Source organism: Garra rufa, chromosome 15 (assembly GCF_049309525.1).
Source record: "Garra rufa chromosome 15, GarRuf1.0, whole genome shotgun sequence".
In the NCBI taxonomy this organism is placed as follows: Eukaryota; Metazoa; Chordata; class Actinopteri; order Cypriniformes; family Cyprinidae; genus Garra; species Garra rufa.
This window is the reverse complement of record NC_133375.1, coordinates 3,678,335-3,794,686: the sequence shown is the minus strand read 5'-3', so window position 1 is coordinate 3,794,686 and position 116,352 is coordinate 3,678,335. Positions and strand designations below refer to the sequence as shown.

Here is a 116,352-nt window from a genome sequence, read left to right as displayed (position 1 = left end):
TGTGTAACCTCTTCTTTGCTGTATTCATATATATATATTTTCTTTTTTTTTCACATAGCAACTGCCATAAATGTCATCGAGTTTCATCCCATTACGATGAAGTAGTGATTTTTAAAAAATAAAAACAAAATACTAAACAATACCAGAGGGTTAAGCATATAAGTAATTTACATTTACATTACTTACAATACATTTAAATTAATATATTTTTTTTTTATTTAAGGTATAAAACATCAATAAAGTGACCTTTTTTGTATCCTAAATCACATGTTTGTGATTTAAAGTGTGATTATTATGATATGTGAACACAAGAGGGCACTAGAGCATTACCTTCAACAGTCAGTTGAGGGTTTCTTTGAATGAAGAACTGGCTTCTTTTTTTTCCCTTCACTTCCTGCTCTCACGGTCACTCTGTTCTTGGCAGGGTGGCATTGCAGCGGCAGGCACGGCTGTCACCAGCTGACACACACCACACACACCGACTCTATTCAGCCAGCCCACGTCACAGGTACACAGACCACAGGCTTTCTTGTGAGTCATGCTCTCACTTCCGAGAAACTCAGGGTGAGGTGTGGAGATACCAGGACACTTATGCGGCCCTTGGGCAGAGATTTGGAGTCAAACACGTGTTTTACGGTCCTCTCTTTCTCACACTGCACCGTCAGCAGTTTTCCCACAGGCATAGCATTACCAGCTGTGCTTCTGGATCAGGGCCTTCACTTCACAATATCTGCTCTTCCGCAATCATTCTGGAGCCAAATATTTTATGGTCTTTTTTTTTTTAATCATTTTTGCACTGGTTCTTCAAACAGTACAGGATAAATCTATCTATCTATCTGTGTCAAGTAATCTAAATCACTTCATTTAGTTCTTCTTTGAATACACTTTCATTATTCATCATGAGTCATGACTTCCGCTCTATGGAGCAGTAACCTGTCAGGGCTCTATGCTGTTTGGAAACCTATTGACCACTGTGAATCACTGCCATGTTGATTCATAACAGAAAAACAGCAGATAAACACGCTATTGAGTTTATATCCCAAAGTCACTTCCTGAATCGATTCTTTTGCCAGGCCCCTTGAAAGAGCCTCTGTGTGTTTCCCTGACACATCTGTTGGAGTTTCTCTGTTTTTAAAGTTTGGCTGATGTGTAAGACTTGAGCAGGAAAGTGCATGCAGTAGTTTTTGGCTTCTCTAGGATATGCTCTCGGACACGGCTATGAATCATTTGCATTCATGTTCTAGACCCCTTGTCATCCAAGGTTTACATGTCTTTCTTTCTTCAGTCGTAAAGAAATTATGTTTTTTGAGGAAAACATTTCAGGATTTCTCTCCATATAATGGACTTCTATGGTGCACCTAAGTTTGAACTTCCAAAATGCAGTTTAAATGCAGCTTCAAAGGGCTCTAAATGATCCCAGCCGAGGCAGAAGGGTCTTATCTAGTGAAATGATCGGTTATTTTCTAAAAACGTTTACAATTTATATACTTTTTAATCTCTACACAGAGTACACACAGAGCTAGACAAGACGAGCATTTGAGGTTAAAAAGTATATAAATTGTAATTTTTTTTTTTTTAAATAACTGATTGTTTTGCTAGATAAGATTGTGCTAGATAAGACCCTTCTTTCCTCTGCTGTGATCGTTTAGAGCCCTTTGAAGCTGCATTTAAGCTGCATTTTGGAAGTTCAAACTTGGGGCACCATAGACCATTATATGGAGAGAAATCCTGAAATGTTTTCCTCAAAAAACAAAATTTCCTTACAACTGAAGCAAGAAAGACGTGAACATCTTGGAGGACAAGAGTGCGAGTACATTATCTGTAAATTTTTGTTCTGAAAGTGAACTACTCCTTTAAGGGATTACTCCACTTCCAAAATAAAAATTTCCTGATAATTTACTCACCCCCATGTTATCCAAGTTCATATCCTTCTTTTTTTTCAGTCGCAAAGAAATTAAGTTTTCTGAGGAAAACATTACAGGATTTTTCTCCATATAGTGGACTTTAATGGTGCCCACCAGAGTGAAGGTTGAAATTCCAGTTTCAATGCAGCTTCAAAAAACTCTACACAATCTCAGCTGAAGAATACGGATCTTATCTAGTAAAACGATCAGCCATTTTCTTAAAAAAAAAAAGAAAATGTATATACTTTTAACCAAAGAAAAGTAAAACAACAATGTCGGATGATTTTAAAGTTGGAGGAGAAAATGAGATGGAGCTTTTAGTCCTATACCCTACCTTTTTGAATACAGACAAAGAATTAACCACTCATGATGTTTTCAACGTGATTACAAAATGCATTAAGACACACATGCGCAAGCAGAGCTAGAGCAAGACGAGCACTTGTGGTTAAAAAAATATATATACATTTTATTTTTTTTAGAAAATGAACATTTGTTTAGTTAGATAAGACCCTTATTCCTCAGCTGGGATTGTGTAGAGCCCTTTGAAGCTGCACTGAAACTGCAATTTGGACCTTCAACCCGTTGATCCCCATTGAAGTCCACTATATGGAGAAAAATCATGGAATGTTTTCCTCAAAAACTTTAATTTCTTTTCGACTGAAGAAAGAAAGACATGAACATCTTGGATGACATGGGGGTGAGTAAATTATCAGGAAATTACTCAACTAAACTAAACATGCATCAAAGAAAACTAGTCAAGCTGAGCCTCAAATTCCATGAAGAAGACTACTTTTACAAGACTACTACACGTTTGTTATAACAGCTCTCAGGCAAATTAACTTTTCAAATAAAATGTCTGTAAATAAGTTTCAGTACACTGTCTGTTGAACATCACTTAACTAACTGTCAGATTCTCCTACTTATTTTTGACATAAAACTGGGTTCTTTATGCCACTGAATATTCCAAACTGGTATTTGTTATTATATTTTACTTTATTATCATAATCATAAACACACTGGTTTGTAGTGCAAATAGTTTAACTGTTTACTGCACTTTTTCCAACTCTATCTGCCTACTGCCTATGGCAATTCGTATATATTTACGAGGCGGCTAATTCGTGAGGTCGTACGAATTTGTACAAATTAGCTACCTTGTAAAATATACGTACAAACTGGCCACAAGCTTTGTTGAAAAAAAAAAGACAGCATATGCTGGTTAGGTAGGTTTTGATCCTGGGATGCTGGTTTAAGATGGTCCTTTGCTGGTTTAAGATGGTTCTTAGCTGGTTTATGCTGGTCCTTTGCTGGTTTATGCTGGTCCTTTGCTGGTTTATGCTGGTCCTTGACTAACAACATGACCAGCATAAACCAGCTAAGAACCAGCATCCCAGCATATGCTGTTTTTTTCAAAAGGGAGATAGCATTGGTTATTCTTTTATTTTCTTACCAATAGCTTTAAAGGATAACTATTGCCAAAATGCAACCTGGGCTGTTTTTTTTTTTTTTACTGTAAACGAGACAAACTTATATCTAAAAGCATAATTACGACAAACGAGCCGTTTTTGAGATTGACCGTGATTTCGTTTTGTTTTCAATGGCCGGTGAATGGGAGTACTAGGGGCATAACTTTGAGTGCATCAAAATCGATATTTTTACAACACTAAGAAGGCTCGACACACCATGACACTTTGCTCGAAGTATCACCTGGGTCTCAATTCGGAGATCGACACCTCTTGACTGGCAAGATGGCCGCGAGCGGAAACTCAAACAGTGAAAGTGAGTTGTTCAAAAACTTTCTTGTTAGTAAACTCTGTGTACACAAACAATGTTCTCAATGCTGGAGTTCATGTGTAGAGCGATACCCAGGCGATACTTCGAGCAAAGTTTCATGGTGTGTCGAGCCTTCTTAGTGTTGTAAAAATATCGATTTTGATGCGCTCAATGTATGCCCCTAGTACTCCCATTCACCGGCCACTGACCACAAAACGAAATCACGGTCAATCTCAAAAACGGCTCGTTTGTCGTAATTGCTTTTAGATATAAGTAGGTAGATAGTGTTTGTGCTGTATTTGCGATATTCATTCATTTTCCATACTGCTTCTCTTTCAAAGTGTCATGGGGGCTGGAGCCTATCCTAGAGGGTTTTCACTGCCCGTTTTCATGTAAAAAATGCCACTGAACCGAACAAAACTTTCATGTTTTGTTGATTATTTCTGCTGAAAATGGTCAATTATTGTCATGTTTTAGGCTGTACTGACCGGGAAAAACATATAGAGTATAACAGACTGCCAAAGGTTATAACAAATCACAGAGAAGAGTTCAATAAACTGAGGAACAAAAGGAGTCTGTGGTTGGCCAAACTGAACCAGGATTTCCAGGGCAAGAATCTTGACAACATTCGTGTTTGTTCTCATCATTGCCAGTCAGGTAGGTGAAATATTAGGCTAATATTTTAATTAATACTGCTTGTATGTATCTTTATCACCTTTTATTATTAGTTTGTCAAAATAGTGCACCCTTTTCTGCTTATTAAGTCCTTCTCTATATGATTTAGCAGCTTCCACACATTTTTATTGTGTGTGGTTTAGACAGCATAAATTAGCAGAACAACATATTCAGTAGTACATTAACTGTGCAGTTCATGCTGTTGTTTACATCCGAGTATCGCCAATACGGCTGCGCATTCGGGTAACTGCTTTACAAGCAAATTTATATTGATTTAGACATTTACATGGGAAAAGAAGACATACAAAAAGAAAAACATAACTTTTTTAAAGAGTGATCAGAAGGTGCAGTAAAAGTTATTAGCATTAAAGTCCCCCTGAAATCAAAATTAAAGTTTTTTGGCTTTTAGTATGAATATATTAGCCTTAAGGTTATCTATAAGCTAGTGTGCTGCAAAACAAAGACAAAATTCGTGTTTACAAGATATGGGCATTCAAAACTTACAGTCTCGTCACTTCCGCCAATATGAATCAAGGATTTGGATGATATCACCGTGCACTTCAGTTTCTCATCAAACGTTCTGTCCAATCAAATGCTCTCTAGAGTCCGTAATGTCCCGCCCCCTACACAGCAGATCATATGCGCTCATATGTACGGACAGCATGTATTAAATTACACAGCCTCAGCATGATTATGATCACTATTTCGTTTTAGCAAGTTTCATATTGAATCTGTGTGGTAATTTATTAGTCTGTGGCTGTCATAAGCTTACAAATGCGGCTTTACCGAGCTCAACGGCTCTTGCCCGAGCAGATATTAATGGAACGCTATTGGCTATTCAAAATGAGTGGGCGGGGCTGGGCGATATGTTTTTAGGCTCGTTTGAGATGAGCAAAATCTGCGCAGAATCGATCACCGGTGATCAACGCAAGATGCATGCCGGTTAGAAAAGTGTCCGAGTTACGTCCGACTTGCTCTGACACCATGCTGACGTGTGCCAAAAAACTCTCGCGATAGCGAGGCGGCCTTGTCAGATTGAGCAGTCGGGCGCAATAGCTTTCCACCGACTGCACTGACCAAAAGCACGATGGGAAACGACTGGCTGACGACACAGCTTAAAGCTCATTTGTTCAAACTGTGATGTTGCGTTCTTTTCTAAAATGTTTTATTTTTTAATCTAATATCATGTGGTTATGTGTTTAAATTCTGCATGAATATTCCCAAACACTATGACAGTGCGATCTCTGTGTGTGATTTGTGATTGTTGTCATATTACTATAAAAATATAAAATACAGGTTTGTATTAAAGTAAAAATGGATGATAAATATGCCTTTCGTATGGAATTAAAAAGCAAGCACTTTGAGTGTTTTGTTCATCGTATTTATTTTCATATAAAAGCAATAGAACTTAAATTATATTATGTTTATCAGCAACACAGCAGGTGATTGTGAATAACGCGATATCCGCCTTTGATCTCGTAGGTATCTGTTCCGCTTCCAGAGCTCAGAACTGTCCGTCTTGACTGCGCTTATTTCACTCCTCCCCTCACTGCAGCCGCCTACTCTCGCCTACATTTCAGGCGAGGCTAGGCGCATCTCAAACGAGCCTTATGTTTCAGTTAAAAGTACGTCACCACATAGAATAACGCTGCGTGTTTCAAGGCACTTCAGTGGACCTTTAAGACCTATTCAAGCCTTATTATTATTATTAATAATAATTTAATTAATTAAAAAGTTATGGTGATCAGTAAGAAGTTGTAATTTTAAGCACTAAGTTGTTACTAATAGGACAATTACATTAAAAAAAAACACATTGACATAATGTGTTCCATTCAATTTATTCCTTAAATGTGACCCATATTTTTTGACCCATACAATGCATTTTTGGTTATTGCTAGAAATATACCTGTGCTACTTAGTGATGGGTCGTTCTTGAACGATTCGTTCATTTTGAACGAATCTTTAATGTGACTCGAGAAGAACGAGTCGTCTCGGGGAGTGATTCGTTCAGTCGCGCATGCGCAATTGCGCGACTATGAACGAACGACTCAAACCAGAAGACTCGAGAGATGAACTAATCAATTCTGTTTCCGGCTCAGACTGCGTTAGTTAAGCTTATATGGGGCTGTCACGTAATGAACGAATGACTCAACCCGGACAGATAGAAGTGAGGGAGCTAATCATAGACTGAAGACCCAGGTAAACAATGAATTAATCTTTTCTGTTTCTAATAGCTCATAGTTTTGTCTTGTTTGTAGTGTGATCAATGTTTGTATAAGCAGTACATGTGTTATGGAAGTAAAACATAGCTTTTTAATTATATTTTGGTAAAATGAACGAAATGACTCGAAAAAAGGTTAGTTCATTTTGCTGAACGAGACTCAAAGATCCGAGTCAGTAAAATGATCCGAACTTCCCATCACTAGTGCTACTTAACAACGTTTTGTGGTCCAGGGTCACAAATGTTTCTTACTTAGTCTTAAAAAGGTCTTTAACCTGCAAGGTTTACATACCAAAAGGGTAAGAAAAAACTAAAATCTGCTCGGTGTAGATTCTTTCCAAACCACATTTTCCTTACTTAAGGAGAATAAGGAGAGAGGAAGAGAGAACATATCTGAAGTGATTTACGCATTTCATTGACGGTCGGTTCAGCCCTACAGTCTTACCGAGGAAGAATTGTGTCCCATTCTGAAGCTAAACAATAGGAGTGCTGTCATGCAATTTAATCTAAGCCCAATTCAATTACGGAGGATACAAAGACATAAGCTTCAAGGTTCAGTGATATGATTAGAGAGATTGAAGCAGACATCAGTCCACTGAGTCATTTCTCCCTTCATTACACAAAACATGAGGCCCACATTCAAGTAACCTATCAAAGCTGCCGTCATTTAGTCTGATCTTCAGTCTTATGATTGAAGCAAAAGATAAAGTAAGCGGACTACAATTATTAATAATTAAGTGTGTCAGTATTTCATACAATACAATGAACTCTACAGCAGTTCTGTCATTGTTTACTTTAATCTATTTTTTTTAATTTTTAATAAAAAATCATAACACAGAATAATTGATAATATATTGATTCATCCCAAGGGATTTTTCAAAAAACCAGAAAACTCATTGCCACGTCATCATAGTCATGACCTACATTGTTAATCTATTTAAGACTCAGTAAGTCTAAATGTAGAACGAGCCTCAAGCCAGACGTTTCTAACTGTAAAGTGATATACTGTGTTTTTCTCTTGCAGGTATCAGTTTGTCTGTTCAGACAAGAAAAAAAAAGCTTAGCCGAAGGGTTAATGCTGTATAACAAGCTGACAAGTCAAGATCATTAAGCCCCACCTAATGCATGCGAGTATATTATGACCAACCTGCAGTCGAAATCCGATCCAGTGTGAGCAAGCCAGAGCACAGCCTCAGGGGAACAGGTGCATTATGGGAGAAGACATGTCTTATTTTTCCACAAAGTATGGCAATTAAAATGTAGGAAAAAAGGAGTCTGTTTAATGAGATGTAAAATTAAAGGGATCATTGCAAATTAAAGGGACATTTTCTACTAAAAAAATAAAATACTCACTTTCAGGCCATCCAAGATATAGATGAGTTAGTTTGTTCATCAGGACTTTCAACAGCTTTGGAGAAATGCAGCATTACATCACTTGCTCACCAATGGATCCTTTGCAGTGAATGGGTGACATCAAACATTACAATAACAACATTACAATAATCCACACCACTCCAGTACATCAGTTAATATCTTGTGAAACAAAAAGCTGTATGTTTGTAAGAAACAAATCCATCATTAATACATTTTTTACTTTCAACCATTGCTTTCAGCGAAAATATGAGTCCTCAATGCAAAATATTGGTCTCTCTAGTGAAGTCTTCTCACCTGAATCAGGAGTGAAATCTGCACAGATTAAGCAAAGTTTACAAGTGAAATCAGTCTAAAACAGTTCTAAACAAATATGTTGCTGTGTGAAGACAAAGCAGATAGACTTTTTCACTTGAGGAAGTGTTATTATGGAACATGGAGTTGTATTTGGCCAGAGGTGAGTTTTACTCTTTGGTACACTATAGTTTAAATTGGCACCCCTGCTGAAAAAAAGTAGCTGTAGAAGTAGCTGGTTTTAGCTGGTCTCCCAGGCTGGTCAGGCTGGTTTTAGCTGGTGGTTTCCCAGCCTGACCAGCTAAGACCAGCCTGACCAGGCTGGAAAAGTGGCCAAAACCCATCTTACTAGCTATGAACAGCCAAGGGCTTGCTAGGTTTTAGCAGCTAAAACCAAAGGCTTGCTAGGTTTTAGCAGTTTTTTCACCAAGGACAGTGTTTTCATACAATCGTTTGTTGATTTCTTTGTCAAATTTCAGTGGATTGTTTTTATTTTTTCACTAGAGGAAGTGTTATTATGACTCATATTTTGGCCAGAAGTTACTATTTAAAGGTACAATGCCAAAACGCAGCGTCAAGTTTCATAAAGTTTAATGGAAATTTTCTTTAAAATACTGACTTTTGAGTTTTGTCTGATTTCTGTTGGTTCTTTTTCCACTCTTGTTTTTCACTCACCATTATTCTGAAGTAAATGCAGAAACAGGAAATAACAAACAATAGAGGATTTCAGTTTGATTGACAGGTTGAGTTGCCCTGTTTGGCCTTTCTGTCATTTCTACACCAGTGATTCAGCTCCACATGGACCCCAGTCAGCAGTGCAGCCACACACACACTACTTAGTCAAGGGGTCACTGACCCTAAACAGAGCCCACCTATGGGTAAAGGTCAAAAAGCCCTGCATCTGCCAGCAACGAGACATTCTCATATAGGAATGTAGTGGACAATTGGCAACTGAAAGTTGTGACAACTTACCCCATATAGTGTATTAAAGTGTAATCTCCTATTGGGACCTGTTGTCACAAAAGTTTAACATGTTAAAGTTACTTTAAAAGTAATATCTCCATTTTAAAATCAGGTCATTCTCAGCTTCTTGTCGGTGTGAGGCTGCTCCCACGATAGTTGATTGACACGAGTGCCTTACCTAAGACCCACCCTCACCGAGCTGAAACAGTCCAACTCCGTTCGCCATTGTGTGACTCAGGTGCAGGGGAAGACAAGAGTGTCTCTGATTGAGCGATTGAGGTGTTCTGTTGTTGGATGTAATAATGAACATAGCAGTAGGATTAACGTTACTTTCGTTTTTGAAAGGAAAGCGCCGATCCCGATATGTGTCTATGTTCGTGCGAATCATTCATGATGCAGCTTCACCCACAAGCAGAAGTAAGTAAGGGTTTTTTCTTTGCCAATGGCCTTTCTTAATAATGTGCTAGTTAGCAAGTTTAGCAGCTAAACGCAGCTAAATGCAGCTAAAGTAAACATTATGGTTTGTCATCCCATGGCAGAGAGGGGCAGGGCGAGCAGAGCTCATTGGCATTTAAAGGTACATGCAACAGAATAGCTCGCTCTAAAAAGGGCTGATTTTTTACAAGGTAAAAAGAGTGTTTTTTATGCTACCATTGAGAAAATTTAACCAAAGTATGTTATAGACTTCTCATTAAGACCCTAAAGAATCATATCAACTTGTGGAAAATGGGCATCCAATGACCCCCTTAAGGTGTAGAGCAGATGGCACATAAATATATACATAAAATTAGCTTTTTTTCTTGCAATTGCATGATATAAACTTGGAATCCTGACTTTCTTCTTAAAATTGCAGGATAAAAACTCACAATTGTAGGTAACAAAGCAGGATATAAACGCGCAATTGAAGGAAAAGTAAGTTACATTTACATTTACATTTATTCATTTAGCCGACGCTTTTATCCAAAGCGACTTACAATTGGGAATACAACAAGTGATTCATCCTAAGGAGGCAGATCAACATAGGAAGTGTTCAAAAATACCATATATCAGGCGTTGTTAGAAGAGTGCAGGCTAGAAGGAGAAGATCAAGAAAGAGAGGAAAAACAGGCTAGAAGGGAGGATATTTTTTTTTTTTTTTTTTTTTTTTTTTTTTTATTGAGTCAGATAGTGTCGAAAAAGATGGGTTTTCAGCAGTCGTTTGAAAGCTGTTAAGGAGTCTGCATTCCGGATAGGGGTGGGAAGATCATTCCACCAGGCAGGAACGTTGAACGAGAATGTTCTGGACAGTGATTTCATGCCTCTCTGTGGTGGTACAATGAGGCGTCTTTCACTAGAGGATCTCAGTCTTCTGGAAGGAGTGTAGATGTGTAGTAGTGAATGGAGGTAGGCAGGTGATGATCCGGTGGCTGTCCTATAGGCCAGCATCAGTGTCTTGAATTTGATGCGTGCTGTAACCGGTAGCCAGTGCAGGGATATGAAGAGAGGTGTAACATGGGCCTTTTTGGGCTCGTTGAAGACCAGTCGTGCTGCTGCATTCTGAATCATTTGTAGAGGCTTGATTGTACATGCTGGAAGACCAGCTAAAAGAGCATTGCAGTAGTCCAGCCTGGAAATGACCAGGGCCTGGACGAGGAGTTGTGTAGCATGCTCTGTTAGGAAGGGCCTGATCTTTCTGATGTTGTACAATGCAAACCTGCAAGATCGAGCGGTCTTAGCTATGTGGTCTTTAAAAGTCAGTTGGTTGTCAAAGATAACACCCAGATTTCTGGCTGAAGTGGATGGGGTAATTGTTGATGAACCTAACTGGATGGAGAAGTCATGCTGTAGAGATGGAGTGGCAGGAAAGATAAGGAGTTCCGTCTTTGCTAGATTGAGCTGTAGATGGTGTTCCTTCATCCATGCAGAGATATCCGCTAGGCAACCTGAGATCCGTGCAGCTACCGATGGATCGTCTGGTTTGAAAGAAAGATAGAGCTGTGTGTCATCAGCATAGCAATGGTAGGAGAAGCCATGTGCCTGTATGATGGGGCCCAGAGATGTAGTGTATATGGAGAAGAGGAGAGGTCCAAGAACTGAACCCTGAGGAACCCCAGTGACCAGTTGATGAGTTTTGGATACCTCGCCTCCCCAGGCCACTCTGAAAGACCTACCAGAGAGGTAGGATTTGAACCAGCGAAGTGAAGTCCCTGTAATACCCAGCATTGAGAGGGTGGACAGGAGGATCTGGTGATTCACAGTGTCAAAAGCTGCAGATAGGTCCAGCAAGATGAGTACCGATGATTTGGACTCAGCTTTTGCCGTCCGCAAGGCTTCAGTGACAGACAGTAGCGCAGTCTCAGTTGAATGGCCGCTTCTGAACCCTGATTGGTTAGAGTCCAGTAGATTGTTCTGTGAGAGGAATAAGGATAGCTGGTTGAAAACAGCCCGTTCCAGTGTTTTTGCTATGAATGGAAGGAGGGAGACAGGTCTGTAGTTGTCTATGAGTGAGGAGTTAAGTGTAGGTTTTTTGAGCAGTGGGGTTACCCGGGCCTGCTTAAATGTAGTGGGAAAAGTGCCTGTGAGAAGAGATGTGTTGATGATGTGTGTGAGCGCCGGTAGGATTGTAGGGGAGATTGCTTGGAGAAGGTGTGAGGGGATAGGATCTAAAGGACATGTCGTCGGATGGCTGCAAGTTGCAATTACATTTTTTTATTCAGTGGCAGAAATGGGCTTCCATACAGAATAAATTTAAACAATAGCTCATTTTCATTTACTGGCAAATACCATGCAACAAAAGTGTTTGAAAACATACTCTTTTAACTTTTGTGGATGGCAGTGGAGACTGACACGGAAGAGAAGAAAGTGTTAAATAAAGTTATTTTATTTTATTTATTTTTTGCACACCAAAAGTATTCTCCTTATTCATTACGGTTAAACCACTGGCCACCTTTTTGGGCCTTGAATGTGTCAGTTACATTGCTGTCTATGCAGGGTCAGAAAGTTCATCAAAAATATCTTAATTTGTGTTCTGAAGATCAACTAAGTTCTTACAGGTTTGGAATGACTTGAGGGTGAGTAATTAATAACAGAATTATCATTTTTGTGTGAACTATCCCTGTAATTACATTCATTTAAAGTATTTTATTTCTCTAATAAGTGTACAAAGTGTACTTCTTTTTCACAAAGAGATAACTAAAGTAAACCGCAAACATTGTGCAAGTATGAACACTTTCTGTAGATTCAGAACTCATGTGGAAACAGTAAATATGTGTGGGTTTGTCCTCATCTAAAGTATTCGGTGTATAAACAAGAAATCTCTCTTTCATGAGGCCTTAATTTACAGAACAATTTGGGGCTCTTTGAAGATTAGAGATCCCTAAATACCCTCTTTATCTCCAAACCCTACATTTTCCTTTTTCAGAGAGTAAAGATATCAGAGACTGCGATAAAGAGCCTGCACCCCACCCACTGAAGACGCTCTGTTTCAGTTAGAGATATCAGATTCTCTATGGACAGGTGCTTGGTTGGCTTCAATAGAGGAGAGCTAATTATTTATTTCTGTTGATTATACTCAGGGCAACATTAATGAGCTGCAATGCTATGAATACGGAAATCACAACCGCTGACAAAGTTTGAGTGTGTCCTTGCTTGACCGGGTGAAACATTGGTGACTGTTTGCTGAATCTGACTTGAGTGAATGATGGTGTATGAGAGGCGTAGCAGACACAATGTCAGGACAGCCTCACATAAATTAAGTCCTGAGGATATAAAAGAGCAGAGCAATGAATCTAATTTAGTAAATAACATCCAGACCTTGAGCAAATATTTGTGTCTTTTTATGAATGAGAGGGTTCAATTGATGTTTGAATTGCTTTACACACTTTTGGGTCAATAAGATTTTAAAATGTTTTTGAAAGAAGTCTCTTATGCTCACAATGACTGCATTTATTTGATCAAAAATACAGTAAAAAAATGTTGCCCCTGGAAAATTCTGACTTGAAGTTACTTTTATTCAATCAGCAATTTTTTTTTGGACCGGAAATGACACAGGCTTCTCCCAAAAGATAATAAAGAAAAAGATAATGTACAAGAGGCATCATTGTGGAAAAAAAAAATACTCATCTTTTATTTACATTTGAACAAAAAGTGGCATGTCTAAAATTATTCATACGCTTCTAAATAATAAATAGAAAAGCCTTTATTGGCTATTACAGCAATCAAACGCTTCCTGTAATTGCTGACCAGCTTTTTGCATGTCTCCACTGGTATTTTTGCCCATTCATCTTTAGCGATGAGCTCCAACTCTTTCAGGTTGGAGGGTCTCCTTGCCATCACCCTGATCTTTAGCTCCCTCCACAGATTCTCAATTGGATTTAAGTCAGGACTCTGGCTGGGCCACTGCAAAACGTTAATGTTTTTTTTTCTGCTAACCATTTCTTCACCACTTTTGCTGTGTGTTTTGGGTCATTGTCGTGCTGTTGCCCAAGGCCAAGTTTCTCTGCAGACTGCCTGATGCTGTTATTGAGAATTTTGGTGTATTGCTCCTTTTTCATGGTGTTGTTTACTGTGATTAGGTTCCCTGGTCCACCGGCTGAAAAACACCCCAAAACATTAGGTTCCCACCACCATGTTTGACAGTGGGGATGGTGTTCTTAGGGTTGAAGGCTTCTCCTTTTTTTACACCAAATGAAGGCTACATCATTGTGGCCAAACAATTCCATTTTTGTTTCATTTGACCATAAAACAGAAGGCCAGAAGTCTTCTTCTTTGTCCAGATGAGCATTTGCAAAGGCCAAGCAGGCTTTTGTGTGCCTTATCTGGAGAAGTGGTGTCCTCCTTGGTCTGCGTCCGTGAAACCCAGCGGTGTGCAGTGTCTTTTGGACTGTCTGCCTTGAGATGTTACCACCAGCAGAGCCCAGATTCATCAGGATGGTCTTGGTGGTGATCCTTGAATTCTTTTTTACCTCTCTCACTATCCTCCTGGCCAGCACAGGTGTCACTTTTGGCTTCCAACCACATCCTCTGAGATTTTTCACAGTGCAGAACCTCTTGTATTTTTTAATAATACTTTGCACTGTAGCCACTGGAACTTCAAAACATTTAGATATGGTCTTATAGCCCTTTCCTGACTTGAGCAGCCACAATGTGCAGCCGCAGGTCTTCAGTGAGCTCCTTTGTCTTTGCCATGACTGTCCACAAACCAACAGCAGAGAGCTTCTGTTTTTCACCTGTTCAGCTGTTCCCAATGAATCAGGGTAATGCTTTAGAACAGCTTGAACTATTTGGAATGGTATAGAACTTTGGATTTTTCCCATAGACTGTGACTGTTTGCAAAGGGTATGAATAATTTTGGACATGCCACTTTTTGTTCAAATGTAAATAAAAGCTGAGAAATATTTTTTTTCCATAATGATGCCTCTTGTACATCGTCTTATTATCTTTTGGGAGAAGCCTGTGTCATTTTCGGTCAAAAAAAAAAAACTTGCTGGTTAAAAGTAACTTTAAGTCAGAATTTGCCAGGGGTATGAATAATTTAGGGCTTGACTGTACATTAAAATGTAATTAATTCCTGTGATCATTCAGTGTCATATGATCCTTCATAATTTATTCTAATGCTGATTTGATGCTGAAGAAACTTCTCTTTACTGACTCTTCATTGATAAAGAAGAAAAAGAAGGGGGAAAAAAACCTTTTCCCAACTTGTTCCCATTGTTTTGATTGGCTTAATAGTAACTGAATAATGTATTTACAAACAGTCTTACCTTGAATAAACCAACAAAAGCACAACTAACATTCCAATTACTGCACTAAAGTACTAAAACTATTAGGAATCTCTGATTTTCTTGGCTGCTCAGAGTAGTTTGGCCCAAGACTGTGCTCTTGCCCTCTCTCTGACACTTAATGCTTGGAAGTACACAGCTTACATTGGATTCCCTTCAAGTTTGTGTGCTAAGGGCTAAAATTCTGCTGACGTTGTTGTGTTAACACGTAGAGGCTCAAGCACAGCTGTCCTGCTCCTGCTGATGGCTCTGCTTCCCACCATCTGCCCAATCTGATAATACAATTCACTTCACATCCTCCATTTCCACCCCTGCTATTAACACATCCCCTCTCTCTTTTACACACACAAGAACATAGATGCTTAAACGTGTACCTAGATGACCAAGTCCTGCAGAATTTAGGTCCAGCCTTAATTACACACCTAAACCAATGTAATCAAGAATTGTTGGGAGTGTGGAAGCTGAACTCTGCAGGACATTGGCAGTCCAGGAGCAGGATTTGGACACTTCTGTTTTAAGGGGTCTTTTTGTAAAATGTTGTTCCTGTATGACTTTATTCTGTGGAACACAAAAGGGTAAGTTCAGTAGAATGTTCATGCTGCTCTTTACCATACAGTTAAAGTGAATGGCAATCACAGGTTGTCAGGTTACAAAAATGACAAAAAGCACCAATAAAGTAGTGTTCCTCACATAAAGCTATTATAACGATTCTGAGGATTTTGCATGTAGTGCACACGTCATATGAAATACTATGATACTATTTTTGGAGTATCTGTAATGTGTTAATAGTTAAGATTCAATAGAAAAGTCCCCTTACTAAACAGACTGAAAAACTATTAATTCATTTCATGTAATTTTTAGTACTGTCAAATCACAGTTAATCACAACCAAAATAAAAGTGTGTGTTTACATAATATATGTGTGTACTGTGTGTGTATACACACACACACACACACACATACAATACATGTATATATTTAAGACTGGCAGCTCAACTAAAATTTGACAGTTGAACAGCTGAGCCTAAGCCTTCAGCTCAATATACACAATAAAACATTCATTTGAATGTCCGCTGAGGAAAGCAATATCTTTGTCGTATTATTCTTTCATCTGTTAAGGGTGATTTCCGATGACAGCTAGCTGAACAGCTGAGCCTTAGCCTCCGTTACTAATTCCAAAATGTCAATTTAGAACTAGTAATGAAGGAATTATCAGACGCTTCATTAAAATCTTATTTGTACTGTATTAAAAGCAGTTTATTATGTGTAGTAGAGTATTATGAGAGAGAAATGGACTGAGCGAGCATGATTTACCCAAGACAAATTATATCTCATGTTTAACCACTATAGAGACATCAGAACCAGCAGTAAATTTCAAAAGATCTGGCCACTGATGCACTGGAGCTCACAACAGTGTCAAAGCAAATTTTCAAATCAACATTATCTTTATCAATAAACCACATATTTGAGGTCTAAACAAGTACATTTTCACCTAAAAACTCTTAAAACTACATTCCGTGACGCAAAAACAGTATTATTTTTGAATTATAGTGGATTTGGGCATCCGCCATGACACTCGCTGTGAGAAATGACGCAAGCAGAGTAATACAAATGGTGAAATGGTTGTTGGAGTTCTGTTATTACTCTAATGTTACATTCTTATCAACCAATTAGATTCAAGGACCAGAAGGAACTGTTGTATAAACATGTATGTGTGTGTTTATATATACATATATATACATATATACATATATATATATATATACACAATGCACACTTATTTTTTGTAAACACAAACTTTTATTTTGGATGCAATAAATTGTGATTAATCGATTTTAAATTAAGTGAAAAACTATGATTCCCAGAATTCCCTCTGAAATTTCTAATTTTATGTTTCTTCGTTTATATAATAGACTCTTAGCTCATTTATGTACGTTAGTACTTGAAACTTGGAGAGATGGTAGTACTAACCCCCGTCTACGATTGGCTCGCCCCAATCGGCCTAATGGGGGCACTACAGCGATCAAAAGTACGCAAAGTACTTTTTTTTTTTAAACTTACTTTTGCAAACTAGTCCTAGGTTTATGCCCAAACGGAACCAAACCAGTCCAGGAAGATTCTCTGGAGAGTGGATATCAATAATGATCAAAAAAAAAATTAATTTTCAACAAAGGGATGCAAAAATATTTGAAAAGGGGCAGAACCACCTTTACTAAAACTTTTGAATGGAATTAGGTATCTTCGCCAAACTCACTAGACATATGTAAAAGCTGAATCTAAGGTAACATGAAAAAAGTCGTGGAGCTTGGCCACTTGGTGGCACTATAAAAAAAACATAAAAACGGCCATAACTACGCAACCATTTGTCCTATCGACGTGAAAATCGCACGCTCTTGGACCGAAGTGCTAAACGTAGCTATAAGGACATTTGCATATGTCCAAAAAACATAGCCGCCATAGACCAATGAACTTTGCGCACTTATTAGACAAGGTTAACAGAGGCCAGTCGAAACGAAATTTGGTGGGCCTGTTTGACTCAAGGCCCTAAATGTCTGAGAAATTTCAACATCAAGAAATCAGCCACTGGGGGTGATATCACATTTTCAAGGGCAAAAAGTTTTTACACATATGCACAATATATATATATATATATACACACATTCATTTTTTTTATTTTTTTATTTCCCCTTTGGGAAGCTATAACTGGGTCATTTAGAAAATGGGCCAGTCCAAATAAACCCAAAAGCCTATAAAGCCTAAACAAAAACTCAAAACTTCACCAAATCTGGTGAGCACATGCGACAGGTGATTCTAAACAAGCATGCAATATTTTAGAGAGATCTGACCACAGTTAAAAAAACATCATATTTCTAAGGTAAATGATCTGGATTTGCCAAAATGCCCTTTTTTAATACATTGATTTACGTTTGTTAAATAATATGTACTGTCTTTTTTCATATGCCTTAAGGCACTTGAACCCCAGTAAACGCTGCTTGCATAGCTTTGTACAAATAAAATAGCAACAATGTAATTTTTTCCATAGAATAATCATGAAAAAAGCTTGGAAATTATATGAAGGTGAGTAAACAATGAGAGAATTCAGTCACTTTTAACTCAGAATAAGAATTCCACACAAGCTGTTGCATATAAAATAAAAGCTGATACATTTATTGATGCATTTGAGCTATAAATTTGGTGTTGACTAAACCGCAATGCAACATTCCCAATCATAATGCATGCCTTTGGAGAAAACAGACGTACAACCAGTGTTTCACAAGTCCATATCCGCTGACCCGCGCTGCGTCCCTCAGAACAAAGCAATGTTCCGCAAATTAAAATTTACTGCAACCGTCCCATAAACATGACAAACAGCGTTAAATTCAAACTGCTGTATACTCTGCAACCTTCAACTATATTTTCAACCGTATAAATCAAAGCTGGTACTTTTGTCTTGGCTGCAGGAGCGTGAGCCGGTAGTCGGCATCAAGGTTCACTTGGCTAAAGTACGTGTAGTGGAAGTGATGCATCAGCCGCTGGCAGGGAGCCAATCGTCCACAGTAACAGCGGCCGCCATCTGAGGCATTTGTAGCATAGCACCTCACTAAGAAGGGTCATTCACACCGCTATAAATAAAGCGCTAACGGCTACGCTCAGCTTTTACACTGTAAGCTTTGCATTATAATATTTAATCACCCCTACTAACCTGCGGTAAATGAGAGAGTCAATTTCACTGTAAACACAATTTATGTTGTAAACTCATCAGCAAGAGTGATATTTACAAGGTTCTTTATGCGGTTTCATGATTCGTTCGTCAACAGTATTTTATTGGATGTAATTTTTGTAGAGCAACACAAACGATCTGTTGATCTTACCCATATTCGACCATTGTTTTAATGCACGGTCATCTCATTACAGGAAGCTAAACATTTATAGCGTCTCTCTGAGGTACATTTTAGGTGATTTATATATTCGCATTCATCTTTCATTAAAAAAAAATATGCATCGACTTGCTTAAGACGTGAAGAAGAGAACCTTTTCAATACATATATTATATTGTAGCTTAAGTCTGACGCTGTACGGAGTACCATCAGGAAGATAGCAGCAGTTTTGAGCCACTTCTGCCAAGCTGCATCAATGACAGAGGACAACAACATTAAGTAACAAAACTGGCCATCTATCAGCTCTTAATAATATAATTTCATCTACAATTCTCGTGGACATTATTTTCGCCGTCCCTTTCAAAAAAGCTACACTTCAAAAAGTTCTACATAAACGCATCCTGGTACAAAAAGCAACAAAATCCAAATAGTGTCATAAAAATAAGGGTAGAGTGTAAATATATATTCATATTTATACATTTCTAGATGTATTTACAAGAAAGGCTGTCAGTCTGATAAACTGTGTGCCCGTTGTTAAAATACATTCGGGCAGAGCGTTTAGTGGAATACATTTTCTTACGAATTTGGTCAAAAGAAAAGTCCTTGTTATTATATAAACACTCCCAACATCTGATCCTCATTCGATGATGGTGACGTCTCAACTACAGACGGCAGGAGGAGATTTCATACTGACTCTGAGTCTTGAGAAACACACGTGTACCACTTTCTGCTCAAGTGCCCTATAGCTTTGTAGCAACAACAGGTAAAGGGGTCCAGTTTGTTCTCTTCCAGCTGTGTGAAGCTCGCTGTTTCATTATGTGAAGTCCATGACGAGCTCTGTGCTCTGTGGCAAAGCATTGTCTCCTAGAGTTGCACACTGGAGAGGGACTGAAGGCCTGGGAGCTCAGCGCTTTTTAAACGCCACTCCGCGGTTGGGATGAGGGGGGAATTTGGGCAGGCAGGGCTCATCAGCACCGGGGTCATGGGAGAACACAGAGTCTTCACCGGAGGAGCATGTAGAGCTGCGTGTGTCGGGGAAATTTGGGGAAAACTGGTCTAGAGACACTGACAGGTCCAGATACTCCTGAAAATGTAAAATACACAGAAAATGTGTTATTGTTGTTAATACAAAATTTTGTATTATTATTATTTCTAGTACTAGTAGTAGTAGTACTAGTAATTTAATAATAATAATAATAATAATAATATTAATAATAATAACAATAATAATAATAATAACAACATCTTGTTGTTGATTATTATTGAATAATTATAATAGTTATTATTTGACAATTTGTTATTATTGACTATTATTATTATTTGACCATTTATTTGTATTAATAATTTATTAATTAATTAATTTGTATTAATAGTAGTACTTATTTAATAATTAATAATAGTATATTATTATTAACAACAACAAATTATTTGTCATTGCATTTTTATTTGATAATTTGTTCACACTGATTATTAATATTATAAGAATTAAAATTATATTATTATTACAATTAAAATAATACTAATTATTACTCTTGGTACTACTACTGAAGAACAATAACAAAATATTCGTAATTATGAATTTTATATTCTTAAGTTATTATTATTATTATTTTTATTATTTTTATTATTATTGATTTATTAATCCCTGAACACTATTATTATCATCATGTTGTTTTTGTTGAATATTATTATTATTGAATAATTATAGTTATTATTATTTGTTATTATTATTTTTATTGCACAATTTATTATCATCATCATCATCATGAATATTATTGAATAATTATAATAGTTATAATTTATTATTATTATTATTTTATAATTTATCATCATCGTTATTATTATTATTATTATTATTATTTTTGATGAATATTATTATTGAATAATAATAATAATAATAATAATAATAATAGTTATTATTATTATTATTATTATTGTTATTATTATTATTATTGTTATTATTATTAGACCATTTATTTGTATTACTATTATTGCTGCTGATTATTATTATGAATAGTAGTAGTTATTACTAATATTATTATACTGTTTGCTGTTGATTATCATTATCATTATTATTATTATTATTATTAGAATGATTATAATAGTTATTATTATTTGATCATTTAGTATTATTGACATTTTATTATTAAACAATTTATTTGTATTATTATTACTATTATTGATGACACCGTTATTATCATTGGTATTTACTACTACTACTATTAATAATAATAATAATAATAATAATAATAATAATAATAAATTAACTAAAATTATTTGACAATTTATTTGTATTATTATAATTGATGATATTATTATTATCATTAGTATTTAATACTAATAAAATATTAACTACTCAAAAACTAATTATTATTATTATTACTACTACTACTATTACTTAAGAACAACACATTAGTGTTATTGTTATTATTATATTGTTATTATTTGATAATTTATTATTATTGACTTCCCTGAACAATGACAACATTATTATTATTATTACTATTATTTTATTGTCATTATTTTTGATTATTGTATAATTAATTTTTATTATCCTTGATGATCAAATTATTATTAATTATTACTACTACTATTATTATTTATTATTATTGTATCATTTATTTCTATCATCCTTGACGATGATCATTGATGATCAAATTATCATTTTTAATTACTAATTATTATCATTGTCAATTACTAAATAATAATAATAATAATAATAATAAATAAAAACAAAACTGAATAACCCTGTATCATTATTGATATTTAATATTTCTATGCAGTTATGCAGTGTTGCAATTAAAATAATTAAGAAACTTTTCATTTGAAGCACCTGATTTGACGTCATAGAGAGGGTGCGGTCTAGATCCTCCACCAGCTGTTTGAACGTGGGTCTCTGAGATGGAACGGCATGCCAGCAATCTCTCATCATCATATACCTGCAAGAGGACCACGGCTTTAAAAACTGTAATAAGAAACCTCTTCCATCATGACAGAAGATGCAGCATTAAAACATTCTTACAGTTCGTGGGTACACGTGGAGGGACGGTCCATGCGGTGGCCTTCCTTTAGCAGTTTAAAGAGTTCCTCCACAGGGACACCAGGGTACGGTGAGCCGCCCAGAGTAAAGATCTCCCACAGCAACACCCCAAAAGACCACCTGACATACAAAGAATGACCATTATTAACAGACAAATGTATTTTGTATGTGAGTGAGTTTAAGAGAATATATTCAGACGTACACGTCACTCTGATGGGTGTAAATGCGGTCGAAGAGAGCTTCAGGCGCCATCCATTTCACTGGTAAACGACCCTGTGGAAAAACACCAGCTCTTTATTTATTTACTCATCAGCTGTTTGAGATTAAAGACCTGATATATCAGCTTGTGACAAATGCTGCCTTCAAATCCTCCTGGGAAGAAATCACAATTAGTAATGCTTGCAAAGCATCTCGTCCTGCACAGTTTGTCAGAGACCCACAAGTGAGGCGTCAAATCATGAGGCTAATTGAGGAGAGGTGTGCTATGACTTTTATAAGCGACCTATATCTCTGCTTTAGAACATCGTATAGAAAAATATTTTTAAAAAGTTATAAATTGATTTGCATTTTAATGAGTGAAATAAGTATTTGATCCCCTATCAATCAGCAAGATTTCTGTCTCCTAGGTGTCTTTTATACAGGTAACAAGTTGAGATTAGGAGCAGTCTCGTCAAGGAAGTGCTCCTAATCTCAGCTTGTTACCTGTGTAAAAGACAGCTGTCCACAGAAGCAATCAATCAATTAGATTACAAACTCTCCACTATGGCCAAGACCAAAGAGGTGTCCAAGGATGTCAGGGACAAGATTGTAGACCTACACAAGGCTGGAATGGGCTACAAGACCATCGCCAAGCAGCTTGGTGAGGTGGTGACAACAGTTGGTGTGATTATTTGCAAATTAAATAAACACAAAATAACTGTCAATCTCTCTCGGTCTGGGGCTCCACGCAAGATCTCACCTCATGGAGTTTCAATGATCATGAGAACGGTGAGGAATCAGCCCAGAAATATATGGGAAGATCTTGTCAATGATCTCAAGGCAGCTGGGACTATAGTCACCAAGAAAACAATTGGTAACACACTACGCCATGAAGGACTGAAATCCTGCAGCGCACGCAAGGTCCCCCTGTTCAAGAAAGCACATGTACAGGCCCGTCTAAAGTTTGCCAATGAACATCTGAATGATTCAGAGGAGAACTGGGTGAAAGTGTTGTGGTCAGATGAGACCAAAATCAAGCTCTTTGGCATCAACTCAAATTGCATGTTTGGAGAAATGCTGCCTATAACCCCAAGAACACCATCCCCATCGTCAAACTTGGAGGTGGAATCATTATGTTTTGAGGGTGTTTTTCTGCTAGGGGGACAGGACAACTGCACCACATCAAAGGGATGATGGACGGGGCCATGTACCATCAAATCTTGGGTGAGAACCTCCTTCCCTCAACCAGGGCATTGAAAATGGGTCATGGATGGGTATTCCAGCATGACAATGACCCAAAACACGCAGCCAAGGCAACAAAGGAGTGGCTCAAGAAGAAGCACATTAAGGTCCTGGAGTGGCCTAGCCAGTCTCCAGACCTTAATCCCATAAAAAACCCATGAAAGGAGCTAAAGGTTCGAGTTGCCAAACGTCAGCCTCGAAACCTTAATGACTTGGAAAGGATCTGCAAAGAGGAGTGGGACAAAATCCCTCTTGAGATGTGCGCAAACCTGGTGGCCAACTACAAGAAATGTCTGACCTCTGTGATTGCCAACAAGGGTTTTGCCACCAAGTACTAAGTCATTTTTTGCTAAGGGGTTAAATACTTATTTCACTTATTAAAATGCAAATACATTTTTTTTTCTGGATTTTTTTGTTGTTGGGAGTTGGCTCTTTTGACTCATGCTAGCAAAAAGGACTTCCAAAATGCTAAACATACTAGCACTGAATAATTGCATGCTAATATCTGCTAAGCCACTCCCTAACAACCAAAGAGTACCCTAGCAACCATTTAGCAAGTCCTACATCTCTGTATCAGAACATCGTATAGACATGGGGATTGGTTCTTTTGGCTTATGCTAGCAAAAAGGACTTCCAACATGCTACACATACTAGCACTGAATAGTTACATGCTGACAGCTGCCAAGCCACTCCCTAACAACCAAACAGAGTACCCTAGCAACTGTTTAGCAGGAATTATATCTCTGCATCAGAACATTATATAGACATGGGGGTTGGCTCTTTTGACTCATGCTAGCAAACGGGACTTCCAATATGCTACACATGTTAGCAATGAATAGTTACATAGTAATAACGATTAGCTATTAATGTTATAAATCCTAGCTAATTGTAGACCCTAGGAGCTGCACAGTGCCGAGTTTTGCCATGGTAAGCTCCCATCACAATTTCTAAAGAAAATGTACAAATCTAGTTATGACTTAAAGTTGGTGTTCAAAGAAAATCCCACAGGTAATTATGACAGGAATCATCTCATTAAATACAATAATTCAGACAAGCAGTATAAAATAAATCGTTTGGACTGGTTCATAGTACTGCAATCAAAGACCAAATTAACATCATTTTATATTCAATAAATTGACTTTTCTTATGTTTCAGTCCAAAAATCTTACATTAGTGGTCTTCTTGTAGTAATCAATATGATGGATGTCTCTGGCCAGGCCGAAGTCTGCTATCTTCATAACATTATCTTCAGTTACCAGGACATTACGGGCAGCCAAGTCTCTATGAATACACTACAACAGAGAAAACATGCATGCATATTAATCAAAGTCATATGTTAATTAGACTAATATGAGAACGGAAGCATTCGAGATGCAAACCTTTTTGGATGCCAGGTATTCCATTCCACGTGCCACCTGGTATGCACAGGACACCAGGTCTTTGATTGACATGTTCTCCACAGGTACCTGGTCAGGGTTGTAGCAGTACTCCATCCCAGGCGGACGACGCACACGCAGATACTCCCTAAGATTGCCCTTTGCCGCAAACTCCACAATGACGTAGAGTGGACCTGACAAATGAACATATGAAAACATATCAGTCACATAATTCATGAAACAATATAACACAAGTGATCAAAATTACTGGTTGAATGAAATGAGCTTTGCAATGGCTAATACTAATTAAGGTGTCTACTTTAGTGGAAATTAATTTTAATGCCAGTATTTCTACATATCATGCAATATTATGACAGCAAATATAATTTAAATAAACATTTACTTGACTTTTTCTTTAGCATAATTAATTTTTACAAAGATTGGGGCTCAGATTGAGCTCACTAAGGCTACATTTATTTAAAATACAAAAACAAATGTAAAATTGTACAATATTATTGCAATTTAAAAAAAAAAAAAAAACATTTTTTACTGTATAGACTCTAGATTTTAAAATGTAATTTATTCCTGTGAACAAAGCTGAATTTTCAGCATCATTACTTCAGTCTCCAGTGTCACATGACCTTTTAGAAATCTACAATTTACTAATTTGCTGCTTATTATTATTAATGTTGATAACAGTTGTGCTTTTTTATTTTATTTTTCAGGATTCTCTGATGAATGGAAAGTTCAAAAGAACAGCATTTATATTAAATAGAAATATTTAGTAACATTATAAAAGCCTTTACTGTCACTTTTGATCATTTAATGCATTCTTGCTGAATCAAAATCTATTTTTCCTTCCAAAAATATAACATGAAAATATCTCACTGAGCCAATATGTTTGAACTACGGAGCCCCTAAGGGGACGTGGAGCAAAAATTAAATAAAGTTTAGTTTCACGTGCGCACGTGAAACTATCGCGTGCGCACGTGAAACTTTCTCTATAGTTTCGCGTGCGCACGTGAAACTTATAGTTTCGCGTGCGCACGTGAAACTATCGCGTGCGCACGTGAAAGTTTCACGTGAGCACATGAAACTAAACTTTAAAAAAAATTCATGAAGGTTTTCGCGTGAGCACATGAAAGTTTCAAGTGAGCACATGAAACTAAACTTTAGATTTTTTTTACTCTGACGTCCCCTTAGGGGCTCCGTATTGAACAGTACTTATTGAAAAGAGTTTTTATTGTTAACTAAAACTATTAAAAACATTTTTCATTATAAAGTTGTAAATAAAATTATCTAAATAATATTAGATTAAAACTGAACTTAAAAAACAAATAACAAGAAATTTTGCTATGGTAATAAAACTGTAATATAAAAAAAATATTAAAAAATATTTTAAAATAGTAAAAAAAGACATATATATATAATTGTTTTTTTTAGTATTTTTAAATTATATATATATATATATATATATATATATATATATAAATATAAATAAGTATATACATATTGATAGACAATACTACATATAATAATATTTATATAAACATTAGCAATAAATAATATTATAAACAACAAATAATACTAAAAATTCAAAATAATACTAAACAAAAAATACTAACAGTACAAAAAAATCTAATCAAATCAAATGTTTTATTTTATATGGAAGTAGCCTTTAAGAGGCTGCTGTTTTTAATCTAGGGTTTACAAGTGATTCAATAAGGAAGTTGGGTTAAATTTATCTAGCATGTGCAATCACAATAGCTGGACTGATGACAACATCCTGTCCTTTTGAAGTCATAAAGCAGCATGCCTAACAAATTGATTTTGAAATATGAAATGATTTACGCCCGTATTGCATTATCCCTAAATGTCTCCCATCTCCCTTCCTCCTTCATCCTTTACTCACCATCTTGTGTGCAGGCCCCCAGCAAGTTGATGATGTTCTTGTGTTTGCCAATAATCTTCATCATTTCCATCTCGGAGATGAGGTCTGACAGGTCCTTCTCTGTGGCGTCGGCTATAAAAGCAATATTGATGAACACACATATATCTTAGTATGACAGGTCACGAAACCTTCAGCCTCTAAGCTGTAAAGGACAAACGGACCGTGCAGATGGGTGATTTTATTTATGCTTTCCTTTTTCGTTTATTTCCGGTGTCGACGTTAAATCAGCTTAACAGTATGCAACATGTTTAACTGAATGCATTTTTCAGTCAAACTGAATTCTTTGATTTTAGTGGATACTAAAAAGCAGGTTATGCTATTACTGGGATTTTATATAGAGTAATGTGCATTGATGAATTGTGTACAACAAGTCCAGGAACATTTATTATTTTTGTCCAGGTTAACTTAGTTTGTTCCAATTTATAACAGTGTTGAGGAAAGTATGATGCATTACAGATCAGTAAGTGAGTCAGATGCTAATTAAGAGAATGAAGCAAATGGATAATGAGTTTTTGTGAGTTTGTTTCACCAATTCATCTACAGAATAAATTCATAAGAGTAATTTATTTGTGAAAGAGTCAACACAACTATGGCAGATATGATTTATTTCGCAGTAGTGCTGCAATGCAGGGCAGTGCTAAAGTAAAACATAAATATTAGATTAAAACCTAAACTTAAAAAAAAAAAATAATAATAATAAAAAAACGTTTAAGTTGAAGTGCTAAAATGACAAAAACTGAAATAAAACTAAATCCAAAAAGAACATTTTTAAAAAGAAAAAAAAAGATTAAATCTTTTTTAATCTTTTAGAATGTTATATATTAGAAAATTAAAAAAAGAAAACAAAAAAAGATTAAATCTTTTAAAATCTTTTAGAATATATTTATATATTAGAAAATTAAATCTAAATATGTAAAAAAAGACAAAAAAAAAAAATTACAACCCCCAAGAAAAATTACTAAAATTTGTACAATATGTACAATAAAAATCTAATTAAAAATAGTAATAATTATTATAACATTTATAATTATAAATATAACAAATATTATTATTATTATTTACATATATCATTAAAAACACTATATAATAGCATATGAAATAATACTAAAATTATACTGATTCAGTGTTAAAGTGCTTCAGAATCAATTCATAACATTTATTTGTGAAAGAGCCAGCACAAATATGACAGATATGATTTATTTCGCAGTAGTGCTGCAATGCAGGGCAGTGCAAAAGTAAAACGTAAATATTAGATTAAAACCTAAACTTAAAAAACGTGAATTATTGCCTAACTGAAATAAAAACTGTTTAAGTTGAAGTGCTAAAATGACAAAAACAGAAATAAAACTAAATCCAAAAATAACATTTTTTAAAAGAAAACAAAAAAGAGATTAAATCTTTTTTTAAATATATATTTATATATTAGAAAATTACATCTAAATATGTACAAAAAAAAAATACAAAACCCCAACAAAAATTACTAAAATTGAAATGAAAATTGAAAATGTAAAATAAAAATTAAAAATAGTAATAATTATTATAATATTTATAATTATAAATATAACAATTATTATTATTATTATTATTATTATTATTATGTAATAATAATTACTTATATCATTACACCACTATATAATAGCATATGGAATAATACTAAAATTAAACTGATTCAGTGTTTGCTAATGTTTTGGGCATTCATTTGCTGAGAAGAGGATGGGAAACAGGCAGAACCTGAATCAAAATAACCAGCTGCTCTAGTAAATATTAGATTAAAACCTAAACTTAAAAAAGTGAAATATCGCCTAACTGAAAAAAAAAAAAAAACTGTTTAAGTTGAAGTGCTAAAATGACAAAAACTGAAATAAAACTAAATCATTTTTAAAAAGAAAGAAAAAAGATTAAATCTTTTAGAATATATATTTATATATTAGAAAATTAAATCTAAATATGTAAAAAAAAAAAAAAAAAAATTAAAAATGACTAAAATTGAAGCGAAAATTTGAAAATGTAAAATATAAATCTAACTAAAAATAGTAATACTTATTATAATATTTATAATTCTAAATATAACAAATATTATTATTATTATTTACATATATCATTAACACTATATAATAGCATATGAAATAATACTAAAATTATACGGAGTCAGTGTTAAAGTGTTTGCTTGCGTTCAGCATTCATTTGCTGAGGAGAGGATGGGAAACAGGCAGAACCTGAATCAGAATAACCAGCAGCTCTAGTATGGTATGTGACACAAGAGCTCGATTATCATGCTTCAGGGTCAAGGTGAAATACAGACGAGAGCTCAGCAGACCATCAGATTCCTCATGAGATACCGAAATCCAGACAGAGTTTGCCGGCATACTTCTGTTTTTACACACACGCACACAACTGTCAGCTATCAGCGGCAGCAGAAACTCAGTAACCACTTACGTTTGAGCATTTTGACAGCCACTTTAGTGACACGACTGGGTTTTTCTTTATCCATTCCGATAGCCTCTGCCATCATCACCTGCCCAAAGCAGCCCTCGCCAAGCGGCTTACCGAGAACCAGCCTGAGACACAAACACACAATATTAATCACTGAGTTAAATATTTGCCGGATGGTCAACAAATGATGAGTACAGTGTGTATATGTGTGTTACCTGTCTCTGGCCACCTCCCAGCGTGGGTCCTGGGGCAGCTCATATTCAGAGACCCCTGAGAGCATAGGGGAGCCGCTGGAGGAAAGACGTGAGGGTCGGACCAGCATCCCACCCGAGTGCATAGATGAGCTGGAGTCCACAGACACCTGTATGAAAACACTTACAAATTACTCTCCATACAAGACAGCCAGAAATGTTCACATATTGTGTGTATATGTGTGTGTGTGTGTGTGTTACTTGCTCAAGAAGCACCTATAGACACTGATGCAGATATATGAGACTTACTGACTTAGCTCACCAAAAAATTAAAAGTTTGCCATTTGTGACCGACATAAAACCTTTTAACAATGATATCAAGATGCAAGTTTTGCAATGGGTTCAGGTTCTCATAGACTCACCTCTGCTTGATTTGAAAGTGACTTTATACAGCTAGACGGTTGGCAATTTGAGATTTTTAGTTTTGAGATTTTCAAATTGAGGTTATATTATGCATTAGATTAAAAACCCAGTGGGTAATTGATGTTAAAAAGACATCAAGTTGACAAAGATTGAACGTCAAACATTTTGATCTACATACATTAAACCAGTTTCAGTGTGGGATTAACTTCCTATTTTCACCCAATTACCACTGGAAGAAGTCGTCCAAATTGAATTTAAAATGATGTTACAGCATCTTGATCAAGCCTTCACTAATATTTGACGTCAAATAGATATGAATTTGGCTGAAAAACCATATTGTAGCTTTGAAAAGGTGAGGTGATATTTACAGATTTGGAGATTTTTTTGCTGGCAAAACAGCCATTTCAATAGAAAACCACATGAGCGGGAATTTCTCATGAGAGCGAACGATTACCTCATGCAGGTTTCGTAACGCAATCAAGTTTGTCACATGGATTTAGAGCTGCTAGGTTTGAAAGTGACTTCATACATCACTATATGCAAAATCTAATAATTTTAATAGAAATCTACATGATCTGGAATTACATGTGACAATTTTCCCATGCAAGTTTCATAACGGATTCTAGTTAGTCACGACTTTCAAATCAAGTGACTTTATGTGTCACTAGACTATTGACAATAACCTTACGTTACACATTATATTCAAAGCCGTATGAAAGCTTTAAAAAGGTGCGGTCTTAGAATTTTTGCATGTTAAATACAGCATTTCCCAATAAGAATCCACATAAAAGGATATTTCTCATGAGGGTGGACCATTTCCCATGCAGGTTTTGCAATGCGTTCAAGTTTGTCACATGGATTCAGAGTTACTTTGATTGAAAGAGACTGCATACATCACTGCAGGCTAAATCCAGTCATTTCAATAAGAATCCATAATTGGGAAATTCGGTAACAATTTCCTCATGCAGGATTCACAACAGGTTCAAATCGGTTCCCAGTCTTTTTAATGGGAAAATCACATGAATTTTGCATGAGAGAAAACGATTTTCCCATAAAGCAATTTCACAATGGGCTTAAGTTGGTGCTGCTTGGTTTGAAAATACTATTACCTACTTACTCATTAGTATGCATAATACTAGCATATTGGCTGTTTATTAGTACTGATGAAGCATATATTAATGCCTTATTCTGCTTGATCATATCTTAGATCCCTTAATCCTACCCCATACTTAAACATACCTACCTTAACTATTAACAACCAGCAAATTAGGAGTTTACTGAGGCAAAAGTCGCAGTTAAAGGGGTCGTATTATGCTCTTTTACAAAGTCTTTATTTTGTTTTGGGGGTGGCTCAGTGGTTCGAAAAACGCATTATTTTTCACAGAATTTACATTATTACAATAGCTTTCTCCCCAGGCTGGCACAAATAGCTTAATGAGTTCCGGGTTTGATGAAGGTCCGCCTTCCGAAAACAAAATGTGTTGTGATTGGTTAGCAGTCCCACTGCGTTGCGATTGGTGAACAGCTTAGACGGCTTTTCAGTCCTGCTATGCCCCTTCCCAAAGCAGCAAGTTCCGTGTACAATTGCGCAAGCTAGATTAAAGTGATTCTTATGTTTTAAATATATATATTTTTCATACAAAAACACATCAGATCGCTAAAGGAGGCTTTTACTGACCCCTCTGGAGCCATGTAAGGCACTTTTTATTATGGATCGACTTGTTTTGGACTGATGGAGAGAGACACTTGTCTATGCCGTTCTAAAGCTTAGGAGTGCCAGGATTATTTTTAATATAACTCTGATTGTATTTGTCTGAAAGTAGAAAGTCATATACAGTCGTGGCCAAAAGTTTTGAGAATGACACAAATATTAGTTTTCACAAAGTTTGCTGCTCAACTGCTTTTAGATCTTTGTTTCAGTTGTTTCTGTGATGTACTGAAATATAATTACAAGCACTTCATACGTTTCAAAGGCTTTTATCGACAATTACATGACATTTATGCAAAGAGTCCGTATTTGCAGTGTTGGCCCTTCTTTTTCAGGACCTCTGCAATTCGACTGGGCATGCTCTCAATCAACTTCTGGGCCAAATCCTGACTGATAGCAACCCATTCTTTCATAATCACTTCTTGGAGTTTGTCAGAATTAGTGGGTTTTTGTTTGTCTACCCGGCTCTTGAGGATTGACCACAAGTTTTAAGATCTGGGGAGTTTCCAGGCCATGGACCCAAAATTTCAACGTTTTGGTCCCCGAGCCACTTAGTTATCACTTTTGCCTTATGGCACAGTGCTCCATCGTGCTGGAAAATGCATTGTTCTTCACCAAACTGTTGTTGGATTGTTGGAAGAAGTTGCTGTTGGAGGGTGTTTTGGTAACATTCTTTATTCATGGCTGTGTTTTTGGGCAAAATTGTGAGTGAGCCCACTCCCTTGGATGAGAAGCAACCCCACACATAAATGGTCTCAGGATGCTTTACTGTTGGCATGACACAGGACTGATGGTAGCGCTCACCTTTTCTTCTCAGGACAAGCCTTTTTCCAGATGCCCCAAACAATCGGAAAGAGGCTTCATCGGAGAATATGACTTTGCCCCAGTCCTCAGCAGTCCATTCGCCATACTTTTTGAAGAAGATCAATCTGTCCCTGATGTTTTTTTTTTTTGGAGAGAAGTGGCTTCTTTGCTGCCCTTCTTAACACCAGGCCATCTTCCAAAAGTCTTGGCCTCACTGTGCGTTCAGATGCGCTCACACCTGCCTGCTGCCATTCCTGAGCAAGCTCTGCACTGGTGGCACTCCGATCCCGCAGCTGAATCCTCTTTAGGAGATGATCCTGGCGCTTGCTGGACTTTCTTGGACACCCTGAAGCCTTCTTAACAATGCAGTGGAAAGTTTTTTTCGGGATTAAGTTCATTTTCATGGCAAAGAAGGACTGTGCAACTCGTCTGATTACTCTTCATAACATTCTGGAGTATATGCAAATTGCTATTATAAAAACTTAAGCAGCAACTTTTCCAATTTCTAATATTTATGTAATACTCAAAACTTTTGGCCACGACTGTACACCCAGGATGCATGGAGGGTGAGTATATAATACACTACAGTAGTGTTGGTCCTATCATCAGCCTGCAAGACTGCCGATACAACATGTTATTATTTTTGTGCTAATTTATTCAATTATTTACATGCCCGAAAGCAGCTCCAGCATAAGGCTAGTGAAGCCATCTAGACTGTATGATGACTAAATCTCTTACCACACACTGCACGCATCAAGATTTTATTTGCTGAAAACTCTCTGACAGAATTTTCGTTATTTAACAACATCAGCTAAACATCGTCAAACTGTATTATAATTCTAGACGACCTCCGAAGGTGACCTGTGCTTTTTTTGGAGAAATAGTTTCAGTATCCATCACATGCTAAACCACATTCAACATTAACATTAGAAGAAGCTGTTGAAATGAGATGTTTCTGTGTTTAGTGGTAAAGAGATCAAACCCCCTATCTACTTTCTGTTACCTGTCTGCGCAGTGGGATGCTCTTGGCCAGCTTGTGGACGGCCAGCTGGCTGTTGAAGTCACTTTTCTTGGACGAGCTGTGCATTTTGGCCACCACGGCGGTCACTACCATCACACAGATGAGGAAGAAGCCCACGCAGTAGATCAGCACCTCCAGGTAGGTCTGGTTTGGCAGTGGAGTCGGGGGAATGGCTAGATTATGAAAGAAGGGAGCAATGCAAGGTGGCAGAAGGGAAGGGAGTGAGCTTGCTGAATGCTGAAGGGATGATGATGATGTGTTTATTTACCTTTGTGTGCTAAAAATGAGAAATTGTCTATACATATAACTTCATAAAAGCAGACACACTGATGCACACACAGACATGCACAAAACAAAACAAAACAAAACAAAAAATCCTCTTAAAGGAAATCTGGAGATGTCGTCGTTCACGTGAGTGGTGCAATGCAATGAACACAAACTCCTATTGTAGCATGATAATTACTTCTTTCATGGATCGGGTTTCATGGCACATTCTTCTACTTACGTGACTAGCAGGAGAAGGAAACCACTGCTCATGATTCTTGGCAGCTCTCGCTTCGAGATTAGGCCAAAAAATGGCCTTATGTAAACTCATATGAGACATTAAATTTGCAACACAAATACAAATGTAAATTGAGAGGAATGGCTTATCTGGGTGGGTAGACAAAATCTGAGCGGGTATGCATTTCAGTATAAATGGAGAGCTAGGTTATGGGGGTAAAATTACATGAGAAGTCTGGCTGATACAGATATTTCCTATGCTATTTGGTTGGTGTTTGTCTGCCCCAAGGCTCTGGTTCATAATACTGGGTTTCTCTCACACAATTCACGCACACAAAAGATGTTATTGTGTCATGTATACATTTCACACAGCACACAACAATACACATGCAAATGCAAATGCATCTCATTGACACATCACTTCTCTTTGCCTTCTCTTTGAATAGCTAAATGAACAATCAAATGTGAATATTGTACATGAAGCTTCATGGTAAGTCTTTGTAATAAGACTCAAGCCCACAATTTGCTGACTGCAACATGCAAGAAAATCAACATTTAACACGGGGAATGAAACTTCATTCTCAGGGTTGAATGTGTTTTGGACTTAGACAAGCATCTTGATAAATTGAATTCATTTAAAGATATTTTAAACAGATTCACCCTCCAAGTGAGGCATTTATCAAACCAGATCCAAAGAGGAAAATGACGTCAGCATAGCGCTTATGCTTAAAATCATGCTCTTTGGGATGCTTGTCAAGTGTTCAGGCAAACAGAAATGTTAATTGGAAACAGGTTAATCTTGAAAAACTAGGAAAAGCATTTTATAATATAAAAGTTTATGATGGAAACCAAGCTTCGCCAAACCACTAGCCACAATATGTCATCTGTTCTCGGTTGTTATTTGTTATGCATTACATAACTTATTTTGCGGTTAAATTACGGTTTTCTGACGTACATTGTGAAAATAATTAAAGATGCTTGCCAAACATTCTTAATTAGGTTAGCAGTGCACAACATTTTTGTCAACAGCCCTGTTCTACATGTATGTACTACAACTAGGTACTAAACCTAAACCTAAGCCATGTTAAGTCCAAATAGTGAACGTCAAGTACTATTTGGACTTTAAGTTCTTTGTAAGTACATGTACTGTAAAATAAAAAGCAATCACTTTTTACCAACCCCAGTCGGTCATGATTTTTTTGTAGCCCTGGACCACAAAACTGTTTTAAGCAGTAGCAATGGTCAAAAATACACTGTAAAGGTCAGAATTAAGAAAATATATATTGTATGCCAAAAATTATTAGGAAGTTCATGTTCCATAAATATATTTTGCAAATTTCCTACTGTAAATATATCAAAGCTTAATTTTCGATTAGTAATATGGATTGCTAACAACTTAATTTGGACAATTTTAAAGGTGATTTTCTCAATGTTTAGATTTATTTGCACCCCGGATTTTCAAACAGTTGTATCTCAGCCAAATATTGTCCTATCCTAACAAACCATAGATAAATGGAACGCTTATTATTTATCTTATAAATCTCAATTTCAAAAAATTGTCCCTTAGGACTGGTTTGTGGTCCAGGGTCACATTTTAGCCGGCAAGTGAAGAAATAACATAGACTTACCAATATAAAGCAAGTAGTATTCAGCTGGTCATGTGATCTCACTACACTGAAACCCATTAGAATGAAACCACTTTTATAAGGCTACTGTTCTGAGTCGTTAGCAAATGATTTTTTAAAAGTACTGTTCCTGTCTCTGAGTAAATATTTACTTTGTGTACCTCTAAACACAGTTCAGTTTTACTTGGACATTATGGGCGGTTTGGCTTTGCTCCGATTCCATTTTTCTAAAGAAAGACTAGAAACATGTCATTTTGACATGCTTCGACTGACATTTCGAGTGTCAGTCAACACCCAGATGAATAACAAAACCACAAAGCAGACACAAAGGGGTTGAAGAATGGTGCGGTTCACAAAGAATACGTTTGCATTGTTATTTGCTACAAAAGCACTGTATTGCTTGTAATGAAAGTAAACACGAGAGCAAATGTTTACTGGCATTGACAACTGAACTCTCAGGCCAATTTAATAGCTTTAAAAATATTGAAACGACATTCACGTTATACATTGTGTTTCTGTCACAATTTTGTCCGAAAAGTGAATGTCCACTATGTGTCTCTAAGTCTATAAGTCAAGTCTTTCATTAAGCCAAAGTATTATTTGATTTAACGGAAACCAATGCAGCGGTGTAACCGAATCCAACCCACAGTGTGAACTGCCGCTGTTAGACAGAGAGAAGAAACCATCAACCAAAAGCAGCACCACAAGATACCTTTATAGACAGTCAACCATGCAGAGTGATGGGAGTGGCCGATAGAGTTCCCAGCCAAGCAGGTGTACTCTCCAGCATCCTCTAAGGACACATTCCTGATCTGCAGTATCTCCATCTCCTTATCCGTGGTGTTGACGCCTGCCGTCTATAGAGAAAAGAACCACAGGATGAAGCCGAAGAGCTCCGGGAAAACCCACCAGAGAGGAGAGAAAGAGAGGTTTTGGATAAAGAGCGGAGACGATTTGACAACAAGCCTTTGGAGAAACCCTTTAGGACTGCTCCCTGATTGGATCCTTCGACGACCCTGCTGACAGATTTGTAGTTAGCTGGAGAGCGGAGCGTGCACCGCTCCACCTGTTAAAGACCCAACACCTGAAGATGAGGGCGACGTCCACCCCCTCGCCACCCTAGAGTCCATCTCCACATGCACAAGATGGGCCACATGGAACATTACCCAGCAGAGACTGTACTGAATCGCTCTCACATACACACAGATTTAAGAAAAGGAAGCAAGAAAGGCCTGTTAAAGGATGCGTGTAAGAGTTAGGATGCCAAAGGTACTGGAACTTCACTTACTGGAGCTAATATATTTGCTATCCAAGTGCTGTCAACACATTAGGAAAGCATTGATGTGCGGTATTTTGAGAATTGTGGACATCTTCGGAAGAGAGTACTGTTGGCCAGATAAAAAATGCTAGGAAAAAACATGTTTTTTTTTATGACTGATGTGGACTGTTTAAAAGATTTTTCCTCACTTCCTGTATGCTCATGTCAATTGTGGACTCATTGTCCTACTCGCATAAATGTGGGTAAATGATGACCAAATTTTCCATTTTGGGTGAACTATATAAACTCGCAACTATATAAACTTTATTTTATGTACAGTTGAAGTCAAGTACCGACTTGAATAAGGTATTTCACATAAAAGATGTTTACAAAAAGTCCACAAGAGAAAATAATACTTGAATTTATACATTCAAAAGTTTGCATTAGGGGTGGGATTCTTCAGGCACTTCACGATCCGATCCGATTCCGATTCTGGGAGTCACGATCCGATTCCAAAACGATTCTTGATCTACATTTTTTCCCCAATTAATTCTTCTGCTGTGCAAATACAACTTTACAATTTTAAAAACATGTAAAATTGCAGTTTCTATGCTTTTTGTTTATAGTTGGAATCTCTGTAAAAGTAGGTGTGTCAATCTTCACCGGTTTCAAGATTCAAGTTGATTAATGATTTCATTAACAACTAAATATCACGATGAACACATTCTCAGTTTTCAATAGTACTGCACATGGCTACATTTTCATATTTGTTTTATATCAAGTTTAATTTGGGCCAACTTTATTTTTTAAATTATGTAAGCAAGGTACTTTTTAAAACAATTACTTATTTAAAATAAGTTTTCTTCAGGTATCCGAAAGTTTACAGACAATAGTTTTTCTTTTTTCCTCAGCATTACTGCCATTTTATTATTACTAATGAGATCATAGACAGGGAGCTTTAACATTCTGCATTCAAACTAATGCACAGCAGTGGCGAGAGGTGACACTTTTATTTACCAGGTATGCTGAGTGCTAAAACCACCAGTAATACCAAAAATAATAATATCTTTACATTATTTAGACACCAATAAAATCAGAGACGAAGTCATATTTTAATATTTCCTCTTTTTCCTGTTTATTATTATTTTTAAAAATATATATACATTTTATATAGGCTATTTTTTTCTGTGGACTTTAAACTTTTGAATTGTTGAGAAATTATGAAAATATACATATTATAATATACAAAAATACAATACATTTTTGGCAATCAGGATCTGGCAGCAACAGCGCGTTTTTCCGCTTGGGCGAGCGCTTCTCGGACAGCTTACCCCGCGAATGAAATCACGCGCATGACAGCAAAACAGAATGCGCATCAATTCTGAGGAGTCAAGGAAGATGCGGAGAATCTGCTTGCCCAGAAGATTCAAATAAGGGATTCATTTATAAGCATGTTTATATTATTTAACACGTGAACGCATTCTCTCTGACAGCCTGAGTATGCAGGGCATTAGCAGCTTACTGTATATGGACGGAACGCCAATGATGCACAGATCTATTTCAATATATCAGATGTTTTGTCCTGCTCTGAAAACATAACTGACTGTATGTACAGTTTCGTTTGAAACTATTCCAAAATGCAAGTGCATTTAACCGCATCCGCAATCGAGCTTTAGGACGAACAAACACAAAGCGCACGTGAGTCTGTCAGTGCAACAGTTTCTTGCATTCCAGACGGCAGAAATGAACGCATATCTAAAGTAAAACACGACGGATGGAAGCACACTGTCAAGCATTATGTGCACGTGTCTCACAGTGCAAATTCTGTGCGCTGTAGCCAGCCGCGTTTCTAGCGCGCACACGTGCCATATGCAGAAAAAAAAAAACAAGCTCAGAATCGATTCTGAAATATTAGGAATCGATTCAGAATCGTTGAAGAGAGAATCGCGATGCATCGATGCATCGATTTTTTCTCCCACCCCTAGTTTGCATACGCTTGACTCTTAACAGCGTGTTGAACCTGAATAATTGTAGTTGTTCATGGGTCCCCTGTTTATCCTGAACAGTGAAACTTGCAGCTTTTCTTCAGAAAAATCCTTCAGATCATTTAAATTCTTTAGTTTTTCAGCATTTCTGTTTATTTGAACCCTTTCCAACAATGACTGTATGATTTAAGAGGACAACTGAGGGACTCATATGCTATTAGAGAAGGTTTAAATGCTCACTGATGCTCCAGAAAGAAAAACGATGCATTAAGATCCGAGGGTGAAAACTTTTGGACAGAACAAATGTGTATATTTTTCTTATTTTGACAAAATCTTTCTCTCTCTTTTTTTTTCCCTTTAGTACTGCCCTTCAGAAGCTACAAAAGATACTTTCAAGTATTCCAGAAGACAAAATAAGTTCAATATACCCTGATCTTCAAATTTAAAAAGTGTTCACCCCTGGCTTTTAATGCATTGTGTTTCCTTCAGGAGCAACAGTGAGAGTCTAAACCTTCTGTAATAGTTGCATTTGAGTCCCTCAGCTGTCCTCAGTGTGAAAAGATAGATCTCAAAATCACACAGTCATTGTTGGAAACGGTTCAAATACACAAAAATAAATGTGTAGTTGCAAATCAAATGAATTGATGGGACCTGAAAGGCAGTTTAACTATTCAGGACCAAAAAAAACAAAAACAAAAACTGTATATACTCTTTTAAAATGGGGTTATTTTAAAATTCGAACTACTATTTTCTCTTGAGGACATCTAAACATCTCTTTAGGTCAGTACTAAATAAATTATTTTGGTAAAATAATCAACATTGTGCAGATTCTGCAAGGTGTATGAAAACTTTTGACTTTAAATGTATGTTTCCTAATAATTTTTAAAACTGTTAAAATCACTGCAATTATTATTGTTATTCTTGATAAAACACAAGCTGCTCTGGCTTTAGCAAATGCAGTAGATTGTTTATTACCAGTATGTAACCAATACTTTGAAAACCAAGTCACAGATAAATCATATAGCATAAATATAATTGTAGTCTGTCATTTATGCCATGATAATAAATGTTTTTTTCAACAGCAATCAATATATCATAAAATTAAGAGATCCTTTCTAAACGTTTACTTGAAAACATAAATACATAAAGACGACATGCTTTTAATTGAATTAGGAGATTTGTATTACATTGTAGAGCTAAAAGTGTGTGACTTTTCACTTGTTTTTGTACCAAATTCAATGTTTGCAATTGTGACAGCCCTATGAGGAAGAAAGAGAGACTGTAGAATTTAATTATGGAAACAAAGCAATAGCAAAGTGGAGCCAGGTAAAGAAAAAGCCCTTGAGCGAGCTGAAGGAATTTAGACAGGCACATTCCCAAGGTGCCACAGAAACGCTTTTGAAGTGCAAGAGAGCACAAGTAATCTTCAGAGGGCATGAAACACACCCTTATTAGGGGGGCAAAGTGTAGCACAAAGATGGAGAGAAGGAAACGTCCAGTGTAAACAAAAGCCAAAATATTTCCAGTTGCTCTGCTGGGATTTTCCATGGCGTCATTTACGGCACCACAGAAAACAAAAAGGAGCGACAAAGTGGGAAGATGAGTCCTGGTCATCTAAGAGCACGATAACCGCTGTCTCTAACTCCATCTAACTGTTTATGCCTGCCAATTTCTGCATTGGTGAATCTCTATAGCAGGGGTCGTGTGTTACCTTGCAAGTGTTTAACGACGGTGAGCCATGCTGATTGGTTGGCTTGGCCTATATAATTGGCCACTTTACATATATACTCCCCACTTTCTTCTTCGGTCACGTTGTACAGCGTCAAGACCTGTGTGTCCGAGCTGTTGACCCCAGAGTGCTGCGGAGGTCAAACATATGTTAGAGGTCAAGCACGAGTCAAACACTGAGGTCACTGAGATCCCAGCGGTCACTGAAGGACAAAAACTGCCATTACTGCTCTTATTAAATACATTATGACAGTGTGCCAAGAACATGGCTCATGTTTCCCCAAAAAGCTGTTAGTCTTGCTCCATTTGCTGAGGTTAAGTAATATGGTGAAAGTTACTTTGAAAAAGACTTGGACAAACCATTTTGGACACAGGCGTTTAGAAGCAACAGAAAAGATCTATGGACAACACACGTTCCAGGTTACAACATGAGCAATATCAGCAGTATCTGTGATGATCCACAGTCATGAAAAAATGAGTTTAGGCATAAATACACTTACCCTATAAGTTTATTATACTGGTTTATGTTTGCTTTATATGTGTGTCAATACTTAAGGTCTTTGACAACAGAATCCAAAATTTTCATGTGTTTTTTCGTATTTGTCATGCACAGAATGTCACAGTGGCTCTGAATTGTCAAAACACCACTTAAAATGTATGCTACGGATATGGAAAACGGTGAAAACTGGAACATTATTTAATGACAGAAGAACGTTTCAGAGACAGTTTGTAAACATGATTGACACAACATGAGATTGTATTTGCAAAAATTTCAGAAAAGAATTTCTGACTTAGTGTGCAAGACCTTTACTTTGTATGGCATTGTTACCGTTTAATAAAACTAAAACTATTAAAAATTAAATTGTCAATTATTCAAAATATATATGAAATAAAAAAGAAGAAAAAACTTATTTCAGTTCATTGCCAAGTTAGCATTTCTAAATGTTTTTAATTACTAAAAGTACAAAAACTAAAACTGAAATAAATTAAAGCTAAATAGAAATATAAAAAAGCACAGCAACATTTCTAAAACAAGCTAAAATTTAAATAAAACTTAAAATACAATACTATAATAGTATATAAATAATACTACAATGGTCAAAATTTATATTTCTCAATTAATTAAACTACTATAATACTGTACTTACACTGAAGTAGTGTGAGTTAAAATTATTCGAATCATTGCAGGCATGGAAATTGTAAACTTGTAAAAATTGGTTTCAGAACGATGATCAACACATAGATGGAGTAAATCAAGTCCAAAAGCACCCTCAAAGATTGATATGCTTTTTAATGTTGTATGATTGCATTATTTTATATGTGCTTCAGCTTACATTCGCTATTGCTTACAGTCAAACCAGAATTTATTCAGACACCTTCAACTTTTCCCACATTATCACAGTTTATTTGGTATAGTTTAGAAAATGGTAGTAAAATATGACACGAACTTAGAGTTAAACTGTGTCCAAACAAATTAATCTTGATAATGTCAGGTAACTGATAGAAAGGTATGTAATGGTTTACAATCAACCAAAAATTCAGAGAACTGTTAGTAAGACAATATTTACACAACTAGCAATACTATTTTGCCATCCTCACTTACATAAATGCACTATAGTGTCCTGCATCCACTAGTAAAAAAAATATTAAAAATTACCTCTGGTGTCTGAATAATTTGGTTTAACTGTATTTCTGTTTTTTTCCTTTATGTTTTAAAACTGAGATTCTGTACTCTTTAAGATGTGTAATAGCACCTACAACTGTTCAACAGTGTAAACACGGAAAGCTGGAGAATTCCGCCAATGGTGGGGAAGCATCATATCATAAATGACCGAAAGTTCCATTAATGGCATGGAAATAATTAACTGACATAGACAACACTGAAACACTTTAATCAAACATTTAGGTTGACTGGTTAAATGGTGTTACCTTTAATATCCGAACATATGGCAGTCCGTCAGGGCCGACTCTACTGCCGTTGACCTCGATGTGCTTCAGCCACTGGATATGAGGCTGAGGATCACTGAAGACTTTACACTCAAACTCCACATCACTCCCCACCACTACTGTACGGTTAGCAGGCAACCCAGCCTGAAGAATCGGCCTGTGCGGTGAACGCTCTGTATAAAACACACACAGTATACAGTTAGTGTTGTTGAAGTGATCCTATAAACATACAAACTTATGTTAATCCTTTTCTCCCTCTTAAAGAAATCATAATTGCATTACAGCAAATGCGATTTTCAACAGATGCTCAATAAACACTCATGTCATATAGCCTGCAGGAAGCAGCCGCTTTAACATGTAGGCTAAACGTTTATTATAATTGCCGTAATTTGGTGGAAATGAGTGGAAATGTTATTTTAAGCCACAACCCATCTCTCAGGCCTTTAGACCAAAAATCTCTAGTGTAAATCTAGAGATAATCTGCCATTGGCTCTCGCTGTGAGTAAATCCAGGTGTCCAAAACCTACATTGTAAAACAAATAATAATAATAGTTGTTTCAAATAGTTGTGCTAACTTAAAATTCTACATTTAGTCAACTCAAATATCCAAGTTGTCACATAACACCATTTAAATTTGACTAAGCTCCCTTGGTATACTATGCAAATCTGACCTTCAAAAACTACAATTTATAACAAAAAAAACAACAACTCTCAATCTCTGTGGCTGCACTAAAATACATTCAGCATCACCAGCCCTAATATGAATTCTTTGCTCTTCATTGTGTGGTACTAGGCCAAAAAAAATGAAAAAGTCCCAATGTGTCTATCGAAATCATGCACATGACATTACATCATAATTTCAACCTCTTAAACTCATTAGTTGGACCTTTCCAGGAGGACTTGATGGCACAAACGTGTGAGTGTCTGTCTTGTGTGCCAAATTCAAACAGTGTCTTCTCATGAATGTGTATGTATGGTGCAAATGATGTCACAGCGGGCTCCGTCTACATGGGTGTAGCACTGATTTATTTGCTACTTAATGAAGGCATCAATCAAGTCCACGTCAGCCAATCAGTGCTTAAATGACTTTATTCCAAATCTCTGATCTCATCTTGAGCCACTAACCGCGTCTCTAACTCATCCACGGCATCAAGTAAACACTTTGTATTTGCAATGGATCATTTAACACGCACCATCAGCGGAGTCCACGTGCCTGTCCTTGACAAGCACACAGACACTCGCACGCAAAGCGTAAAGCCACCCGTTACTTCAGTTCATTTCAGGGAAGTAATGGTAACCATTAGTGGTACTGCGCCAAAGCATTAGTCGCATGGTGAACAACACCCATTTGCATCTGATTGGCTCGGGTAAACATTGCAGCGGTTCTGCGACCCTCCCTTGGGGATCATTTGCCATCCCCTGTGCTTTGTTAAAAAAAAACAAAAAAAAAACGTGAATCGATTTAATCAGAGGTTTAGCAATAAACCATGGCAGCTGAGCTAGTGGGGAAGGAAAGAGCAACAGAATTTGCTCTCAACCAAAGACTGATAACAAACAAAGAAATAAAAAAGCTGGACTAAATTTCTTGAATGTTGAGGTAAGATGAGAAAAGAGCCATGACTGACCGACTACGTCCAGCTGGTAGGTGTGATTGATGCTGCCGTATTTGTTTTCCACCAGGCAGGTGTAGTTGCCCTTGTCTGACGGGACAACCGACTCCATTATGATGGTCCACATGTGCTCTCGAACCTATTGAGTAAAACAAAAAAGGTGAAGTGTGCAGACCTAAGTGCATTTAAATTTATCACATATTCAAGAACTATTTTGACAAAAAAAATGCAGGTTTGGGTGCACAGAAATAAATCAAATTTACAATTTTGCAACTACATTGGAGATCAAAATTATAGAACAACCTATAATTTCCTAAATTTCAAGGTCACTGCTTAGTCCCATTTGAAGTTATCCTACCTAGACTAAAAGGGCAGTTTTTAAGCATATTTAAGCAACAGATAAGCACTGCATTTTATTCGTTTTCAGCTCATTTCAAGATCAAGTACTGCAACAGGAGGGAGCACGGCATCAGCACTGGAAAGATTCTTACTACTATTATTAAAGATGATTGTGTGTTGCGTGTCTGCGACTTGCTTTCAGTTTAATTTGTGGCAGTTTACGTGTCTGTTTGCTCAAGAGATACTCAGCTACTCATCCACTGCGATGGTTGTTGCATTAGCACGGTCATATCTAACTATAACATGCCATATAGCCTGTAAAACGCTCTTGCGCATTTATTATTTTAATACTTTGGGAGGAGTAAAATTTGCCTGAAGTGGTTTGAGCGATTGCATTTAAATCTGTCTCGAAAGTGTTTTCGGAGGGCATTTACACCGGAGGCCAGATTCACGAAACATTCTTAAGAAGAAATTTCTTCTTAACTGCCATTTTCTTCTTATTTTTTAAAATAAGAAAAAAAGTTAAGAATATTTTGCATTCCCAAAAATTTGTCTTAAGAATATTCTTATCTTTTTACTTAAGATTGTTCTTAAGACAAAAATTAAGAAAATTCAAATTCTTGAAAAGAATCTTCTTAAAAACCATCGCAAATAACTTCTTAAAGTTAGGATAGCCCGAGACTTGTCTTAAATCCCAAACAGTGAGAATTATTTAATGAATTTATTGGGTTATTTCAAATGAATTGTTATATTTAAGCATTACAACACTAGTAGCTACATATAATACATATTAGGACTATTATTAGAGATGAGCACGAGTTCGCTGAGGTGACAACAATGACTGATAATGTAAACAATGATCGGTCATGATTAGCCTATGCATGACCCTACTTTTTGCCGACATCAAAACTCAGTAGCAACTCTACAAAATCGAGTCAGATTGGGAGATTTAATGAAACATTTTTTTATTTTACTTGGCCTATAAATACGACATAATCTTTGGCCGTATTTAGCGCATATGTGCCTGACGCGTTTGCTGTAGCAGCGCACACACATACCTTAAGCGTTCATTCGGACGAGGGAACAAAAACAACAAAAATGAATAAAACTGATCGCTTAAGACAGACCCTTTAAAAGTAACTTCAAAAACACGGCGCATTAAAAACATGAAGCCGGTGAAAATAGTGTGCGCGTGTATTATGATTATTAGGATAATCTGCAGAAACCACAAAAAAAGATGTTGAAGTGTTTATAAATGCGTCTTCAGCTATGCATTCACTCAGATAGATGTATCATTTTCTTCTTAAGAAAAAAATTAAGATGTTCTTAAGAACATATTTGAGAACTTCTTAAGAACTTTTCCAGAATTGCACTTAAGAACATTCTTACGAACTTAGAATTTATCTTAAGAAATTTCTTAATTTATTTCTTAAGAAGACGTTCGTGAATCCGGCCCCTGGTCTTTTCACAATCGGATTGCTATCCGATTAGAGAAAATGCATGAAGTGACCAGGTGTAAAGAGACTCACAGATACCTCCAAGTTATTGGTGTTAATCTGGCACCTGGTGTTAATTTCTTTGATTATATGACAAACCCTATTTAACTGGCAGCATTCCTCAATTTTCTCTGAGATTGCAAGATGGCGGGCTGCACTAAGGTGACTAAAACTGCAACAGGAGGTTGCCCAGATGAAGCCATTGCAATAAAAAGTCATTCCTAATCTGTGTTTTTTTTTTTTTTCTCGAATATTGAGACTAATTCATTCAAAGTCCAAAAAGGCTGGTCATCCATGCAAGACAAATGCATGAGAAGACAAGACAATGCAGAGACTCCAAATGAGGAATCGGTTCAACACTGCAGCTGGAATTGCTAGCCAGTTCAGTGCTGAACATTTAAGAGATTTCAGACTAGGAAACCAAAGTTATGGCTAAGAAACCCACTACGGTTACAGAACTATGGAAGAGAGTGGACTAAGATGACACCAGCGCAGTGTGAAAAACTAGTGATATCCTGCGGCCACAGATGTGCTGAAGTCATTCAAAGCAAGGGCCTCTACACTTCCTACTAATTTCTGACAGCTGTGAGAAAAAAAAATAGTTGTAGTCTTCTTTCATGCTACAATGGTTACCGTTTTTGTTGATAGCTCACACTCCTAGAGCTCAGATACTAATGTTAATAAACGCTTGTATGCATTGCTAAAGGAAAAAAAATATTTTCCACAAAACAAGGTTTTTGTTGATATACCTTGGATATTTTGTTAAACACGTTTGTAGAACAGTAGTATACCTACAGCTAATATTCTCTCAAATTTTCAGTGATAAAGATTAACAAAATTTCAGAAAATATCAAGCATTTATAGATTGTTCTTTAATTTTGATCTCCACTGTATAGACATCTATACTGCCCTCCAAAGGCAAAGCGCAGTAACTACATATTTGGTCAAAATTGAGTTAAGGCTTAAAATGGACTTTATGACAACTGTTTTGTCTTGTGGCAAAGTCTCCTGGTTTAATTGTGTCCCGTTTCAGAGAAACGTTCAGAGAAACGAGAGTGTCAGCATGTTTGACTAGCTGTTGTAAAAACTTTAAAGGCATTTTTCTCAGTTTCATTGTTCGCATAGTTACTGCACTTTGCCTTTGTTGGGCAGTATAAACAAAATCTTCATGCAGCCCAACATGTAAAAGCCGAAAACTGCTAGACGCATTAGAGGGCTGAATGTCTTTTAAGATCTTTTCAGTGAGTGGCTGAGGAAGTTGAACCGAGTGAGTTGGCAGCAAATCCCCGTCAGGTCAGTTTAACATCAGTCAGGCACGAGATCAGAGCCGTGGAGAACAGTGTGTTTCATGGTGGAGAATGGGAAAGAGGCCACTCCATGTCCTCTATTACAGACTTCTTCTAAAGCCAAACGCTCTATGAACTGCCAGAAAACATCAAACTTTAGTCTATTAAAAAACATATGTCTGCTAAGCAACATGGACCTCTACAAAGCAGCAGAATATTTAACAATATATTTATGTATTTTGTGTGTATATATAAGTGTGTTTTTCACAAAGTCTTCAGAAGCACACAAGTGTAATGTTATGGTTCTTAATATAGCCTTTTTTGTCCTTGACAGCTATTTTATGTTGTGTTTCACAGAAATATCAATGTCATATGGGTTTGGAATGACATAAGGGTGAGTAAATGACAACAGCATTTCCACTCTCGGTTGAACTAAACCTATAAAGATCCAGCAGACAGAGCAAGTGCTCTCCGTAGTAACAGCTCTTCTTGATTAAATGAGTTGGGTTGGGCAAAATTAATAAGAGGTTATGGCTTCTCGGCCTCCAGAACCCCAGATGTGAGCTGCTACACACTCACAGTCTGCCCGACTTCCTTTTCACAATCACTTAATGTAAATGAACAATTGTGCCAGACTCTTGTTAAACAAAAGAAACCACGAGAGGCTATGAAGAGCGCTGGGGGAGGTTACTACAAAAAGCTGCAGGGCCCCTTAACGGAAGCAGCTCGCACTCCTGGAGCTCAGAGACACATGTGGATGAATATATGCATGCATTGCTATAGCTGTGATATGGCTCAGTTAAAAAAATAAATACATAAATAAAAAAAGAGAACACATTGCTTAGTTATACTCAAATGTTTGTATAAGCCATGTTGATGCACATGTTACTGTGCGTGCGTGCATGTGTGTATGCATTGCAGTGGCCTCAAACACACTCCAGATGGTAAAGTGTGTATGCGGTGAGGAGAGGAAGAGGACTAATGTCTCCCAGCTGGAGAACACCTTGATGAGAAACACAGACGCTACAGGTCCACAATGACACAAGCAGAAAACAGCGGAAAATATCACTTTAAATGTTCATGTAAAAGGAAGTAGAATGAAGAAGAAAAATGTAAATAAAGTGAAATTTTCAACCCTGAAATTAAGATTCTGTCATTGTTTATATAACAATATAGCACATGTATTCATTTTAAACTAAAACAGTATTGTGCACAACTAGAACTACAAATTTAACAAGTCTGAAACAAGTTAACTGAGGCTGAAATTCAAACAAAGCACTACTACTAATGTAGTTTAAAGTTGTAATATTTGGAAAATAAAGTAGAAATTACAATAAAGTTAAACAGTATGAGAATACTCATGAAACATTTCAACTTCTCGTAGTTTTGACTTTATCAAAATGTTTCGACTTTAAAGTAGAAATTGCAAGAATAAAGTCGAAGTGTTTTCGAGCATAAAGTTAAAATGTTTCGAGAATAAAGTCAAAATGACAAGAATTTATTTGTAGCAATTACAAGCCTATATCATGATATAAACTTGAAATAGAGACGTAAAACACATTTATTATTTGTATTTTGTGATAAAACTGAATTCAAATTATGTCAGTTTTATTACAAAATACAAATTATATTGTTGTGTAATATTAAAAGCAACAAAGCACAAAATTATTGCAATTACTGGGTGGCTGGCAACATTACAGGAACTGTACATAAGAAATTTATTTCAGTTAATCATAAAATGGCCCTGACATGTCACTAGACATTAAGAAATCATGTTCATTTCAAATACTTATATCACTGACAACAGTGGTCCGGCCAGGATATTGTCATTTAAAAATGAGAGTTGAAGCCCACGACTGATGTTATTGTTGTCATTTTGTGTTTTGGTCTGAGGCTCCACCCTCCAGCTATCTACCAATCACGAAGTCAGTAGAGTTTCGTCCTCCGGGTTGCCAACTCAGCTGCAGTTACGAATGTGTCGGATAAAACATATATAACGTTGCGAAACCTAAAAGCCTTGTTATGAATCTGAAATACGTCGTGACGAAGTCCGAAATAACACAAGGATTAGTATAGGAGATGCCTTTGAAAGATGGAGACGGCTGAAAACGGAGAAGAATTTGAAGACAGACGCCATCGTTGCTGATTTTCTCCTGGACAGGTAAGACTCATCTATGTTTGGCTAACTTTGCTTCCGTACACAGTGGATTTTCCATGTTCGCCCGTGCTAAATGCGTTCATAAAAAGCTTTATATCGCACCACTAGCAGGGTATGAAAACAATCTATGTTCCGACTGAAATGTGGTATTACAGTACATCTTTATGAAGTATTTCGCTAATCACCATTAGTACATTTTTGCGATACATAATTACTTCGCAAAACATCTCTCGTGAAGCATGAACATAATTAACAGAAGAAAAAAAATTACTGTGTAGGACTCATCACTTGCCACTGGAAGCTCCTTGTAGCATCCTAGGTAGGGCTGGGTATCGTTCCAAAATGTTCGATACCGATACCGATACCGATACCCTGAATTCGATACCGGTTCCGAACGATACTTTTTTCGATACTTTTATTTTAAGAAATGTATTTTAACAAGATTACTTTTTCAGGATGTTTGTGACACTTTCACATCAGGCTTATCTCTAAGACCAATAAACAAAGGAACAAAAGCACAAAATGAACAAAGTGTAGTTAAGACAATATAACAGTGAATGTTTTTTTTTATAAAGTTCAAACAGTTTTAACTCAATCAGATTTAAGTATTTGTGAGGCTCACTGCTGCTTAAAGGTTTAGTTCACCCCAAAATTTAAATTCTGTCATTAAATATCTACAAATGAAGATATTTTGGATTTAATCCAAGAGCTTTCTGATCCTCCCATAGATAAATCTTTGAATAAAGTTATTTTTGTTTACTTTGCACACAGAAGTATTCTCGCAGCTTCATATAATTATGATTGAACCACTTATATCACATTGACTTATTTTGACTATGTTTTTGGTTCCTTTCTGGGCATTGAAAATGCATATCCAGTAAATATAGGAGGATCAGAAAGCTCTTTGATTAAATCCAAATGATCTTCATTTGTGTTTTGAAGATAAACAAAGGTCTTATGGGTTTGGAACAACATTAGGGTGAGTTATTAATGACAGAATTTTCTTTTTTTTGTGAACTAACCTTTTAAGATCACCTGAAATCACTCAACAGTTCTTCAGAAAAATTAGCATGTAGCACCGATATTGATTCTTCATGGTCGATTTTGATTGCCGATGTTTTACAAGCAAATAGGCTGATTCTGAAAGCCTTTTTAATATATTTAGTTTACACCTTAAGCAAGGGACAAGAATGAATGATAATATGAGTACATGAACAAGATGTTTATTTTCTCTATTATAGGTACAGCCATTTAAATTAGAGGCAAAACCACTGCATTTAGATTAAAATCTAAATAAATGACAAAATATATTATAAATAACAAAAAATAAACGACACCGTTCTTTCTTAGTCGTGTAGACAATAAATACAGCTATAATCAAAATAGGCTATACTCTTTCAAAATTCAAAGTGCAAACAGAGACCGAATTTTCAAGCATGATACAGAGCTATTAATAGACAACTACACAATTTATTAGCCCACATACTAATAACAGCTTCAATATTTTATGTAGCCTAATTTGCGCGCATTGGGGAGTCGTTCTCTAAACGTGGGGTATTAAAATAGCTTTAAATGCATGTGCGCGTGTTACTTTTGGTTTCGTTTCAACGATCCCGCGAAACTCGGCGGGGATGAGCGTGCATTCTACAATACAAGAGATTACTTTAACAAAACCTTTTGAAAGTGGGAGGACACACACGGGATTTTGAAAAGCGTGTCCCCAGTGAAAATTACGCCCCTGTGTGAGTGCAGCTCTGCCGCTGAGTTATCGTTTGATGTGAATGTATGTCACGTTGTACCTATACTGAGACTATATTGAGACTGAGGCGCCAGAATTGTATCCGACAGAATGTGTCATGTGTTTTCTCATATTTGACGTGTTGCCAGTCTTGGACGCGATAACCTTTTTACAAATATTGCATCGCACGCTGTTGCCGTCAATATTGGCATAATGTAGCAATACTTTTGATCGCTTATACATCTTTTGCGTTAAATTTATGCTATGCTTTAAAGTATAGTGTACATTACAGCCTCACATTTGACAAGCTCAGGGCGAGTGGGCGTAACCGCCGTAAACTATTGATTTTCAAGGCAGCCTCGCCGCAGCTAATCACCAGCATTTGATCCGGGCACGTTAAAGATACCGCACGTTTTCTAGCTCACTGACGTTGACAAGATTATGTCCTTGGGTATCGAAATTTGGTACCGAACGAAAATTATTTTTTCGATACTCGATAGTATCGAGACAATTCGGTCGGTGCTTAAAAAGTATCGAACTCGATACCCAGCCCTAATCCTAGGTTCCTGCTGAATCCTGCAGCTTAGCTGGCAACCTGGAGTCAGGGGGGAGGGGGAGGGGATACTCCATTCTACAGTATTTTGAAAGTGATTGCAGTACCAGTTTTGGCCACAATCCTACATACGGTTCCTTTAAACATTATTGCAAGTCAACAAATTGTTCGTATTTCACTATAGAACTGAATGATTTTAAAAGCTGAGACATTGTTTTATATTAAAAGTACTAAAAGCACAAAGCTTATTGCTATTATCGGGTAGCTGGCGCACTACAAATAGGCCTAATAAATTCAATCACACGTAAAATATTATTTCTAAGTATACTGTCCCTGCAAGTATAACACATAGTATGATTACTGCTAATAATCCCACATATCTTCAAATCAATTCAAGTGGCCTAGAAACTTCTCCTGGTGCTCACAATCCAGGCCATTTGCATGTGCAGGCTATACTCTCAAAATATTATAACTTCAATTGCTATGATTTAATTCTCAAAACATTTAGTCTTTATTTTTGAAACATTACGACTTCATTCAAGAAGCATTGCGACTTCATTCTCGAAGCATTTCGACTTTATTCTCGAAGCATTCCGACTTTATTCTCGAAGCATTCCGACTTTATTCTCGAAGCATTCCGACTTTATTCTCGAAGCATTCCGACTTTATTCTCGAAGCATTCCGACTTTATTCTCGAAGCATTCCGAATTCTCAAAACATTACGACTTCAATCTTGCAATTTTTGATTTTTGTATTTTTTAATGTGGCACTAAAACGCCATTGTAATATTCAACATGGTCAAATAAACAAAAGGACAGAGTTGATTTATCCTGGAGTTTATTCTTATCTGTCTGAGCACAACCAGTTGTGTAAAATGAGGACAGCCAGGCAAGAGTAGGCGCCTCCACCAGAAACCCACAGCTCCAGTGTCTGCCTTCCAGGCATGGCTATACAGCCTCTGTCATGCTACAGTGAGGTGTCTGGAAGACAGATCTGTTGAGGACGGGTGCCCTTTTAACCCCCAAACCAGAGTATCTGACTAGCAAACCTGGAGTTTGGTAACCAAGATGTTGTGCGTTTCATGATTTTAACAGGTTGTGGTATAGTGCCCTCACCTTGTAGCCTCCTATTCGCTGGTCTTTCTTAAACTCTTTGCCATTCTTGAGCCACTTGAGTGTTGGAGTAGGGTTTCCATTGGCCTGGCAACGAAACTTGACGGTTTTGCTGGCGGGAACCGCATGGAGCTTCTTCTCCATCTTATCAGGTTGAGCCCAGGCAGGCGGCATTGCTGGAGAACAGATAAAAAGTATATAGAACGATTGAGAAAGTTATATTGGTCATTCAAAGCCATGGTTTCGAAACTACAATGTGAACAATACCAAGGCCATGACTGTTTTAAAACGGTAATCCAATGCGGCAGATCAAAGTGTGAAAGATTTGGGTGCTGGTTGCTATTTTCGCTCCTTTTGACTGGCTAGATAGTGCCCTCGGGACTCAAAGCATAATCCATCAAAAGTAATAAAGACTTTCAGTCTAATGAACAAAGGCACATTCCACAAGACGGCTGTGGTTTATAAGACAAAAATGTGCTCTATTTCCTGTTATAATTCCTGCTCTAAAGGAAAATATTAACAATTTCGTAAGAAACAGATACTGTTGTTGACATTTGCAGATCTTTGAGTCAGAGTTTGGAGCATAGCGAGTTTGACTAAGAGAGGAGGGTGACTCACGAAGCAGTTTCTGGTCACTCGATAGCCTGGCCTCCTCTGAGGAAGACTCATCTTCTTCATCATCTTCTGAGGAAGCCAATCCATCTGATTGAGGACAAAATTTAGGACAAAATTAATTTTTTTTGTTGATGTGGACAATATGCAAATTAAATCAAATCATCATTTCTCACCTGTAACGTTGACATTGAAGTATTCTGTATGGTTGCTGTTGATTCCCTGAGCAAAGCAAGCATACAGACCAGAGTCGGCCGGCTCTACTGTTTCAATCTCAATCTGATGGCTGCGCAGGCGGGTGTGCTCTCCATCAACCAGGGGAATGTGGTCCTTAGTCCAGGTCACTTCCTGCGTCTCTTCTTTACCTTTACAGATCAGCTCCAGTTTGTCCCCCGGATACAAAGTGTATGGCATCGGCTCAACCAAAGCTACCACTAAGAACAAGATAAAAGAAATTAGTCAAATTGGAGCTATATAATAGAAATCGGGAAATTAACTGTCCTAGTTAAATCAAAGTTTTTTCTATAAACTGAATACTATTGAAATATCTAAAATAGCATTTCCATTCAGTATCTATGCACACTTGCTATACAGTAAACATTTGTTTTTTAATTTATCTAATTTGGTTTATCTGTTAGTACCCAGGGGCAAGATTTGCAACACATTCTTAAGAATGAAACTCTTCCAACTGCTATTGCTTCTTATTTCTTATCTTAAAATTAAGTTAAGAATATTTTATATTACCAGAAAAAAACCTTTTGTTTTTTTCTTAATTCTTGATTCTAAAAACAAGTTGAAAAAAGTAAAAAAAAAAATTTAAAATCATCACAAACAACCCCAAAATTCCTATGCTAAAGTTAGGATAAACACCTACTTGTTTTGAATGTTCAAAGGTAAGATGTTTAAAATTTACTGGGTTGTTTCAAATATTAAGCATGCATACATATAATGTAAACAATGATTGGTTATGGTTATGTTTGACATGATTTTTGCTGAATTTTAAAATTAGTATCAACAAAAGCATTGACAAAAACAAGTCAAATAGGAAACTCACAAATTAACTTAAACATTTACTATGCTACCTGTCAGAAGTTTTTGAACAGTAATATTTTTAATGTTTTCTAAAGAAGTCTCTTCTGCTCACCAAGCCTGCATTTATTTGATCCAAAGTACAGTAAAAACAGAAACATATTTTTACTATTTTAAATAATGTTTTTCTATTTGAATATTTCAAAATGTGATTTACTCCTGTGATTTCAAATCTAAATTTTTAGCATCATTACTCCAGTCACATGATCTTTTAGAAACTGTTGTAATATTTTGATTTGCTGCTCAAAAAACATTTATTATGATGTTGAAAAAATAATCCTAAAAAAATGTACTTAACCGTTTTAAATATTGATGATAACAATAGAAAATGTTTCTTGAACAGCAAATCAGCATTTTAGATTTCTGAAGAATCATGTGATACTGAAGACAGACGCTGAGAATTTAACTAAACTGATCACAGGAATAAAGAAAGCAGCTATTTTAAAAACATGTTACTGTTCAAAAACTTTTGACTGGTAGTGTACATGGTGCATTATAACCGTTCGGCCAAGTATTGCACTCCTGTCAAAATATATGTTGTGAGCTTCATATTCTTATGCAATCTGCAGGCAGTGCAAAAAGACAGTATGTGGTGTTTTACATTTACTGCTGATCAACAAGTTTTCAACAAGAACCACCAAAGTAATTTAAGACTTCCTGTAAGAACTGTCCTCTTCTTATAAACACATCAGAATTTATCTCATCTTCTTTCTTGAAAGAAGTGTTTGGCATTCTATAGATGAGAGAAAACACCTTCAAGCATCAATCAAAGATCCCACCTCAGTCACTTCTAAATCAAATCTGCGTTTGTATTAGTCAAGGGCCAATTGTCAGGCCAATTCTGAGAAAGAGCTCAAATGCGATTATGGGATGCAAGGTTGGGGGCATTGCCTCAGACACCGCCACCTGAGCCCACCCGTCGCTCCTGACGACCAGCAGAGATGGGGGGGAGGTCTAAATTTAATTACGCTGATTCATTGTCCATCAACATTGTGTCAACCGTCTGCACCTTTCAAGCAACTGGCCGTACTCTTTTAAAAGGGGGGGCTGGAGAAATATCTCTGTTGGGGGTCCTCTTGAAAAGAATAGACTGATGTTGTCAAAAAGCACATACTGACACCATATGCTAATTGTGAGTCTTTACTAACAGCAAGCCGAGGTGAGATTTTCGCATTTACAAAACACATGGTGACTGCCTCATATTCAAATGGTAATTGGATTAATTTCCTTTCAATAACAATGCATTTGACTTGCTGAAGGCATCTGAATGTTTGGTTTCCTGTAAAAGATGCACCAAGACTTGACGATTGTTCAAAAAAAGGTCAAATTTCGATGAAATCCTGCCACCCGCTGAAGACGACATTTACACTATTGTTTTGAAATGCGAGTAAATCTAAAGAAACAATGTGTGACCTACATCCTACTGAGTCACTGAGGTAAAAAGGCCCAAAACAAAAAGATGAATGCAAAGGAAATTACAAAAGGAAATTTCTTCTCAAAAGTCTGGCTGAAGGAGGTTGTGAATAAGCATTCATTTAAGAATGATGCTTCGGTGATGCCGGTATGCTCATTACTGACGTATTTTTAATAGTAAACAGAGTGCAAACGTAAGCCAGGTTTCCTCCTGACTAGTTCTGCTGAAGTAACTCCGCCCATCACTACCATTAACTCTGCTAATAAAGGCCAGTGAGCGAGAGGCCTGTAGCAGCAGGTTTTTGGGCTGGTATCCATGGTGACCTCAGTAGGGTCTAGTTAAGGTATTTCCTGCTTCACATGTGTCTAACAGGCTCTTAATCCTGACAGGAACAGGGGCCAGGGAGGGATCAACTTTCCCCACCAAAACACTGCAGAAAAGAATGAAGGAAGTGGAAAAGAAGATGAGCTAGCTAGCTGATTTAGACACAAAAAGAAGCGTATTAAACTTTAAATAAGCAAACTCTAATCAAGGTTTGATTGTTTTCAAGGTTGGCAAGTCCATTTTTATATACCTTGAAATTCATACTAGCTACTGAACATTTGCACACTTACTGCTCGAGGAAAAAGATTTGAAGGTGATGCATGCCATTTTTTACTGTACTTAAGCAAAAAACACCAGAATTTATTTTCAGATATTTAGGAAACATGCTAAATATTTGTTTCTTCAAAAAACAATGTTATAGCCAGTTATTCTACTTTAAATGGGCATTTCATGTCGGAATGTGGTCTGTGTGATTCCACCCACTTTCAATTTAACCAATAGTATCCCTGCTGAAAAAAAAAAAACAGCTAAAACCAGCCTAAGCTGGAAGAAGCTGGTTTTAGCTGGTCTCCCAGCCTGGTCAGGCTGGCTTTAGCTGGTGGCCAGCCTGGGAAAGTGGCCAAAACCCCTCTAAAACCAGCCTGCTGACCAGTTAAAACCAGCCTGGTTGACCAGCTTAAACCAGCCAACCAGCCTAGGTTGGTTTTAGCTGTTTTTTCAGTAGGGATTTCAACACCCCATGTTGCTAGTTGGTGGAAAATGCACTGTATTGAGACATAGAAGCCAGTAAACAAACTGGGTCAGAGATTGCAGATTATACCAAACATAAAAATCCCCAGCATCAATTGAAATAGCTCTATGACCAGAGGCATAACAAAACACAAATAAATCAACTCTTCAACTTGCTGTGTAAGGCTTGTTGCCATTCATTGTCAATTAACCCTTCGCAAACAGCTTGACTGACAGGCGATCTGACCAATCATAACGTTGAATCTGCCATTTTGTCCAACAAACAAATCAGACAGGAAAGTAGATTAACTTTGATGGACTTAAAACTTGAAAAACTGTATGTATTAACGTCTTTCTGCGTTTGAAATAAAATACGTTCTGATGTTCATTCATGTTTATTTCGTCCTTTAGGTCAAAAAGAAAATACGATCGGTTCACATGTGGATTGATCTAGTAAGGCAATACTGTGATCTGTCACAAGAAATTTAACAGCCACAAAACTGTATTTATTGCTTGAATTAAAAAAAAAAAAAAGTTGAGACTTTGTTTCATACCAGAAATAACCTGCTCTGTCCTGCCACAATGTATTTTTTACTGCGTGAGAACATGATGTGTAGTGTAAGAGTGGCATACCAAAAGTAACTAGGAGGGCGGGTTTTTGCGAAGGGTCAATTGCGTTCGTTCCTGTTGTGCGTCCTAAATCTGGCAACCCATGTGACTGTCTTGTCTGAGGAGGAGGGAGAAGGACGCAGAAGAAACAACTCTCTCCAATATTTTGAATCTTGATTGCAGGACCAATTTCAACCACTAGCTGTCAATATGACACACTGCACCTTTAATTGGCCTTCTGTGACAACTTGCCCCAATAGCAGACACTATATGGCAGTGTTTCCCAAACTTTTTTTCTGGGGACCCACATTTTAAAGTCGATAAATCCTTGTGACCCAATAAACATTAAGCCCATATAGTTCATATATCACGAAGAGAATTTATGCATTAACAAAATATGTATGACCATTTTTAAGGTAATGCTTCCACTTAACTATTTAAAAGAGATACAGATATTTGACAAAGCACATTTTTTTTATTTAAGTAAAATGCAGATTTGCAGAAAATGCTGTTTACCACAAACACAATATTTATCCGTTATTTTGATTTCAAATCCAAAAGTGCTTTTTCAGCATTGTGATCCTCTTTTATCACAGTACACTAATACAGTAACAGACATTTTCACGTTTAAACTCAATAAAAAACAACATATTATCCAATGTACTTGACTTCTAGATTTGTATATTAAGTTGCTCAAGCAAGTTGCAACACATTTAAACACAACATAGGGAGGCTATAGCTTCCTTTTCTAATTGAAATTGGGCTATCAAAAAATATTTTAATTAAAACTTACCACAGACAGAAACAGTCGGCTCTCATGCTTTTCTTTTGAATTAAATCTTTATTAAAAACAATGCTTTAAAAAACTTTTCTGCCTGGACAAGTGCACGTATTATGTTGCCTTTTTCTTTAAAACTGCACTTTTCCTTATTTTAAACCTAGCCAAAAAGCCACGTGTTGACTGTGAAAAAGTGGACTTCATTTATATGCATTTATGGGACATTATCGTGTCAATCCATGTTCATTTTTACAGCGAACAATGCGCTGTCACTTTAATTCAGCACATGCAGCGGTTGCAGCACAGCAAAAAATAGACTGCCGAAATAATCGTTGCTCTGCTGCAAACGCACTGCTTCTGGGACGCACTGCTGGACAGCAACCGCGTGCAGTGTGAACGCTCCAATCCGTTAACATGGGTGCGGAAAAAAATACGCAACGCATACGCACTGCAGACGGAGTATGAAACAGGCGACGCAGAGCGCAGCTAAAGAACAACAACAAAAAAAAGAAAGCAGAAGAAGAAAACAACGAGCTCCCTCGTGTGGCTAATAGGTGAACTACACATATAAATTTTAATCAAGAGTATAGCGCACTGAAAAATAGTGCTCGACTTGGCGACCCATACAATATTTCCCGCGACCCACTTGTGGGTCGGGACCCCGCCTTTGGGAATGACTGCTATATGGGGTAAGTTGTCACAGTGGAAAATGCCATTAATGAAACAGCAAAAATATTAAAATTAGCATATAAATCCATGAACCCATTTTTTTTTTTTGACAACTAAAATTAAGCAATTATGTTTATTCACATTTTTTTCTACGTGAAAACGTATCTCCAACCTGACATTTAAGAAAAATGCTCTTGTCTGTAAAACACAGCTTCAGTCTTTCAGTTCAAATCTACCTCTTGCTTCTGAATACCAGTGTGGTTTCATTGTTCACCGGTTAGACCAGGGGTGCTCAACCCTGTTCCTGGAGATCTACCTGCCTGGAGTTCAGCTCCAACCCTGATCAAACACACCTGAACCAACTAATTAGGATCCGAAGGAGCACTTGATAATTACAGACTGGTGTATTTGATCAGTGTTGGAACTGAACTCTACAGGAAGGTAGATCGCCAGGAACAGGGTTGGGCAACCCTGAAATAAGAGTTATTGGAGGACAGAACTGATAAAAATGATTCTAATTTAAAAGGGCTTTAAACGAAACGTTTGAAACCAACATTTAAAAAGAAACACTGCTAGAGAAAACATATTTGTGGTACTGACATAAGACCAGTCTTGACAACTAACCCGGGGCCATCCAAAGACACTTCCACCCTAAAAACAGCACAGCCTCATTTGACCTCAGTGTCAGTGAGTCAGAAATTCATATTCACAAACACTGACTGATCGCAAGCTCATGACAATGAGCAATTTTCGACTGAGCAAAGCAGATGCTGAAAACATTTAGCACCATTCACCAGAGAAGCTGTTTACTGTGAGGTATCAAGTGAGAGTATTCCGCAATAATCACACAGGGAGAAAATTATACAGCTGCTTTATGATTTATGGTCATTAATCGACATGCTTCCTTCCAGGATATTAAATAGTGGCATGTTACCAAGCCATCAGTCACTTCAAAGAACAAAACACCATGCAATACAAGCTGAAGACATGCACCGGTGTGCAAGCTATAGAGTCCAGATGTCGTCTGGCGCAACTACTGCACTGGGGGAAAAAAAAGAATATTAACTAGAATTATTTTTTTTAAATATCTCATCCAACACCTCTGTTGCTAATTCCAAAAGGTCATTTTAGACTTAGAAATGGAGGCTTTTATTACAACTAATGCAACTCTAACTCTAAGGCAACTCTAACTCAAATAACTTCGAGAAAAGATGCACCCTGTCATGCGAAGTCACTCCTCATGGAATCTCAAGGCTGTTGATCTTCCAGAATTTGTGACCAGATTAGTTTGGATTATAGTCCATATTTTCGGGAAAGCAACCCAGCTGGAATAGCCATTGCATTTTTTCCTTTCCTGCTTCAAGCCATTTGGAAAAAATGATTGACATCCTTGAAAATCAAGTTAATTATGGTAAATCATGAAAGGAAAGTTTTTTTGGGCTATGGACAAAATGAGAGGTGAGCGAGTGAAACGTAGCCAGTGTGCAGGAAGGGCAGAGGGGCCTTTCAGAGAGAGACTGGAAACAAGAAAGGAAGCAATACAAGAAGAGAATGACCACAGGGATTTCCTTTCACGAGAGAATGATGGTCAAGTAAAGAGAAGAGGAAAAGATATAGAAAGAAAGAACCAGAGCAAATGCAAAAATGAGTCCAAAAACGACCACTCCTTTATCCCAGTGATCTGCGGCTGAGATATCAGAGGTTTAGTCTTAATAACAGACTGGAATGTGCACAGTCACACAGAATTAAACACGGAGAAGTTGGAATGTGACTGGTAAGTTTATTTTGTGACCAAATTTGATTATTCTGACTAGCAGTCAGTGATTGGTGAAGGTGTTGGCTCAGCTTGACACCGAAAGAAACACACACACACCTCCCCTACCATTAACCTGCCTTGTCTTACGCTAGCCTGCGTCAATTAAACCCACATCAGGACTTGGATGCTAATGGCATTTGTTCACAATGGCCACGGTTGTACAAACATAATCACTGCTTGCCTACACGCAAATGTGGCCATGCACACACGCACATGGTCTGCTGGAGGGGCAGGAATGAGATCAGCATACCCAGCTGAATCACAGCCATTGTTTCCCCCAAAGTATTTATTCATCTTCTTCTAGATAGTCAGATTGTTTGACAGAGCGCAAGAATGATGTGGCAAGAATAACGAAAGAGTCACATTAAAATGCATCAATGGAAATTAACCATGAACGGGAATCAGACAGATGGAAACCAGGCTTTTTTATATCTTTAAAAGTAATGTATTAGAAATGTGATTTTTGATGTGCTGATTTAAAACTGGTTCACTGAAACTGGTTTGAAGTATGAAACTGGTTTGAAATCTGCCATTGCATCCATGACTAGTTGAAGTGCGTCTCACAAGTGCACCTTATATACCTTTTAAGCGTTATACTGCAGACTAGTCGCCTATCAAAACAAAGACTAATGGCTTGAGTCAGTGTGCACTTGGCTCTTTGGAGGTTAACAGAACAGTGTTGATATTGTTAAACTACTTGAAATACTGTTAAACTATTAAACACTTTTAAAAACGTGAGGTGACGTGAGGCCAAGTATGGTGACCCATACTAGGAATTTGTGCTCTGAATTTAACCCATCCAAGTGCACACACACAGCAGTGAACACACACACACCGTGAACACACACCCGGAGCAGTGGGCAGCCATTGCTGCGGTGCCCGGGGAGCAGTTGGGGGATCGGTGCCTTGCTCAAGGGACTCACCTCAGTCGTGGTATTGAGGGTGAAGAGAGTGCTGTACATTCACTTCCCCCACCTACAATCCCTGCCGGACCTGAGACTCTTGTAACCTTTGGGTTACAAGTCCAACTCTCTAACCATTAGGCCACGGCTGCCCGTGCTGATGACAACCTAAACTTGAACAAAAATTTAAATCGCTGCCCTTGTAAATAACTGAAATAGTTACTAAAGTACTAAAATGCAACCCTGAACCACAAAACCAATCTTAAGTAGAGTATATTTGTAGCAATAGACATTTGTTTTTCTCTTTTATGCCAAAAATCATTAAGATGTTACGTAAAGATCATGTTCCATGAAGATATTTTGTAAATTTACTATGGTAAACGTATCAAAACATAACTTTTGATTAGTAATATGCATTGCAAAGAACTTCATTTGGGCAACTTTAAAGGCAATTTTTTAAAAATATTTACATTTTGCATCCTCAGATTCCAGATATTAAAATAGTTGTATCTCAGCCTAACAAACTATACATCAATGGAAAGCTTATTTATTAAGTTTTCAGGTTATAAATGTGACCATGGACCACAAAACCAGTCTTAAAAGGGTATATTTGTAGCAATAACCAAAAAAATTTTTTCTTTTATTCCAAAAAATTATTAGGATATTAGGTAAAGATCATGTTCCATTAAAATATTTTGTAAATTTCCTACCGTAAATATATCAAAACTTAACAAACGATACATCAATGGAAATCTTATTTATTCAGTTTTCAGGTTATGTATAAATCTCAATAAAAAAAAAGACCCTTATGACTGGTTTTGTGGTCCAGGGTCACAAATAACTAAAACTGAAATAAATGCACTATAGTAAAAAACAAAAAACACTAATAAAAATAACAAAACAACAAAAAGATTAAAACATAGTGAAACAACTGAGTAAAATGAACTAAAGGATTAGAAAAAAATACTATATTAGTATATAAACAAAATAACACTAACAAACCCATATTTTATCAACATTAACCATAGATAAAGCTATAAAAGCATAACGTGTTCATTTCTACAAAAGGAAAAAGGAATGACTTTCAAATAAGTCCACATTTAGATTCGATTTAGGTTTTTATTTCCGCTTTCAATAAAACATTCTGGGCCTTTGAAAGTGTCCGATCCCAAACCATTTCAGAGGGTTTAGACAAATTTGAAACACTACTTTAGGAAATCCTGTTGTTTGTGCAGGTTGTATTCCCACCTAGGGAAAAAACAAATGTAACCAAATGCTGGAGTGTCAGTCACTCATCAACAGCTGAAACTATCATTTACACCACAGGAGGCCTGAGGGGAGAGAGGGAAAAGTGCTCTCTGTCCTGACAGGAGGAAGAAGGGAGAGGAGGAGTAGAGGAAACGCGTAGACGGTATCAGCATGCCTGGCCATTTGGCTGTCAAGCATTAAGTGGGTAAAAGGTAATCCATCACATTTTGGTTGGGGTTTCCTCCCTACATTACAGTCACAACAGAATCCTTTAGGGGCGTATTCAAACAAATAGCCTGAAACTGAAACATATTACCAAAATAGTGTAAAAACTCAACTGTATCCCGGACAAGCCCCCAATTTGTTAAACCCGCAGAGAGTCTACAAAATTAAAATCTACATTCTTGTTAACATTAACCAACTTTTTCATGCAATTCAAGTTGAGTACTACCCACAGGTCTACACTTCACAACTCCACGCTCAACCACCAGAAAATGTACTTCGTTTTCCCAGAAACACGATCTCCACTGTGGAATAGCACCACAGGGCGGAGTACTTTCTGTGTCTTCTTTTAAAAGCAGTAATTTATAGCGTCTCCGGTAGTCAACTCTTGACAACAAATACCTTTTCATTACAAAAGGAGGATGGTGAGACAACGGGGAGGGAGAAAAAGAGAAAGAGGGGGAAGAGAAAAGTGAGGTATTTTTGCATAGCCGGAGGGTACAGATGGCAGCTATTTCACACCTCCAGCTCTGGGGTAAATTCAAACCCACTGTGTTTATTTAAAGCCTCCACAGTCGGCCAGAGCAGAAGTGACCGCTCGCTTTATAATAGCGGTAACTGTAATGCAAGGCATTTAGAAGTCTCCCGGGAACACCGTATTTCCGAAATCCAAAAGACGATGAAGCAGCTACGGAAGCACGTTTGGGCCTGTGAGAGCCACAGGCACTCGCTCGGCTGGAATGTTGCCAAAGGACACATTTTTCAGGGTTTTATTTCAGCTGGTGTTTTTTTTCTGCAACCTGTTTCCCTTTTTCACTCTCTGACTATGACTTAAGTGCATGAAAGTCCTCAGGGTTTTAAATGACTATTTTGGATATGAGGTGGAAATGTGTAAGCTTCCACAGCTCAGAGTAGAATGTGTTTCCCCCCTGGCACACCACTAACTTACAGCATACTGCAGATATGAATATGGATTGAGAATATGCACTTCGCATTAGACATACAGTACTCATACAGTACAATTTCTGCAAAGTCTAGCTCATTTTAACAAGGAGACATTGTATTAATCAGCATTTTACTTGCTCTTTAGAATAATGAAAACACTAAAAACAATGTCCACCTACTTGCTGCTTTAAATTCAAACTGGATGGACAAGTTGTTTCAACTTGAAATATATTAAACAGACTTAAAAAAATTTAGTTAGATCACTTATAAAATGAACTTGGAATTGGTTAAATTCATCACATTTGTGACCTTGGACCACAAAACCAGTCATAAAACATGAATAAAATAAGCTTTCCATTGATGTATGAGATTTTAGGATAGGCCAATATTTGGGCAAGATACAACTATTTGAAAATCTAGAATCTAAGAGTGCAAAAAAATCTAAATATTGAGAAAATCGCCTTTAAAGTTGTCCAAATGAAGTTCTGAGCAATGCATATTACTAATCAGAAATTTGGTTTTGATATATTTATGGAAGGAAATGTACAAAATATTTACATGGAACATAATCTTTACTTTATACCTTAATGATTTTTGGCATAAAAGAAAAATCGATAATTTTGACCCATACAATGTATTTTTGGCTATATATACATATATACAAATATACCCATGCTATTAAGCCAGGGTCACATCTTTCATTAAACACTAAAAAGAAGTGTTTATTGTATTATGCAGACAGTTTCCTGAATATAAGCCTAAAATTAGGTCATTGAGAAACCTTAATGACGTTCATTTATATGAAGAAATCTTAATGGTTCTGTTGCAACAAACAGTCTGTTTAACTTAAGCTCAGACAGAGGGTGGAAACCAATCACACCTATTTTGGTGAAAGAAACCTTAAGCAACATTAAAAGAGAACAAAAAAGGCAGACGTAAGATATGACCAATTTAAAAAACTATTTCAGGTGGCTTAATTGCAAAGTGTCTGAGACATGGTTTATTATTAACACACCTTCAACTGAGACACGATACAACAAGAGTACTACAAAGTAGACTTACTCTCATCTTGGGTGGCCGGTCTGCCCTGGGACTGAAGAGCCTGAGTTAGGAGTACTGAGATCAACAGCAACATGGTCTTCATTATCTTCATCATTATCAAGGATTCTCTACATCTGAACTCTGCATTCAGCCCAGCTCTCCATAAAAACAGCTAGGACATCAGCACTGGGTATGAGACGGAGAAAGCAAAACAATTATTAAAAGATTAAAGACAACATGAATCTTTCAAAGTGTGACATTTGAGGGAAACATAATATTTAGTTAGAAATAACATTGGGCAGGTCTTGAATATAACCATCTGGATTTGACTGAATTGTTAAACACATGCTGTGATGTTATTGGTTAATTTGTTTCTCCACCCACACGATTATTATTATGCAAGCAGTCTGTTCAGAATCAATAAAATATACTGAAATAATTCTGCTAAACATTTCTTTAGAATAACTTTATACACATTAGAAATCTCAGTTTAAGCTGACATTAGAAAAGCATCCCTGACAGAAAAAAATCCTGTAAAACTCCTCTGATGCTTGAGCTGCACAGATCAGAGATTTATATATATATATATATATATATATATTTATATATATTATATATATATATATATATATATATAAACAGCCTGATAAACTGTCCATCCATTTCAGATGTAGCAACGAGGCCAATGAAATCATAACTTTGCTGTATAAGGTCAACAGTGGAACAGCACGTCCTTTAAGAACTCAAGGATTTCAACCAGGACAACAGAAGAGAACATTCAGAATCTTTGAGTCTGCATAAACTAAATCACTTTGAACAAAAAGTTAACATGGCACTTTCTTGCTATTAATATATTAATGTACTACGACAAAGCTAATGTAGAAAACAGACTTTCGTAGTGCAGTTCTGTGCAGGGTCACTCCATCTGTTTGCCCTTACAAACACTTCCAGTAAAATACACAGAAACACAAATGCATTTCCTCCAACCCTTCACAGATATCTGTCAACCCTTTGCTGGTTTAGACCCCAGCATGACCCCGACACGCCATTTGTCCTACTAGCTATCAGAACTCATCATTTACACATTTCAACACACACCCCTCTACGAGTGGATCGGTCAGAAAAGAGAAGCGTTTCACAATTTCGCCAGATGTTTTTTCTTTCAGAATGTTCAGCTGCTTGACATTTGTGTCTTTGCTTTCAATTGAGATTCTGTCTTCAGAAAATGTAAACAAATTGAAAGAAATCTTAAAGGATTAGTCCACTTTCAGAACAAAAATTTGCAGATAATGTACTCACCCGCTTGTCATCCAAGATGTTCATGTCTTTCTTTCTTCAGTCGTAAAGAAATTGTTTTTTTGAGGAAAACATTTCTCTCCATATAATGGATATCTATGGTGCCCCCGAGTTTGAACTTCCAAAATGTAGTTTAAACGCAGCTTCAAAGGGCTCTAAACGATCCCAGCCAAGAAAGAAGGGTCTTATCTAGTGAAACAATCGGTTATTTTCTAAACAAATTGACAATTTATATACCATTTAACCTCAAATGCTTATCTTGTCTCGTCTCTGAGATGTGCATGCGAAGTGTGATCTGGGTCAATACAGTTAGTGTATGTCGAAAAAAACTCTCATCTCGTTTTCTTCCCCAACTTCAAAATCATCCTACATCGCTGCAGAAGTACTGACCCAGTGTTTACAAAGTGAACATACATAGAAGATCAAATGCCCTTTACAAAAAAAAGGTACAACAGCGTTGTAGGATGATTTTGAAATTGAAGACGAAAACGAGACAAGACGAGCATTTGAGGTTAAAAGTATATAAATTGTCAATTTGTTTCAAATTAACCGGTTGTTTCACTAGATAAGACCCTTCTTTTTCAGCTGGGATCATTTAGAGCCATTTGAAGCTACGTTTAAACTGCATTTTGGAAATACAAACTTGGGGGCAACATACATATCCATTATATGGAGAGAAATCCTGAAATGTTTTCCTGAACACACATAATTTCTTTACGACTGAAGAAAGAAAGACATGAACATCTTGGATGACAAGGAAGTGAGTACATTATCTGTAAATGTTAATCTTTTAAAGCTAGACTTACTAAACTAACTAAATGAAAACTCAATTGACTGTCTATGCACTTATTTAACATTAACACCAGAAAAAGAGCTCAGGAAATATCGCGGAGAGTCTGGGATGTTGTGAATTATTGTAAATTCTCTACACTGATCAAAAGTTCAAACTGTCACATTTCTGAGCCAAGTACATTTCGAATGCAACTTATTTTGTAAAAATAACCAATTATTCCAATTTAAGAGAACGTTTTTTTAAACAGTTTTTCATTACTCCAGTCTTCAGTGTCACATGATCCTTCAGAAATCATTCTAATATGCAGATTTGCTGTTTAAAATAACATTTCTTAATATTATCAGTGTTGAAAATGGTTGTGCTGCTTAGAGGTCGACCGATCTATCGGTTTTGCCGATTAATCGGCACCGATAGTTGATTGGCCGAACTATCGGTCATCGGCAAAAACTCCTGCCGATAGTTTTTCCTGGTTGCGTTCCCTTGCTGAAGCGCTCATGCTCCGCTGTCTTAGAGTAGAGGTTAAGCCCCAGACCAATGTTAGGATTGTTATCATATATTTGTATTGATTTATAGTCATATTTTTAGCCAGCAAAGTTGTAGATTTATAGACCTGATGTGAGAAAGCAAACCGTGTTCATTCAGCCGACAGAATCCTGCCGAGTCACAGCGTGCTATAGTTTTACGTAACATCATATAACATCATCTGTCCAAAATCATTGTTAATAATGTCTTTATGCTTCATAAAGAACTATAATTCATGTTTTAGCCTTTTCTTCAGGCCCTTAAAGCATAGGCTTGCATCTTGTTACGCACTTTATTTCACAATGCCAATTTTCCTGTTCTTATTTGATTTTAATAACTGATCAACAAAAATATATATTAAAAATTAAGATAAAAATTATACAAAACGAAATTCGTTTAAGGAGGGAATTTCCACATATAAAAACGAACGAAGTGATCAAAAATTGTGTCTTAACCTCTCCAATTCTCCCGGCGTATTTCCTCCAATTCATACACGTCCGACATTTACAAATAACACAAACTTCTTTGGTAATTAATATATTAAACTGAAATAAAACACAAACAAATAATATTTAAACATAAATGTAAAACAGAAAAGAGATTGTTTCTGAAATGGCTGCAATGAATGATATAGATCGCACTTTCTCTTTCCGTTCAATCTGTCTAGACTAACCTTTGCTGGTTTTTTATCTTTCTGGAGGTAAACATTTGCCCGATTGGTGATTAAATAAACTGTTTTAGATTTCTGCTTGAACTACACGCGACGCGTCTTGTGTGTGTGTGTGTGTGTGTGTGTGTGTGTGTGTGTGAGAGAGAGATACCTGCGAGTTGTCCGCGCAATGCAGCGCTGCACTTTTGTCCGGTTGAGCTTGTGTTTTTCCTGCACATGACACGTGTGCGCGCCAGAAACGCGGCAGGCTTCGTTGCACAGAATTTGCACTTTGAGCTACGTGTGCATTGTTTGACAGTGTGAGCTTTCAATCGCAGTGTTTTACTTTAGATATGCCTTAATTTCTGCCGTTTGTAATGCAGTACTATTAGATGCACTAAACTCGCGCACTGACAGACTTTCACTTTCTCTTTGTGTTTGTTCGTCTTAAAAAGCTTGTTTGCAGATGAGGTTAAATGCACATGGATTTTCGAATACTTTCGATGTACACACAGTCAGTTATGTTCTCAGAGCAGGACAAAACATCTGATACATCGAAATAAATCTGTGCATTCGTTTGAATGCAGCCGGTTAAAGCAGCGACTGTCTGTGATCTCATCAGTAATAATCAAACGAAAAAAGAAAAAAAAACTACTTTGTAAACTTGCCGACACTTAAAGAACGCTTATGTTAAATAAGTAAATGTTTTAAAAAAAAGTAGCCTGCTTATATAATAAAAAAAAATAAGTATATTTTGCACAAATGGTTATATTTAGTTGATATTGAAAATCGTAATTAAATTGAATCTTAATTTTAAGATGTCAAATATAAACAAAATGCATAGAACCTGCAATTTTACATATTGTTAAAATGTAAAGATGAGCCCATTTGTAACATCAACTAAGATTAATGAAAGCTGTAGAATAGAAGTGTTGTTCCTTGTTAGAGTGTGTTAATTTCAACATTTACTGATATTTTGTTAACATAAATGAACTATGAAATAACTTTAATGATCAATATATAATAAATAATATTTTTTTCATGTACAAAGTATGGTTTAGTATTTAAAAAAAATAGTAGATCACTATTTTAAATGCTTTATCCATTTTCAAAAACTATCGGTTAATTAATCGGTATCGGTCAGTGTGGTCCAACCTAGCTATCGGTATCGGTAAAAACCAATATCGGTCGACCTCTAGTGCTGCTTCACTTTTGTGCATACCTAAATACATATTTTCACTTTTTGTCAGTTTAATGCATCCTTGCTTTCTGAACGTATATATTTTTTTCTTCTTTTGTTAAAGTACTGAATCCAAACTTTTTTAACAGTAATTTATCTTTGTATATATGTGACCATGGACCACAGAACCAGTCCTAAGCAAAGATATATGTGTAGCAATAGCCAACAATACACTGTACGGGTCAAAATGATTGATTTTTCTTTTATGCCAAAAATAATTAGAATGTTAAGTAAAAATCATGTTCATGTTAATTTCATACCGTAAATATGTCAAAACTTAATTTTTATTAGTCATATGCAGTGCTAAAAATTTCATTTGGACAACTTTAAAAGCAAATTTTCGATTTTTTTGCACTTTTAGATTCCAGAATTTCAAATAGTTGTATCTCGGCCAAATATTGTCCAATGCTAACAAACCATCCATGGAAAGCTTATTTAATCAGATTTCAGCTTTCACAAATCTCAGTTTAAAAAAATTATCCTTATGACTGGTTTTGTGGTTCAGGGTCACATATAAGGTTCAGAAACCCTTGCACATTAAACCAAAACTACAATAACACATCTTACAACTAATTTCTAGTGCTAGTGCCCCTGTAAAAATGTTAGTGCATAATGCACTTGAGACGAATATTTCACAGAACAATGCAATGAGATGTCTAACACCTTCACAGCTGCTCTAATAAGGACGAGAAATTTGGACAAACACCAAGAACAGAGATTTGATACGCATAAAATCGTTCCCATAGAGTTTGTGTTGGTTTCATTTTTCAAGCCATGTCTGCAGCTGGTACAAACCAGAAGAACAGATGAATGGAGAGACGGGCGAATGGTCAGACAGGGGTGACAGACACTGAGCTGGTGCCAACTCCAATCCCCTCCAAGACACTGCAAAAGACACTTACGACATACCAATTATCATCCCCAGGCCAAAAAAAAATCTGACTAGATCGAAAGGCAGCAAGTCAGCAATACTAATGCAATACTAATATGAATCTGATTTGTTTGTCAGTAATGATGTGTAGCAATAACAAGACATATGACAAAATCAGAATGCACCCATTATAATAAACAAGGCAACATGATGTTAATAAGAGATTTATGCTGATGATACACTGGGCAACTTTTTGAGCAATGTTGCCGGGCAACTTTGGCAAATGTTGCCGTCAATGGGCACCCAGGTGAGATATAAAGCCCACGACTGATCTAAATTATTCAGATAGAAATTTGTTACCTATTCTCAATGGGAAAGTGCCCAAGCAACATTGCTAAAAAAAAGTTGCCTGATTAAATTGCTCAAAAAGTTGCCCTGTGTATCATCAGCCTTAGGCAACACTTTGCACAAAAAGATCCCTAGATCTAGATCTTTTAGGATCTTTTTTAAAATACATAATCTGAAAGCTGAATAAGTTTAATTAGATGAATAGTTTATATAAAATTAATTTGTGAAGTTTTAAGAAAGGCAAATATTATCCATGGGAAACTCCCCACAGAGCAGGTGAGCTAAGAGGAACTGGACTCAGCAAACAGCTGTCAGTCTTTGATACACATAGATTATCTTTCAAACTACAGCAAACACATTTGCTGATTGAATTTCCTAATAACTGACTTACTCTAAGCTGCTCATGTCCTTCTCTCTTTCAAAAAAGTCAAAAAACATTCTAGGATTTTTCTCCATATAGTGGACTTCAATGGGAGCCAGTGGCTTAAAGGTCCTGTTTCATTGCAGCCTCTAAAGGGCTCTACATGATCCCTAGTGTGGTTAAAAAGAATATTAATTATTTTAGAAAATGACAGATCATTTCGCTAGATAAGACCCTTATTCCTCACTGGGATCGTTTAGAGCCCTTTGAAGCTGCATTGAAACTGCAATTTAGACCCATTGATCCCCATTGAAGTTCATTATATGGAGAAAAATCCTGGATTATTATTTTTTTTTTTTTTTTCAAAAACCTTCACTGAAGAAAGAAAGACATGAACATCCTGGATGACATGGGGTTGAGTACATTACCAGGAAATTTTAATTCAGGAGTGAACTAATTCTTTAATAAGAAGTGTACGTTTCAGCAAATCTGCATCCTAAATTAGTTTTAGCTGTTAACACATTTTATAAATATGGAAAAGGGGAGAAAAAAAAAAACAAGAGGTTGAAGGATTAGTTTATGATCAAATTACTTGGCTGCGATTACGTTGATGTAAATGTTTAAACATTTTTAAAAAGAAAAACGTTCCTTTGTTTACATGAGCTATTCCTAAGTAAAACAAACTGCAGAACAAACATCCAGCTGATTATACTTAAAGTCTTTCCACAGAGTTCGCTTTGAGAGGGTAAAAGGAAAGGAGGCGCGCACAGACGACAGAGAGAGTGCACGGAATAAAAAGAAATAGACCAAGTCAAGTGGAAAGAGAAGTTAGTACCCTAATTAATGAAGCCCAGCGTGTTTTTCTCTCCCTCTGATCATCGGAGGGGAACATAGCGAGAGCGTACAGCAGGCCCAACTCATTACCGCTGCCTACTACTGGAGCGGAACATTCCAGAGAACAGCATTGGTTTGTGTCGGAGACGGGACGCCTGACCTCACTCATTCCAGCGCCGGTGGGAGCCAGAGCAATAGCCGGCCCACCAAACCAAGAGACTGCCACTCCATGGGGAGGCTATTAGGGCCAGGCTGATGAACTTCACATACAAAACCCTTTCCTGCTCCTTTATCTGCTCTAAGTCAATCTCTAATTCCTCTAGGTCCTCTTAAAAAACAAGATCCCGGACAAATTGAATTGAATTTGGTCATGAATAAAGGCTAACCTTTAAAAATCTGATTTCATTCAGCCATTTTGTTTTGTTGCAGATGTGATGTAAACAGAATAATGGCCTTTCTGACTAAGACCGATGTGAAGGCGCGAGGCCAATCCCTGACGAATGGTGCTTTCACACTGGTTGTCTTAAAAATATAAATAGAAGTAAAATTAGCATCATGCCACATTTGAAAACTGTTATCATTATTAATGTATTTGCTTAAAATCCTTGATATAACAGTCATATGTCTGTTTATGTAGAGCAGTAGAAAAAATGTTCAATCGATTTTTATTACGGAAGATCTAGAGAGTAAACGTGCTCTGACTCATATTACACTCGCGCACGTGAAAGAAAACGGACAGTGTTCTCCTCCAGATCACATCATTTAGTAGAGAATTAATAGAAATTATATTAAAAACATGTGAGAATAACCATCTGTTCTCAGATGCAATAACAAGAGCTCTTCGCTCTTGATATACTCTTCTTATGTGTTCGTTTACACTGGTTTTCGAAAGAGCGCCACCACTGTCGTCCTTTTGTGCAACAGCGGCCGCTCCGGGCACGTGACGTAATGCTCTAGTCTTACTGGACAGCCTTGTTTTCGCTTTGCAAAACTGAAAAGATTCATCGGACTGGTTGTTTAAAAAACATTTGCTATTTCGGGGCGCAAATGTTCGCAGTCAATGTGGAAGCACTCATTGAAATGTGTTGTTTTATTCCAGCATGTCTTCCCGTGAGATATTTGTTTTGCTTCTTCGCACTCAGTGTGGAAAGGCCTTAAAGGAGTAGTTCATTTTCAGAACAAAAACTTACAGATAATGTACTCACCCCCTTGTTATCTAAGATGTCCATGTCTTTCTTTCTTCAGTCGTAAGGAAATTATGTTTTTTGAGGAAAACATTTCAGGATTTCTCTCCATATAATGGACTTCTATGGTGCCCCCGAGTCTGAACTTCCAAAATGCAGCTTCAAAGGGCTCTAATCGATCACAGCCGAGGAAAGAAGGGTCTTATCAAAACGATCGGTTATTTTCTAAAAAAAAAAAAAAAAAAAAATTACAATTTATATACTTTTTAACTTTTAAATGCTCGTCTTGTCTAGATCTGTGTATACTCTGAGTTTAAAAGGTATATAAATTGTAAATGTTTTTTAGAAAATAACCAATCGTTTTGCTAGGGATTGGCTGGAATCATTTAGAGCCCTTTGAAGCTACATTTAAACTGCATTTTGGAAGATCTAACTCGGGGGCACCGTACATTATCTGTAAATTGTTGTTCTGAAAGTGAACTATTCCGTTAAGGCGCTGTGCGCATCTCTCCATTCTGAGACCTAAACTCCACCTCAGGTTTCATGCTAAAGCTCTCAGACAGTTGTGTAATAGTAACTTTCTTTTTAAAAGTGTTGGGCGATAGTTTACTGTGCCAACCCAGCCCTGCCAGCCCAGTAAATTAGAGGGCAGAAAATTCCTCCTCTTTCCAAACTCTCAACACAAACTTCCACCGGAAGAACACCCACGGCACAGCACGTCTTTTCTCCTTCATCCATTTGCTTCCTTTCATTTTTAAACAACAGAGCATTTCACCTTGAAGCAGCCACTAGAAGATCACCACAAGAAACTCAAACGGGTGTTTGTGAGCGAATGCAACACACAAGCGCTGGCTCAAATAGGCATATTACCTCATTGTGGTTCGAAATATTCCACAAAAAACAAACTGACTGACTTTGATAAATGCAGCTCAAACTGTCAATGCCATATCCCTCTTTACAATACTCTTTAACTTTACTGCAAACCAGACGAACTGATGACCTGTCTGGAGCGGCTAACTGTAAAATCACTGGTCAGATCCTAAGGGACGAGCAGCCATAATGATTTCCCCTCTCATTTAAGTAATTGATGTAATTATGGACTTAAACAACTACATTTTCACAAGGTCGGTTACAGTTCTTCAGTATTTCAGTGGCTGAAAAGAGCAAAAGAAAAACTTTCAAGGGAAAGCACTAAAACGGCTTTATGAATAAAGGAACCTAATATGAATTGAAAACATCATCTACCTTGCTTTATGTTCCGATAAAATTAGTTTTAAGATTAAAATGAAATTACAGAAATACATCTTGGGTCTTCTTCAGGAAACTCATTTTCAGCAAACGTTCTTGCCGATTAGTGCCTAAAGATATTCATATCTAATTGACTGTATTTTGCTCACATTTCTGCAACGTCTTGCAACAAGTCTGGGTCAAGTCTGCGCATGCAGTCGCCAGCCAGCATGTCGCCATTGACAAATCTCGCTCTTCATACCGGTGAAAAGGTGGAAACTATCTGTGAATGTCTGTTTCTTCCAAACAATGGTCACTTAACAGCAGAGACGTTTTTAAAAGGCTAAACTGAAAGAATGGGTGTTTGTAATTGTAGTATACATAACTGAGTAAAAGATATAGCAATGATCTGAAAGTTCTAGACTGCACTAGTCCAAGAATGAAGAGGGGGGTTACTTTGCAGTACTCTGAAATTATCTAGTGAGTGATGAGGAAGAAAAGAGGGAGTGACACTGTGAGGTGGGTGCAGAATTACTTTGCTATGTACAAAGTGACAGAACACAAGATCTGAAGCAGAACAACATTCAAGCACGTCCAATGATAAATATATGTGTGCATGTATATGTATATGTATGCGTATACATGCGTTTCACTCAACATTCCTAAACATTATTGTACTTTAGCACATTGTTGTGTCAGAATACAATATATATTGGATAAAATATAATAAATATTAATCTCTGCGAAAGGTACATTTCTCTAGCTGGCCAAATAAGGACATAAATGGGTCTTTCAGCTGGCGAGACTGAAAATTGAAAATACTGAAACGCATCCAGGATTTAATGTGTCTTACGTATTTTACAATGTGGTTTTTTTTTTTTATATGAATTACCCTTCTGCCACAATGCCATCCAAACTCATACTCCAATATAGTTATGTTGTTTGTCCTTTACTGTGGGAAGATAAACAACTGCAAGAACAAACCTGCCTTTCGTATCAAGATAACTTCAGGCATTTATTTTGGCAAAGTGAATCTGCAAAACTTCAAAGATGGAGGGAAAATATTACATTTACACAATAACAATGAATCAAAATAAACACAATAAAATGGTCCAGGGGCAATTTCCGCTCAAAATGAAAGATGACTGTCAGGGCCCCAATTCTGAATAGTAAAAGCTACCAAGAAATTTGTTAGCTTCATTCTCAACAAACCAAAACACCTCCTTCACAGAAGCCACTAATTGAAACCGGAACGATTTTATTTACTTATATCTACAGGAGCACCACAATATCCTAAGCTACTCTTGCTTAAGTTGCTGAGGAATGTTTTTGTTTGTTTGTTGTTGGACTGTACTGGATGGCTTCAAATATGACGTTATGCGAGAGCGCGCATGCTGTACAGGCACACGCAACAACTTGCTCTCATAACATATCAGATTTGTAGCCATTTGATGATGAAAGCTGATGAGATCCCACAGCGTCCTCAAGGTAGTCAGCCTCAGTAAGAGACAAATTTACACATTTAAACAAACTGCCCAGTCAAAATTACTTTACATGCATTTCAAATAGTTAAAAAAATGCATTGATTTATGAATCAACCTCTTTTGTTTAAAAGACATGAATGTAACAAATTAAAATAATACAGTGAGTGGACAATAACAGAAGAGAAAATATATACGCGTTTCAGGAAACTTAATGTAGCTGTCATTTAACTATACGCATAGGCCTATATAAAAAAGCGTTTTATAGTGTAGTAGCATTTTTATAAAAACACTACTAGTAGCCTATATTATTCACATTCCATAAAACAGCAAAGCATTTGTAGACTATTTTATTACAGACGAACAGAATCCATTTACAAGCCTTACTCACCTTTTCCTTTCTGGAAGAAATCCTTTCTGAAAAGAGTCAATCCCAGATCAGATTCAGAAGTTTATAAAATACAGACTCCCAAATAGTCACTAGACGAAACTCCACATTTCTTCCTCTGTCATAGCCTCTTTGCTTTTCATTAAATCACTCGGACGTTCACAGGTTTTCTTTCGACTCGTCCGAGAATCGTTTGAAATCAGTGAAAATACTCGGCAGAGACGCGTGCTCGTCTTCAAGATCGCGTGAAGATGATTTCGTTCAGTAACATAACGTTTAAGGTTCATGCACAGACCCACCAAAGCAATTTCCTGCAGTGTTCATCTGTTTTTCTTCTGAAAATCCCACCCGTGCGGTTTTTGTTTGCGCTCGTTCGAAAAGAAGGTAGAGGGGAAAAACTTTTACCCCAATCTCTACTTCGGTCGGCAGTCCTCTCAAAGTCAAAACTAACCGAAACGTTCAAAACGCGATTATACTTGAGTCGCAGTCCTCTGTGTAAATTAGTCTAGCGTCGGGTAACTAACTTTACTTTTGTATCTTTTTACTGGTTTGATAGTCCGTACCGTCGGCCTCCCCCAGCACTTTAGAGGATACAGCGAGATTCCGCACTCATGGATGGAGGAGTGTGAGCAGAAAGACCTGACTCCCCCTCCATCACTAACACCTCAGGACTACCAAACAGCTCACCCAGTGCATCTTGGGATTGTAGTTTCTGTCACACCGAGCCCCTCTTAAAAACTCTATAAAATCTCACTGAAACGAAAATACATTTTACATTTTCAAAATAGATACAACATCATTGTGCTATATTATATTATATTATATTATATTGAAAAGTTGAGCCAAAAAGTTAGACTGGTTAAGACAGGTAAATAAAATAAATAATTTCCACATTAGACATTAGCTACCAATAAAAATAAATCTGATAACATTCTAAATGATTAAAAGACATTGTTAGTTGCATGGAATGAGTGATAAGTCCCATTTCTTTATCCTTAGTAGATAAAGCTGTTCCGTTCATTCTTTGTATTTGTGACAACAGTGTCCACACAACCCTGACACAGTTTGTGTTTGCATAGTAAAGGTGACCATAACACGGTTAAGAGCTTGCAAATGTATTATCTCAACAGCAGGAAAAGGTTCGGTCAAACTCCAGATAGCATCTCCTGTTTTATTTGAACTCCAATTAGTTTGGAGGTACTATGGCATGGAAAACATCCGTGGATCCTTGAAGGGTCTGCTTAAGTAGCAGCACGGCCATTGTTGGGGGGCATTGTAATGGCTCTGTAATGAAGGGGGCCCCACTAAGGTCTGCTATGTTGTAACCTACTCAGTGAGCTCAGGAGAGTTTGCCCCGTGAATTTTTGCAGTGGACATGAGTACCAAAGACACATTTGTCAAGCTTTATTAAAAGGCAAATACAAGCCAAGTGTGGCATCTTCCACTTTCAGAAACAGTTTTCTCTGAAATTCCAATTTGAACATTGTTTATTTGTTTGGCAGTGTTCTGTTCGCAGTTGAAGGTTTCCTCGCAGGGCTTGAGGTGACAATTTTCTCTCTACTAAAACCTTTATTGACCCAATTTGCTCTCCAAACAACAGCAAAGTCCAAGAAGGAGACAGCAGACGCTTCCGCAATGTGTGACACACCACTCAAGGGCCTCCGGACTAATGTTTCCGTGTCTGTTTTATTCTCTTTTGACACGTTTTATTGAAACATCAGTTACGTTAACATTATTATTTTCCCGGCGACAGAGAAATGACTATATACCCCTACTGCCCATTAGACCATCAAATGGTTTAGTCATCCCTAACTCCACTTATGAGACCAGATGCTGGTAAGACCCAAAAGATACATTCTCTGAAATGAGGAAGTGTTCCTCTCAGCTTATTTTCCACAATGGCCAAGCCAAGGAATAAATCTAACTAATTGTCTGTTAGTCCCCCTCTTGTTCTTCTGGCAAGCAAGCAGGCAGCTGAATCTGAAAGGGTCCCATTGACCTACTAAAGGGGGCTTATCACCAAATACAGCAATGAATGGAGGTGGCAATGAGGTGTGAACCGACCTCAGTGAGACTAATGAGGGATAGACTGCAGGAAAGAAGTGGGGGAGGGCGCAGACAGACGCAGTCTGAGAGATGGAGAGAGAACATGTGGTCAAAAGCACAAAAGCATATTTTTTTGGATAACCCGCCCTGCACCCTTGGTGCTACCCAAACAGGACCTTTAATCACGTATCTTGGTGAGGAGAACTATGCTAGCACTTTGAGTGAGCAGATGATTTGTGCACTTGGTACAAATATGAAAGTTTGATTGCTCCCATTTCTACTCTCCCTGCTGGTTTCTGTTCACAATTGTATTTTTGAGATCAGAACCACAGTGCATTTGCAGCAACCCATGAAAAAGCAGCAAAATGGATAGTGTTCCTATCCTCACTTTTGTTTTTTAAAGTTTTGGTTTTCTTTCCACAAACATGATGCAAAAGTTCTAAAGAACTTTTTAGAACTTAGTCACTGTTTATACCTGGCATTAACCTCCAGTTTTATTGATTGGACCACAAGTGGTCAATGCTAAATACATGTTTCTAAATATTTTAAATGCAAGGTCTAAAATATTTGGTGATTGGATCACTAAAACTTCAAAAGTAGTCAGAAACGCATGAGACCAGACTGCATGTGTAATGCTCATCTGTCCTAAATATGTCCCGGACCACACTCTGCCCACTTGGCACCCACTCATATAATACATGATCGTTCATGGACGTGTTGTGAGTAAGCGCACCAAAACAAGTAATTTAAACTTTGCTGAGTTGTATCAAAAGTGCACAGATTATGGACAAAATGGAACATATGGAACATATTTGACCAAATCATACATCATCATTAGCACTTCACTTCTATGATTTATAATGATTGCTTTCAAATCAGCTGGAAACCGTAACAGAGTTCACCTGAACCTTAACCCAGACCACTGTTCGTAGGTATGCACCTAAACTTAGAAAACAGTGTTCATATCCTTCAAACTAACTAAACTCTGACATCAAAAGTGCTAAGGTGAAACCACTTTTAAATTTACTCTGAAGGAGGACCCTGATCCATACATTCAAAGTTCTGTCATGAAACTCTAGATGGCGCAGAAACAACAGGTTATATCTAATATAATCGCATTATTCACATAGAGCAGCTTATTGGTTTTAGCTACATCAGCAACCAATAAGTTTGCTACTCAACATTCAAATACTTGGCCAGTGCTTGCTAGCAGTTGCAATGTGCTTCAGAAACCCTTCATCTTCCCCAGCTCCACCTGTATAGATCTGCTACAGGGTGATTCCATGTATGTTATATATGCGAGGATCATTCACGTGTGTTATATGTGTGGTAGTATTTCTTACATGCTCAGAGAAGCATGTGTGCGGCTGCATTGGCAGTAGCAAGTCTCATCTGTTTTTGTCAAGACCAAACACACTCTCATTGCCATGTATGTTACCATGCTAAACTTTCCAAGGTTTGCCATGGTGGAAATATAGTTCAGAATCACATTATATAGACTTGAGGGTAGATAAGACTTGGCTCAGTAAGCAACCACACAACATTAAAGAGACATTGCAAGAGGCAAGTTTTTTCTTCAGAAAATGTTAAAAAAAAAAAACCTAGCTGTAAAAGTTAAAGTTTACTAGCTGGGCAAAAACAAGTAGTTCAGAACTGTTGCAACCGCTCAATCTTTGTCATACCGCACACCACAGGCAGAAGATATATCTGGAAGTAATATTACAATCATCTAGTTTTCATATCTGTAATGAATTTCTAGTACCCCCATATGTGCCTTTGATGCTCAAAGTGAACTCATCGCAGCTTTATCTTGGATAAGGCATGTGGGTTCAACATTTGCCTGCTAAATGATGCTGGCGTTCCTTCAATAGAATCTGCAAATCATCTTGACTGTCAATAAGAGATGCTGTGTTTGAATGCAAATCCTCTCTCTGAAGTAAACAGGCTTTAAAGAACAGCGCGATCTCTTTGTATCATTCACTGCTCTTTGTAGTGTAAATTCTTCTACTGTACAAAGGTAATCATCGTTCAATGGATTTATTGTTCATATCTTTGAGAACCTTTGAATGGATCATAGCTTCACAGCTGTTTGACCAAAGTCAATTGGGATTATTGATCACCAGCACCAGACAATCCATTTAAAAGGAAAAGCTTGTCTGTTCTCACCTCACCGCTGTTCCCTATGATAATTACTGACGCTTTTTAATCAAAGAACTTTACAAGTCAGGGGAGTGTTGGCATGTTATCTTAATTAAACCAGATCTGTTAGACTGGCCAACTAGCGACAATACATTTTCCATATTTTCTGAGTCTTAGCCCTAAGTTGGACACCCTACATCTGTCTAGGGTGCCTCCCAACCTACGCTAGAGACATTGGGAAACCTAAAAAGGACAAGCAGTTTGGAATAGGGATGGATGGATGTTAGCCTGGTTTGTTTATTGTGTGCTGAAGACTAGATCTTTTTGGCCCCTCGATGCATACATCTGATGACTACTAGGGCCCCAAGGTTCTTAACCACATGCAGGGTGTGCCAACCACTAGGGTCTTGGGCCCCTCGGTTTACAGTGTGAGATAAGTGCAGACAACAATTTTCAGCTTAGCTATCAAAACATGTTTTTCCTTGTTAAGTATCCAAATTTGCCCCTGCATGTACAGAAAGAGTCCGTCTGGAAGGTTAGTTGAAATCGAACTGACTTTTTAAGCCGCCCTCAAGCCCAGGCACAGGACAAGAGGTCAATTTGTCTTTCCTTTTTGCAGCACTGGAAGAAAGGGTTGGGTAGTCTCCAAAATATGTGTACCCATGGGACTTAAATGCCCAAAACTTGCTACCACAAAGGTGTTCTGAGTGTCTTCTAAAATAAAAGTCAGATCTTTTTGGCCCCTCATTGCATACATGTGATGACTACTTTGGCCCCAAGGTTTTTAACCACATGCAGGGTGAGCCAACCCCTAGGATCTTGGGGCCCTCAGTTTGCAGTGTGATATAAGCGCAAACAACAATTTCAAGTTTAGCTACCAAAAATGTATTTCCTTGTTTAGTATCCAAATTCGTCCCTGTGTGTACTTAAATAATCTGCCACTAGGGGCGCCAGGCAGCAGGTCCGTAGTATGCGATTTTTGGGCATGGTTGTAAGCACTTTATGAGAGAAGGAAGGTCTGGAAGGTTAGTTGAAATCAAGTTGTCTTTCTGGGCCCACCCCAAGCCCAGGCACAGGACAAGAGGTCAATTTGTCTTCCCTTTTCGCAGCTCTGGAAGCAGGGGTTGGGTACCCCTGGGACTTGCACAAAACTTGCTACCACAAGGGTGTTCTGAGTGTGTTCTAAAATAAGAGTTGGGTCCTTGGTGCACTGAGTGATAACCAGGGCCCCCATACCCTTTAATACATAATGTATGCCAAATACTAGATCTTTTTGGCCCCTCGTGAATACATGTGATGACTATTAGGGCCCCATGGTTCTCTACTACATGCAGTGTACGCCAACAACTAGGGCCATGGGCCCCTCAGCTTATAGTGCAAGATAAGGCTACCAAAACATACAATTCCATGTTTGGTATCCAAATTTGACCCATCTTGTACAGAAAGAATGTGTTACTAGTGGCACCAGACAGGTCCGCAATTTTTGGGCATGGTTATAAGCACTTGGAGAAGTGGGAGAAGGAGGGTCTGGATACTTGAAAATCAAGTTGGCTTTTTGAGCCCCCCTTAAGCCCAAGCCCAGGACAAGAGGTCAATTTGTCTTCCCTTTTCACAGACCTGGCAGCAGGGGATGGGTTGGCCTCCAAATTACATGTACCCATTGGACTTAAATGCAGAAAACTTGCTACTACAATGGTTTTCTGATTGTGTTCTAAAATAAAAGTTGGCTCCTTGGTACAATGAGTGACAACCAGGGCCCCCACACCCCTTAATGCATAATGTATGCCAAATACTAGATCTTTTTGGCCCCTCGATGAATACATGTGATGACTACTAGGGCCTCAAGGTTCTTTACTACATGCAGTGTGCAGCTGTCTTCTACAAAAAAAACAGTATGCCACCTGGGCCATCAGGCAGGTCTGTAGTAAGCAGTCATTTTTGGGCCTTGTTGTATGCACTGTCCAGGAGAAGGAAGGTCCTTGTTAATAATGATGTCTTTATGGTCCTCCCTCAAGACTTAGCAAGTTGTCCTCATATTTCGTGGCCCTAGCAGCAGGGTTGGGTAGCCTCCAAAATATGTATACACATGGGACTTTACTAGGTGATAAATGGTCCTCCACCAGTGTGGTCCTAAGGTGTGTTGAGTGGTATTTAGTGCATTGCTGTGGAGTTGGTCTTCTAAGGTGTTCTGGGTGGTTACTTACTGGTCAAAATAGTTCACCCCTATGTCTCTATAATACTTTATGGCCTGGGTCTCTCCTTTAATGTAACTCTATAGATATATTTTTTCTTCTGCCAGGTTAAAATTAAATGCAAAGTTGAATATGGTGCTAACCTCACATATTGTATGAATAGTGAAAGTGAGGTTTGCCTTAGCCAACACCATTAGCACATCGTAATCTAAATACAGTGACCATGCAGCGGCATATACTGCTTCCAGCTGCAGTGGATCATGACAGTAACCAAGGCCAAGAACCACAAGGCATTTCAAATGGCCCACAGACATTCCTCAGATCCTCAGAAAATCCTCACCATCCGACATGTGTTTAATTCTGTGGAAGCACATGGAATGCATTTGCAGTTCAATTCTTAAGCTAAGCATTCACACACGGTCTGTCTGATTAATTTCATGAAATATGCAATGCATATCTGAGGGCAGTATGTGGGTGAATCATACAAGTCTGTTCGTCATCTGCTCGGTTAAAATGAGACTGTTAAGTGTGCAATATGTTCAAGATTGCTGATAATGTCACCCGATGCATTGGTCTTTGAACTCAATGATTTAGAGTTTGTGTATAACACTGTATAACACCCAGGGTTTGATTTAGAGGTGCAGAGGCAACAGCTGAGGCTAAAACTTTTAACCTCAGTGCAAATGCAGCAATGGTTCTTTAGTCAGAATCACCTCGAATTAATTGCTCTCTCCTGAGACATTGGGGTTTAGGGGAGGGTTGACATTTTAACAGCTACACAACGATGTAACATTGCATATTATGTGGGGGATGAAATGGGGCTTCTGTCAGATACAATAAACTGGCACTGTATATCTGGACAGCCACCCTACTGTACATTGTCTACATAAGAAGCTGCCTTTAAAGCAGCCCTGCTCTTGGAGGGCAACTTTCATGCGAAGTTTAGGTCCGACATACCTGCTTATAAGTTTCTAGTGATCCTAAAGACCTTAATTAGCTGGTTCAGGTGGGTTAGAGCAGTGTTTCTCAACTCCAGTCCTCGGGACCCACTGCTCTGCACATTTTGTATGTCTTCCTCATTTAAGGCACCTGATTTTGATCATCAGCTCATTAGTAGAAAGATTCATGAACTGAACTGAGTGTGTCAGACTCAGAAACATACAAAATGTGCAGAGCAGTGGGTCCCGAGGACTGGAGTTGAGAAACACTGGGTTAGAGGACCTATCCTAAATGGCACACTTGATATGCACTTTCTGTCTTGAGGACTCACACTGTGTCCACAAGACCGTGGGGTGTCCCATTCGCCATTTTAGCATTCCTTGCGAACGCCCCCCTTTGCAGCCGCTATGTGCCCTCGATATGTACTTCTGACCTAACCTAACCCTAACCCAACTTTGCACTTTTGATGTTATTTCTAGTGAGGAATCAGTATTATAGTGTTTAAATATTCACTTAGTTATCACCAAAGCTCATTCTACTTTGTTGTAATTTTTAAACCATTATGCTTCCTCAGAAGCGTTTTGTGGGGTGCTTTTGGGGTGCCTGATTGTGCAGACCAAACTGTAAGTTGTAGAGACTTGAAACTTGGAGGGATGGTAGTAATCACACCGCAGACAATGTCACCAAGGCCTGATGGGGGTACTACAGTGATCAAAAGTACAAAATCACTCATAACTCCCAAACCGTCAGCCACAGGCTCAAGTGTCTTATGTCGAAATTTTCAGGTATTTTGGATTTTTTTAAAAACTACTTTTGCGAACTAGTCTTAGGTGTTTTGCCCGACCGGAACCAAACCAGTGTAGAAAGATTCTCTGGAGAGTGAGAATTAATAATTATCAAAAAAGGACACCAAAACATTTTTCTAAAACCACTTTTAGTAAAATGCATATAACTCCTGAACGGAATGAGATATTTTTGCCAAACTCAGAACACTTATGTAAGAGCTCAATCTGAGGTCACAGGAGAAAAAATTGTTGAGCTTGGCCACTTGGTGGCGCTAAAAGAGAGATGCAACAATTTGTCTTATAAACATAAAAAATTGGTATGCACAGTCTTGGTTCAAAGTACCACAAGTATAAGGACATTTGTGTATCTCAAAAAAACATGGCTGCTATTGGCCGATGAAATTTGAGAACCTATTAGACAAGGTTAACGAAGGCCGATCTGAATGAAACTCAGTAGGCCTGTTTGACTCACGGCCCCAAAGGTCTATCTGAAATGTGAAAGAAATCGGCCACTGGGAGGCACTACTACATTTTCAAGGGCGTAAACGATTGTACATTGCAAGTTTTTTTCGCACATACATGCAATAGCCATATAAAATGAAAGAACTCCTCATTCCATACAACTTTACCTCTAGAACACTGCTGTCAATCAAATCGTTTGTTAAATGATTGAGAAAAAAATACTTTTGCAAACTACTACTAGGTTTTTTGCTCTGGAAAAAAACACTGCAGTACAATTCTCTGGACTCTCTAGGTCAATAATTGACAAAAAAATGTTAAAATTTACCCTTTGAGAAGCTATAACGGGGTCGTTTAGAAAAGGGGCCTGTCCAAATTTACCCAAAATCCTATAAAACCTAAAGGAGAACTCAAAACTTCACGAAACCTGGTGAGCACATGCGACAGGTGATTCTAAACAAGCATGCAACGTTTTAAGGAGATTAGACCACAGCTGGTGCTATAACAGTCACAAACATTCAAAAGTATAATATTTTATGGTAAATTACCTGGATTTGCCAAAAACGCTTTGTACTTTTAACTTGACACTGAGTCTTAAAAATGTGATGCTGAGAAAGCAGCAATGGAATAAAATCCACTAACCAGGAAGCACACAGGCTTTGGAACAGAGCTAGTGGTCGAGATCTGGAAAAAAGGCCATCCAGTGTGTGTGTGGTATGTAGGTGAACAGACAGCTGGGAAGTGAGCTGTAACTCCTTAGAAGGAACTTTGAAGAGCGCACACACAGAAGTCACAAGCCTCCATAAAGTGGCAATAAAAAAGAAGCCTTTGTGTTATTGGAGGTTTATATAAACTCTGCTCAGACGTTTAATGATTGACCGTTCCCTGGGACCTCTGCATATCCTGGTAGTATTAGAAACGCGACGCAATAGCAACAGCTCTCAACCACTCAACACAGTCTTGGTCATACGACGGTCACAAATTTTTGCATAGGACAAATAAGACAGATGTCTTTGTCTTTTCAGGGACAAACACCTGCCACTAAACACCCATATAACTATTTCCCTTTAAAACACAGGCTGTTGACTTCTGCTTTGCTTCACAAAGACTCCGTCCTCCATGCCTATGCGCCCACTCCCTCCTTTATCAGCATAAGGAAATTCTGCAGGCACCAGTAAAGACAGAAACCCTCTCATCCGTGGAGATGAAAAAAAGAGAAAACCACACAGTGTCATGGGCCGGAGCTAAGAGGGAGAAGATCCCTTTCTGAACAATAGCACCGCGGGATTATCTTTGCATACCGATTTTCATACTCAGCTTTTAGACTCTAACTGCTCCCACGGTCTCGCTTACCTTTTCCTGACCGATTTTCGTTTACGCTACTTTTGCTGAGAAAATACTGGACATCACTATTATCCCTTATATTCAGTGCGAACACCAAGACTCTTTTAACATCTCAAAAACATACTTGAGTGAACTATTGGAGACAGGAGCTTTAAAGCACCAAAATGGAAAAATAAGTGGACTTAAGTGTTTTAAAGGAGTACACTTAGTTTGATGTGTTGACTAACATACTAAAGCACATGTAAAATGCTAAAATAATTTCATGTTAAATCATTTTAACTGTAGTCTTATTCAATATAAAATGTAATAAATTTTAAACGTACAAAATTACAACTTTATAATCATGTATGTGCATTTTTACAAATATATTTAAAGGGATAGTTTACCCAAAAATTGAAATTACCCCATGATTTACCCACCCTTAAGAAATCCTAGGTGTATCTGACTTTCTACTTTAAGACAAATACAGTTGGAGTTATATTAAAACATGTCCTAGCTTTTCCAAGCTTTATAATGGCAGTGAATGGCTGGTGAGATTTTGATGTCCAATAAAGTGTATCGCTTTATCATAAAAAGTACTCCACAGTGGAGTTCCAGCGGATGACGTAGGACAGAGATGTAGTGTAAGCTTTGGTGAGAATATGCTAGTCTCACGAGAACCAAGTTTCGTTTACAGCAAAGGATACCCAGTCTTTCCTTGGCTTACATTGAAATCTTCCTACATTTTTTCTTTAAAAATCCTCATTTTGTACTTCTAATTCATGACCGGTGTTTTCTGTTTTTCGGTACTTCTCACTGGAGCTTACGCTACACCTACATCATCTGCTTGAACGCCACTCTCTCATGAACACGCATACGACAGTTACCAAAAGCTTCAGAAAATCTTTATTAACCCCTCAGAGCTGCGAGGAGCACTTTTCATGATGGATGGATGCACTTCATTGGACTTCAAAATCTCAACACCCATTTACTGTCATTATAAAGCTTGGAAGAATCAGGACAGTTTTAATATAAATCTGTTTGTATTTGTCTAAAGGAAGAAAGTGATATACACGTATGCAGGGGCGCCGCTCGCAATTTTGGGCCCTATGACAAAATATGAGGTTGGGCCCCCCTACCACACAAAAGCAGATCTCTGGGGGCCCCTAAAAGGCGTGGGCCCTTAGAATTGTCCTAACTTACCCCCCCTTAGCGGCGCCCCTGCACGTATGGCTTGAGGGTGAATAAATCATGGGGTAATTTTCATTTCTGGGTGAACATGACATACAAGTTTCAGAAGAAATTATATATACATATATTTTAGTACACTTTAACAATATTTCAAAGACAACAGAAATAATATTGGTATCACTTAAAGTATGCGATATGTACTTTTTGTGCTTTTAAGTGAATTGTAATCTAAATATTTATACATGATATTATGTCAATTCATAATACTTATCAGACACAAATTGGGCACAAGTCAAATGCACTTCTGACAGACTTTCAACTTTATCGTCGGTAAATTACACATTTTAAAAGATAACATCTTCATGATACAAAAGAGGGATAGAGAACAGAATATAGGGGTTACATAATAAGTGCTAAATGTGTTTTGTAGCCATGGGTGGTGTTGTTAGGATTTGGATGAGGTAACTTGTGCCAAAGCAACGTTGGAACCACCTCCACTTGTGATAAAGCTCATGCACCTGTCAACACCGCATTGTGCATTCCGTCAGCCTTTCTGTGTCTTTCCGGCATGTCTTTGTTTGGGATAGATTGAGCAGCTCAATGAGTGTGACTGTGTGTGTGTGTGTGTGTGTGTGTGTGTGTGTGTGTGTGTGTGTGTGTTGGGGGTTACTTTTAGCTAATGTTTGAGGACAGATTTGTCATTAACTCTCTGTGGGGAGATCTGGTGTCATCCTTATTTTTATGAAACCATTTTCAACTAAAAATCTAAAACCTTGTATGTGTTTTGGTCATTCATTTACACGACAATGATGTTTTGGGGGCCTGAAAATACAAACATTCAAAGTGAACGTTTTTGAAAACAATACTGTTATCATCTCTGTGTGAACTATAAAAATGCAAATTTGTGAACACTGTGACACATGCATGAAAACGTGTTTATGTTGAATGCTTAAATTTGATTGGCTGACGAACCTTCTAAAGTGTGCATTATTTTCAGGAAAACACTTTTTATTATGGATCGACTTGTTTTAGACTGATGGAGAGAAACACCAGTCTATGGCGTTCAGTTCTAAAGCTTGGGAGTGCCAGGATTATTTTTAATATAACTCCGATTGCATTCGTCTGAAAGAAGGAAGTCATATACACCTAGGATGCATGGAGGGTGAGTAAATAATATGCTACAGTAGTGTTGGTCCTATTGTCAGCCTGCGAGATCGCCAATACATGATATTATCATTATTGTGCTAATTTATTTAATTATTTACATGCCCACAACCAGCTCCAGCATAAGGCTAGTGAAGCTATCTACACTGTATGATGAATAATCTCTTACCACACACTGCACACCTCTACGGCGCGGCTTCGACACGTCCACCGATGATCATCACTCTAGTCAATGCTTGTGTATACGTCAGCCGCGGCTCCGCAATGTGTTTCGACCCTCTATACCGCACACGTCAATGGCGCAGCTCCAGCATGGCAACTGCAGCAGTTTGCGGACACTTTAGTCAATGCTTGTGTTTATACGATCCGCCCTGTGGCTCGCTGAAACATCCCAGAAGCAGCTGTCCATGCAACATCACTAAAGTTCGAATCTCCCACCTCGTCCCTCCCCACCTGCCAACGATTTGAATATCCGTAGACAGGATTTAATTGAATGATATTCTAATGGACCGCGTTGTGACATCATGGTATCCGGAAAACAAATGCTGTAGTCCAAAAATTCAAAAAGTGAAAAAGCATAACAGGACCCCTTTAAAGTTTCACTATTAGTAGAGACGCTGCTGCCGATCACTTTTGAGAGACGCACAACTAATGAGCTGCGTAGGAAATTAATCCTACTCACAATAGCGTTTTAAAGGAACACTTCACTTTTTTTGGAAACTTTTTTGCTCATTCTCCAACTCCCCCCCGAGTTAATAAATTGAGTTTTACCATTTTGAAATCCATTCAGCCGTTCTCCTGTTCTGGCGATATACCTTTAACATAGCTTAGCATAGATCATTGAATCCTATTAGACCAATAGCATCGCGTTCAAAAATAACCAATGAGTTTTAGTATTTGTCCTATTTAAAACTTGACTCTTCTGCAGTTATATCTTGTACTAAGACCGGCGGAAAATGTAAAGATGCGATTTTCTAGGCCGATAAGATTAGGAACTACACTCTCATTCAGGCGTAATAGTCAAGGAATTTTGCTGTCGTAATATGGATGCACCAAGTGCAGTAATATCACACAGCGCCTGAAATTAGTTCCCAGCTAGGTAACTTCCAACAAGGAACGCTCCCTGTGCATGCAGTTGGTCACGTTGTGCTGCGATGTGCTGCATGATATCACTGCGCCTGCTTTGGCCATGTTACGGCAATCTTATCGGCCTAGAAAATCGCATCTTTACATTTTCCGCCGGTCTTAGTACACGATATAACTGCAGAAGAGTCAAGTTTTAAATAGGACAAATACCAAAACTCGTTGGTCATTTTTGAACGCGATGCTATTGGTCTAATAGGATTCAATGATCTATGCTAAGCTATGCTAAAAGTTATATCACCAGAACAGGAGAACGCCTGAATGGATTTCAAAACGGTAAAAATCAACTTATTAACTCGGGGGGAGTTAGAGAATGAGCCTATTTCCAAAAAAAGTGGAGTGTTCCTTTAAGGACAAAAACCGGACGAATGCCTTAAAATATTTCATCTGATCGATGTCTTGAGGTGTGGTAACCATAGTATAAGCGGAATAATTTACTTCGATCCGTTGAATTCTTAGAAATCCGTCATCAGTTATTACTTACTTCAAACAATTTTCATGGATCCATGTAAAAGGGGTTTGTTTTGACAAGATGTTGTCTATACGTGACACTTTTTAAAAACGCAAATCAAAAAGCCATTGGCTAAACATTCCCCAATAAATGCATAAAGTTTTTAGGGGTAAGCTTAAGGATACTTCACCTAAAAATGAAAATCCTGTCATTAATTACTCATCCTCATGTTGTTTCAAGCCCGTAAGTCCTTCGATTTGAGACTTGGAACATTTCTGTTGCATTGCTGTCTATGCAGAGTTAGAAAGCTTTCAGATTTCATAAAATATATCTTAATTTGTGTTCTGAAGAACAACAAAGGTCTTACGGGTTTGCAATAAGGGTAAGTCATTTTAATTTTTTGGGGGGTGAACTATCGTTTCAAGGCTTTGTTTAGGGTTAGTCTGCAATATTTATGATGAACTTTATACAGTATAAAAACATTAGATGTTTATAGTACACTCTTAAAAATAAAGGTGCTCCACGATGCCATAGAAGAACATTTTTGTCTAAATGGTTCCATAAAGAACCGTTACCATCTGAAGAACCTTTCTGTTTCACAAAAGGTTCTTTGTGGCAAATAAGGTTCTTCAGATTATAAAAAAGTAAGAAAGAGATGGTTCTTTAAAGAACCTTTGACTGAATGGTTCTTTGTGAAACCAAAAATGGTTCTTCTATGGCATCACTTGAAGAACCTTTTAAAGCACCTTTATTTTTAAGAGTGTACGTTCTCATCAGTAACCTTATTTAGCATGTGTAAAAAGGATGAAAGAAATAGAAAGAAACACATGACTGGAGTTTTTTCCCAATCGCATTAGGATTAATTCATCAGTAGGATCTCGCACTTTAGACGTCAGGCTTTTATACATCACACATTAGCGTGCAGGGTGTAGGCTGCAGGCTTCAGTTTTAGCATGAGGAAAATGACAGGGGAGGCTTTTACTCCATTTCCCCTGACAGAATATTTTTGAAACTGGGAGGATGACAAAAATGAAAAGCTTTAGATGTTTTCTGCACGAGCACATAGCTGGCTGTAACCCAGCTCAGGATACTTTTGACAACAAAGTAAGTTGTGTGATGTGTGAATACAAGGGCTTTTTCACAGTTGGCAACAGTAGGTTTTTGTTGAATAGGTTTTAATGTGTTGTAGCATGCCTAGTGTTTAAATAAATAGTGCAAAGTCTGGCGAAACAGTTGTCTGGGGCGGTAAAAAAAAATGCATTGTCTTTATTTCTCATTTTGCTAGGAAGCAAAAATGTCTTTGACAAAGTAAACAATTCATAATGTTCACCTTATGGGCCATTTAGTAATTCCTCAGTGTAATGCAAATCATTTTAAGATGCATATTACATTAGTTTAATCGAAAACCACACACAATAGCACACTATTCCTGTGCTCTCCAACCTAACAGGCCGAGATATGAAGTAAACATGCATCAATATCATGAACACATCAACACCAAAAAATGAAAACTGTACCCTTGGGGTTTCCCAGTGTATAATTCTACTCTCTAAGTGATGATGTTATCTCCTCTGGCACGACTGCATTTTCCTGTGCTGAGATATGATCCTCCTCTCGTGACCTGAAATGAGCCCAGAGATGCTGATGTTAAGCACATACCAATATGCCGAAATTATAAGCTAGTGATTTATTTCCAACTGCTGCTATTACGAGCCTTAACTATTGGTTGAGCCATAAACAACATCATGAAAAAATAATATTTTCCTATATAAAACCTATATTTAGCATTGTAAGTGCCTCTTCACGCAGAATGCGATTCACAAGACAGTGTTTGTTTATTTTACGTTCAACTTTTAACGGCACGAGACACTACGTTATTTTTTTTTTGTAAGTTCAACTTTCAACCTCACGAGACATTATGTTCAATTTTTTAAAGTTGCTCAGCGTTGCATGTTGTTTTTCAACGTCACAAGACACTGTTTTTTATGTTTAACTTTTAACGCACGAGAAACTGCATTCTTTTTTTCATTCAACTTTAACATCACAAGACTTTCAAAGCTTTTTCAAAGTTTTTTATGTTCAGGTTTCAGTGTCACAAGACACAGCATTCGTTTTACTTTCAACTTTCACAATCACGAGACACTGTTCGTTTTTTGTACGTTCAACTTTCAATGCACGAGAAACTGCTTTCTTTTTTTTATTCAACTTTAACGTCACAGGACACTGTGTTAGTTTTTTACATTCAACTTTCAAAGCCACAAGACACTTCGTTTTTTTTATGTTCAACTTTCAGCCTCACGAGACACTGTTAGTTTTTTACGTTTAAATTTTAACCCTGAATGTTTAACATTTAACATTCAACTTTAACATCACTTTCAAAGCCACAAGACACTGCCTTCATTTTTTTACGTTCAACTTTTAACGTCACGAGATACTGTGTTTGTTTTTTGTACGTTCAACTTTCAATGTCACAAGACTACGTTTGTTTTTTTTTACATTCAACTTTCAACCTCACAAGTAACTTTTTTTTTTTACGAGACACTGCGCTCATTTTTTTGTTCAATTTTCAATGTCACGAGACGCTGCAGTAGTTTTTTTACATTCAACTTTCATCGTCATGAGACACTGCATTAATTTTTTTTCATTCAACTTTTAACCTCACAAAACAATCTGTTAGTTTTTTTACGTTCAACTTTTAATGTCAAGAGACACTGCATTTGTTTTACATTCAACTTTTAACATTACGAGACACTGCCTTCATTTTTTTTTACGTTCAACTTTTAATGTCAAGAGACACTGCATTTGTTTTACGTTCAACTTTTAACATTACGAGACACTGCCTTCATTTTTTTACGTTCAACTTTCAACATTAGAGACACTGTGCTCATTTTTTTGTTCAATTTTCAATGTCACGAGACACTGTGTTAGTTTTTTGTTCAATTTTCAATGTCACGAGACACTGCGTTTGTTTTTTTGTTCAATTTTCAATGTCACGAGACACTGTGTTAGTTTTTTGTTCAATTTTCAATGTCACGAGACACTGCGTTTGTTTTTTTGTAAAATTTTCAATGTCACGAGATGCTGCGTTCGTTTTTTGTTAAATTTTCAATGTCAAGAGACGCTGCGTTAGTTTTTTATGTTCAATTTTCAATGTCACGTGACGCTGCATTAGTTTTTTTTGTTCAATTTTTAATGTCACGAGATGCTGCGTTCGTTTTTTTGTGCAGTTGTCAATGTCACGAGATGCTGCGTTCATTTTTTTACATTCAACTTTCATTGTGATGAGACACTGCATTCATTTGTACATTCAACTTTCAACCCAACAAAACACTATGTTCGTTTTTTTTTTACATTCAACTTTCATCTTCATGAGACACTGCATAATTTTTTTGTACATTCAACTTTCAACCTCACAAAATACTTTGTTAGTTTTTTTACGTTCAACTTTTAACGTCAAGAGACACTGCATTTGTTTTAAGTTCAACTTTCAACATTACGAGACACTCTGTTAATTTTTTTTGTTTAAATTTCAATGTCATGAGACACAGCGATAGTTTTTGTACATTCAACTTTCAACCCAACAAAACACTATGTCCGTTTTTTTACGTTCAGCTTTTAACGTCAAGAGACACTGCATTTGTTTTACGTTCAACTTTCAACATTATGAGACACTGCCCTCGTTTTTTTACGTTCAACTTTTTAACATTATGAGACACTGCGTTCGTTTTTTTGTTCAATTTTCAATGTCACGAGACACTGCGTTCATTTTTTATGTTCAATTTTCAATGTCACGAGACACTGCGTTCGTTTTTTTGTTCAATTGTCAATGTCACGAGACACTGTTCGTTTTTGGTTCAATTTTCAATGTCACGAGACACCGCGTTCATTTTTTATGTTCAATTTTCAATGTCACGAGACACTGCATTCGTTTTTTTGTTCAATTTTCAATGTCACGAGACACTGTTCGTTTTTGGTTCAATTTTCAATGTCACGAGACACTGCATTCATTTTTTATGTTCAATTTTCAATGTCACGAGACACTGCATTCATTTTTTATGTTCAATTTTCAATGTCACGAGACACTGCGTTCATTTTTTATGTTCAATTTTCAATGTCACGAGACACTGTGTTCATTTTTTATGTTCAATTTTCAATGTCACGAGGCACTGCGTTCGTTTTTTTGTTCAATTTTCAATGTCACAAGATGCAGCGTTAGTTTTTTTACATTCAACTTTCATCGTCATGAGACACTGCATTCATTTTTTGTACATTTAACTTTCAACCTCACAAAACACTATATTAGTTTTATTTACGTTCAACTTTCAATGTCATGAGACGCTGTTCATTTATTTCACATTCAACTTTCAACGTCAGGAGATACTGTATTCGCCTTTTATTTTACATTCTCCTTTTTCTGTTAAGGAAGCAGACCGATGAGAGAGGTAAGTAAAAGCAGTGATGTTTATTTAGGTGAGCAGAGCAACGGATGGATGGTGACGTGCAGAGACAGGTAAGTTCAACAGTTCGTGAGGATATATTCCATGAGATATCAATGTAGACTGATTTTAGATGTTTCCTTTGCAGGAACGACAGGAGGAGAACTTCTGGCTGATGATACACACGGTTGAAGAATGGCATACAGACTTACGGCACACCCACATGCACACACCGTTGACTGGATTCAGAGAATCGCTCAACTTGACTGGAACAGAGCAGAGGATCAGGTAAGTAACAACAGGTAAGTATTTTGGTAGAATTGTGAGTTCGACTGAGCATCACAATGAGTCCTCTTCGGGCAAACGAGCCCAGACACAGAGTGGTGTGTGAGGTGTGCTTATATGAGGTGGTGGCTGATTCGGTGCAGGTGTGTGTCATTAATAATCAGGTGATTGTGATCATTGTGTGAAGGAGGTGGAAGAACCTGGCCAATCCGTGACATTACCCCCCACCCCAGGGCCCGCTCCTGAGGGCCAAGACCTCCGACGCCATGGTGGTCTACCTCTTCCTCGAGGAGCAGGAAATTCAGGATGATTGGTGTGGAATTCTTCCATGAGCGTTAGATCTAGAATGTCGACTCTGGGAACCCACGATCTCTCTTCTGGTCCGTATCCCTCCCAATCTACGAGGTATTCCAGGGTACCACTACGAAGTCGGGACTGCAGGATCTCTCGGACAGAGTATATGGATCCCTCTTCCAGAACCAAGGGGGGAGGGGGTTCCTCTTCTTGGCCAGGCTCTGTGGAGGGAATCACAGAGGGGTGAAAGGGTTTTAGTAATGACACATGGAATGTAGGGTGAATTCTGTACTGAGGTGGAAGTTGGAGTCTGTAGGTGACGGGGTTGACCTGTTCCAAGATGGTAAAGGGGCCAACAAATCTGGGACTTAGTTTCTTTGAGGGCAGGAGCAGACGGATGTCTCGTGTGGAGAGCCAAACCTTCTTTCCAGGAGTGTAGGTAGGACCTGGGATTCTTCTTCGATCGGCGGTGGACTTGGTTCTGCGCACTGCCCTTTGTAGATGATGGTGAGCTTCGTCCCAGACTCTCTCGCTCTCCCGGAACCAGTAATCCACTGCGGGAACCTGTCATGGTTCACCATTCCAGGGGAAGAGTGGAGGTTGAAATCCTTGTACACACTGGAATGGTGTGAGTCCTGTGGTGGGTTGGCGCAGTGAATTCTGGGCGTACTCCGCCCAGCCCAGAAACTGGCTCCAGGAGTCCTGGTGACCATGGCAGAAGGTCCTAAGGAACCGCCCCACCTCTTTTTTTTCCCTCTCCGTCTGTCCGTTGGTTTGAGGGTGGTATCCAGAGGAGAGGCTGACGGTCACACCTAGGAGCTTGAAGAAAGATCTCCATACCCTTGAGATAAACTGGGGTCCTCTATCCGAAACTATTTCCTCCGGGATGCCGTAGTACCGGAAGACATGGTTGAAGAGATGTTCGGCGGTTTCCAGAGCAGTCGGGAGTCCTCTCAAGGGCAGGAGACGACAGAACTTCGAGAAACGGTCAATGATGACTAATAAACAGGTGTTACCTTCCGAAGGAGGATTTTAGACATGGCGCACTCCTTGCAACCCTGGACATATCGCCTCACATCCCTTGTCATGTCTGGCCACCAGAAGCGATCGGAAAGCAGCTACAGGGTATTGTTGGCCCCTGGATATCCAGTGCCCAGGGAGGTGTGCGTCGAGTGAATAAGATCTACCCGTTGGGTTTGAGGAACGAACAGACGACCAGGAGGACAGCCCGGCGGAGATCTGGGTTCTGGAGCGACGACGGCTGGAGGGTGAGACCATTCTATAGGGCTGACGATGATGTGTTCCGGAATGATACTTGTGGGAGTTTCTGCCGAGTCTTGGTGGTCATGGATTCTGGAGAGAGCGTCTGCCCTGGTGTTTTTTGAGCCTGGACGATAGGTTATGGAAAAGTTGAATCTGGAGAAGAACAAAGCCCAATGGGCTTGTCGTGGACAGAGTCGTTTAGCATCTCGGAGGTACTGCAGATTTTTGTGATCGGTGATCACCTGAAAAGGGTGGATGGCCCCCTCTAGCCAGTGTCGCCACTCCTCCAGAGCAAGCTTGATGGCCAGTAACTCACGGTTTCCAATGTCGTAATTCCTCTCCGCTGGGCTGAGCTTCCGGGAAAAATAGGCACATGGATGGAGTACTGGTGGATTCCCATGATGTTGAGACAGGACGGCTCCTACTCCTGTGGTGGAGGCATCTACTTCCACCACGAAATGAAGATCTGGATCAGGGTGAGTTAGAAGTGGAGCTTGTGTAAAGGAGGTCTTAAGGGCTTGGAAGGCTGCGGCAGAGTCGGAGTTCCAGAGGAGGGTTCTTGGTTTGCCCTTGAGCAGGTTTGTGAGTGGAGTAGTGATGTGGCTGTAATTCTGGATGAATCTTCGGTAAAAGTTTGCGAATCCGAGGAATCTCTGGAGCTCTTTGATGGTTTTGGGTTCTGAATTGTACGGAAGATAGATGAAATGAACATTTCTCGGCTTTCAGGTAGAGTTAATGTTCCCGGAGCTTCTGTAGGACCTCCGCAACATGGTTGCGATGTTCGGCCCCACTCCGAGAGTAGATCAAGATATCATCTATATAGACAATCACGAAGTGATGAAGAAACTTCCGGAGTACCTCGTGGATGAAATTCTGGAATACGGTGGGGGCGTTGACCAATCCATAGGGCATGACTAGATACTCATAGTGTCCAGTAGGGGTCACGAAGGCAGTCTTCCACTCGTCCCCCTCTCGTATTCTCACCAGGTTATAGACGCTACGGAGGTTCAACTTGGTGAACACCTTGGCTGTCCGGAGTTGTTCGAGGGCCGCAGGGACGAGAGGAAGTGGGTATTGGAATTTGATGGTACCTTGGTTTAATACTCTGTAATCGATGCATGGCCGCAGCCCTCCATCCTTCTTGGCGACAAAGAAGAAGCTGGATGCAGCTGGGGAAGTAGAAGGACGGATGTAACCCTGATTAAGAGCCTCCTGTATGTACTCCTCCATGGCCTTGGTCTCCGGAAGGGACAACGGGTAGATCTTGCCTTTGGGCAATGGAGCATCCGGAACTAGGTCAATGGCGCAGACCCATGGCCGATGCGGAGGTAGCTGGGAAGCTCTCTTGGGGCAGAAGACATCTTGGAAGGATGAGTAGATGTCAGGGATCTGAACAGATTGTTTCTCAACAGGACTCTCTACTGATGTGATGAAAATGGGTAATAATTTCTGGTTCGGACATGGTAGATCCGGGAAACAGACTGTAGCACATCCTTTTCCCCACTTTGTCACTTCTCCAGTCCCCCAAGAGAGGATGGGATCGAGATCACCAGCCATGGACGCCCTAGAATAATATCCATGGTGGCGCCCTCCAGAACCAGAAATTGGATCTCCTCTTTGTGAAGGACTCCAATCTGCAGAATTATGGGTTCACATTTACGATGGATCCGTGTTTGAGTTGATATTTTATTGGTTATGGGTTGGATTTGGTAGATGGTCATTGAAGCTTGGGTGTGGAGCTGAAGCTGGCGACAGAGGGTGCCCGAGATGAAGTTTCCCGCTGACCCGGAGTCGATGAGGGCAGAGACTGTAACAGAGTATGACAAAGTGGTTAACTGAACATTGGTAGTTAGTGAGTGCATGTTCTCTATTTCTGAACGCAAACCACTCACCAAAGATCGTACTGGACAAAGGGGGCAGTTCAGCCGAACATGTCCACTGGCTCCGCAGTACATACATAGACCCCGGGTCTATAGCCTTCTCTGTCGCTCAGCTGAGGTGATTTTTCCAGACTCAAGGATCATTGGTTCTGGTTCTGGAGGGTTGGCGGTTTCAGACGGACGGAGGATTGCAGTATCGACGGTCTCCGGGTTGTTTTGATATGACTTTAAATGGTCTGAACATCAAAGTGATTGTTGAATGAATCTCTCCAAGCCCATGGTGTCATCCAGAGCCGCCAACTGCAACCGGAGTTTAGGTTCCAGACCGAGCCGGTAAGTTGTTAGAGCATATTCTTGATTCATCATAGCTCCTTGCTTCAGATGATACAACTGTTCACCAGCAGATACTTCATCATCTGAATGACCAAAAACCTCCTTAAAATGGTTGACAAAAGCCTGGAGAGAACTGGTTGCCGGCCCGGCCTGGCGCCAGATAGTATCAGCCCATTTGAGGGCGGGTCTGGTTAGTAACGAAGTGATGAATGCGATTTTAGACTGATCTGTGGGGTATAAAGCAGGTTGCATCGTGAATATTAAGGAACATTGTAATAGAAATCCGCTGCACTCCTCTGCCCCGCCAGAGTAGGGTGCCGGTCAAGCCATGGGACTGGAGGAAACGGGGTCTGAAGAAGTGCTGGGTGCTGGTGGTGCTGTGGGACGAGGTGTCGGAGATGTGGTTGCCGAAGGACTCAACAACACCTTTCGCAGTGAACCCACTAGCTCCTGGAACGGATCGGGGTTGCTCATGCTGTACTGTCTTTGGTCCGGGCTTTCTGTTACGGAAGCAGACGGACGAGAGAGGTAAGTAAAAGCAATGATGTTTATTTAGGTGAGCAGAGCAACGGATGGATGGTGACGTGCAGAGACAGGTAAGTTCAACAGTTCGTGAGGATATATTCCGTGAGATATCAATGTAGACTGATTTTAGATGTTTCCTTTGCAGGAACGACGGGAGGAGAACTTCTGGCTGATGATACACACACCGTTGAAGAATGGTAGACAGACTTACGGCACACCCACATGCACACACCGTTGACTGGATTCGGAGGATCGCTGAACTTGACTGGAACAGAGCAGAGGATCAGGTAAGTAACAACAGGTAAGTATTTTGGTAGAATTGTGTGTTCGACTGAGCATCACAATGAGTCCGCTTTGTGCAAACGAGCCCGGACACTGAGTGGTGTGTGAGGTGTGCTTATATGAGGTGGTGGCTGATTCGGTGCAGGTGTGTGTCATTAATAATCAGGTGATTGTGATCGTTGTGTGAAGGAGGTGGAAGAACCTGGCCAATCCGTGACATTAACATCATGAGACACTGCATTCATTTTTCGTTTAACTTTCAACGTCACAAGACACTGCGTTCATTTTTTATGTTCAACTTTCATTGCAACGAGACACTTTCAATTTTTTTACATTCAACTTTCAACGTCACAAGATGCTACATTAATTATTTTTTGTTTTAAGTAAAATTTTTAGTCTCGAGACATTGTGTTCATTTTTTTTCACATTCAACTTTCAACATCACGAGACGCTGCGTTTATTGTTTTGTTTTACGTTCAACTTTCAACACCACAAGACACTGCATTCATTTTTTTTTTACATTCAACTATCAATGTCATAAGATACTGCGTTTGTTTTACGTTCAACTTTCAATGCCACGGGACACTGGGTTAGTTTTTTTTTACATTCAACTTTCAACATCAGGAGATGCTGCGTTCCTTTGTTTTTTGATTTTTTGCTTGTTTTGTTTGTTTGTTTGTTTCACGTTCAACTTTCAATGCCATGAGACACTACGTTCATTTATTCACATTCAACTTTCAACATCACAAGATACTGCGTTCAATTTTTTTTTTTACATTTGTTTAGCTTTGCGTGTTGTGACTTCCATTTTATGAACTGCAATTTAGTACATTTAAAATATCCGTTATTAACTTTTCATGTAAAATAAATAACATACTATTACTTAACATGTGCATTAGCATGTCATAATGAACATAATAATATTAAAATCTATTTTAAATTTTAAAAAGTCATTGAAGTGTCTTTAAGTATACTTAAGTGGGCTTTTATTTCAGTAATTTATATATTAAAATATTTTCTGCAAGTACCGTTTTTAGAAATTAAATAAACAATAAGTACAAATAAGTGCTCATTCAATACAATTAGGTGCACTTCACAAAGGCAGCTTCAACAAAACGTAATCTAAACTGTGTAGTGTTAGATTGTATCTTCGGAATCGGAATATGTTTAACAATGAAGTTCTGCTGATGAATAGAAACAGACACGTTGTTTGGTCTCTTTGGTCTCATTCTACTCTCTCCGACTGCTGTGATGTAATTCTCTATTCTGTAACCCACTTGTTTTTTTCTTCTGACGTTTGAACAAACAAGATAGAGTTGGGTGTGAACATATGCACAGGTTTACGCTCAGATTTAACAGACAGTAAACTGTTAGTGCCAAAGGATCAACTGTCTTTTGTGAACAAAGAATTCAGACTAAAATAGAGGGAGTGGTTTTCGAAAGAAGCAATTTTTATGTTGTTTCCCAACCAGTCCAACTGTAAAAACACGCAAGTGTTCTCAACTGAGATTTTCCTGACTCATTTGAGCTCTTCAGTTGGATTTGACAGGCAACTTACATCACTGCAAGGCTTTGTTTGAATGAATATTTTACAATTATGGCGGGAGTACAACATGCGTTGTGTGTGACAATGTGCTGTATGTATCAACCACAGAAAAAGGTTGTGGAATGCATGTGAATGAGATGAACCCAACAACCACTGCCATAAACATTATGGTCTGTTGTTTCTTTCTCACTTTTTCTTTTTCCTCATTCATTTGTCAAAGTCAGAAGGCTAAAGGAAGTGTTTTGTCTAGTTAACAGGGTAGCCTACAGTCAATGAATGTATGTCATTCAGATACATACCTCACATGTTAGAACAGGCCCAGTGTATACAGCACTGTATACTGAGTTCTTTAACAACTCTCTGACTATTCCACAGTCGGCTCAGATAAACCCTGAAATATTGTGCAACTCTCAAATATCACTTTCACTTTATGATGTACAAAAAAGTAAAAATGTTTTACTTAACAATATTTTGTATTAATATTAAGTAATAAAAAGTTTATCAAGGCATACTTTAGGTTGGTTTCCCTATTGAAAAAAACAGCTAATACCAGCCTAGGCTGGTTGGCTGGTGTTAGCTGGTTTAAGCTGGAAGTAGCTGGTTTTAGCTGGTGGTTTCCCAGCATGACCAGCTGAGACCAGCCTGACCAGCCTGGCCAGGCTGGAAAAGTGGCCAAAACCCCTCTAAAACCAGCCTGCCTTCCAGTTATGACCAGCTAAAACCAGGCTGGTTGACCAGCTAAAACCAGCCAACTAGCCTAGGCTAGGTTTAGCTGTTTTATTTTTCACCGGAGAAAGCCTAGCTTGAAAGTTTAAAGCAGCTGTAAAAGCTTAAAGTGTTGAACTTATATAGATAGAATAGATGATTAGCAAGTTTCTAGCATGATTAGCAAGTTTCTAACATGTTTCTACCATGATTAACAAGTTGCTAGCATGTTTCTAGCATGATTAGCAAGTTACTAGCACGTTTCTAGCATAATTAACATGTTACTTGCATTATTAGCATGCCATTAGCAAGTTGTTAGCATGTTTCTTGCATGATTAACAAGTTTTTAGGGCACAAGGGCTTTTTCGGTTCTCGGTCCTATGCTCTGGAACTCTTTGCCCTTATCCATCAGATCATCCCCTATATTATCTTCTTTTAAATCGTCTCTTAAAACATTTTTTTTTTCTCAGGCTTTTGTTTAACTTTAATATATTCTGTTGTTTGTTTATATTGTATTTCTTTTGTTTTGTTTTTTTATGTTTACATTACTTACTGATTTTTCAGTGACTTTATATTTTATGTCTTAATGCTTCTTGTTAATTGATTTTCAGATTTTTGGTTGTGCATCACTTGTTGCTTTTAAGGTGCTATGTAAATAAACTTGACCTTGACCAATTAGCATGTCATTAGCATGTTTCTAGCATGATTAGCAAGTTACTTGCATGTCATTAGCAATTTTCTAACATAATTATTAAGTTGCTAGCATGTTTCTAACATGTTTCTATCATGATTAACAAGTTGCTAGCATGTTTCCAGCATTTTTCTAGCATGATTAACAAGTTGCTAGCATTTTTCTAGGCTGACTAGCATGTTTCTAACATGATAAGCAAGTTGCTAGCATGTTTCTAGTATGATTAGCAAGTTGTTGGCATGTTGTTAACATGTTTCTATCATGATTAACAAGTTGCTAGCATGTTTCTAACATTATTAGCAAGTTGCTAGCATGTTTCCAGCATGATTAGCAAGATGTTAGTATGTTGCCAACATGTTATTAGCATGATTAACAAGTTTCTAGCATGTTTCCAACATGATTATCAAGGTGCTAGCATGTTTCTAGCATGATTAGCGAGTTTCTAACATGTTTATAGCATAATTAACACATTATTAACATGTCATTAGCATTTAGCATTAGCATTATAAACACGTTAAATACATTTTAGTAACATGCTAGCAATATGCTAAAGCATGATAAAATGTTATATCATGATAGCAATGTGTGTTTAGCAAAGTGTTAAAACATGCTAGCAACTAAAGCATGGCAAAAACATGCTAGCAACATGTTAAATCTGTTATCATGTTAAAACATGATAACAACATGTCATATCATGATATTTATCTATCTATTAAGATGTTAGCAATGTTAAAACATGCTAGAAACATGCTAGCAAGATGGCAATTCATGCTAGCAACTAAAACACGACTGAGCATGATAGCAACATGTTAAAAACTTGTAAACATGTCAAAATGCTATAACATGTTAAAACTTTATTCAAACATGATACTGTCACATCCCCGGACTTTCATGTTGGTTTCTCCCATTCTCCCCCGCAGTTCAGTGTGTGTTTGGTTCCTCCTTCATTGTCTCCACCTGGATGTGTAATCAGTCTGTGTATTTAAGGTGTGTGTTTTCCCCTGTACTCTTGTCGGTCTTTGATGTTATATGGATGTCTTACCCTGCTGTTCCTGTGTCTGCTTGTATTCCGTTGGATTTATTAAATATTCGTCTGTTACTGCGTCGTTGTTCGTGTGTTCCTGCCTACATCGTGACAGAAAGACCGACCTATACAGTTTATTTTTTTTGGCGTGTTCTCCTCCGTTTTGTTTCCCGTTCGTTTTTCCCAGTCTTTTTGTTTCCGTTGTGTCTCCCCCATGGATTCCTTCCTCCGTCCAGAAATCATCCTCCTCCGGCTGAAGCAGGGGGAATTACCGCTCGAGGGCTACACATCAATGTTCCAGCTAGTAGCTAACAACACCAGCTACCCGGACGACGCGCTCTGTGCGTTCTATGACGCGAGTCTTAACGCATCATGCAGAGCGCCGTCGTCCGAGGACGGCCCTCGAGCCGATTTTGCCGCGTTTGTGGAGTGGACACTGGCGAGAAAAAGACCCGAGTTCCCCGCCTGTTCCAAGGAGAATCTCGTCAGTGTCACTCCAGACCCAGAGCCCAGCCAGCCACCCCGACCGACGGATTATGAGCCTATCGTAGACGGAAAGCCCGAGCCCGGAGCGACAGCAGTATGGAGCGCCGATGGGGTCATATCATCCGACCAGGTGCGAGAGCCGGCCACTACATCTGCGACGGTGGAGTGCTGCGTCGAGCAAGAAGGGGCGGTAGAGAGCCCCGCCCACTGCACCATCACTGAGGGTGAGCTGGAACAAGATTTTGGGGATGTAATTGACTGTGTCATGGAAATACCTATCTGCCTGGACTTCCCACCCACCCTCCCTCTTCTGCCTAGTCCTGATTGTCCGCTGGTTCCGCCCAGCCTTCCTGAATCCCCGTTGTCGACTGTCTGTCCCCTTGCTCACCCTCAGTCCACCATCTGTGCGGTGGGTTCGCCGCGGGTCTGCCAGTCTCCATCGGTGTCATGGCTGGAGGATCCCTCACCATCGCCTCCAGCCTCAGAGTCCTGGACTCCGCCTCGGCCCTCGGACCCTGCGGCTCCACCCCGGCTCTCTGCTCCCTCGTCTCCGCCGTCGCCCGTCGATCCACCAGCTCCACCGGGCACCATCGTCCCTCCGGCTCCGCCCTGGTCAGTCGTCGCCCCACCTTCGCCTCTGGACTCTACTCCTCCGGCTGTGCCTCGTCGCGCCGTCCCACCGGCTCTGTGGACCTCCTCCCTCCCGCGGGCACAGCCTCGGTCCTCTGTCGCTCCGGCTCCGCCGCGGATCTCCGGATCTCCATCTCCGCCTTGGTCGCCAGAGCCTTGGGTTCCGCCTTGGCCCTCCGGATCCGCGGTGTCACCCAAGATCATCGGCTTTCCGTCTCCGCCTCGGGCTCTCCCACCACCTGCTCCGCCTCCGTCGGTCGGCCCCTTGGAGTCGTCAGCCCTTCCTCCACCATGGCTCCTCCCTCCATCGGCTCCACCGTGGGAATACATCTTGGCTGCGTTCTGGGTCCCACCTGGCTCCTCCTGCTCCAGCCCATTCCTGTCACATCCTTGGCTCCTCCCTCCGTCACCACCCTGGACTCCATCTTATGCCCTCCTCCCGGGAGTCCGTCCTCCGCCGAAACCCCCTCCTAAGACTGTTTGTTGTTTCCTGTTTGTCGGCGTGAGGACACGCCTTCCGGGAGGGGGAGGTAATGTCACATCCCCGGACTTTCATGTTGGTCTCTCCCATTCTCCCCCGCAGTTCAGTGTGTGTTTGGTTCCTCCTTCATTGTCTCCACCTGGATGTGTAATCAGTCTGTGTATTTAAGGTGTGTGTTTTCCCCTGTACTCTTGTCGGTCTTTGATGTTATATGGATGTCTTACCCTGCTGTTCCTGTGTCTGCTTGTATTCCGTTGGATTTATTAAATATTCGTCTGTTACTGCGTCGTTGTTCGTGTGTTCCTGCCTACATCGTGACAGATACCAACATGCCAAAAAATGTTAGCAATAGAAAAATGCTAACAACATGTTAATTCATGCTTGCAGTGTACATGCTATAAACATGCTAGCAAGATGTTAAAACATGCTAGCTTGTTATCATGTCAAAACATGATATCAACATGTAATAGCATTATAGCAATGTGTTTAGCACAAAAAATAAATGTAAAGTTGGCAACACCAAAGCTACAAAAGTATCAAAAATGTATTTAAAAAACAAAAACGTTTGCATAACGTGTGGCGTTTTGAGCAGTGTGTTTAGCAACATGCTAAAACCTTTCTATCTAACATGTTAAAATATATAAACATGTCCACATTTTCGGGACATGCTAGTAATGTTAAAACTGTAATCAAACATGATATCAACATGTTAAAACCTGTTAGCAATAGAAAAATGCTAACAACGTGCTATAGCATGTTAAAAAATGTTAGCAACATTTTAAAATGTGTAAAAAAACATTACAGTAACATGTTAAAACATGCTAGCAACATGTTAAAACATTCTAGTAACATGTTAAAACATGCTAGTGACCTGTTATAATGTTCTAAACATTTAGCAACATGTTAAAACATGCTAGCAATATATCTAAAACATGATAACGTTATATAATAATAGCATTGTTTAGCAACATGCTAAAACTTATCTATCTATCTATCTATCTATCTATCTATCTATCATAATGTTAGCAATGTTAAAACATGTTAAAAACATAGCAAAGTGGCAAAACATGCTAGAAACATGTTCATTCATGCTAGCAACTAAAACATGCCAGAAACACGCTAGCAACATCTCAAAACAAGTAAACATGTCAAAGTATGTAAAACATGCTAGTAACATGTTAAAACTGTACTCAAACATATAAAGCTAAAACATGTTACCAATATCAAAATGCTAATAACATGCTACGGCCAATTCTAACATGTTAAATCATGCTAGCAATGTACATGCTATACCATGTTAAAACCTGTTAAAATGTGTTGAAAAAATACTATAGTAGCATGTTAAAACATGCTAGCGACCTGTTAGAATGTTATAAACATGTTATATACATTTTAGTAACATGCTAGCAATATGCTAAAGCATGATAAAACATTTTATATCATGATAGCAATGTGTTTAGCAAACATGCTAAACCTGTCTATCTATCTATCTATCTATCTATCTATCTATCTATCTATCTATCTATCTATCTATCTATCTATCTTTATATCTATCTATCTATCTATCTGTCTGTCTGTCTGTCTGTCTGTCAATCATGACGTTAGCATTGTTAAAACATGACATAGAAACATAAAGTGTTAAAACATGCTAGCAACTAAAGCATGGCAAAAATATGCTAGCAACATGTTAAAACATGTAAACATGTCATAATATGTGGGACATGCTAGTAACGTGTTAAAACTGTGTTCAAACATGATATCAATATGCTAAAACATGTTAGCAATAGCAAAATGCTAACAATGTGTTAACTCATGCTAGCAATGTTATAACATGTTAAAACATGTTAGCAACATGTTAAAAAGCTATCAAAACATTCTACTAACATGTCAAAACATGCTAGCAATATTCTACAACATGTTAACAACATATCATGATAGCAATGTGTTTAGCAACATGCTAAAACCTGTTTATCTATCTGTCTATTATGATGTTAGCAATGTTAAAACATGCTAAAACATGTTAAACATATTTAATCATGCTAGCAATGCCATAACATTCGATAACATGTTAGAAATATGTTAAAATGCTGTTAAAACATTCTAGCAACATGTCAAAACATGCTAGCAATATGCTAAAACATGATAACATGTCATATCATGATAGCAATGTGTTTAGAAACATGCTAAAACCTGTTTGTCTGTCTGTCTGTCTGTCTGTCTGTCTGTCTGTCTGTCTATCAATATCTATTATAATGTTATCAATGATAAAAACATGCTAGAAACATAGTGAAGTGTTAAAACATGCTAGCAAGATGTTAATTCATGCTAGCGACTAAAACATGCCAGAAACATGCTAGCAACATGTTAAAACATGTAAACGTTCAAATACGACATTCTAAAACATGTTAACAATATGAAAATGCTAACAACATGTTAGAAACATGCTAACAACATGTTAAATCATGCTAGCAATGTACATGCTAGCAACATGTTAAAATATGTTAGCAACCAAACATTCTAGTAACATGCTAGCAACATGTTAAAATATGTTAGCAACCTGTAAAAATGTGTTATAAACATTCTAGTAACATGCTAGCAACATGTTAAAATGTGTAAACATGTCAAAATATATATGAGACAAACTGTGTTCAAACATATCAACATGCTAAAACACGTTAGAAATAGCAACATGCTAACAACATGCTAGAAACAATTGCTAGCAATGTACGTTATAACATGTTAGCAACCTGTTAAAATGTGTGAAAAACATTCTAGTAACGTCAAAACATGCTAGCAAAATGCTAAAACCATGATAACAACACATTAAAACATGGTAGCAATGTGTTGAAATGTGCTAACAACATGCTAAAACCTGTCTGTCTAGTAAATATCTATCTACACAAGTTTCTTTTAAAAACTACTTTAAACTTAAAACCCTCAAACCTCAAGTTTTTAAATTGATTCACTTCGCTTTCTCACACTAACAAAATTTGTCTTCAAGCTTTACTATTGTTCTAACTTAAATATGTGACCCTGGACCACAAAACCAGTCATAAGGTTAAATTTGAGATGTATATCATATGAAAGCTCAATAAAAAAGCTTTCTATTGATGTATAGTTTGTTAGGATAGGACAATATTTGGCCGAGATACGCCTATTTGAAAATCTTGAATCTAAGGGTGCAAAAAAATCAAAATACTGAGAAAATCACCTTTAAAGTTCTCCAAATTAAGTTCTTAACAATGCATATTACTAATCAAAAATTACATTTTGATAGGTTTACAGTAGGAGTTTTACAAAAAATCTTAATGTAACTGTCACAAGGACGGTCTGAGACGAGCGGATCTATTCGCAGCATTTTATTGGAACAAACAAATACAAAGGGGCAGGCAGAAATCGTAGTCAAACACAGGCAGAATGGTCGGGGCGGGCAGCGAGAATCAAACACGGGAGGGAGTCCAGGAATCAAAAACACGGGAAAACAAACACGGGAAGAAACGCTCAGAAATGCAGCCGGGGCAATACAAGACTTCGCGAAGAAGCTGTGTGTGTGAGTGGCTTATAAGCATGTGTGTGAATGAGGAACAGATGTGTGCAGCAATCAGTGCAGTGGGTCACGAGGAGCAGGTGTGAGCAGTGATTGGTGCAGTGGCTTGTGGGGGCTGAAGTCCATGATGTGTAGTGCAAGAGTTTGTGATGACAGGACGACTCAATTCGTGACAGTAACATGATCTTTACTTAATTTCCTAATGATTTTTAACATAAAAGAAAAATCAATAATTTTGACCCATACAATGTATTTTTGCCTATTGCTACAAATATACCCCAGCGACTTAAGACTGGTTTTGTGGTCCAGGGTCACATATGTTGAGCAAATGTATAGCAACAACCCCTAGCAATTAACCACGGTTTTACTACAAATAAAACCAAAAAACAAGGGTTAATATAGTTTTTGCTGCACTATCTATGTGTTACCCATAGTATTTGTAATCAAATTTAAACAAATGGCAATCAATCTGCCAAAAATGCATTGTCAATTTTAATAAGGGAAATACACAACACATATCCAGGAGTCTTGACCCTGATCTCTGTGTCAGCAGGAAGGTGATGCAGTATTTCCTCTTAATATGACTTACACAGCCCCACCCCCTGACCATTTAACACAGCACCTCCTCCAGACCTGACCTTGGCCCTCCTCGCCGTCTCTCACACCTTCTGGCTCCTCCCATCCCCTGTCTCGCAGAGCGGTTGCCCATGCTGAAGGCTGTAAATGAGCACAATCATCAAATGACAAGATGTTTTAAATCAAGTATGAGGATATTCAATTACTCTAGCTTTGCCTCCATCTCACTCCACCCAGTTTTCTGTGGCCTATGATGCTGTGCCCGTAGATTAGATTACCAGCCACTGTCACTCTCCCAGCCTCCTCCAGCGCAGGTCCACAGAGGCTATTAGGTAATGTGGGTCTTGTCTACCTGTATAGATGTGTTGTCTGGAAATGTGGCGCTCTTTGAAGTGGCGGCCCATGCTGAGCCACTTACCTGATTAAACCTAGTTCAGAAATAACATTCACTTCTACCGAGAATACAGAGGGAGAAGAATGGAAAACAAAGGAAAAGATGTGTACAACTGCTATTCAGTGGCGCTTAATGCAAGTGCAATACCACTCTAGTATTGCTCATATTTATGGTAAGTGAGTTAAACAACATGATTTAAAAAACCTACACTCAGGGAAAGAAATCTTTTTTCCCAGTGAAAAATATATATAGGCTACCTCAACTGCAACTTTAAGACTTGTTTTCAGAGAATTTATGTTGGGTTATATATAACTCTAAGATTGATTTATATGTATCTGCTGCTTGACCAAGCAAACATCTTGTTAAAGGATTCACGGAAACAACAGGATATTTGCAGTGCCAAAAATGCCAAAGCCGAGCCATTAATTCATGTGTTTGAGAACTGAATTCATGCTTTTTTTTTTGCAGTGTACTTTCTGAGGGCAACAAAACTGAGGAAGCGGATTTTTTGGGAACTTTCATTACTTTTCCAAATAAATCTCATTCAACCCAAACGGATCCAGATTTTCCCTTTGTGGCGTCTTTCTATATTTGCGTCTGGCTTCCTGAAAAAAGATCAGAAACAGAAGGAATATGGTTTAGCTTTAACCAACACTCTTATGTAAAATACAGCTGTCTCTTCGCATTTCTATACATATCTAGGTGGTGTTTGATGCTGAAATCAATATAATACATTTTGACTAAATCTGACATGTAATTTGTAAACGTGACCACAGATGAGAACTTGTGGCTGTTTGAAACCACAGGTTGCTTGGCCGTTTTTTTTTCACATATTTCAATGTGGCATGAAAACAACCTGCTTTGCTTATTTATGCTTATCTATCTACAGTGCCTTGCAAAATTATTCATACCCTTTCATTTTTTTTCACAGTTGTTGCTGCCTTATGTTAAACTACTTTAAATTACTTTTTTCCCACATCAGTCTACACTCCCTACTCCATAATGGCAAAGCAAAAAATAGGTTTTTAACATTTGTGCAAATTTATTAAAAATAAAAAACTGAAAAGATCCCGTTGCATAAGTATTCATACCCTTTTCTGGGACACTCGAAATTTAGCTCAGGAGCATTCATATTGCTTCTAGATGTTACTACACTTCGAGTGGAGTTAAACTGTGGCAAATTCATTTGAATGAGTATGATTTAGAAAGGCACACACCTCTCAGAAAAGGTCTAACAGCTGAAAATGCATATCAGAGCAAAAACCAAGTCCTGAGGTCAAGATAACTGCCTGTAGAGCTCAGTGACAGACTTGCGTTGAGGCAATGATCTAGGGAAGAGTTCAGAAAAAAATCTGCTGCATTGAAGGTTCACAGAAGCATTATCCATAATGGAAGACGATTGGAACAACTAGGACTCTAGAAAATGTCTGCCAGCCCCCATCCAAGCTGACAGAGCTTGAGAGGTGAAAAGGTGAGGCAAAGAATGGCAGATAATTGCCAAATGCAGATGTGCAAAGCTTGTCACATCATACCCAAAAAGACTTGAGGCTGTAAAGGTGCTTCAACTATGTACTGAGTTAAGGGTATGAATACTTATGCAATGTACTTATTTCAGTGTTTTATTTTGAATAAATTTGTAAAATTTGCAAATCTGGCTTTTTCAGTCCTAGCTGTTCCAATTGTCTTCCATTATGGATAATGCTAACAGCATTAGATTGATGTGGAAAAAAGTAATTTAAAGTAGTTTAACATAAGGCAGCCACAATACAAAATGTGAAAAAAATGAAGGGGTATGAATAAATTCCCAAGGCACTGTATCTATCTATCTTAGCTTGGTCTCATTGTTTATACGTAAGGATTAGTATGTAATGTTTAGAAGCACAAAATATACATTTTTGTAGGTTTTTATTGATGCTGAAACGTACAACTTAGACATATTTTAACATTTAAAATGTAAGTTAGTGAACAAACTCCATCGCACACCTGCAAGTGATAGGTGCGTAGGATAATAAGACCAACCAGGTGGATCCTTTCAACAAGTAAGCAATTCCCGCACACTATCGTAACTTGCAAAGAAGTAATATTTATTAACACAACGTTTCGGTCACACGACCTTCATCAGGAGTATACAAATGTTCAAATTCATCTCTTTTAAGATAAACACATGACCAATTAACAAAACTCCATCTGTAAACAATTAAACTCATTAAGAGTATAAATTAGCATCACATCATAAATAGTTACAAATTATGATAGTTACAACAATCAATAAAGATCCCACTGTAGATTAACAAGATCATCTAAAATACATAAACAACACATCGTCAACAAACAGCATCAAATTGTTACAACAGGCTCTTAACATTTAAAATGTAAAAATGGCTACATATTTTTAGCTAAAAATTTTCAAATATTGACAAATCTTTTTTTATCATTAAGATATTTGTATCAATTATTTTCTATCATTTTATCAATTAGTGATTTTGATTTTTAGCCACTTAACCTACCCCCAAACCTAAACCTACCCATTTTATAGAGTGTTTTTACAACACGTCACCAATCGGCCATATTGGTGGCACTAAACGTAAACAGTGCCACTAAACTGCAAGAAACTTGCATATTTTATTGATTATTGCTGCTGAAAATGGTCAGTTATTGTCATGCCTTGGGCTGTACTAATCGGTCAGACCAGGAAAACATTTGGAGCACTATAGACTGCCAAAAGTTATGACAAATCAAAGAGAAGAGTGCAAAAAACTGTCTGAGAAACAAAATGTGTTTTTGGTTGGCCAAACTGAACCAGGATTTTCAGGGCAAGAATCTTGACAACATTTGTGTTTGTTTTTATCATTTCTCTTCTTGTCAGGTAGGTGAACTATTAGGCTAATATCTTAATTAATACTGCTCGTACGTATCTTTACCACCTATTCACTTTAGTTTGTCAAAATATTGCACCCTTTCCAGCTTACTAAGTCCTTCTCTATGTGATTTAACAGCTTTCCACATGTTTTTCTGTGGTTTAGACAGGAATCGTGATAATAGTCTGGATAATATTTTCATTCTGCTCTGCACCATATAAAAAACTATTCTGTAGGATTGCAGCTGCAACACATTGTCATTTGGACTATTGTTGGTTCTGCTTTTGACATTTTTGCAATAAATAAATTATTGTGATTGAACTTATCTGTCGGTCATGTTTTTCTTTATACTGTATAGAAATAGTTATGGTTAGGTTCAGTGGTAGGAGTGGGATTACCAACTTTATAGTGGGTTTGAATTGGCGTCACAATTTGGTCAGTTACCGGGGTGCATGTATTGCCATATTCCCATATTGCCATATTGGCCTTTTGTAATTATGTTGTGTTTGGTGTATTTTATGGTTGTATTGTCAGTCATGGCATGTCGAAGAAAACGCCCTTTGTGGCCCATGGCAAACAAAGTAAACATTACATGATAAGTAATGACTAAACGATCGCAGAAATGTTATAAATTTGAAGGGTTTCAATTGTAGTCTTGTTCAACATTGTGTATTTTTCAAAATGAGTTGGCAGCAGAAATCACAGATTGAAATGTTATCATTTCACATTAGGTAAATGAGTAAGATTCATTAATAAAGTGTTTTCACAATGCGTCATCAATCGGCCATATTGGCGGCACTGAATGTAAAAAAAAAAGCCACGAAACTTGCATATTTTGCTGATTATTGCTGCTGAAAATGATCAATTAATGTCATGTTTTGGACTGTACTAATCAGTAGGACTGGGAAAAACAAAGGTGTTTGTGGTTGGCCAAACTTAACCAGGATTTCCAGGAAAAGAATCTTGACAACATTTGCGTTTGTTCATATAATTTCTGGTAAGGTAGGTGAAATATTAGGCTAATATCTTAATTAATGCTGCTTGTATATCTTTACCACCTTTTAACTTTAGTTTTTTCAAAATAGTGCGCCCTTTCCTGCTTAAAATGTCCTTCTTTATGTGATTTAGCATGTTCCACATGTTTTTCCGTGGTTTAGACAGCATAAATTAGCAGAACAACGTATTCAATACTACATTAACCATGCAATCCATGCTGTTGTTTACATATAAGTAACACCGATATGGCCGCGTATCCAGATAATTGACAAAAATGTGACATAAGTGCAAATCCTCTATTAAAAACATAATTCCATTAATATGACAACTAAATATAATAGAAAAGTTCATGTCGCGATTTCAGTATTCATAAGGATTCATTTGTAAATCTGTAAAGTTGAGCATACGTAAATAATTTAAGTTTTAGGTGTTGTCAATACATCAGTATGTTATGTTCAAATATTTGAAAATTCTTTAAATATCATTTTAGTACAACGTAGAACCACATTTTATGTAAAATACATACAAATTATAATGTGATATCTATCTATCTATCTATCTATCTATCTATCTATCTATCTATCTATCTATCTATCTATCTATCTATTCATAAAATACAAAGATAAAGCTACAAAAACAGCCTTTAGGCTAAATTGAAATACTGAACAGCCACCAAACAATGACCTCCCCTCTCTTCTGGTTAGACTTCAGCTGGAGCTGATATCAGTTCCAGGCTTTGCAAGAGACTATTTACCACATCAAAGTCTGAGTTATTCCTTTATTCGCACACCACACACACAACCTCACACATCAAAACATAGTGCAACCCTTCTAGTTCTCGTCTTATTGCACCTAAAGGTCATACTTTTCTCTCTTTTCTCCCTCTCTCTTATTTTACGAGAAGCTTTTGGCAAACACAGGCCGGTGGAAAGCCTCTTAGAGTGATTGTTTAAATTCCCCCAGAATCATGCATTGACTTGAATCCGGCATTTGGCCATGTTTCTGCTTGAGCGTTGCCCGTGCCATCTGCAATGAATCAGTCAAACTGCTGTAGTGCATTAGGCTGCATTTTCCATGGCAGCGTTTGCAGCCATATGCATCGGCACAGAGGAGTTTTTTTCTAATGAATGAGGTCTGGATTCTGTCTTTTCCCATGACCCAGCTTGAATGGCATTAGTTAAAGGTTGTTCACTGGAGATGTATTATCTCCCAGTTAAGGAGTTTTAAACACAGTTGTTAGGATAAGAGGTAGCTAACTTGCCTTGCTGAACAGTTAGGCTGCAATACACACATACGTAGTGAACACACAAAATAAAATTCACAACAATAATCGCACTTTCCTTCGCTGCGCTGTGGCGTCAGCTGCAATAAGCTCCAGATGGAAGCTGGCCCTCCTCCAGACAAGACCTTGAATGTGGTGAAGAAACACACGTGTTCACACGCACATAATCACAGATGAGAATGAGATATAAAACAACAAAGTCAAAGACTTTCAATTTAGTATTTTGAAATCTATAATCAATGCGACAAAAAGACAAGAAGAAAGCTATGAGAGTGAAGAGGAAACATACTTTGTGTCAATATACAGGTCCAGTGCCCAAATATCATTTATCTAACTCAACAAACGAAGCAGAGCAAGCAAATGTACTGGAAAACTACAGTCAATTTGTGGATTCATCTTCCTCATTTCCAAGAACAGAAGAATGAAAAAGAACACAAAATGTGTTTGGCAAACAATTTCAAAATGATTAGATACGTACACCTCAGCCAACGTAGAAAGAAAATTCTAGGCCTTTGTATAGACTCAACACCCACTATGTAATTTCAAAGTGCAATTTATGACCAGTGTAGTGGGCTGTCTCAGAATTTTTAGAGTTTATGTGTTAAAATAAACACTTTCTTGGGTGGAACTGTTTAGATGAAGATGTACAGGATATATTTTGCAAAGCCAGCGCAGTATTTTACCAATAGCAAAACTATGTCTGATGACGTCTGCTTTGGCTTTGCGGTAAAGACTCTTCTGAATGCTGTAACTCAGATGCTATTTTAAGACATTTTAATAGTGCTTTTGGCTTTTATTAGACATTACATATGGTAGCTTGTGAAACTGAGGATTCAGATTAAGTTCTACATGTAAAATACCAGATTAGTTTCATGTGAAGGATTCACACTCGGGACGTAAGATATGAAGACCATGATACAACTTTATTGCAAAAAAAAAAAAAAAAAAAAAAAAAAAAAACCACCCCCACAAATGAAGACTTATAAAAAAAGAACATTTTGTACATTTTAAAGTGAGAGTTCAAAATTAAGAGCTCCAACCCATGTTTTTAACTAAGAAAATTAAGTCAGAAAAAGGTCAGTGAATTGACCTGAACTTTAAAGGAGACTCAACCCTCTTTTTAGTTGTGGTATACTGTCTCAGTCTAAATTACATTCACACTGGTGTTTTAGGAAGCTAAACTAATTAGAATATAATAATAATAACAACAATTTGTTTTTGTTTTTTTGTTTTTGTTTTTTTTGACCGGAAATGACACAGGCTTCTCCCAAAAGATAATAAGACGATGTACAAGAGGCATCACTGTGGAAAAAAATATAACTTTTATGTACATTTGAACAAAAGTGGCATGTCCAAAATTATTCATACCCTTCTCAATAATCAACAGAAAAGCCTTTATTGGCTATTACAGCAATCAAACGCTTCCTATAATTGCTGACCAGCTTTTTGCATGTCTCCACTGGTATTTTTGCCCATTCATCTTTAGCGATGAGCTCCAACTCTTTCAGGTTGGAGGGTCTCCTTGCCATCACCCTGATCTTTAGCTCCCTCCACAGATTCTCAATTGGATTTAAGTCAGGACTCTGGCTGGGCCACTGCAAAACGTTAATGTTTTTGTCTGATAACCATTTCTTCACCACTTTTGCTGTGTGTTTTGGGTCATTGCCGTGCTGAAATGTCCTTTTTCATAGTGCTGTTTACTGTGATTAGGTTCCCTGGTCCACCAGCTGAAAAACACCCCCAAAACATTAGGTTCCCACCAACATGTCTGACAGCGGGGATGGTGTTCTTAGGGTTGAAGGCTTCTCCTTTTTTACGCCAAATGAAGGCTACATCATTGTGGCCAAATAATTAAAT

At 37.9% G+C, this 116,352-nt stretch overlaps 1 protein-coding gene across 4 annotated transcripts; it reads right to left on the bottom strand.

Moving 5' to 3' along the window:
* Window positions 1-18,103: 18,103 nt before the first annotated feature.
* On the bottom strand, window positions 18,104-76,765 carry fgfr1a (fibroblast growth factor receptor 1a). Of its 4 annotated transcripts, none has more exons than XM_073819156.1 (18): window positions 76,153-76,765; window positions 64,977-65,141; window positions 53,346-53,603; window positions 53,176-53,259; window positions 52,561-52,733; window positions 43,891-44,014; window positions 42,248-42,438; window positions 40,302-40,449; window positions 33,198-33,394; window positions 29,290-29,435; window positions 29,078-29,199; window positions 26,603-26,713; window positions 24,694-24,884; window positions 24,484-24,606; window positions 22,077-22,147; window positions 21,857-21,994; window positions 21,668-21,773; window positions 18,104-19,918 (listed from the first exon to the last, which is right to left on the bottom strand). In XM_073819156.1, the coding sequence occupies exons 2-18, from the start codon at window positions 65,068-65,070 to the stop codon at window positions 19,739-19,741; spliced, it is 2,457 nt and encodes an 818-aa protein (XP_073675257.1). In that variant the 5' UTR covers window positions 65,071-65,141; window positions 76,153-76,765; the 3' UTR covers window positions 18,104-19,738. The 4 variants fall into 4 exon arrangements, with proteins under 4 accessions (XP_073675257.1, XP_073675259.1, XP_073675258.1 ...); XM_073819158.1 differs by having other exon boundaries at window positions 33,204-33,394; XM_073819157.1 differs by lacking the exon at window positions 40,302-40,449 and adding an exon at window positions 36,060-36,204.
* Window positions 76,766-116,352: the final 39,587 nt, after the last annotated feature.

Bases quoted from the DNA above. Each gene is read 5' to 3' on its own strand.
- fgfr1a (XM_073819156.1), bottom strand. From the start codon at position 65,070: ATGATGAAGATAATGAAGACCATGTTGCTGTTGATCTCAGTACTCCTA. The intron at 42,439-43,890 runs GTCAGTCATGGC...TGTTTTATACAG, and splicing joins CTACCAGCTGGACGTAGTCG to AGCGTTCACCGCACAGGCCG. The intron at 26,714-29,077 runs GTAAGTGGTTAC...TTGCTTTTATAG, and splicing joins GGCTGTCAAAATGCTCAAAC to CCGACGCCACAGAGAAGGAC.